Here is a 144,179-nt window from a genome sequence, read left to right as displayed (position 1 = left end):
ATCCAAACTGCACAAACTCTCCTGCAGTGGAATTTGTGCTTTCCTGGTCGGATGAATAGAACAGGTGCAGACACAGCTTTCAGGCCTTTAAACTACACCAGCCCAAATAAATTACAGCTAGGGAGCATGTTTAGTAATTTCAAGCAAACATTAGAAATGCAATGCCCATGGTGCAGATAAAGTGCTTATGAAAAAGGTGGAGGTAACATCTGTACTGGCACAGAACGCCTGTTCTAAAGTAATAGCTGCAAAATGCCTCCTATAAAGCATAAGACTGTTAGTACAGCTGCAGCTTTTAATAGCTATTGAATTTCTTGATCAGGGAGGCAGGTCCAGAGCAAGGGAAATGGACAAGTGAAACTATAAACTGCTATTTTACACCTATGAATGTAATATCAAATAAATGTGGCCAAACCCACTTTTATTTTTTTAAGAAATTCATCCCCAGAGAGCCTTGTGCTAGATCTTAGCTAGCAAGCCATCAGAAGGCACTTATGTCAGCCTATCCCTGAGGTTTCCAAGATGTGTAGCTATGCAGTCTACATATATATACACATATACCTCTTGCTTATTATATCTGTAACACAAACCTGCAGCCACACACACATGCTAATACCTCATGCATCATTTCTGCACTTACTCAGAGCTATTTGGTTCTAGATCGATGCGAACAAGCAGTAAAAAGGTAAAACAATAGGCAGATTTTGAGAAGGTTCTGCAAGAACCAATTATAGCAAAGGGACTGAGTTGCACAGACTCCAGTATGGGCAATAGGATGCAACCAGTAAACTCATTACCATGTTAACTTATTAAAATTATTCCAAAGAATACAGCTGTCTGGCATTTTCTCAGGTTTCTTATTTAAATACCTTACACATCTAAGAGGCCCCTGTAAATTGCTAGAATCACTTTTCCTCTGCCTTTATAATTACAGTTTTTTTTTCTGATGGAAATTCTAATGAATTATCAGATTTTCAGTATGCAAATAAACTGCATTTCAATATTTTTAAGCTTATTGTCTTGCAAATTCTTCACATCTTCTATTAGCCTGGAAGTGAAGACCCTCACATAATACTCAGACAGCAGTGGTTGCTGAAATTGCAGATTCACCCAAAATTACCCCAGATGGAACACTGAATATTCACAGAATATTCTGAGTCGGACCCACAAGGATCATTAAGTCCAACTCTTCAGGAACAGGTCTATATGGGGACTGAATTCACAGCCTTGGTGTTGATGTCTCTCAAACACAGATCAGACAGGATTGGTTTGGTTGTTTTATTGTGTTGAGGACCACTTTTTCCTCCCAAAACCAGCAGTTTTCAAGCTACATTCTATTAATGTCTACCCAAAGCACATCCCAGGCCTGTAAACTCTTCTGAGTCCCAAAGAACAACTCCATCTACCCAATTTCTTAAATATCCTGGCAGCTGAACTCATTATGTTTCTTTTAATATGGCTAAATTCTTTTTCTGGCTGGCACATATGCTCAGAAGTACCCAAACAATATGGAAATAGATAATTATCTCCTTCTAAAAGCAATGCAGGATAAGACATAAAACTGCCAAAGCTTGCTTGAGACCTTGGAGAATCCTGAAAAGTTAGTCATAGCCAACACCTCAATTAACTTCATGGGTGGTGGTGCCAGTTTAATGATAAGAACACCACTACAATTCACAAAGAGGTGGATCTAACTGCTGGTTACTTCCCAAGAAATTGTTTTGACTGCAATCTTTCTGGGTGAATCCAAGGTACAGTGAAGCCAGAAGCGATAAAAAGCAGTGGATCAAAAGAAGAGAGGGAAGAACAGAGTCAAGATCTTCTGGCCTAGAAAGCTTATTTGAAAGTGTAAATTAGCCCACTAAATTAGTCCTCCTAAGCAATTTAGATATACACACTCGAGGAAGCAGGACCAAGTGCCCCAGTACCTCCTTCCAGGTGAGTCAAACTCTTTTCTGCCTCTATGCTCTGCTTTTCCTAGGGGTCTGCTTGCAACAGGCAGTACTGACAATGCTGCTTCTTCCACACTTCTTCACTTAGCCCTCACTGGGGCAGAGCTTCTCTGAAACCTCCAAGAGGTTTTGTAAAAGAATTAAGAGAGAAAACTTAAAGTGTTTGTTTATAGGGAATAATCAGGGATTTTTAAAAAATATTACTATTTAACAAATTACAAAAGCCCCTTCTCATAGCACAGACAGAGCATCTCCTCCACTCTGGTAAGAGCCCAGTGTTGCATCCAGCTCTGGGGACCCCAGCCAGGAAAGACACCAACCTTGGAGCAGGTCCAGAGGAGGGACACAAACATGATTGGAGAGATTTTCCTATGAGGAAAGGATAAGAGAGTTGGGGTTGCTCAAACTGGAAAAGGAAAGGTTCTGGTGAGACCCTGCTGCAGTCAGCTCTTGAAGGGGGCTTTTAAGAACATGGGACCAAACTGTTGAGCAGGGCCTGTTGTGACAGACAAGAGGCACTAGTATCAAACTGAAGGAGGATTGATTCTGAGATATGAGGAAGAAGTTTTTTTACAAAGAGGGTGGTAAAACACTGGCACAGGTTGCCTGGAGAAGTTGTGAATGCCCTACCCCTGGAAATATTCATGGCTGGGCAGGGGTCTGAGCAGCCTGATGCAGTTGAAGACATCCCTGCTCACTGCAGAGTGGTTGGACTGGATGGTTTTTAAAGGTCTCTCCTAACCCAGACTATTCTGTGATTTACAGGGCAGAGAAGACTAAACAGAAAAAGCACAAAGTCATCACATGAACTGCTAGGAAAACAGTGCCAACATAAAATTACCACCTGAGAGGTACAAATTTTTGGTTTTCAAAATCCACCTGCCAGAGGAAAGTCACAGAGTAGATCCAGATCTAATGATGTCCACAGGAGCTCTGCCTGTCCTTTCAGATGTGCCAGCACATCAACCCAAGAGATTAAAATCTGATGAAGCTGAACAGAGACTTCAGGAAGACAAGTTCAGATAGCAATGGCCTTCAGTGGAGCACATGACTATCACTGTGAGTTTTGAGCTTCAGTTGTCTAACAAATAAATACTCCAAAGAAAAGCTCAAAATAAAAGATGTGACAGATTATGGCATTAGAGACATTAAAACTCCACAGGATTATATGAATCCTTTCGTGCATCTTTTGAACAGGTAACAGAAAGCGCTGAAGTGTTTTCTATATTATAAAAGGAAATGAAAGTGAAGACAAGTCTTTGCTGAAGTTTTGAGTGACAACTGAGTTGAACAGAGTTCTGGGAGACAGCTTTGAGTCAGCTGGGGAATGAGCAGTAGCCCAGTGGTGGCATCAGGAAGTCTGGGGCAGCAGAGACGTCCCAGGTAAGCCCAAGCAGCTCAGCAGGTCTGTTCTAACTGTGACCTGTATCCTAAAGTGTTTACAGACACCTCATTTTGAAATGTATTCTGGCTGCTGCAGTCACTGTTAACTGCAGCACAGGCACAGCAGAAGGCTCATCTTCAGTGACGTTACTCATTTAAGTAGAACCTTCCAGAGACCAGAAAATGATCACTCAAATTAATAGAGATGAATTAATAATTCATATTAACCTTTTTAGAAAGAGTAAAAAGAAGCAAATGAGATTCTGTCCTCCGACTGTTTTGAAAGCTGCCTGCTCAGAAAGAGCTTTCTTTCAATTATCTGTAATTGGATTATTAGCATGTTGTCCTCAGTAAGTTTCTTCTCAGAAATAGATAATGCTGATAAACTTTCCACAACAGCCATAGGAGACAAGCAATTTTAAACCAACTAATATTCTCTGCATTGCAAATATTTAGATTAACATAGCCAGGGTAGTGATCACCACTCCTATAAAATGACAGCACACTATAGGATAATGTTTGAAGTACATAAACTGGATTTTGCCCATGTAAAACACTTCCAGCAATTTCAATTAAACGTAAATTTCTCCTGCATCTTCTGCCTCTATTTCCTACTAATATAAAATAATTGCATTTTAACCACACAGATAGGTTAGCTATTATTACTTGCCTCATGCTTTTTACATGGTCACAAGGCTTAAGACCTTCTTTCTGTTGATTATTGGTGACCAAATATTTCAAATATTATTTTGGCTACAGCACAGTTTTACACACACAGCATGTAAGCTGCTTAGCACAAAAGAGAAAAGAGATGTGCAGGCCCAAATCCTGCCAGCAAGGGAAAAGAAAGTAAGTTTATCCCAAAAATCAATGATGTGCTGCATTAGATGTGCACGCTAGTGCATTTAACTCTTAAAATTTTGCATGCATAAAAATTATACTTATTTGTAAATTAGATAATCCTTAAGCATCAGCTATATATATACAAAATATGCATTTGTTAAAATATATTGAAGTGATGCCTCAGAAATGTAGATGGTTCAACATACTAAGTCTAAGAATACACCTGGAGGGGGTAGTCCCATCTATCAAAAATCAAATACATGTGAAAACATCTGAGAGCTGCTACTGAAACTGAAAAATTACAAGACACATTGCAGAAGATGCTAGCTGCAATGTCCCATTCTCAACATCAACTGGCCATTACATCACAGATAAGAAATGAAAGAATATGGCCCAGGGGGTTTCACATCCTAAAAAAAGATTAAGGATCAAACTAATTTTCTCAGCTTGTTTCTATCAAGGATTGACCATAAAAATTTCCAAGCAATAAAAAGGGGAATATTTTAATAACAGGAATGGAATAAAAGTCTGAGAAAAGGAATTAGAACCTGATTTTTTAAATCGTTTGCATAGAAAAATGATGTCTGAACGACTTTGAATGTCTGACTTTTATTTCCTGATCCTGCAAATTGCCCTACTTGCCAGCTTTACAAGTATAAGCCATTGGAATGAACACAGAGCATCTGCTTATGGATTTTTAAATTGCACATATATAATATTTTCAGAATCATATCTTGACAATAAAAAGATTCTTTTCATTCCTGCCTTCCTATGATACGATATGACAACCTCTCCAATGCTCAGGATACAAGAGTACCCTGAGTTATTCAGCACAAATGTGTTTACATTTTTTAGGCATATCAGTCACTTGCAGTAGTTTTTTCTTTCTCTCTCTTGATTAGTACATATCCTAATGCCTCAGCAACCCAAACATGAATGTGAATAGATAAGCTAAAACCTGAGAATTTCAAGAGCAGTGAAGTGCATGCTTTCACCTCTCCCCCTTTTAAAAGTGTCAAATGCTTCCTGACACGCTTGGGTCCATGGAAATGGAACATATTTTCTCATTACGTTAATTAATGGGTCTGCTTGGGTGGTATAATTCAGTATAAATTTCCTTTAGTATTCTGTCATACCTAAAAAGGATCTTATTTTTGTGATGTCTTTAAATTTTTATGACTTAGTAACATGACTTATGTTTAGTCTGTGTGTAATCCTTCTTTTGAAACCTAATGTCCTAGAAAATCTGCAGGTTTCTCTCAAAACTGGCACACACTGTAGTTTACAGTCATTTCTTTTTCTTGCCTTCTTAGAACTCCCTGCAAGTCCTTAAGGTGTAGTTCACAGCTCAGGGAATTTATGATTACATCTTCAATGTGAACCTAAGCACTGCAATATATTAAACCTGACAAGATGCCGTTCATTAATCTCTGAAATACTGCCAGGTGTGATGTAATGAAGAGAGGCTTCCAGCTCAGAGAAGCCTAGCACAGCTCCCAGCTCAGCTTGATGGTGGCTTCCTTTACCTCATCTGGGAGAAGGACTACCTGGGTGGGGACTCTCCTGGAAGCGTAATTCCAGAAAAATGTGGTTTGGGGAAAATGAGACAGGGTAATCTCTTGCTGTGCCAGTGCTTCTCAAACAGCTCAGCTTCTGCTTTCCTTTCATTTCCAGGTTAGAATACTAACTTGGTCATGCTGTCATGAACCACAACTTCCCAAGGAAATGGTTTGATGGGCTGGAGGTACATTTTTATGTATGAGAAAAAAAAAAAAAAAGAGGTGCATTTTAAATATTGACGTCTCAGCTAGTGGAGAAAGCAACAGCAGGCTTGTAGCACAGAGCAGCAAGTGCTACAATTTACACACACTTATATCTTAATTAAAACAAGGTTTTAATTTGGTTGTGACAATTTACTTCTTTTTTTTAATTAATAATTGCATCATTTCAACACAAAAAAGGGTAAAATCAAACCAGATGGAATATAAGGAAAAGCTCAACATTTCTACCTCATTAATTCAAATCTCAAAATAAACTGATGCTATTACCCAGTTGTACTTCACTAATAGCACATGGGAATACATATTGAGTAAAAGTAAGACTTTAAAACTCATCCCTGTCACGACAACAGAAGAGACTTTGTGAATGAAACTCATATTTCTGAGTTGAAAAACAAACAGATGTGTTTTTTACACATGGAAAGAAAATATTTTTATACAGTCCATGATTTAGCAGTTTGCATCCATGAAACATGGAACTCCACATCCTAAAACAAGCTAGGCCACTAAGTAGATTTGCTCTCTGCAAATCATAACCAAGTTGGTTATTGCAGCAGTGCAAATCTGGTTGATTTTCACAGGTTACTTGATTGGTTTAATTTTATGCAGCTACAAAGATAAATTTTGAGAACAAAGATTCCTACAATTCCTACAATTCCTACTGTATCTACTCTGGAAACATAAGACATATTCTCAGAAATATAAGAATTTGGGCAACCTTTGTACTATCTTTTGAAGCTTCTTTGGAAAGAATGCAGAGCAAGACTAGCCCTGTATTTTCTTCTGACCATGGAAGAGTGGTGTGGATAAGGCTCCTCATTTTAACTTGTCTTTCTAATTTTTTAAATTGTTGTTATTATTTCTGTATTAAATTTTCTCCTGTTTATTTCAGAAGAGATTCTTCCTAGCTCTTCCTAACCTCCTCATCCATGGACAAGGTGAAAAACACAGGATAGACAAGTAAAAAAGACTGTGGAACGAACTGGAAAGAGACAGATTGGATAGTCTGAATTTCTATCCTAACATGCACGGCCCCAGCCACTGAACACTATCTTTAGAAGAGAAATTACATCAGTAAATAGATAGGAATACTCTGGGATTAGTCTGCAGAAAAATATTACACTTAAAATTTTAAATGTCTAAAGGATTGACTGTATTTATGCTTAGGACTTCAACTATTCAACTATTTTTTGCAAATATTCTGGCAATTTACTTTTAGAACTGATTAGGTAGATACTGACGGACATTCCCAGAAAGTGAATCATGTATTTAACAAGAAACCAAATTTTTTAGAATTGTATTCATCCATTAGATTGGAAATTTCTCTTTTGGCTATCATTATATGATAGCCAAAATAATATGATATCAAATAATACTGCTGATTAGTTGGTTGATTGTCACAGAATCATAGTGATTGTGTTGGAAGAGACCTTGAAGATCATCCAACCCCTGTGCCATGGGCAGGGACACTTGCAACTACCCCAGGGTGCTCAGAGCCCCATCCAGCCTGGCCTTGAACACTCCAGGAATGGGGCATCCACAGTTTCTCTGGGCAGCCTGTTCCAGTGCCTCACCACTCTCACAGCAAACAATTTCTTCCTATTATCTAACCTAAACCTGCTCTCTCTTTCAGTGTGAAGCCATTTCACCTCTCCCTGTCATTCCATACCCTTGTGAAAAGTCCCTCTCCAGCTCTCTTGCAGCCCCCTTTAGGTGTTGGAAGCTGCTCTCAGGTCTCTCCAGAGCTTTCTCTTCTCCAGGCTGAATAGCCCCAGCTCTTACCATTAATTTAACCATATATCTCTTATTTAACTACATTAATTGAATTAAACATATAAAAATATGAAATGACTCACTCCAACCACTTGAGAATATCTTAAATCTTCAGAATTACTTTGAACTCACTCACAAAGAGAAGAAAAGGTGATGCACATCAAATTAAATATCCCACAAGAAGAATTAATTTAGCAACGGTCAAGGTATGTTGCAACTTCCTCACTTAACATTGCATTCCTGTCCTGAGTTAACATTACATCAATTCTGGATCAATTCCTGCCTTGCAAGATAATTTGACACAAGAGTTCTTGCTTTTGCTAGAGGTGTGCCACCAATGCTTTCTCCTGATCTGTCTCAGCCTTTCCAGGCTGGTCGCTATTGCAGGAAAGGCATTTGGCAAAGCAAGAAATGTTTCTTGTTAGATAAATATTTAAGAAAACAATAATTGTGAAACAAAAGTACTCCAAAACTGACACAATATTCACCATATTTGGACATGCTTTTTTTCCCAGCAATAGCCAGATTTACCACATTTCAAGACTAAGAAAATTTAAATTCACTTGATGTCTGGCTAACAATCTCCACTAAACTACTGAACCCTGTAGGCCTCTTTCTGTACTAATGCTACATTCATTAAAAAGTTCATTCGACCCAAGCATGATTATACACTGTGGTCAATCATTTCAGGTAAAGGTGGACCCAAACCCATTGGTGAATCAGTTTACTTAATTCCAGGCTGTGTGAAAACTTGGATCCATCATGAAAACAAATGGTAGAACAAATCAAGAATAAATACTCATACTTCAGGAAAACATTAAACCGAAAATTTTGTCCACAAGAATGACAATTACAGAAACTGTCTGCAGCCTTAGCCTTGCAAATCAGGAACCATTTATGGTTTCAAGCTAAAAGAGAGAGCAGGTTTAGATTAGATATTGTAAAAACATTCTTGACTGTGAGGGTGGTGAGGCACTGGATCAGATTGCCCAGATAAGTTGTGGCTGCCCCATCCCTGGAAGTGCTCAAGGCCAAGTTGGACGGGGCTTTGAACAACCTGGTCCAGTGGAAGGTGTCCCTGCCCATAGCAGGGGGTTGGAACTGGATGATCTTCAAGGCCCTTCCAATCCAAGCCATTCTATGATTGATTCTAGATTCCATTCCATTCCAAATGATACTGAAGGAATTTGAAGGCTTAGATTCCTTTTAAGGTTTTGAAAACATTAAGATTTATATGCCTTTTGAGACACTTATCAAATTACTTACATAAGAAATAATGCAAGAGCTACTCTGAGCCAGGTTTTCCTCTCAAAAGTTCACTGATACATGGAGGATGAAATCTACAGCACGTATTTTGTATTTCCACAGTCTTTATGCTTCCCCTGCAGCAACCATGACATTTAACATCAGCTCTCTTAAAATAAATAATTAGGCAATAACTCAGAATACAACAAATTATTGTAACAGATTATTGTAACAATTTAGGCTGCTAGTCAGGAAAGCAATTCACACTTGATGGTCTTGGATACTGTCAGAAATACCCTTCACCACTTAAAAATGCAGCTGTTATTCTAGATTCCAGAAGCAAAAAGACAGAACCTCTGTGAATTCCAGGTCTCTTGCAAGACCAAGAGACAAGAGTTCTCGAAATCCTTCCAATGATAAGTTTCCAGTGTCATTGACCAACAATCCTAAATCTCAGCTACAGAAGGAAATTAAGCTTTAATTAATTACCTTTCAATAGCTACTAGAGCTGTTGTACAGATGCTTTATTCAGATAAATTAATAGCAACACTGCCTTCTGCACATAAAATCAGCTGTTAATACCAGAAATAAACAATATTCCCTAAGAGCATTGACATCAAAACTATTCTGTCTCTCTTATTTTTCTTCTTGGTACTTGGCTAAAAGTTCTGGGACAAATTTTATGTTCTAAAATTAAATATTGACTCTCAAAATTTATACATTTAAGTTTCAGATAACTTTGAAAGGGCCAACTAATTCTTTAAATATATAACAAATATTAGCTACATCTTACAGAAAAAGAAGCAAAAATAAAGCTGGCATAATGAATCTGATTTTTAATGCTGACTAGTCTAAGGCCTGGAAACAAGCCATTTCTGCTACTGGATAGATTCTGAAAAACAACCACTAGGTTTAAAAATTATACACTAAAATAGTGCTCAACAGACGTGGAAAAAACTTGACTGGTACTATCCAATAGCTACTTCTTTCTCTGCATTATCTCAATCATTACTCTATCCTCAGTTCTGTATGAACATCCACCACTCACAAATATATTTTATGGAGTAACCTCACTTTACCTGAAAACAAACCCTGCTCTTTGCAGAAGCCTGTCCCACTCCACTCTGCAGATTCCCCAGAGCACAAATGCGTGACTTACAGAAAAAAAGTTTGAGATATTTATTCATTTGTGCTGGCACACCTGACCACACTTCTCAGAAAGTTTAATACAAAACCCTAGGTGAAGCAGAAGGCTTTTCTAAACATCTGTGGGAGTCTGTCATACCTATGCCCACAAACTATTTGCCCGTGGAGGTATCCAAAATCTGTCACGGTCTTTAAAAATTCAGCCCCTACTGAAACAGAATCCTTCTCTAAACAGAGTGGGAGGTTAACAGATTTCATTCTATCTGCTTCTATTCTTTGATTTTATCTTTTAATATTAATATCCTTGAGACCACCCATCAGCTAACCTGCTTAACAAAACTTACTGCCCAGTTATCTGATCAACAATTGCAATGAGGCAGAACTCCCTAAAAAGATGCATAAGGTAATTATTTAATTACATTCTTATATCATGGATCGTTCCAGTTGATTTTTTTTAAAATCTAAATATTCAAAATAATATAGTGCATACAAGTTGATATTTAAGATGGTGAGACACTTTAGTGCTTCAGAGATTTGATCCAACAAGATACTTAAATGCAAGTAGTTCTACTCAGATTAGTTTACAAATAGTAAGCCCCAAGTTTCTTACCTTTAGAACTCAGTAAAAAAAATACTCATCCTCTTTAAATTTGAAAACTTGATGTGATATAAAAATAATTCCTATGAAATATACAAGATTTACTGAATGACCTAAAGTTAAAGGAGGATGAGAGGACTATTTGTGGTGGACTTGGTAGTGTTAATGTTTGAACTTGATGATCTAAAGAGTCCTTTTCCAATCTAAATAGTTCCATGATTCTATTTTTAAAAAACTCTGAGGGGAAAACAAACCAAGAACCACTGTTGTATCTCTTTATCCTATATTGCATATGCCATTAGTTTCAAACAGATTCTAAATGAAGGAAAGCTAAAATGAAGCATTGATAAAGTTCTATGAAGCCTCAAAAGATTGCATAGCAAAGGAGGTTTGCATTACAGATATAAAATAGCTGACTTTTCCATTTGGAGAGCTTACTACAGTCCAAAGCACAGCAGCACATTCTGCATGCATGGCTGCTCTGGAATTGCACCTCCATTGCAGGGAAGGAAATATGGGATTCATAACGTTTGCTCCAAAAGCAGAATTTATGACTTGTAAAAGCACAAAACACATGCTAGATATTGATTAAAGAAATAAAAGGTCCATCCAGTCCCATTGATGTGCTGTCAACACCATGTCACCAAGTCCCCAAAAACGTGCCACCTAGTGGAGCCTGTGCCAACATCCTGCAGTCCAGGAAACGCCAGATCTGCTCTGGTGCCTTCTGCTACCTTTCCTGGGAGAGCTGCTCTGCATTTTCCATCTCAGTGCATACCATCCATCCTTCTCTGCCCTCCCTGCAAAACTTGCTCTGCTACAATTTAACCAGAAGATTTCTAGAATATCTACTACTCATGGCTAAAAACACCTAAATAAATCCTGAACCAGTACCAAAATTAGTCGAGCATCAAAAAAATGTGCAAACAGAAAAAATCAAATGCAGCACTTTCTCTGCTGTCTGCCTAAGAGTGGAATCTGCATGAGGCATTATTCGAATATAAGAACATTTTTCCAATATAAGATATTCCTGATTCTTTTACCCTAACCAGAAGCAAAGGATTGAAATGATGAGAAAAGAGCTTTTCATTGCTAAACAGGAAGACAGACACACATAACTCACATGCCTAAGGAAACAGCTGGGAAAATTAATCTGGAGACTGAAGAAGGCAGATGAGACCAAATAGCATCCAATTTCAGCTACCTAGAAGAGAGTAACTTTCTACATTAACATGCAATTTTCCACAGCATGACCTTATTTTCCAAACATCCCGGGCACTTCTGATGGCAATACTATAATTGAACCTATAAACTTATAGATCAAACCAAATCACCTCCACCTTTCAACAAAAACTAATTGATTCTTTTTTCTTGAATTTGAATACCAAAATATGTAGATTCTGTCAATCTTATAATTAGAGAGTGGATTTTTAAATTTTTTTTTGTGAGGCATAATTGTATTAGTTATAGGAATAGTCCAGGGCAGAAGGCACTATGGGAGGAAACAAAAATCACGTTACTTCAAAATTATGCAGGTTATGAGTTGTATACAATATTCACTGTACAGTTATGAGTTGCATAGGATATTCAGTTAAAAGTATGAAGTTCTCAGTGTTGAATCTCTCTTAGAAGAATAATACAAGACATGTTCATAGATCCTAAGGCTCTAAAAGTTATGTGCCCTTACTCATTTTCCAATTGCAGAAAAACTCGAGGGTACTAAAATAACAAATAACTGACAGTGAGCTGTTGTATCACTGTACACTTTTCTTTTGCATTAAATTCTCTGAGTTCATGTAGTGGAAAGTACAGTAGGCAATAAACATAACAAATTTCAATAGAAGTAGAAAAAACATCCAGAGAAATACGAAATACATTTGCATACTGAGATTCTCTGACAGCTGCACCAATGTGCATCTCTAACAAGACCAGACCCATACAGACCTTGGAAGAATCAACTATAGACCTTTTTCCCTCTCTTCTTCAAAATTAGCTGTAATATATAGCAGTGAAGAAGGAAAGGAACATAATCCATGCCCCAGACGGCATTGCATGGAACCATTGGGACTCCAATCCAACACACTACAATTCTGTATTTCTGGAAAATGTGTAAGTATAGGCACTGCTTTACTAGTCAGAGATTTATGGCAGTGCTCTGTTAAACTCTCTGTTTGTGCTTTGAGAAGGAGCAGCCTGTCCAGAGAAAACAGACTAGGTGTGGTGATAACAGGGGAATGCAGGCATTTCAGAAAACATCCACATGTTGGGATAACCACAGGGATGGATATTAAGCATCTGATGAGGAAAATGAACATCAACTAGATTTTTATCATGTTGCCCTCTATACTATGGTAAGGCCCAAATGCTCCACTTGAGTTGCAGCTGCTTTATTTTAACAAACAAAAAACCAACCAAAGATAAATTCTTGCCATGTATCCAGTCTAAAAGACTCAACTGGACAAAAGGCTACAGAATGCTTTCACATTCTGAAATAAAAAGAAACACCCTGGAAAAGAAGGTTGGTTTTCTTAGGTGAGACACAAAGACACAGCTTCCCAAGACACAGAATATTCTGGGGAACAAAAATAGGCTATATTTGTCATTTCTTGTAAAAAATAAGTTCAGGTGGTTATTTTCTTCCCTTCCTGTCCCCAAAGTCTATGTGTTTCTGCTGCCAGGACTCTAGCTGGTAGATTGGAAAAGTAAAATGCTTTCACCTTAGGCAGGTGCAAAGATTAATAAATTATTATATAATATCATGGCAGCTGCAAATTACCTAACTAGTCTGGTGAAGATTATTTTCCTTTGCTCCCACATTGTCAAATGATGATTTCCTCTTCTTGTAAGAATATTTTTGCTGTTCTGGTCAAAGTACAAGCAGAGCCACAGACTTTCGTGCAACTTAATTTTCTCTCATGAGAAATGACAGATTCCTCAAGTTTGTGTTAACTGGGGGGAAAAAAACCAAACCTAATCTAAAATGAAGAGCCAGTATTAACAAGAAAGAACAAGTAAATTAGTCATCACACCTCTAATGGTTCCCCCAACAGACATATTCCCTGTGTTGTCCAGCACTGTCCATGCCCACAGCCAGCCTGTGCTGTGAGCCAGAGTTCCGCTGCAGTGAGCCTGGACCAGAGCATCCATCAGGAATTAACGAGGGATGAGAAATGCAACTGGTAACAGTTAAAGCAAGTGTTCACAGGCTGCTTTGAATGGGTTGTTCTGCATTCTTTTGCAATGAACAGGGAAAGCTGTGATTGGCTCCATATGACTGGCAAAGGTGATGATAGCATGACTTATGAGCAACCTGCCACAAAAAGTATTTATCTTGCGATATACGAGGTGTGCACGAGGAAAGATGCTCCTCTAGAGACACATCACACAGTAGTTAAACACACAATTTAGTGAGGTGATTATAAAATCACCTCAATACTCATGTAAGCAAAGAACTTCCACAGGCACAAAGCAATCACAGGTATCAGAACTGTGAAGAAAGTAGTAGATTTTACTCAATTCCCACTTTAAATAATCTATTAAATAATCTCAGACCTTGAAACCAGCACAATATGCCAAATTAATGACACAGGTATCATACTTAGAGAAAGTGATAGAACTTTCCAAGTCAAAAGGAACAAACATGTTTGCTTCCTGCTGTGTGACACATTACCACAAACGTCTTCTCTTGGCCTCTTCTGTTCTTTTCCAATCTACTGTAGTCTGGATTCTCTCTTACTCATTGCAATTTTGGTTGTTTCCTCTTTCAAGTTAAGTTTCCAGATGTTGCTTACCCAATTTTCCCTGCCACACAGCATCCTTTGCCTGAACTTCTCCACCATTCCCATCTGTGTTCCCCCCACTATTCAACTCACAATCTAAGTCAAGATTTTGAAATCTGTTGTAAATTATATTAATTGGCAGTTCTTTCCTGCAGCTGTGTGCATTTCTTAAGACCACATACTTACAGGGCTTGGGGGGGTGGTTCTTTCTTACCTTCTTTGGACAAATTTTATACTAAACCAAATTGCACCTGGTTCCAACACCATCTGAATAGTCACGCTGGTACCTTCCAGGGGTCCTAGTAGGGACAGGTTTATAATTATTTTGTTCAGTATTCAAATGGGAGAGGTTTGTATTGGAAACTTATGAGGAAAACTGGATTATGCAGAGCATGCTTGAAAACTTCATGATATCTTAGGGTAGCTTATCAGTTTTTTCCTACATGCTAAATGAAAAAAATGCATTAATGAATAAAGAGCTTTAAAAAATGTGAGTCATGAGGTTGTCTGGTAAAAATGTGAGGCTGCATGAGCATGGGCAAAGAGTTTTATTAGCCTTACTAATAAGGAAAGTTTCTGTTTTTATTTAGAATCAATTAAACCCACATAGTTTAGAAAATAATTATTTAGAAAATAATTTAGGTTACCTGAAAATTACAGTATTAATTTCCACAGTTCATTTTATAATATGGCCTCATAAATTAAAAACAAAATCCTGAAATTATTCAAAGAAAATATGAATAACACCTACAAGTCAGACCACAGCACTGCAGTATGCCAAAATAAAACCCTGAATCTGTCCAATATCTTTGAGTCCTAACAAAAAAATTCAAGAAAAGGTACCATTTCTTTATACATGCACTACAAAATCAGTAAGGAAAAAGTAACTAGGAAGAGGAAAATTAGAGGGAAACACTTTCGAGTTTAAATATTATTGTGACTTTTCCATTTAAAACTAGGGGGGAAAAAAACCCTATCTTTGTTGGAAAATGAAAAAGTGTATTCCAAACATTTCATTTATAGATGTCTCTGAATCAGAGAGCTCAAAACCACTGTGGCAGAACATCAGTAACCAGCAAGGCTGTCTGTAGAAGACACATTTACTCTCACCTCCAATACCTCTTCCCCATTAGAGCCGACCAGTCTAAAATCTCAGTTGCATATCCAAGACACATCTGGAGTCATGCAGGGAAACCAAAATTGCTTCCACCATATCTGAGGCCCCAGCAGTGATGTATCCTCCCATTTTCAGTGATCAGTGATGCAAATGAAGCCCTGCTCATTCCCAGCTCTGCATCCCTGTCCCTGCTGCCCTTTCCCTGTGCTCTGTAGTACTCTGGCTCTCTCCTATACCTTTCCCTCTTTCCTTCATCACTTCCTTCTCATCCAAATAACACAAATGACAATCGAGCTCAAACAAATGCTGTTCCTTCAACAAGAGCACTAATGGTGGTCTCCATGCAGTTTCCAATCTCCCCCAGGATTGGAGGAACAAGGTATCCCTCATATTTCTCTCCTTCTGCCAAACAGATTTTAAATTAGTCAGTGTTTAAAAAAAAAAATCACATGTTAAATTATGAATAGAGTGAAAAATGTAGTAAGTAATGACTGTCTCCATGCATAGAAAAATAAATTTCAAATACTTTCTGGCTGCATTTCAATTTCTGTTGGCTTTACTAGACATTGGAGGGTAAAGAGATTGACAAATAGCTTTCTTTTCATGTCTAGTAGAAGAATGATGCCACCTAATCCAAATCCTTCAGCTGTTTGAGCTGTGAGACTCTATTGGCAACTTCTGAGTGGCAGTATACTGACCAATTTACAGAGGAATACTAAAACTCATGCAAAATAAAATAAGTTAATCTTATTTGTTTTCATCTGTTTTAACAACAGATTTTGTTCACATTTCCTCCGAGAATATACATTATTAAATTAGGCCTAAAAATGCACTATCAAAACAAGTACACATTTTAAATTTAAATTTTCCTACACACTTTTTCTGTATCTTGCTGCACTGCCAGGTTTCTAATACAGTTTCTGAAAACAAGGAGCTTAGACAGGGTTTAAATTGATGAATATCTGAACGCAGTGAAGCTCCACAGCATTAGACCAGCAGGTTTGGTGATGTGTGCACAAAATTATGTTCTTTAAAAGTAACCCTGTTAAAATTAAATTAACATGTAATAATAGAGAAATTACATGTATTTCTAAGGATTACATACAAAACTCTGACAAGCCAAACTTATCTGAGGTTTGTCAGTGCCCCAACATGGCTTTACAGTGATTCACCAGCCTGCTGGCCAATCTATAATGAATTAAGAGAGCTTCAGCTGCATCCAGGGCTCAAAACCACTTGGGTTCAATTATCATCCAATCAACTAATAAAAAATATAAATATTTTTATTTTAAAAAACAAACTTGTACTATCGATTGGACTGTGTGGTTTAAATCAGCTATGGAATTTGGACAAACAAATAAGAACCATTTTACATAGCCAGCTGCACATCAAAAGTAATTTTGCAACACAAAAATTTTCTGGCCAGACCTGCCTTTCAGACAGTTATAGATCCCAGTGGAGGCATGGGAAGACCAGAGTTCAAATTCAGTTTACTATGGCAGTTCTCCCAGCTCTGAATCTCAGCCATGTGACTGGCAATGCTTACTGTCACCACAGGGGAGTCTTAAAAGGGAAAAGTGGTAGCTCTGACATTCAAAGAAAAAGCAAATACTACCATACAAAACTCGTGTAAGAGTAGAATGTTTCTCAGTAGAATTTCAAGCTGTTTCTCAGCATTGTGCTGGTATCTCATTGTTGTTTGAGAGTGACTGCAGACCTAGAATAAATACTATTAACCCAGAAAAGTGCATTTGTCACCTTATTTGCTTCACTGAGCACACCCTAAATGAAGTAGATACACAAAGAAGAAAAGGTAAGAGACACAACCACATCTACATTAGCAAGCAGTGTTACTGAAGTCACTCCCCCATTAACAGAGCAGCTTAGAGAACCTTACATCCCTGCACAAAATACACTTCTGGAGACTTTCTGTTTCAGAATTGTTTCAGTTTGGGGTTATGGATAGATCAGTAGAGTCTGGAGCATGCACTCCTGGAGTAAAAGTTTCTCTTGAAAGGAATCCAGTTTTTGTCCTCTGGGAATTCACTATGATACAAACCAAAAGTGCAGCAAGTGGAGACTACCATGAGGTTTGTTTCAAAAGCACATCCATGATCTATAATAAATATGTACCTGAGGTTAAAAAGCATGAAAACATGATTCAGGGGAAACAAACCAGTACCTATTATAATCATCCTCAAGTCACAAATATTTATCATCACAGCAACATATCCAGGCAATGGATTGAATACTTCCGTGCCTATCTTAATGCCAATGCAATATTTTGAATGAATACGTGATATTTTAAATTTTTTTGTGAACTTTTCAAGTCCCTTTTACCCAAATCCAATATTATACATGTTCTACCAGTCACTATTTTTTTGTATTTTTCACATTAAAGGTAATGTAGGGAGACATCTTTCACAGAATCACAGATTAGTTAAGGTTGGAAGGAACCTCTGGAGATCATCCAGTCCAACCTCCCTGCCAAAGCAAGGCCACCTGGAGCAGGTGACAGGAACAGGTCAGGGTGGGCTCCAGAGAGGGTCTCCTCAACCTCTCTGGGAAACTGCTCCAGTGCTCTGCCACCCTCTATGTAAAGAAGTCTTTCCTCAAGTTTAAGGGGATCTTGTGTTTTAGTTTGTGGCCATTGCTTCTTGTCCTGTCAGTGGGCAGCACTGAAAAATGTCTGGTACCATCCTCTTGGCTCTTGCCTTTGAGATATTTATGTGCATTGTCCTCGTCTTCTCCAGACTAAACAGGCCCAACTCCTGCAGTCTCTCCTCCCAAGAGAGATGCTCCAGCCCCCTCATCATCTTTGTGGCCTTCACTGCACCCTCTGCCTGCCCCTGGCCTTTCTTGTGCTGAGGAGCCCAGACACAGCACTCCAGATGTGCCTCAGTAGGGCCAAGGAGAGGGGCAGGATCACCTCCCCTGGCTGCTGGCCATGCTCTTCCTGATGCACCCCAGAATACCATGGTCTCTCCTGGCTGCCAGGACACACTGCCAGCTCGTGGTCACCTTGTCTTCCATCAGGAGTTCCAGTTGCTTTCCTGCAGAAATGCTCTCTTCTTCTTTTCTTCTTCTGTTAGCTTCTTTCAGTGATTTATACTGAATTCAGAACCATGAACTTAAATATAGAGAGTACATGTTTATATCAATATAACTTGAGTATGGTTAATCAGTCTGGAGTCAAATCAGAAAAGGGAGCCCAGGCACTGTAACTTACCCCTACAAAACATTTCTTATATCCCTACACACCCAGAAGCAACTCTAACATCTGCAGCATCTGTAACTGTATAATTTTAAGAGACCAGACACAGACATAGCACCTCTTCATAAGAGACAACACAGATGAGGAGTGACAGTAAATATAAATGCAGGATATTGACATTACTCAAACTGTGCTGGTTGCTTGTGACATCAGCTATTCTATATTAAATAGAGTACCTAAATCTGGCCAGTGCACAGTAATAGCCAAGATGAGTATAAATGTTATTATCATAGAAGCTGCTTGAGAAATCAAAATACAGCATAATAATGCAAACAGATAGCATAGTTTGTGAGGAAAACCTCACAATTCTGTAGTTGATTTACGTTTCAATATTTGAGGGAGCTAAGTATCCAGCTTTCTACGCCAAAAGCACATCAAATATGAGCAGATTGACAAGATACTTATTTTGGGGAGCAGTTTTGGAGAACAGTCACCAGGACTGACCCAGTACTGACACAAACAACCTTTCTTTAGATGCCTTGGTTTTACTCATTCGTACAACTGGAAGTAATGACATCTTCTCAGCTTTGGCATAATGGTGATTAAATATTTAATCCAAACTTCTGGCAAGCTAATAAGCATTGCTAATCACAAATTGGAGGAACTGAGGAACAGGCTGACCCTGCAATGAGAAACATTGTATTTGACCTCTTCTGTCACTTCTGAAAATCTGTAAACTCAAAAATGCAAAGTCATAAACTATAATAGAAAATTACTGTTAATGAACAAGAAAGATCCTTTCCATCCAACAAATTGAGATTCTGTGCTGGTCATTTCATTGCCAATTTTATCTGGATACATTTTTAAAAAATTGAAATAATGTTGTCATATAGCTGCCAATTTTTACAGCATATACACAGATTTGAAAAACTTTCCCTGCAACCATCTTCAGCTTTGTAATTTTTCAATAATTCAGCATCATTCTCTACCAACAATACAAATGTCATTGATGCATTTCTCTGTAAAATGTGTCTCCAACTTTGTATTACAGAGTCAGTGACAGCTGTGACAATATGGCTTTGGCATTTAAAGGTGGCTTTGCTATCAAAAGTGCACAGTGGAACAAAATGTTTCAAGAGTATCAGACAGTACAGGAAGTTTTCATCTTTAAATCATGTGTGATCTCCATTCAGGAGAGCCAACCTTCCCTAGCTGGTGAGCCAGTGACTCCCATAGAACAGATAATCAACCATATCAATAGAATTACTGCTATAGTTGCCAGCATCTGTGAAAAAGCCTATCAAGAGTTCAAAAAGGGCATTAAAAAAACCCACCAGATATTGTATTTTTTTCGAGTGATTTTTATAATTTATTTTAAATCTTCCCTGCTGACGGCACTACAGCTTAAGGATAAGAACATTTAAACTTGTTTCAACAAGCTAACTCCAGGATGAGAAACAATTCTGTTGAGGTATCAGTGAGCACGGTATTTGGCTAATTATCCTGCCAAAAAGCCGAGTGATTAGCTTAGCTAAGTGCCAAATGTAGGGAACATTGTACAAACACTGCCATGTCTGTTGAGCCTGTGCTGTACAATCACCAGATTACAGGGCTGTCAGTCTGCTACGTGCAGGGCTGGGCTGGGTTTTTGTGGCAAGGCTTTGGTACAGGCGTGGCTTCTGTGAGGAGCTGCTGTGTGATGGAGCCAGTGCCAGCCTGGCTCCGGGGTGAACCAGCTGCTGGCCAAGGCAGCCACGGTGGTAACGCCTCTGGGAGAATGTGTTGAAGGAGGGGAAAGAGCAAATGTGTAGAAGCAAATTGCAGCCAGAGAAAAGAGAAGTGAGAATATGTGAGAGGAGCAGCCCTGCAGACACCCAGGCACATGAAGAAGGAGGGGCAGGAGATGCTCCAGGTGCCAGAGCTGAGGTTCCCCTGCAGCCTGTGGGGCAGCCCATGGTGAGGCAGCTGCAGCCCTTGCAGGACCACGGTGGAGAAGAGATCTACCTGCAGTCCATGGAGAAACCCACACTGGAGCAGGTGGATGCCTGAAGGAGGATGTGACTCTGGGCCAAGCCTGTGCTGGAGCAGGCTCCTGGCAGGACCTGTGGAGCAAGGAGCCCATACTGGAGTGGCTTTGCTGGCAAGACTCGTGACCTTGGTGAACTCCACTCGAACAGGTCTTGAAGAACTGCAGCTTGTGGGAAGGACTCAGGCTGGATAAGTACATGGAGAACAGTACCCTGTGGGAGGGGCCCCACACTGACAGAGAAGGCTCTGAGTCCACTCCTGAACAGGAAGGAGAGGCAGAGATGTGTGATGAAGAGCCTGCAATGCCCCATCCCTGTCCCTCTGCACCACTGGATGCAGAGGAAGGTGGGAAGCAAGAGTAAAGCTAAGCCCAAGACAGAAGGAAGGTTGGGTTGAAGATGTTTCTAAGACATTACTTTACTTATCCTACTCTGATTTACTTGGCAATAAATTGAATTAATTAACACAAGGTCTGTTTTGTCTGTGACAGTAGCGGGTGAGCGATCTCTCCCTGTCCTCATCACCATGCACCAACCTTTTGTCATATTTTCTGTCCCCTGTCCTGCTGATGGAGTGGCTTTGGTGGGCATCTGGCATCCAGCCAGGGTCAACCCACCACAAGAATCTAAATTCATACGCCAAATGGTGGAAAAGCTGGTCTACACAAGATGTGTGCACAAAACACAATAATGAAATTGTAGCAGGACATAATTGCAATTGCTAAGTCAAACCTGTAGTCATACTTTTTAAAACCATTTAGAAGACATATTTCTGATACATAGCTTATAGATAAAATCATAATTAAGCCATTGCTCTCCTTGAACTGTTTTCACTTATTTTTAAAACAGCTGCAAAATTTCTTTTCAAAGAGAAAAGCAGTGTGCCATTTTTACCCCTCAGACTGGGAAAATTCTGAAAAATATTACAAACATATCAAGTGGTTTCTTTTCATGTTTTTCATCTAAATGGAATTCTCAACAATATCTCAACAAAAATTGCAGAAGTTAGAAGGCAGGAGGTTCACTTGAAGGCTTCTTCAAGTGCTTCTAGCTCCAGCTACCTGGGTTCCATGCAGTACAAATTTTTATCTCTGACAAGATTATATTTCAATGATAAAGCCTAAAAACTGCACTAGAAAAAGCTACAAAAATAAGAATATTTGTCACAAGACTGTAGTCCTCAGAAGGAATGGGACTATTATTCTACCACAAGTAGACAACTACCAGTCAGATTTCAAAATAGTTATTTTGAACCAATCAAAAATGGCTCACTAAGAAAAATGCAACTGATTTATTTTTTATTTTCTTGTTAGGGTATTTTCTGTAAAGAAAAAAGTATGTGTAGAGAAAAAAAAATTCATTCACAAGATAGAAAAAGAGTATAGAATTCTCCACATTATTTTAAATTCTGTTTTTAGTGGGCAAAAAATAGCTTAAATAGAGTGTACTAAATATTCTTCTAGATTATGGAAGTCCCTCCTTGGAATCAGGTCTTCCGAGTTCAGTGGCAACGGTCAAACTGAGCCTCTGTGGCAGCAAACAAGCTCACCCAGTTACTCATGAAGGCAGGACAGACAAATTTGTTAAAAGGTTAACAAAGTTATAAGGAGGAGAACATATTCTGATTCTTTCCCCTGGCTGCACCACAGCCAAAGGCACTGCTGTCCTCATGGGGAGAGTCAAAGGACACCAGGCTTATAAAAGCCCAGAGGGCTAAAAGTGGATTACAACCAAAAGTAATGGCTTGAAGCCATCAGTACATTTCCTTCATTTGCTAAAAGAACTTCAATATGTGCTTGAAATGCTTTGTTTTAATTTGTTAGCTGTTCTGCAGAGATCTCTTGATAATACAGAATTTTTCCACAATAAATGTTGGCCAGAACAAGTTTACTCTAGAGTTTTACTCTATCATTGAGCATTTACAAAATAAAATAAATTTAAATAAGTCAAGTTGGCTAAATGCAAACCACAAATCAAAAAAACCACCAAGTAGGACCATCCTCCCTGCCAAAGCTTAATGTGACCTAATGGGAGAGCTGTAAGAGGTTAGAGTTGGTTTTTTATGTAGCTTCATGTAATATTTGGCAAACCAAACGGGCTGGGTCAGGACTCCTGATCCTTAAGCAAACATTTGATGTAATTTTTTTTTTTTTTTCACTTTTTCACTATAATAATACTCTGCATTCTGCCCTCCTATGACCTCAGCCCCTTTTCCCTGGGGTGGGTCAGATTTAGAACCTCCTTCTTCACTTACGAGTGCCATTTGAATCAGCCCCTTCCAGATGTGTTTCACCTCCACCCACAACAGGCCCTGCAGGTCCAGCAAAGTGCAGAGAGGGAAAGGAGCACGGGGAGAAGGAACTGTGCCCTGGCAGCACATCAGTTGGCTCCCAGCTTCTGCCTGAGTTTATTATTCATAGCACTGGTGGGAGGGCAGGGGGCAGGGTGACTCACACAACATCTTGTCTAAATTGAAAACCAATACCAACCCACACCCCTGCAGCCGAGCTGTGGTGGGTCACTGTGGTCAGCTCTGCTTCCAGGGGGTGTCTGGGCCCCAGGGATTTGCTGCTCCAGGCTGAGCAGGTCACTCAGTATCACTGAAATGGGAGAGAACAGCAAGTTTCTCTTTCCCTCCAGCCCATTCAGAGAAGTGACCTCCATTGGCTGCATTCTCTGAGAAAAGTTACTTAATGCTTATGAAAAAGTGAAATTCAGTGTAAAGTTACTAAAAATATTTTATAATTTGCATGAAATATATAGAGGACAGTATAAACCCTCACCCTAGCACTCCAACTTAGTGCTACTCTAAAAATACATACAATTAAATAACCATCTTAACCAGTGTCCATCCAAGTAGAAAAAGGAATGTTATTTAACCTGAACTCCACAATACTTCAAATTCAAGTGGGCAAGAAAATTATGGTCCTAACTACAGATTGAATGAGTAATGTAGTATGGCAGAAGTAAAGAGGTATTTTCTTTCAGGTACTGCTGCTGAGAACACAATAGTTTAGCTGTATTGGACTCAATAGCAAAGTATTTGCCTAGCAAAGTAAGAGTTAACATGTGTTCCAATAATATTTTAAACTCAAAATTCCAGTGTTTCTGCCACCACCAGAGAAGTTAACTACCTCAGGATATGTGTGTGTCTTCAACAGTGATGACATGACTTTTCTCACTTGTGCTGCTGTCCAGGCTTTTACTGTTTAACAACTCTCTATAATCTCACGTTCTGCTTGCCCCCCTGTGCTGTTTTTGATGACCAAACACCTAACCCTGTTGTCAACACGCCCTGACCCGAAGAGGGTAAGGCAAAGTAAAAAGCTACAAAACCCCAGCACCTGGAACAGGTGCTGCCAATGAAAAGGGAGCTGGAATGGGGATCCATCAGCGCTAGCCCAGGGCTGCCAGAAAACCTGCTCAATTGAGGAGTGATAGGAAGGTCCTGGGATGCTCGAGGTTTTTTCAGCCACCTGGAGCGAAGCAAAGGTAGTGAGGACAACAGGAAATGTCCTACTTCACTGCTGCTGCAACTTCTACCACCCAAGAGCTCCTTCCTGCTTGGGCTCCTACCGGGAGGAGATGCCCCATGTTTCCTGCTCAAGAGTGTCACAGTGGCCCCAAGTGGTAAGTAAGGAAAACTTCAAGCAGAAACCTGCAAGTCTTCCTGTGGCGGAGCCAAATCCAAAATTGAAGGAATGTGTGACAAAGCTGCCAAAAGTGTGACACTTGGCAGCTCTCCCAGCTGCCTTCTACTACTTCCCTTCTAGCCCCCAAAGTATCTGTGATGTGAGTAAGGGGCACTCTTAAGTAGCTGTTGGCCCTTTCCCACTGCAACTGCTTGGAAGGACTCTTGGCTTCTTCAGGCGTCACTGGGTTAAGGTGGAGAATGTGGCTCCTGGGCCCTCTGCCCATTCCTATTCAGATGGTGGAAAGCAGCACAGGAGATGGCTGGCTCCTCCTGAATTGAGGAAATCTTCTAGCAAAATTAGGCTCCTTTCTTCTCAAAGCTACACAGAAGAAAATAAAGCAAGAGCCAAAAATCTCTGCCCTCGCTTTCTCTGAACCCCTATGTCAACTGGAGTTAACTCCCACTGAACTATGTTCCCGCTAAAGATGGGAATATCTCACTCTGTTCATATCTATTCCACAAACCAGTGTTCCCCCAAGGTACAGACTGTGCCTTCACAATCTTTTTTCACTACCTTCAATCCCAACACCTTGGAAGAGAGAAATGTTGGCTTTAGCTCTTTTAGGTAGGACACTTGCACTTTAATGAAGTCACAAGAGATATAATAATAGAGAAATCTCTCCCACCTCACTCTTGCTTATAAACTCTTCTCATATGGATGAAATTAAATTAAAATTATTTCTTCTCAGTTTATATTGATATTTCTAATATTTCATCTCCAGAGGGGTTAAAAACACATCAAATTACCAAAGCATTCCATATTAGCTTACCCTCTCCATTGAACTGAATGTCTCATTGATTCCTGTCCATGTAAGGATAATTGTGTTTCATGGGTTAACATTAAAAAGTATGATTGTGTGTCATCTTTTGCTCCAAAAGTTGAGCTTTGTACAAATGTGCAGCTACAAACCAAGGGAAAAGGACTGTTTGCATACACAAGAAACAACTCATAGAGGAGCAGAATAAAAATGGAAGTATATTATACCTAAGTTATCACAAGGAAAATTTAATTATTGAAATTATAATCAGTTGGCACAGATATATACACACAATATTTTAAAAGCGTTAGAAATGTGTGAGCAATGCTTTCATATCTTACTGATAATTTGGAGGGCACAGGCACGCAATTAATTATGCAATTATTCAGAGGAAAAAGCAGCACTGCATTGTTTCAAGTGAACTCTTGCAGTTCTTTGGAACATTCCATCCTGCTCCCCTTCTGACATTACCTTGCTGAATTTCAGATATCTGACATAGAAAGTAGACACCATAGCTGGCTATTTTGTAATTTTTTTTACAGCCCAGAAGATACAGCCTGATGTAGGGATTTTGGTTCTTATCCCTCCTGAGTCATTGGCTAATTGTGTGAAATCAGCAAAGTCTATTAATCCCTGTAGTAATCCCTGCTGGTAAAAAACTAGCTTTTGTGATCCATGAATTAAATGTAAGATACTGCCATTGCTGAGGTGACATGAGGAATTTAAAAATAAGTATAAAATTGACAGGGATGTGTTAGGAAAACAACTTTTATATTTCCAAACTATAGACAGATATTTACATAGAAGATATAGATGAAACATCTTGAGGCCCAAATCCCTTCTCTGATTATCCAATCATTACAAAAACCATTTGTTTCACATGACCAATGTCTCTGACAATTGGACACTTCAAATTTAAATGTGTTTCAATATGGAATTTTTAGTTGCATCTTTTCAGTGTGCTTTTAATAGAACTTGTCTTAACAGGGAATCATGAAGAATTTAGTTTAGTAGGGAAGATAGTTATTTCTGCTGGAAAGTCAATGGACTTGAAGGATAACTATGAAAAACCATTCATCTTTCCTTTTCTAAAATTCTGTGGTTCCATTTGGGCCTGAATGCCAAAAATCAAATGTTCCTTTTCTACCTGTCATCCCTAAAGAAGCAATCATTAAAAAAAAAAACAAAAAAGGCTATAGAATTTTTATATTCCTTAAATTTCTGTAAATGCAGCCACTTTCCATCTTCCTAAATGGAAGGACTACACACAAAAGTTAAGGCTCCTCTTTTTTAAGATCCTATCTCCATGTTTATCTCCCTCTCAGCAGCACAAGTTCCTTAGGAGCATAATTCCACTCAAACACTCAAGCTCTATTTGCTCATTTGCCTCTGCATCTCTGGAGCCATTTCCTTCTGAAAGGAATTTCAAAATGGAAAATTTGTTTTCTCAGTCAAGATCTGATTGATAAAGCCCTTCATTGAGCCCTCCATACAGTGTTCAGAGCCTGGCAGGAAGTTGCCTTGCATGAACTGAAAATTGGAAACTGGAAAGAGGGAATAATTTTCTTTATGCATGTATCTCTTCCCTTGGTTCTCTTTGAGTCACTTAACTTAAAATTGCTATCTGTTTACACAGTAAGATTAATTTTTAAGTGTAGGATTGAGGTTTTTTCTTTCACAAATTTAATTTCCTCCATTTTAAAAGGAATTAAAATTTTTTTTAAGGAATGGGCTACTTGAGCACTGCCTCAATGTAAAGAGAAGACTCCACTTGCCTGTACTCAGATCTCTCATGAGTGTTTGATTTTCAATGGGCTCCAATATAAACTTTATTGTATGAGTGAAAAGAAGCATATCAGCATAGAGCAGAGATGCTTCCCAAGAATTCTGTTTATTTTAGAGCCCTAAAAAAACACCCCAGTGATTTTCAAAAAGTTGCTACTTTCACCATAAATCAAGGAGGCATGGTTACCCTAAAAGAGGATGGAAGCACTGTGTATCACAGCACGAGGAAGATGGGGACAGAGAACAGTGATCTTTTACAAGTGTACAGAATGTTCAAATCTGCTTAAACACAGGCATTTTGTAGAACAGGATTAGTGAACGAAACCTGCTGTTCTACACATCCCAAACAAAAGTAGTTCAGCAACACAGTGGTACCATAATTGCATCAGGGGGCCTGTCAGAAAATTATTGAATAGCTGAAGCATTAGGTATTTTTAAATTTATTATATTTTGTGACCAAACTGGCAACTGCAGAGGGGTTGGGACTATATTACAGTGCAATAAAAACCTCATAAAACATTTAAACAAACTCACACATCTGCAGAGAGATGGGAGGTATTATGTAATGCAAGTCATTGCTAAAGTCACCTCTCACCCTATGAGCTGCTGCAGGAGCAATGTTCAGTATAAAGTACCTCTGTGGTTTCTCACTCAGACTCACTCACTCCAACCTCCAAAACACACTCAAACACTGTCCTGGATGGATGTTATTTACAAAAAGGACACCCTGGGTTTGAGTATGGTTTGGGGCTTTTTTCAAAAATATTAAATTTTTTTAAAGAAAAAAAGTTGAAAATAAAAACTGAAAAAATCTGGAATTGTTTTAGTTTCAAACAAACAAGTGTAGAGGCAAAGGAGATCCAAATCTCATTTTGTCTTAATCCCCATACTAAGGAGGTCTTGGATACAGGTCTTTCCTTTAACTCATATCTAACAACCTCCAGAGGATTTCACTGGATTTAATAAAGAATATTCCGTGGACAAATTCTTGACCTACATCCTAGGCTGGCATTCCTATTGTGTTTGTTCTTAGAAAATTTAACAAGAGCTCTACAGCATTCCTTTTGCAGATTGCCAGAGAGCTTATGTCTCAATTATATGCAAATGCAGATGATAATGTGTGAGGTAGGATCCACAATTTCACTCAGGGGACTACCTCAAAACCAGTCCAACAATCAGCAATACTCTGTCCAAACCACAAAAGACAATGAGAGATGAGTGCTTGGAATGTTTTTAAAAATTATGGCTGCCAAATTGTTTGAAGGCAGTCAGGAATGTATACTGAGTTCTCATTAGAGTTCCTCCCTGGCTGCTCTCTTCACTGCAACATATTCAGATCAGCTCCCAGAAGACCCTTGATGAAATATTAAGTTACTGAGCTGGAAAAAACAAATATCTTCAAAGTTTCATTTCTTTCATTCTTGATTTTGTACTGACCTACTCCGAGACATGACACAACATGGGATAAGAACACTCTGCAATGCAAAACAGCATAACCACCACCTTTCCTACTATTGAAAATAGCATTATTTTTGCCAGCTGGAATGTGAGCAGAAGCTTTGTAAAATGCTGAAATCCTTTGTAGCCTGGTGGTTTATGTGAACAGATATTATCTTAGAATACCGAAAACTTCCATCCACTTTGTTGTTAACTCATTTCTTTTCAGCTTTTATTTTCTAACTTAAAAATCACATTTTCACGTATAAAGGTAAGACCAGCAGCATTTATAGCCCAAACTCTCAGCAGTTAAACCACTCTAAGTAGCATTACATGCTTCATCTTCCTCTGGTAGCCGCATGTCATTAGTAAGAATATTCCAGCACAGGATAAAGAAAAAGGGATGAATGAGTGGAAAAAAATTCTACCCATAATGATGACTTCTAGGCTGCTAAATTGTTCCCAAAGAACAACTCAAACACAACTATCTCTTCCCAGTTTTCAAAACATTTTTCACAGCTATCATGAGATTAAATGTATTTTTAAAAAGCTGCTAAAGTCATCCAAACTCTAGATAACTTACCTACATCTCCCCCATACCTTATTTGAATAATATATTAAAGGGTAAATTGGGTAAATTTACACAGTGTTTCTTGTTTACCTACCATAAGATCATGCTGTGATCACAGACTGGAGAAGTTTTGAACTTATTAATATTTTGGAAGAGACCTTGAAATGAGTTCTAGCTTTACCAGCTTATCTAATGAAACCAGCTTAGCTCTCCTATGAGGTTCTTCCTCTTAAATCCCATATAGTGCAATCCCACACAGTGTAAAGGAAAGCTGTCCAGTGAAGCACAGAACCCACTTGGCTTTGGGAAGAGCAGTCTATAGGGGATATTAGAGATATAATGTCTCCATGACACCCCAGAGTGGTGGGTGCACCAGTGTTTACCAGATCTACTTTTGGACTTTTGACTGAAGACTTTTCAATGTCTGCGATTGGTAAAGCTCAAAATCTCCTTCAGTGGTTTTGAAAGATCAACATGTGCTTCAAAATTACAGTATAAGACCTCATAAAATAAGCTCCTGGTCTTACAGTTTTGGGAGCTAGCCTAGCTGGACTCTGTAGGGAATGTGTTATCTCTACTTAATCCTTTAGGCAGATCACTGCCAGCATAGTTCCCACAAGAATTTAAAATAGTTCAGGACTAGTCATAGTTTACGAGGGCATTCAAGGAACCACTGTGCTGGTTTGGGAGTACAAAAGCTCAGCACTACTGTTGCTATCTTTCCCAACCATCTCTTGGTATGGCTGCTAAGAGAGTGCTTTGTGTCAGTATTTTATGACTGTCTCTCAGCAGTCCTGCAGTTCCAAATTAGGCTTCTGTCCAAAAGGAAGGCTATGTGTACAAAACAAAAGCTTTAAATTACCTTTGCTGACGTGAAAAGATCAGTGAAGAATTGGACACAATCTAGGGTCCATCTAATTTTTTGTACTTCAGATGCACATTCTACAGCTCAGTACCTGAAAGCAGTCATGATGAAAGTTTATGGGAAAGAAAAACAAGAAACAGGCAAGCATAAGTGATACTTCCCAGATACATTGTCCCACATGCATGACTTAAGAGAGTTTCTAGGCCGTTCATGTTATCCTTCATCCTCTGGATTCAGCAGAGATCATGATTGTCCCAAAAAGATATTCAAATTAAATAAAGTTTAAAAAAGGGACAAGTATAGTTCCAAACTTTTAACCTACAACAAATTAATTTAGAAGCTGCTGTCAGCTGAGAAGTGTCATAGCTTCAGCGTGAGACAGACCAGGCTCTAAAGGTTTGGGTAGCTGATGGTCAACACAATTATTACAGCTTAATTAATTCTACAGTAATGTATGTTCAAGTCATCCCAAAGAATTGCTAACATTCCTAATGAACAACAATCACTCTGTGTTTCTTATCAACAGATTAACTTGTATTTCATTGAAATTAAATTAATTGCTCATTGACTTCCACTTTCTGTTGGAAGGGCAACTTTTTTAAACTTTCAGTGCAAACTCAGTAAGTTCTTCATATCCCAAGTAAGTAAAATGGAATCTTTAATAAAGTTCCTCTGATGGAACTGTTCTATATTTTTTTGATGTAGAAATGAACTCTAACTTAACATTCTCCCAAAATTGCAAAAGCACAAGTCATTTGATATTTGTGTACATTCTAAAATATGATTAACAAATATTTATCAATAAAAATTGTGTTCATTTTTCTAGGACAGAATATCAAGGAGTTTCATCTTAGAGCAATACACAATCCAACGTTTCACAGCAGCACAGTATTGAAATATGTGTAAATATCATTTGTTAATCATGGTGGAGCTGCCAGAATGAAAAAACCCCAACCCTGAGATGTAAAGTGACATCACAAATAAAAACAAATAGAGAGATATTCAAGGAAAATGCACTTTTCTTTAAGAAGCTTAATCTCCATTAAGTGAGGGATTTTGCACCTTATTAAAATCACAGAACTCCTAAATACAGAGCACAGACTAGCTGTAGATTTCTGTCAAACTAAATAACACAAGCTACATATAGAAAATTGGTCAGCCATGGTTTTATTGTGCACTCAAGAACGGAGAGAATCCAAGCACAAACAACAGTGTCTTACTGCTAAAAGCAAATGCCATTTACAAGACTAAGTATTTTACTAAGTGTAGAAATCACACAATGTAGTTTAAAGGCTATTTTACAGTATTCTTGGAGGAAATAAATCACTGTTCTTAGTAACCATTCTTATTCCACTGATGTGCAATAAGCAGAACAACATTGCAAGACTGCTGTACCTGATATCCTTGGCTGCTGCAAATTATAGTAATTCTGGGTCAGTCAATGAAACCTCTTCAATTGATATAACAGTGTAAATCTAGTATCAACTATAAGAAGTTTAGTCTAGCTTAATATTCAACTATGTATGAACTGATAACTGATAAATTAGTACCTATAAAATTAATATATTTCTATAGGCATATGTAAGAAGGAAGTGAGGACTGGAGTTGATGACTTAAAAGTGTCTTCAATCCTGTACCTATATCAGTACCCCCCCAAAAAAAAATTGCATTACTGTAATTGTCAAATGAAATGTAACAATGCTGGTTTGTTTGTAAATCAGCAGTATTGATGAAAAATAGGAACAAATTTAATTTTGAATTCTAATTTTTAGTCTGTCTGCTTGTTTGAGAACCAGACAGATGGAAGGATGCTACAAATATATTTTTGAAATTATATGCAGACTAATATTCCTCCATAGAGTATGGAAGGAAAGTAAGTATCCCACAGAATAATATACTAGCCTATTAAATTTTACAGCTTGAAAAAACGCTTTAAAATATTAATTATTTCTGTTAAAGTTGTTCGTTGGACTGTTTTTCAAATCTCTTTCTTCCTTCATTTTCCACACAGCAGAAACATTAGAAATTCCAGACTTAATGACAGTATGTCAGAGGACATGCCCTCTTGAGAGAAAATGAGTTCTGGAGGCATCACCAGTTAAGTCTTACACTTTCAACAACTGCTCATTACCCCAGTTAATCCAGATCCTGAATTCTGACCTGCCAGAGGACAGCACGTCACACACACAACTGGGGGGGGGACAAAAATTCGGTACTAAATACAAAGTATTCACTCTCAGCCCAGGTCCCAGAAGTAACTGGAGCTGTTTCGGCAGCTGCTGGCTGCTGTGCCCGTGTGCCCACACCCTCTCAGTTTTCACAAATCTTACTGGAATTCGAGCAGAGGTGAGGCAGGGGCCACTCTGGTGGAACATGGGAGGAAAGAACTTCTATCTGGCTTTTATGCCTGCATAAATGTGCAGTAGTCCCCAGTAGCTTATCAGCAGGCCTAGTGCCTGCTGAGTGTGTAAGGAAAGCAACACCTGGAAATTCTCCTGCTATTCATAATATTACTCCTCTATCAGAGGAAGCCTAACTGAAGATTTGGAACAATTGTCTTGAAAGAGGACATGAGAAAAATCTACAACTACAGAAGTTTATCCAAATAACAATTATGCTTCAAACTTCGGTGATACTAGATACACTCGTAAATGAAGAAAATATAAGTCCATTCTGACTTCTTAATTCCTGTCAATTAGACTAAGTAGTATCAACACACCAAATTCTGTGTGAGTGATGTGGCTAAATCCCCACTGGCTCCAGTCTTATAATCTCAATCAGCATGGTCTCCTGCAGCAAGAAAGTGGGATTTTTTAATTATTGAGAGACTTGTTCTATTTGTACATAAAAGATACAGGACAGATGATAAGTTGGTAAGTACAGGCTTATTTAGCCCATTTGGTCCAAGAAAAACCCATCTGCACAAAAAGCTCTTCTAGCAAGGGACTTAAAAACTCTTAGTTGGGGATTAAATGGCTAACTGTATTCCCATTGCCCTTTAGAAGCATGAGAAATCCAGGAAAAGAGGGTGGAGTAAGCTGAAAAGAAGTTAGTTACTCAAGAACAGTTTATGCCAATTCAAAAGAAAAAATTAGAATTCTTTCCAAAGACAGGGAGTTTAAGTGAAAGTCACAATCTGTGTTTAGACCATTTGTGTGGGATTTCATGTTGAGGAACGTATTTGTTTACTTTTTAGGAGCAGCAGCCATACTTACTGTAATCCTAGAAATACATGAACTCTATTAAAACACATTTCAGTAGCTCATCCCAAGAACTACCACTCCACAGTGCAATTTTGTACAGAGCCACATTGCAATGGGGTTTTCCTTCTTCCTTTTGAACATTTCTTTCTCCTACAAGTAGGGCTGTGGGGACCATCCCCAAGATCCATCCTTGAGAAGGGTTTTCTCTGCTTAGACTTCTGCTCATTTATAGATGACATCTCACTTGTCACTTTAGTAACATCAGGGCTCTAAATGAAGAAAGGGTCCAAAAATTCAAATTTGTTCTCCCTTTCCCAGAGCTTGCAAGACAACAACACTGAGCCTGAGTCTCAGTGAACATAAGGATGTTGTCACAGAGAATCAAAGCTATATCACAGAAGGTATTTTCTGAAACAGCTCCCAAAGGTTCATTGTTTTGCCAGCCAGTGGAAGCCAGAGTTCCAGCTGGCTATCTCAGCTCCCCTGGCAGTGTTTGGTGAGAGACTTCAGGAAAGAGTCTTTAAAGGGAACAAGCTGAGCGTGGAGCCGTGTAAGACTTGTCTACAGCAAATGCCTTGGAGGTGGATTTGCTTTACTCCTGAAACTAGAATATGTTAACACAAGACAAATAGAATTCCAGCCAGTAAACCTACACCAGCAGAGTATGTGCTGTGGTTTCCAGCAGGGATACGTCAGGACTGGGGTGCAGACACAGCCAGCCCAGAGTCCAAGACAGTGATGCAGATGTGCTCCTAAACACCTCCCTCTGGACTGTGGAGGAAAGTGGAATTCCTTCTCCTTCACCCACCCATGTGCAGGGGCCAGAGCCCACCAACCTTTCTGACCAAGCGATTCCAACCCACATCTATTGGGTCAGAAAGGATGCAAGAATGAGGAAAGTAAAGGGAGGAAAAGAGTTTATTGATTTTTCATGTTAAGCTGAACCACTTCAAGGAAACGTTCATCAGGCCAGCAGAAGGAAGGGAACACAATTTTTCCTAATTCCTAGAGACCTGCCCAAACGACCAGACTAGAGTATTTCCTCTGCTTGTTCATAAACACACACCAGTGACTCACAACTGCTAATTAAAATCAGATGTGGGTGATTCCATAGATAGCCAGACGAAGTGAACCAGTGAAAATACAGGTCCTTTGGTTTTCTGGCATAGGTAACAGAGTGGGCATTTGGAGATTAAAAAACTGTATTAAGAAATGAAGGATGGCTCTTATTTAGGCCTTTAAAAATTGACTTTGTGAGCTAGGCCAGAGCTCACATAGACACAGGAATACATTAAATTTGTGGGGCTTCTCAGGGCTCAGAGGAGCCCAGGGAAAGACCATTGCAGGTTTTCTGGTACAGGTATCTCTTGGAAGCTAAACTCCATTCCAAAAGATGGAGAAATTTATCCCTGTTGTTACACCTACTTTATACAACATTTCTGCCAAGTTCTAAATTATCACAGGGAAGAGAAAGCTTTAACTAAAGTGACTGAAGGGCCATCAAAAATCTAGCAGAACAGAGCATTTTTCTGGCATTCTTAGGTTCACCTCTCATGCACAAGTGCACCTAAAAAAGAATTTCTGATCAATTGAATAAAATCAATGTGACATTAATAGAAAATCAGCTTTTTCCTGTCTTCTGGAGGCAAAAGAGCATTGCCCCCTCCTTCAAGACAAACTGTCATAAACTAGACTGGCAATAACCTGGCCTTCAGAGTATCTTACAATAAATATGTCAATATTGCGTTTATCATTATTTATATTTTTGTATTGCAGAAATTTTGTTTTTCTCTTTGAGTCTTATTTCCCATAAATAACTTTCTTTAAGTTATATATGGCTTCATATGTACTGTGCACATCCAACTAACAGAACAATGGGTGACTCACTCCTTTTCTGTCACTAGATTAAAACAGAGTCTGAGTTTCATGTCAGGAGATGAGTTGATTTGATGCAATTTGCCAGCACCAATCTCTTCTCTAACTTGGAGTTTCCATCATAGTCCCTGCCTCACCTTGTACTGGGATCTGGGAGACAGCAGGTGTAAGAGAAAGCACCATTTATTAACTTTCTGCCACACAGGGAATATTTTTCCCCAAGAAAACTCCTACTTCTAAGTGCTCTTGGTATTGAAAGCCTCCTCAGCAGGATGGAAAATACAGTCTTTGATTTTGGTATGGATTTGTTCTACAAGTTTTGACTGTACATCAGTTTTGATTGTCCATAAATGTCAAAACTAAGCACGTATAATGTTCCGCACATTTTGTACTCTAACATTTTGACTGGAGAAAATCTGACACCATTTTATGACATGTAATAGTTATTTCCAGAGCAATAAAAAGAATTTTCTACTCAATAGCCACCTCTGACGCATGGAATAAGCCCTGAGCAAAATTAGGTCTCTGATATGTCAATACAATATATTAAGTAGAGATTAATGAGCTTGATCTTAGTCTTTAAGTTAAATAATTGGTGCACTTGCAACAGCTCTGACAAACATTGTGTGTATTATTTAATGTTAATTTTAGTTGCACTACTGATTTTTAGGAGACTGATTCTGCTAAACATGTATGAGTAACAAAAAAATTCAAACTTCCATTGTTTAGATTAGTGTGCCTGGTCTAAGCTGTTTTAAGCATAAGCTGAAGCATTCAGTATCACAATGCTTTCTGCATGGTCCTGCAAAGTTCTTTGGAAGAATTAGACACAAAATAACCACACAAATCCCAAAGTTGTAATTTGTGAAAAACAGGAGTCAGATTTTGCATCCCTATAATAAGTGGAAATGGTAAGTGTGTGTTTAGGGAAGATTTAAAACTAAAAGTCTGCTGAGTTTCTTTACCAGTCACAAAGGTATTTCAACAACTATTTCAACTCTCTATTATTTTATATTACATTATAAATAACCTAAAAAACCCTGTGTTTGGAGGTTTAATGAATAAACCACTGTAGAAAGCACTGTTCATGATCAAACATTATGTTCACTGCAGACATCCCTTGTAACTTCCTGTGTATCAGCCAGCACATCCCTTCACTATTATTCACACAGAATTATTTCAGAATGATAGAGCACAATGGTATCATGCTGCCTCATCCACTCATGGAGTTAATAAAATGTTCATGTTGTAGCAGTTTTTTAAAAACCAAGTTTTGGTCCTAACCCTTTGAGTGGAAGTGTCCTCAAACACTGTCATTGACAAAAACCCCTGATTTTGAAAGGTTTTTTTTTTTCTCGTTAGCAAAGTATAGCCGAACAGTGCCTTTACTGTAGTCTTGCATGAAAATAATAATTTTTCTGTACTTTTCCTATGACAAATTTATTTTTCCTATATGCTTTTACTGGCTGGTGCAGTTGGCATGGCTTGACTGACAATGAGCCAGAAAGATGTTGAGTGTAGGGAAAACTCACAGCTCTCTCAGCTGCTGGCACAGGGGAGAGGAAGAGCACAGCAGAAGTGATGCATTCAAGCACAGCCCTGTGAGTTAGCATTCCCTGCCTGCCAGCTTGGGAACACTGCTGCCAGTGCATGCAAATGCAGATTATTCACACCCCTGTAAACTAAGAGAAGGTGTTGGAAACTAACTGCACAGAAAAACATAGTGAAATGTCGTAAGTATTCATCAATTGTATGAGCAAGTGAGTGCTGCTATTTGAGCCCAGGATTTTAAGAGGAAGTCGATTTGCAAACTAAAATGCACTCTCATGCTTAAAACAAAACCTGCTAAGGATCTTTAGAGTACCTGTGATGTTTTACTGTGCTTGGTTATAGAACAGAATTGTAGCCCTATTAGGACACCAATCTGATGTATTCTTATCATTTATGATAACACCACTGGATCACAACACTGTAGCTGAGTCTTAGGGAGAGCACCTTAATAATTCTATGTGGTGATAGAGTCTATCAGGTGATACAATGCCAAAGGAAATAGTAAAGTTGGTGGCACTGAATAATGAGTTTTTATGACAACTCATCTAAGATCTCCAGTTCACTACCAGCTGGGAATAGTGATTTGAAGGTATCACTACCTATGATTTGAGTTTTAAGATGACTTTCAAAGAAATTTTGTGAATTTGCATCTGAACATATGAAGAGGAAACACGAAAATATCTCTAAACAGGTTCCTCTGATTTTTAAACAAATCCTAGTTATGCATGTGCCTTCAGAAAAGTAAATTAGAAAAAGTTCAGGAAGTGAAAACATGCATTAAAGAATTATCAAAAAACAGGAAAATCCCATTGTCAGATGAGACAAAAAATAGTTCTGAATCAGTGATGTGAATAAGAATGAGCACATGGTACTTCTGATCTAAGAAAGCCCAGCAGACCCAATAATGACACAGGACAACATTATAGCTGACAGCAAAACATGCAAGCAAGATGAGCTAACTATCCAGTCCCACACAGTCTCATAAATTCGTTTTCTTCCTACTTCAGTGGAACTCATTAAGCTATGAAATCCAGGAGAAAAACAAAAGCATACTCTAACGAGAAGCAGATACCAATTCAAAAAGCATTTATCTCAATAAAAGCTGAAGTAGAACAGAAAAGCACATACATTGAGAACTGAAGCACTTTCTTTCTTTTTGGAATTGGTGGTGACAGAAACCAAGATGAATATGACACTATCTGACTGGCCTACGTTTAGTTGTAAGCAGTGTTGGCCAAAAAGTGCATTTAATAGAATATATCTATAAGATCCAGTTCTGCATGTGTTTGAAAAGGAATGGCAGGGAGGAATACAAAGAGATCTTCTGCAAACACTATCAAGCAGATACCAGAGCTAGAAGTGGAAAAGCTTTAGAAACTTCATTACTTGTGATATTTTTGAGAAGCGGGAAATGACAAGTAAGTTCTGTGGCAAGGAGTTTATTTTAATGGAACAGCAGTAAAAGGAATGACACAGTGGAAGCATTTTGTGTGGTCCTGTTCATATTTTCACTGGATGGACAGAGCACTGATTCCACCATAAGCTTTTATTAACAGCCAAATCCGACAAGACGTGATTTTAAGCTAAAATATATACATATATAAATTGTTTATTATTTAAATTTCAAAACAAGCATAGCATTCAGACTAAGAAGTAAGCTCCTGCCAGTTTTATAGAACATAACACCACAAAGGTTATGTATCAGTCTAAACACTTTCTCAGTGTACTGTGATGAGAAAACAGTTAGGGTCTTTTCCCCTCCTCCTTTCTTAAACATACTCCTCCTCAAAATTTTGCTTTTTGGTGTTACTGAAATGCAATATTTAATTATCAAATCAAATGTTTCTACTCTCAGTTGGCTTCACATTCTACACAAGTTTTGCCAACAGCAAAATGTTGAAGAACTTAATCACTGAAAAATGTACAAATGGCAGCAACAAATAAATCCACAAGGTCCATTTAGTTCAACAATCTGTCCCTGACAGGAGCCCAGGGAAGTATCCAATTTGTTCCTTGATATTTTCAAGCACTTTCTAGTGCTTTGGAGGATGCTCTGAACAGCAGAGAAAAATCTTCTCCTTTGAATCTAACACACACACATTCCTTTTTCCACATTTGTTGTCCCCTGTAGTCACTTTGTTTCTCCAAATTCTTGTTTCCCTTATCCTTTTCCAAGCAAAAGTTGTTTGGTCTTGTTAGGGCTTGACAGCATCCTGCTCCTAGAAAGGCACTGGTGTAGATCAGTGCCAGCAAGCAATTCTCTAAGGGAACAGTGTAAGAGGACAAGCACGTAATGGTATTTCATGCAGTACTCCAGAAATCTCCAACAATTTATGGCCTTTCTTTTGGATTTCCTAATCTTCAAAGGATTTTTCTTCCATGAATTTGTTCAGTCTTGTCTAGAAACTATGCAAAAGCTTAAAATGTCTCCAAACTGCTTCAGCCAGGTTTAAGCTACACATCTCAAACACAGCTTTAAGAACAATATACTTTTATTTATTTTGAACTTCTGCTGACATAACCTGATATCCTCTCATTTTTGCACTGAAAAGGCATAGGGAGGGGGAATCAAATCAATCCCTATTCACTCCACAGTAGTCATGATTTTAATCAGTTCATTTGACAGTGCTCAGTCTTTAGCAGGCTGCTTTTGAACAGGTGTGTGAAACAAGGAATTACATTTAGAGAAGGGATTTGTCTTGAGGTAGCACACCTTTCTACCCCAATTCACCCACCCCGATGGTAATAGGAGCTACCATGAATTAAGTGGGGAAAGACTTTCCATGCCTTAATTATCTACCAGGATGAACAGACTGGCTTGGGTTGTTTTTTTTCTTTGGCTGCTCTTATTTTGGGTTGAGTGCTTCAGGACCACCAGAGCACAAAAAGGCTCCATATGATCCAAATTGTCTTTGTCAAGTATTTTCTTGCCTTCAGCAGAGCTTTTGCATTTAGGAGGTTGAGTACAGAAGCTTCTGATAGCCCAGCTGTGCCCTGGTACTTGAAGGCCAGACAGATATTTGTACTTTGAAACAGTAAAGATGGTTGAAAGATCTATCTAGCAAAGAGAACCAGGCATGACAGAAAAAAAAAAAGCTTTTTAACACTTTTTAATAGATTTGGCATGTTACAGCCTTACACCAGAAATCAAGCACCATCAAATAGCTCAAAAAAAGCCTTTAGTAGTGACGGTATGTCCAGGTTGAAACCGAGTGCACAGCTAAGGGAAAGGGGGCAAGAAAGAAGAAAGAAAAGTGTAATAATGACAGAGCTTGAAAAACAAGAGCATGAATAAGCCTGGCTCACACGAGCAGTTCAGGAGAACGGGGCAGGAGGAGTTACTCTGCTCCTTTTATTACCATACAGACTGCACACTGGGGAAGCAGCGTCACAGCAGGGCACTGCAGACAGTGCTAGGTTAAAACCCTCTCAGAGCTCACCCTGGGACACTGCTACTCCAGCACAAATGCCCCCTGGAAGCTATAAAAAAAGCATAAAAGAAGAGATATTTTCAGTACAAATACCCTTGGCAGGCTGTATCTATATAGAAAGATGCTTCAACTAGACTGGGGAAGCAAATAAATTATTTTTAAAACTTTGAGTCTATAAACTCCAAATAAAAATAGCTATTCTAACATACTGAAGCTTAGCTAGTTTCTGTAAAGAATGAATTTTATACCAAATGGGAAGGTCCACACAAAGTGACAAAGCACATTGCCCAGGAGATGCTATTTGGTGAAATGTGAAACATTACCCAGGGTTCATTCCCTTGCAAATCTCTTCCGAGTTTCTCAAAACTTAGCCAAATTGCAACTCTGTTAGCTGAAATTTCCCATACCAGCTGTCTGCCTCAGGCTGAATTTATTTTTGAAAACTCCAGCCAAAACTATTCAGCCATTTCAGAGAAATACTCTCACAGTCTTTTATTTGGAAACTTTTAGCACTCGAATGCTTTAGAGTTTCTGAAAGTAGATGGGAATAGAGAGAGAGTAGGAGATATACATAGAATCATTTATGAAAGTCTGCCCAGTTTTGGCCAAGCCTAAAAATGCACACCCCACAGAACAATCCTGAACATGATCTGGTGTGAAGCTACAGGGCAAAATCAACCTTTTTCTGTAATAGCTGCTTTCAGGTATTGTATCCTTGGGCTGGGTATTACAAGCAAAAGCAGAAAAATCTCTCCCCAGTGCTCTCAATCTCATCATCCGCAACTTCAGCGGGATGGGAAGAGAGCTGACAGGCAGAATATGTATTATGCAATGTGGGGAGGAAGCATGTGGTGTTAGTTGGGACTAGCTGGGAAAGAAAGCAAAATCTTCAGGATTAGTGGAGGGAAAATGGAAAATTAGGGGGATATTAGGAAAATGAGTAGCAAGTGAGAAAATGTATGACTAAATAGGATACAAAATGCTCGGTGATTGGGAAAGGGACAGAGAGCTCTGGGGAAGGGAAATGGGGGTGAGAGAAAAACTAAAGCCTAGGATGGAAAAGTGCTCAGACTTGGAGATAAGTCTGAGGCCAGTTTGAAGACTGGGGAGAAAGCAAGCACTGCAAATGAGCAAAGCAGGGTCCAGACATGACAACTTCTAGAGAAAAAAAAATAGGGCTGCCATCAGAAGCCAGAGAAATCGACTAATTAAATGCAAACTTTTGCCCCCAATAAGTGAACTGCATTGTTTTTAATGAAAAGATTTTTTTTTTTTTTCAGGTAATCTCTTGAGCTGAAGACAATGCAAGCAAGCCTCTGCCTTCAGCAACATCTGAGAACGCCGGGTACTCTCATTAATACTTTAGAAAATCTGAACCAGAGCTTCCAGAGTAAATCCTCCAAGAAACAGACAATGAGTGATCACCTATGAAAATATTCAAGTGACTTTGCTAGAGTCATTGTGTGGGAAAATAAAGATAGGGTCCAGCTTTCCAAACAGCAATCTATCTTAATCAAAAAACCATGTCCTCCTTTTCTACAAGACTTCACCTCACTCCATACTTTTCAAATTTCCAGAAAAGCCAGAAGTAATAGACTCCTTTTGCTATGTTACTTTGATTCACTCCTAAAATAAGGTGAGGAAAAAAGAACACATAATCATATACAAAAAGCAGCACAAATTATGGGAACAGGAAGATTGCACAAACTATTTGGATAATGCTGACTTTTGACATCATAGATAAGTCTGTCATTGCAAACTTCCCAAAACATGTATTTCAATCTTTTTGCATTTAATATGCAAGAACTGACTCTCTCCCAGCTTGCACTGTTCCATGAGTTTAATGAGGTTGCCTTTGGTTAACATGAGAACACAGTTAATTCTTCTATCTAGAAGAAATGAAAAATGCAGTATCTGGAGGAAAACAGTCTAAATAGCCATTTATATAGCCAAAAATATTTCTGAGAGATCCAGGGATGAGACAAACATTTGTTGGTAAATATCACAGACAATTTCCTGCTTTTTTTCAGGTGTACCCAGATGAACTTACTTCCTTTTAGAAGTACAACTATTTGATAAAAAGCCTTCATAAAATATGAAAATGAAGGAAACTAACAAAAAAAAAACCCCATCACTAAAAAGGAAAAATTAAAAGCAAATTGTTACTGCAGGTAGAAAAATGAGGTTAGGAAGAAGTAAAAAAAAAAAAACCTAAAAGAATTTTTTTTTTTTTATTACCTACCTCATTGCTTTACTGTAAGGCCTTAAAAAACTACACTGAATAATCAGAGCATGGAAATACAGAAGGATTGGGAATGTGGGATACAGTAACATCTTAGGATATGTGCTCCCACTGAGATTCACATCTTTAACTATTAGGAAGGTTTAGAATAACTTGAGACAGTTGAGAAGTGACAGAATATAAAGATTCCTGGTTTTTCAATAAATTAATGATAGAAAATCAAACAGAATGAAGATATACATAACCTGTAGTGAGAGCTGAGCTATCTCTGCTAGAAGATTAACAACAGCCTGGAAGCTTTCAGTAAGATTTCAGTTTAAGCTTTTGTCTCACTAGTATTCTCACTGACTTTCCAATGGAAAAATGCACCTTTACAAAGTGCTGTAATTCTCCCCTGTCAACTGCCAAATAATGGGAAATAGTACCAGACAGAACAAATAAAGAAGCATAACATCGGAAATATTTAAGACTAGTCTCAACTAAAAGTAGAATAAGCTTTAATACTGAATGCAAGAGGTCACAAGATCCTGGCCTAGCAGGTCTCACATTAAAAAAATCACACTGCATTTAAAGATAAAAACATCCTAATTTTTTTTTTTTTTTAAATCACACCAAACAAAATACAACTGAAATATTAGATTGTATGGATTTATTTGTTCCTAATAGAAATTCTATTCAGAGACGAGTGCCCCAGATTATAGATTCTACTCTGAAGCACCAGAATGAACACCTCTTTATTTTATATCGATTTTCAATGGCAACAGGACAGTAACCTGAAGCAGTTGTGTAGAAAAATAGGTAAAACTTTTGCAAAAGGGCAGTAAGCTCATCTTTTACTTGAAATTTCTAATCAGTTTAAGCAAAGAGAGAAACACATTTTTATAGGAAATGTACAAGTGCAGAGAACACGGCAATCCCTTTCCTGAGGTGTTTTCTAATTAAAATGCCCAGACATTACTTTGTCCTACATTATTTGCTTGTCATAGTAGTTTTTTTCTAGGGTGAATGAGAGTGTTTATAGAAGTTTTCCTCTCTGCTGCTTCACATTATAGATTATATGCCAGTACAGAAACACAGTAAATATTGAAATGAAACAGACATTAGGAATTTTGTTTAGATCATTCTTAAAGGTAGACGCTGTCACCTACACAATATCAGTCATATATTCAACAATATTAAATATGAAAAAAGTGAAGTGTTGCAGAGCTCTGACGCTTTCACCTCTATACACAGAATTTCTACTTTATAATTGTAAAAGATTTCAACAATTGTATGTGTATGGGATTTACTCCTAATTTTATATACTGAAAGAAGCATTTGAGAAAGAAGCTTCTGAAACTGCTCCAAGTTTGTCTCTTTTTATCTATATAACTGGGAAGTCACTGATCTCATTTAATTTCCTTAAAGTAGAGTATTAAATATTGGGTAAACTGTTCTCCTACAGTTATTTATAATTATCATTGTAATCATATAGTTATTTATAATTAACAGCAGTAATTTGCTTCAGTGGGATCAGAGTTCAGGTATTTAATGTTTCCAGTGATCCTGAACTTACTTTCCCACTTCATATATAATTATGTCTGGATTATATCTTCTAGCAGCATCAAGTATTAGCATAATTTTTATTACCTGGGCTTTAGGGTTGGGGCTTTTTTTTTCCATTCTTCCATTAAACTAAACCATGCTAATACTGTTGACTGCTGCAAGAGAGGTTTATTCTTTGGTGCAAATGGAGAAACTGTCACAGGCAATTGTTAGGCTGACGTAAAACAGCTCATTGAAATGTCAACCTGGAGTTACAGCAAATATGTCACGTGAAGGATGACTTTCAATTTGCTTCCATGAACAATGTTTAATGATGCTTTATGCAGCTTTATAAAAGCACCTTAACACCTTTCTGATCTAAACCAGAACACTTAAGTATTCCAAACCAACAGCAGACCACCCAATACCTTTGCCTGTAAGCCTCAGCAATCCCATCTTTAGAGGGACATATTCTTAATACTATGAACATTTTAATTGCATTTAGATTATTATCTCTTGCTCCAACAAAAGACTATTGCATTTAATTAAAGAAGTAGTATAGTAGTTAAATATTAAATAAATAGCTATTTTTTTGTGTATACACGTAAAGGAATGCAAAGCATTCTTAAAATCAATGCATCAGTGTTAAATAACCATTAACACAGAATGACAAAATTTAGGAATTAGAGCACAAAGTTTATACCAGGAATTAAACAAGTCAGGGTCTGAAAGCACAGCACTACACTGCTTGTTAAAACCATGGGTTCTTCAGAGCCCCAAACCTCTACTTCATCCATGCAGGCAAGCACATGCTGAGGTCAGTCTGGGTCATCCAGTGATCCCAAAGAATTCAGATACATTCTCCTAAAGCTGCCAGTAAATTCAAGAAAAACATCCGCTAAAAATTATCACCATAACTCATTTACACAGCAAAACACAGTTACACTATCATGACCTTTTATTCTTTCATTTAGGCCTGGCAGAGCAATGAACTCTTCTTTTGTGTATCACTAAGCAGGCCCATCCTGAAAATACAGGTTACAGAAAAACCCACTCACCATTTAGAAGCAAAGACACATATTAATGGTTGACGAATGGCTGAAGTCTTTGGGATTACCTAAGAAGTTCACTAGAGTAGTTCTGACTCTCCTTCTTTCTTTACAGGGTGTAGTGCAATGCAGCTGTAATTACTAGGTCCAGCCTTATCACCCTGAATCACTTCAGGTGCTATGAATTGCCTGAGCACCTGTTTCACTTGCAGTTCTTAAGACCAGACAAATACAATAATTGCTAGCTACTGCTGTGTGAAAGGTGGGGATTTTTCAAGCAATGACCTACTGCCTAAAGCTGTGGCTTGCCCTATTAGGTGAGGCAACAATTGGCCTTCCCAAAATCTGGTAGCTCTCCATGGTCCTTCAGCCTCTTCCACCACTTCATTCATTATGCCCAAGTTCATGTGTTTTTGCTAATCAGTACTGGCAATCTCAGCATCTGGCTGTCTCTAACCTATAAACAGATTTCAAGACTAAATAATGTTTCAATTACTTCCCTTAAAGTGTTTTAACACAGATGAAGAAAAACAAGTACCAACAGTAAAACTCACTTCAGGGAGGTAAGAATAAGCACCAAGGCTCAGCTGAAGAGTTTCAGTGGTGCATCTATAGTCAGAGTGCTGGCAAAAGCATCTCCCCTACAGACTAAACCAGAAAAGCAAAACCCAAAGTACAGTTTAAACTTTTAAATGGAATTACATACAGAAATTGCATTACTGAAAAATTTGTCTTTGAAACAGGATCATTATCTGAAAATCAACTTCACAGTGAGAGAGAAGATAGACAGTCATGATATGGCTTCAACTTCCAGCTCTGCCAGAGATTCCACATGTGAATTTAAACAAAATATAAATGTTTTGCTGTTCTCCATTTTAGAAACCAGGAGCAGCAAATATCTCTTTTCTCCCTCTCCTGCCATCTGCCTTCTTTGTTTACGCTCTGATGCTAAGAAGACACACAGACATGACTTAGTCAAAACACTGGTACTGTCCTACATGTCAACAATTCCACAAGATCCTGGCCACTCAGTCACCTCCCTCTTCTCAGTGGCAGCAAAGGAAATAAGCTAAAGTTTCATCAAAATGATGGTTTTTACATTTGCATTGGGAATCAAATTTCTGTTATGTGAGGCAGAAAGGCCAAGTGACCTTCCAAGAAAAGGTTTAAAATCCCCTAAATTACTACTATTCAAAGTGATGAGTCAGATCACTGCCAAGTCATGATTTTTCAGGAAAAATACATCTTCCATTTTGTCTGTCTTTTATTCCAATATTACTTGTACTAGTCAATACACAAAGGCAGCAACTTGCTTTATTTTCAAACATACACATCTAGGATCTCATCACTTAAAAATCAGCAACCTTATGTGACCAAGTCCCAAAAATGTTAAAAACCAAATGCACTTCCACAGATGTTAAATACCAGTGCAACGCAAAGTATCTACAATTGTTACAAAACAACAGAGAAAATATTCCATATGGATTTAGAATGGCCACTGCACTTGTTTTCAAGTAAGTACAGATTCCTTCCCCAATAGTAAAACTTTCTTAAAAACAATCCAAAGCTTACCAAAAGTAATCAGATAAATCCAGAAGAGGTTCACTGGTTTGTTTTTTTGAAACAGAAGAATAATGAAGTGGACATCAAAAGTCCGTAATTGGCTTCAGCTAAGTGAATAGGAATGTACAACTCCCTGACATCATATAAGAAAATTCACAGAAGTGACAGACTTGGTAAAAGGCACAAGCTCAGCCAGCTTCTGCTGAAGAGGAATTCTGCATTTGATCCATCCTCTACAGGGAAAGTTAAAGTGTCATTAAGGTCCTCCTGAAATGACTGAATCCACATCTAAATAGAAACCCCAAACTAGCCATGCACTTCTCTACAAAGTTCTTTATCAGGAAATGCCCTGCTTAATGGCCCTCCTAAGTACTGTGGAATTAAGCCACAGATAAAACTTTTCAGTCAACAACTTCATCAAGTATATAAAACAAAATTCAACAGTTAAATCTTTTCCCTTCTTTGAACATACCCATTTTCCTCCATTTCATCTCCTTTCTCCTCTGCAGGATGATGTATCATTGTTTGATGAGCCTTGACTATTATTAGCTTTTCCTTGCTCACAATTAAGAAGAGTGACAAAAGTTTTCCTTGGCTGAGATTACTCTGGATTGACCATCATCTTTCATGGTGCTATGAGGAAGAATGGGTTTGATCAGTATCAAACATTTTAAAATAAGCCTTCAACAACCTCTCTTCCTAAAATCTACTCCATTTTTTAAAAGATTAAATAACAAGTGATTAGATTATGAGACATTAGTAGAGGTGTTAAATATTTCTACTCACAGCAAGTAGACAGAGCACATATTTTCCTTGCAATGCCCTTTACTTTAAAACACACATTAAAAGGATTTTGTGCTCTGAACATGAGATTGCTTGTGTTATACTCGATTTCTCAGTCCTTTACAAGGTGCATTGGACCACCACATTCATTCCTGCATTGCTGTAGGGCGCCAGAACATTCCTAAATCATTATTTTAAACAGCTATCATGTTCTAGATGACCTACACTGAAGTGTATCTATACTAATGTGTAAACTAAGTTGAATAATTTGCAAATGTTTTTCTTCATGTCATTGTCATCTTCACTGCATTATCAGTCACTAGAACAGGCTCCCCAGGAAAATGGTTATGGCACCAAGCCTGTTACAGTTCAAGGAGCATCTGGACAACATTTAGTCATATAGATCAGTTTTAGGTACTCCTGCAAGAAGCAGCAAATTGGACTTGATGATCTTTCCATGTCCCTTCCCCCTGGAGATATTCTGTGATTCTGATTTACTTTGCAGTTACAGAGAAGGCCAAATCCATGCACACAGAAACAACCCTCTAGAGAAAAGGGCACAATACATTAGCATAAGCAATACTGGGGAAATACTACTGGTAATGTCTTTATATCATGTCCGTTCAAGAAGAGGAGCAAATTTTCAAAGAGCAATTTTTAGGTAGAGGAATAAACTATTTCCATGCATGATCATTAGGAGAAGTCGTCATCCCCCAAAATACCTGTATTATATCAAATTAATTATTGATTCCCACCCAGTCAAACACATTCTTTTAAGAGTGTCTGGATTATTTTTTTTCTCTTCTCAGAGAGTACAAGAACACTTAGATCCCTAGAAAAAGAAACAAAATTACAGACTAAAACACAGTGTAACATAAAATTATCTTTATTTCAAAATTGTACAAAGTATAAACATAAAGATATAATTACACTGAAGTAAACCCTGCTCTTTAAGTATCTGAATACTTAGCAATGATATGGTCATGAAAAAATACCTTCATTATTCCTCATGAGGAAATTTTATCTGATGGAGCGATACATCATGAAATCAATTGTTGTACATCTGGGAAATTTACCAATGGAGCTCTCCTCCACAGGGGTGTACACTTTGATTTGCCTCATATGAGTGTCTCTTCCATTTTGGTGATTTGCTAGAACAGCAATCTGGATCATAAAGGTGCGAATGGGTTTCTTGTGAGTGTCTGTTAGAGGAACATGGATCCAGCCACTGGGTTCCACTAACTCCAGCTGCTGTCAAAAACAAGACAAAAGAGCAAAACTTTCAGAAACAGTTCACATACTTCATGTAAATGATCACATATTAAACCTATTTAATAAAATTTCAGTTAATTTTTCAAATTAGTTTGAAAGAAGAGTTGAATACTCATAGCTAATTTACTGCTCACGTAAATGTATACAAATTAATTTGGCTGTCTGCAGTTGTGTTTGCCTTTGCCTTTCAGAATCTATTCATTTTGTGTCCTAATCAATAAAGATCAACATAAAAGAATACAGACCAGTATAAATTTGAGAAAGTAAAAATGTAGCATTTGGACCTTCTTACTGAAGAACAATGCTCAAAAATGACAAAATATGCATTTTAAATCGGTTTAGTTATTTTTAGGTACTCTGAAGTACAATATACTACAGTGACTTACATGGGAAACCAAATGCTCACAAAGTTCTGGCTTTTCAGAAACTCCTTGGATTATTAGGGGGAGTGCGGAAGAGGAAAAGGAAGGTGACAAAGGAAAAAAAGAGAGGATACTTGAAACTTCATCTCATGCATCAAGACAGATGCCTGGCCAATAAATAATTGCTGCACAGCCCTTAAGTCACATTCTAATCACATTTGACGCCTTTTATACAACATACCCAGTGTGATGATTTTTTTCTTTTTCAATTTTAATCCTACACAAACCAATGTCAAGGCAAGCAAAGAACAGCATTTTGTTAACTCTAAACCACATCACTGACCCAACAGATTGCTGAAATCAAGCTGCATCCCATGCAGAGCATGGTTACAACTTTTATTTAAAGCTAGCAGCCCAACTTCAAAGCACAGCTCAAAACATACATGGAAGAGTACACAAGTAAACAGAAGTCTTGGGGGGGAAAGAAAACAAAACACAAAACAATTGTCCACTAGCAAGTAGATTCACACAGCTAAGCAAATAAGAGCGCTGCTAAGTTCCCCTAAGGAGACATATTTGCTTTGAGCCAGTCAAAATTCCCATCTTTCTCCCAAAACTACTGCATGGTACATCTTGTCAAATGCCTTGTTTATGCTGAAACTTTCAAAGGATCCATCTGAAAGCTACTGGATCAGAGGCAGCAGACACCCTGAGAAAACGATCCCAAAATAAGGAAAAAAGTTTGACAACTACTTCAGCTTAAAGTAGCAAACAAAAAAAATCTTTTACACCTCCACCTTAAAAGAAAAAACAAGAATAAAAAGAGAAACAACAAAAAACCACAACCCAAAACTCTCCACTGCTGCAGACTCTCCAACAAATTATTTCCAAAGCATTAAATTGACTAAACCTTAGCAGCAAATCATTTCACTCTGAGAGCTAGACATTTCCACAAACACACAGTCACTTATTTGATGTAGCACTGTCCCTTTCAAAACCTTTAAAAATCTTTTTTTTTTTTTCCCCCTAGGAAACTTCAGGTAATGGTTGTCTTTACAAGGGGATTAAAAAAAAGATGTCTTGTTGAAGCAGCTTTACAAAGGGGAAATTTATCATGGCAAGGAGGCAGTAAACAGCTTAATAAAGGATGCTTTCCATCTTCACAGTAAACAGAGGAGGAGGAGGATCATCCTAACACTTTATTCAACTACTGTTAAGGTCAAATGACTGATTTTGAAGAGAATTAAAAGGCTATTGTGAATTAAACTTGCATTTTAATATAATTCTCAGTGTTTACAAATTTGCTAATTCAAAGTGGAAAATTTGAATTCAAGAGCTAAGATACTGAGATTTTTTTTGATCAGTATGAAATAGAATCGTTTACACAGTAAAAAAAAAAAGGTATGAAAGATAAAAGTATGGCATATTTTTCAATGCTTTGTTTCATTCCTTATCAAGAGAGGTGGTTATATGCTCTATTTATAGCACATTATTTTTCAGTCCTACTACAAAGGAAACAAGTTCCCCAAGTCTTTCTACAGGGATAGGACAAATCAGTCCTTCACCTGTAAAACTGGTAACTGAGGCATTAGGTTAATTAAACTAAAAGGCTCCCTGGCTCCAGATGTCAAACTTCACATACTCTGAGCTGGGTTTTACTGTCTTAAGTGAAATACAGGATTTTACAGCAGGTTTAGCTCCCACTGAGTTCACTTGCAGTTCTGCATATCTGCAAATGGATACAACTACTCAAGCTAGCCACAACACAGAGTCTGAGAAGCCACCTAGGAACAGTCAAGTCACTTGAGTGCCTCTTGCAGAAACACCACAACTGAGCACACAGAGCACTCAAGTCATGAAGCACCACTGGACTGTCTTAGCCACAAAGACTTTTTTTTATTTCCCCAAATCTCTGCTTTCCTCACTCCACATTTTTCAACTTCCCTAACAGATGAATACATAACCTTTACTCCTACAAATCCTGGATTCATCTTCAGAATAGGCCCCTTTCCCCATTCCAGTCAAACAGTTGCCTCTTGGACAAAACACACAACACTTGTGAAGTTGGAGGCTACAGTGCAAACGTCAGAGTCAGACATCAACATCTGAAAAAAGTGAGCTCTGGATTTCTGCCTTCTAAATAACATTCCTGTACTGACATTTGAGTCTCACCCTTTTTTTTTTAATTGATATTCACATAGTTCATTCCAACCTTGATACCCACTCAGCTACTGAGGTTTAACTGCAACAAAATCAAACTGAACATTCAGTAGAAAAGGAAGTATGGTTTTGCCAGTACGATACACACATTTTCTGTGACCAAAGGAATGGTATAAACCAGACACACACACTCTCCCAAATTCTTCTCCTCCACATCTGTCATGCTCTTTCAGATGAATGAAACAGTTTCTTTTTCCAGAGGGCCCAGGTCTGTCACCAGGGAGAAGGAACAGGACATGGGAATAGGCAGGGGTGATAGAAGACACAATGCTGCCCACTCCTAGCTCAATGTCAGCGCCCAGACCCAGCTGTCACAACTCCTAGCAGAAGTGGGATGAAATATGCAGTTCTACTCTGCCTGGAGCATTCCCAGTGTGAACAGAATCTAAAGGAAGCTTACTGTGAAGTTTTAAGAAATTCCTATTAAGCCCATGCAAATGGCAATCTTTCAAAGCCTTGTAAACTGGTCTGGAAATTTGGGTGGATTTTTACAGGGAGGCAAAAGGCACATCCTCAACACAAAGGCTGAAGTATTGCCAAATTTCAAATCCTTGCTTTAGAGCTTGGGGGCACTGGAGCATCAAAGAAGGACACCAGAATATTCTCACACAAGCAAAACAGCATACTTTTCACTAGCCTTATTCTTGGAACAGAACTGCTTTGGCTGAAACTTTTTAAAATTTCAACCCAAAGCAGATATCTGGCATGAAAAAATGTGTCTGAATTGAACTTTGGCAAAAGTCAAAGCAACCAAGAGTTAAGTTTTAAAATGGAAAGGGTCACACAACCTTTAGTAGAGGTGGTGCTGGCAGATCCACCCCTCATAAATACTATACCTGAAATCCATTCCAGTTGACTTTGCTCAAAGTAAAGATTGTTCTTTAAAAGCACAGACCTGTGTATATACATATAGACACACACACATACAGATATATTTATATTTCACCTCAACTCTATAGCATCAGTCCACTACTAGCAAATACCAGATTGTTTGCTCCTGTATTTTTGATCTTATGTAGATCATTACGACTCAATCATAATTGTCTTTCAACAATTTTTAAAAATCAGTTTTATTACTTATCACCTGAGTGAAATTAAAATCAAAATTTTCTTTCTTCTATGTGCTTTTCTAGAAAAGTTTTTTTTTTAAAAAAAAAGAAAACATAGGAATGAATCAGTGCAAGTTCAGTATTGGTAACTCAGGACAGTTCCTGCAGCTCTAGACTAATCTTACTGCACAACACACTAAAAGCCTAGGGTTTGTGGCTTTTTTATATTTGCTTCTAATACTATAAATTTTGTGACAATTGGAATACAAGAAGACCACGAAAGTCAAAATAAAAGAACAAAGGGATAAAAATTGAAATGGAAAAATCACTCACTTGTCCTTACTGCTATTATACTTTAGCTCTTCTCCTGTTTTCTTTCCATTGCTTTCTTATTTTTCCTGTCCTCTGTGTGTTACAGCTTTACCTATGGACATATACTCCCAACTCCAGGAATCCACATTATTTGGAAAGCCAAAGGAAAATTAATGTTCTCAATGGAATTCTCCCCAGCCTATTTAACAGCCCTTTTTCTTCACTTCATTGTACAGTCCAGAGATTCTACAGAATTCCATACATATTTGGCAAGGCTACTACTGCAACTAATGGGTGTCCTACCATAGAAGATTCAAACCACACAACAACAACAACAAAAAAAATTAAAAAAGAAAAAAAGACCAAGGCAACTTGAGGCCACGCTTCAGAGAGATGACTGAGCACAAGACCAGCACTTAGAGGAGGAAGCTTCTACAATCACTAGCCTCCTTATAAGCTAGTAAGATACTTACCCAAAGAACACTTTTCTATTGTATTAATCCTACCTAAATTGAATATTGACTTGAACATTGACCTCTTTTCCATACTCAGTGATATTTTGTTTACATTCTGTGATGTCTCCAAATGGTATTTAACTCTAACTGCTACTTCTACCAGGGTGACAAATGCAACCCAAGTTTTCAGCTACATTTGCAGTAGGCTAACATCCTTGAAATAAGACATGATTTTTCCTGCCCTTTAAAGGTGTCTTTTGTGAAGATATAGAGGAGAAACTCACTGTAAGTAGTTTCACATTCAGTGTAATTACAAACACATCCCAGATGTAGGCTTGACAGGGCTCCCAGCTCAGGGCAGTAAACACATATAGGAAGAAAAAGCAGCTCAGTTTTTTTCCCCTGGAAAGCATGTGCAGAAGAGGACATATGTACTGACAGAAAGCTGAGAATTCTTGCTGCCATCACAGCTTCAGCATGAAACATGATTCTGAGATGTTTGTATACCTCATCAAATTTCCATTTCATCAACTTTACTACTAGATTCAAATGGCTGTGAAATCAAACAGCATTTGGTTTTACTCCTCCTACTTTTCTCATAAAGCTGTTTTTAATTTTACTGACTCAGCCAACTATGAAATTAAAAGTAGTGGCTAGACTCTTCTTCACACATAATTTTGTCTATGTGCTTAGCTAGTTCTTACAACACAGTTATTACAAAAACTAAGCTTTTCAAAGCAGGTGTTCTCAATAAATTATGTATTATTCCAAGTAGCAGATTATAAAACTAAGTTTCAGGGAAAAGAAATGCTATGTTCAGAAATTAAATATTTATCAATACATGAACTTTCCTGCGTAGGAAAAGGCTTTTTCTTGTTTAGCCATTGTCTTTTACAGCTATCCAAATATGTTTTCACAACAACTGGCAAGGAGAAAGAAGGCTGGCTTAACTTCCAAAATTCTGTTTCCATAACTGCCATGTCCTACCATTTAGTTACCAGGACTGAGAATCTGTGTGCCTCTACATAATTCCAAGTATTGGAACTGTCAACACATGAAGTAGCAGAGCTTGGGCTTCAGCCATCACTTCACTTAGGAAGGAAGAGAACCAGTTAATAGCAGTGATGCACCAGTTCCAGCAGAAAAAATGAAGCATGTCCAAAAGAAACTTGGCGAGTTCCAAGTGAGCCAGAGGAGGGACACCACATTAGCAGCTTAACAGAGAACACAGCAGCAGGCTCAAAGGACCCACTGTGAACAGCACACTTGTGTGCTCGGGTGAAGCAACGACCACCTAAGGAGGTGCCTCTGTGGTCTTAATCAGCCACCTCCTTAAACGGTCAAGAAATCTCATTTCAGTCCATTAGGCCAGAGAAGTTTTCCATTCTTTTAAACAGCAGTTCCTGAAGAGTCTAAAAGGAGCACAGTCCATCCCTCAGGAAGAGTCAGTTGTGGATTTGGGGAGATGTGAGATAAGTTGCAGAATAAGCTCTATTAGAGAATGAAACCTGCAAACACTAAAAGTTCCTATCTTTTAGTATCCTATAAGCTCTTTGTTCAAATAAAGTGAAAGAAACAAGCTTTGGGAAGACTGGGAAGTTTGAAAAAAGGTCCAAAAGATCCTTGCCAGAAGTTTTATAGAACCTCCTTCAGACTATTCTGCTCCAGATTAAAACATTAAAAATTAATCAATGCCCAGGTGTTAGAACATTGTATGCAATTAAAATAAAGACAACTAAACACTCAAACCAAACTATAAAGAATATGTAGGAAAGTAAATCTAGAAAAGCAAATCCTTAGTGGGTCAAGGATTAGTATTCACAATGCTCAAATACAGATTCTTATACTGCCATTGCAAATTTCCTGTTTGGATTACATGAGCAGCACAACACACACTGGGCAATGTCAGTGAGCTGTGTCCCATTGCCACTTTCCGAAGGGAGCACATGATGACAACTGAGTCACGTAAGATGCAACCTAAACTTCATTTGGCAGAATGATTCACCAACCAACTCATGAAGTGGTCTTAGTGACTGGTCCATTTTGGTATTCTCTAGAATTGGGTATCCTGATTATCATTTCCCCATACAGTTAAAAAGGAACCCTTCTATTTGATTCTGCTGAGAAACCAACGCAATATCTTCTAAGACGTACACAGTTAATTCAGGTAGAATTTCAAAATTACAACAAGAATAAAGTTAGGTAGAGCTGAAATTTAATCCATGGAATGGTAAACAGGGAAAGTCAGCTTTATGAATGCCCTCATAGTCTGTCTTTGAAATCTGTTGAAGTCAGATGAAGAACACAAAAGAGGACAATTAAGTGGTAAGTGTGCATATAAGCCTACTGCCAAATGGAGGAAAAGGGGTACAATGGCACACACTGTGAAATACCAAGAGCTTTAGGACATGGATTCACAGGAAAAAAGCACCAAGAGATGAAGAAACCCACATAATGATCCCTGCAAGAGGGTCAAGGCTGTGCAGAACTGCCCACATACAACACTCCCAACAGATGAAGTCATGGATGGTCTGGACACGTATGGAGGGGCCCCTGTCCGTGGTACTTAAGCAACCACCAACCTGCCCATCACACTCCCACCTCTGCATCTGCTCACAGCACTTGCATAGTCAGGTACATCCAGCCTGACAGACAAATAAATAACCTGCCAAATGCTCAATCTCTGTGAAATTGTCAGCCACAACTGTCTGACTCAATTACAAATTCAGAAAATATTGTCTGCTTAACTCCGGGTGGCAGGAAAAATAAGCAAAAGGAAAGGAAAAAAACTGACAACAGTCTTTGAATACTTCATTCTGTAGAATGTGGCTGAAAACAGCTCTTCATTCTAGAAAATTTACCTGCAGAAACCATCAGGAATTTGTCACAGACTGTTTACTAGGAAAGTCTCTCTGGAAGAAAGAAACACTGTTTTCCCATTTGCTGTGCCATATGCGCTTTTTTTTAGTATGTTCTGTGAAGAACACTAGATAGGTAGGTCATACTCAAGAGGTATATATTGCTTCAGAGAAGGACAGAAATGCTGAACAGTCTTGGACAGTTTTCTTTTCAGTCACACATTTTTAAGTCCTACTGTTAAATGAGGTCATTTGACCTTACCCACAACACTTTACACACACATCCAAAAATTAAAACTCATTAGAGAAGGATTGCTATGCTGTGGATGTTTTAAGTAGTAACCATCCTATCCACTGGAACTTCAGAAAAAAATTAAAAACCGTCTTTTTGTAAAGCAGAATGATCAACCAGCAAATACAGAATGACAGTGCAGTCTAGCATGGAGTTTCATATGTGCAAGTATGGAATAAAGGTCTAAAACTCATAGTAAACCTACCCACAGCAGGAAGTTATCTAAATTTAGTTTGGTACAAGGGATTCCATCTCAACAGGAATCTCCAGAAGGAATACTGCTCCAGAAGGAATACTGTCTCCAACTGAAATCAGCCATAACAGGTGTAAAATTTTGGATCTTTGATTTAAAGAAAAATTGGGTTCATAACTCATTTAAGAAGCAGTCAAGAGTGGAGGAAGGGAAGGCAAATACACCCTAAGTGCAGTAGTATTCTCCTGCAGAGACCTAATCTCACTCCATGGCTGTCATAATCCACAGGAATGCCATACAAAGGCACTGCAACTCTGAGAAGATTCCTGGTATCAGGGGAAATCCTTCACACCTACAGGGACTTGGCTCCAGTCTGAACCTGTTACTTCCCCTGAGCTTGGCAGACAGCACATTGAAGATCAAAAAGCTACAAATAAATTACTGAGTTTATGCTCTGGAGTGGGGACCAGGCTGACAGTATCAAAAAACAATAATGTAGCCCAAAACAAGCTTTCTGCCTCTGTTTGTCTATTTCTGGTACCTAAGCTAGGTAAAGTTTTAGTTGCAGACATACTGAAACAGACTGCATCTAGATAGTCTGGCCTTAAAAGTGAATTGCAGAAAATCCATGGTTTGCTGCAAGTATTATCAAAATTCCAGCATTCTGAAAGAAGAATGAGGGACTTTTTAATTTTTTTTTTTTAACCAGGATACTTTACAACTCAAATTATCAGTAGCTTAGAATATTATAGTGCAGATGTGAAAAAAGAAACAGTGCATTTAAAGAACCAAAAACCAGCAAAAAATACTATAAAGTATAAACACGGCACATTGCACATTTAGAAAGAAGTGCAAATCTCATTTAGTGAAAACAAATGTTTTATAACTTTAGGGAAGCACTTCAAATTTTCTCACTGCAATGTTTCTTCACTTTATGGACAAGTAAGTAACTAAAGAGGAGGTCCCATGGGCACAAGGGAACTGTGTAGGGATACTTCTAAGTAGGAATCTGGCAGATGATAACCAACCAATACAAGTAACTTTTGGAGTGCTTTTGAAAACACTCAGTAACTTCTTTTGGGGGAAAAAAACAACTTTCAGACATAACAAAAGCCACTACAACTTCCCATGTTCACTCAAACAAATAGTATGTTCTGCATTCAAAGTTTTTAGTCATAACACAAAATACAAAATAGTGACAAAAGTAACAAAAAAACCCCCATCTGATTAAGGGTGTGGACTAAGGTTTTCATAAGAACAGAAACAGGGCACACGGCTCTTAAAAATTACTTAAGACAACAAATTACTAGCACTTTCATTTGTTTGTCCCTTAGTCATAAATTTGAATTCTCACCCCTGAAGCACTGAAAAACCCTAAGATTTCCCTGTACTGAGATACCAAAATCTTAGCTCCTCCCTTCAGAGCAGCACCGACCCAAAATACACGATCTACTACAACTTCCAGAGGAGTTAGGCTGCTCTCAGGGGAAGAGAGCAGCACTTCAACCCTCTACTGAAGAGAGGCAGGAGAAATCAGTAATGCAAGAGCAGGCAGCTACACAAAGAGAACAGTAACAGATTGAACTAGGGTAATGGAACATTTTACTGCAAAGAAGTCTGAACATATATTTAAAAAACCATTCTGAAGCTCAGGTGAATTTGCATTACAAATGGAACTGCTGACTGAAGAATGGGACAAAGCAGCTGCCTTTTACGAAAGGTAAACAGAACAGGTCAAACTTGATCTCAGAGGCCTTTTTCAACTTAAATGATTCTAAGGTTAACACCACAGAATCTTCCAAGAAAGGGAGTATAGGCAGAATTTTCTGTGAGAAGAAATAAGTGCTTTGAACAACAGCCTTATACAAGAGGACCTTAAGGCAAATAGAATGAACACATTAAAACCTAGAAGATAGCAAAGCATAAAGGGAGAAGTCCTATGATTTTTTTTTCAAACTAGAACTATTGGGTACAAGCAGGAACAATATAAATGTATTCTATGGGTGCACTGCACAAATTGATTGCAAATGGAAGTTAAGGCCGGAAAACATTTCTGGGAAGTAACTAATTTTACAAAGGGGCAGCAGTTTGCAAATTCGATGAAAACTGTATTGCAGATGTCTGCAGTTCCCATTTCTCCTAACATACATAATGGAATGATACTATGTTTGTGTGAAAGTGCAAAAAAACCCAGGTCATAATTTACCTTCAAAATTGTTTAGCCATATCCAGGAAATATGTCTAGACATAGCTACAGTTAAATTATACAAAGAAAGTATTTGAAAAAAAAATTATGCAAGGAATATTAACAATTTAAGCGTCTGAAAACTGGCCACACTGAGTTAATTCTCTATCAAACCATCTCAAATAACTTAGCGGCAATAACCTAGTGACCACATTTCATGCCATGCACTTTGCATCCCAGAGAATGCAGAAAATTAATACTGAGAAATGAACAAACATTTTAAAAATGGGAATATCACAATATTTAAAAAGTAGTCCATAGTAGCAGCCAGTTGCTAGTTCTCGAGCACTCTTTATAGGTGAGGGGATGAAAGTACCTCAAAACAAAAAAACCTCATTCTCCTCACTGAGGAGAGCTATTACTACACAAAGTGAACTAGATTTCTGATCTTCTACCAGAAGACAGGCACAAAACTGCATGGCTCCAACTTGTTACCTGTTACACAAGACTCCTGTAGCTCCTGAGTGACTTTATCTGTCAGGAAAAGACTAGAACAAATTATACCTGAGTGCTACCAAATTAAAAAAGTCCCGCTCATTCTTTACTAGCAAGAGGACAAGTTGTTGCTTTAAGACACAAAAAGCACTATGGTTAAGGGAAAGTGTTTCTCCTGGTTTCACAGGAGTGGCTTGTTTCTGAGAATTACAGAGGGCTGCCTCTCCCAAAAATCAAGGAATTTAAAGACCCTAAACCTCTGTGAATAATCCTCAAATCCTGTAGAAGTACAGTATGCAAACACTTCTGTATCTGGATAAGAAGTCCGTGGATGCTCAGTAAAGGCGAGTGAGGCAAAACCTGATAAACTTCAAGATTACTCAAGTGCGTTGTAGCACACAATAAACAAATGCACAGTAGCATTTCATAGGATCCAGAGCATAATACTCAGCTCAAGGAATATTTACTCCTTGGAAATAAATGCAGAAAACTGTTGTGAAAGCTATTTGTGCAAATTTAAACTGTAATGCAGAGTCTCATCTCAGAAAGATCCCAAATTCATAAACATGTCTCACTGGAGATATATTTTCATAGGAATGAACTTTAAAAGAAAAGAAATATATCTGTCAGAGGTTCAGCTGGATAGTTTTATGTGAGCCAGAATACACTTCCATAAATCTGCAAAGCTGGAATCAGTACTGTCACCCAATGGAAGCATTTAATTTTACATCTAAACAAAATTTCTTTAATGTAGTGGAACAAATGCAGTAGAGTTTTTACCTTTTGTTTGTGTTTTCTTACAAATCAGTAAGAAAGCATGTCCAAAAAAAAAAAAAAAACACAAGGTTTTTTTTCCTGTTGTTTTATGTGGAGGTTAGACTCTAGACTCTGCTTCTTTCAATTTAGATGAATTTTATTTCTTGACTTCTTTCTGGGAGTCAAAGGTCCCTCAAGTCACCATTCACTCAAAAAATGTACAGTTTAAAAAGGTATTCAATAGTGCTATACACTGTTGGGCTAGTAACTCCCTCAGCGCAACAGCATTTCTGCTAAAAACAGCATCTGGAATAGCCTTAGTGCTACATCCTACAGAACAAGAACATGAGCTCTTCACCATGAACTGTACAAGAATCAAAATAAAATTACATCCTAAGTATGCTCCTGAAAAATGAGGGGGCAGTGGAAAACAAAGCATGAGAATGAGATAATTAAAAACTTGTTTACCAGCAGGCCTGCTATGTCCTAAGTCTAGAGCTACTGTGGGGTGTCATCTTACTGCTTAGCACAGTGCAGTCAACAACAAGCAGATGGAATTGGATTGCAAATCTATGTGACTTACTGTATATCTACAAGTCCTGTGGCTACATATGCTCCTCTGCTTAATTTATTTCGGCTATGCAAGTAAATCTTTAACTCCTCATGACAGGATAAAGAAATAGAAGAAAGTCCAGAAATTCCACAATAGAAGTTCCCACCCCAGCAGTGCCAGATTTACCAAAAGCTGATTTACGAAAACCTTTGTTACACATAGTGACTATCATAATCACAACAGAGACCTGGTCAAGGAGAGGGAAGTCCACATCAAAATTTTATGACATTTTTTCACCTGATACTGTATTGCAACTTTTTTTGAAACAATGAAAAAAAACCATTATTTGATTTTTACCTTACTAATTATGGTCAGCAACACCATCTTACTGAGAAGTAACAAATTAATCTCAACTAAGAGAAACAAATTACGGTTTTCTGCATTTGCTAGTAGAAATGATCCAAAAAAATCCTTCATACCCACAGTTGAATTTGATCTCTGTCAGATACAGGGGGGGGGGGGGGGAAATAATAATTAAACAGAAGTATTAGAGGCTAGGCCACATGATTCACTCAAAAACTGTGACTGAGAAGAGCATTCATAAAAAGCTTCAATAAAATTGTATTTGTTAACATTCCTTTAACATGAGACATAAAACACTCCAGAATTCATTCTGAAATAAAATAGGACTGTTAGATAAACCTACTTTAGGAATTGGATGAAGGCAGCTAGAGAGCACAGGCCCTCAAGCCAGAGACACATATGCTACATTATTATTCTCACTCCACCCTCTCCTGTGTGTTCACAAAGAAAATGGAAAAAGCCTGGGAAAGGTTTTTCCGATTCAAACACATGATCTCTGTTATCTTATGACAGATTATGACAGAGAACAGCCCTCAGAAAGAAATAAATTTATACTTCATATCTACAGAAACATTTCCATGCACTACTTGAGATAAGGAACAGGATAACCACCACATTCAATCCCTTCCCACCCAATAAAACTCAGCAAAGAATTGAATTTAGATCCCGTGTAGCAGCGTTCTCATCAAAGCTACATGCAGACACATGATCCCTGACCAAAATAACATTTCAGTAATCACGGGAGGAAGACCTCCCTCTGGAAAGAACTGCCATGCTGGTAGCTCTGAAGCAACTGAGTCTCATGCTCCAGAACCCTGGATTTGTTCTAGATCTCTACCACCTGCCAGGTAGCATTTTCTTCTGAACACTGAGGAGTGCTTTAATTTACCACATCAAGAGAATTCCTTCCCAGAACTACTTTCCTAGTGGCACCATGAATAATCTAATCTTTCCACGAGAATTTTAGTCTTCAAAATGAAAAAAAAATACCAAAAAAGGCTGATTGTAATTATAAAATGCCCCCATATACCTATACAAAGTACACTTGTTCCTTTATTTCTACCTGAATTTATGTAAGATTTTGTTGATTTTTTTGGTGCTGACTTGACAAAGTGTGGCACATCCAGTGCATTTAATGGATTTGTTTTGGGTTTTTTTTAATCCTAATTAACAGCAACACCTGATAACTTCGCCACAAGGCAGTATGTACTACAAATAGCCAAGTGTGACTGCATTTGTACAGATGCAAATAAAGGTATGGAAGCCACACATATGGAGAATAATAAGAGGTGGGCAAATTGGCTCCTAATTCTTTCTAAACTGGGGCCACTTCCTCCCTCCACCCCGCTGCCAAACTGTTGGTTTGGCAAAGGGTGGTGAATGGAGTCACAGGAGGTTTCCAGCTGCTGGTGCCTACAAATTGTACAAGTGAAACAGAAAATGAAGTGTGCTGTGCCAGCTGACCAGCACCAGTTGAGATGACAGCATAAAACTTCCTTTGGTATCCAAGAAAATTCCCATTCTTTTCATATCTTTTCTTACACTTAAACCAAATTAAATGTTGACTGCTGGCTTTATTCTTTGGTGGATTTTAATACTACGCTAGTAGCAGCAGCCAGAGGGATCAGAATCAATCTTGGATTTGACCTTGCTGCATGTATTTAGCACTTCTTAATGTTTTAAAATATCCAGTGCTCCCACCAAGGATTACTCTCTACAGTTAAGTCAATGAAGGCAATCAGGTAAAGATGATTGTTTGTAATTCACTGACTTTATCCTCCCAATCCTATTTCACAGTGTAGAAAAAAGTAGCTTAAATGCAAGAAGTTTTCCAATGGTGAGCAACCTCTCCAGAAAAAGGAAAGCAGGAGTGAGTGAGCAGCATCTTACTGTCAGCTTTGACACAACTGTTTTGCATCCTTCAAGCAAAAGATGGTGGTGTGACTCCCACAATGTTGCCACATTTGGAATTCAAAACCAGAGGAGATAATTTTGCATTACACAGGCCTAGGGAACTTACAGAATGGGAAAGAGCATGACTATAGAATGCAGTAGGGTAGAAGAAGAAAAATGAGAGAAAGAGTTCTTTATTTAACAATTTCCATGCTGTATGCAGACCCCTTTACTACAGAAAAATATAATTTCCCTTCCAAATGCAGGTCTGCTGCACTTTTCCAAGATTTCCTTCCTAACATGCTGCCTTCTGGAGATCAAAGAAGTGTCCTTGTTCCAGACAGTTTCTTCAATGGTGCCTACCTCCTTGCTCTGCTAAATAACTGCAAGGTCAGGTGTCTAGAGTCCACTTCCCCAAAAGCCAATAAATGATACAGCCAGCCAAAGACAAAGATTTTCATTTTCCCTAGTTCAAACCCTGAAACTTTATGTGGCCAGGAACTCCTTCAAACACCCAAGTAAAAAGCTGGATTAGTAGTTTGCCTACTGTTTAATGGTAGGTACTGCCTACCTGCCTACTGAAGGAAGGTCTCCATCCTTCTGTCCAAGTGCAGAGAAATCAAACACAAGAATAAAGCAGATGTTGCTACATGCTCCAGTTTGCAAGTGCACAGTATCACATGTTTTGCAAACCACAGTTCAAACGAATTCTGGTCAACTGAGAGGGTTCACCTGACTGAGCACCATGAAAATGTTCTAGATGAGCATCACACTGACACCCACCTTCAGCTGTAATGCTGGAGGCACTTGGATGTTTTGAAATGTCCACTAGACACCACACTTGCATTATAACCAGAAGGGGAAGGAAGAGAAAGGGTTAAATATTGAAGTAGAATATAAACTAAGAATGTGAGTGTCTTCTGTCATGCTGTCACCTCCCCCTCCATCCACCCACCTTATTCCTCCCTCCCCTGTTCAGTCTTGGGGAGAATGCTTAAAAGGAAGAGAAGAGCACAGATCTTTCTTGTTACAGTTTTTATGTTGCCAAATCCCAGCTTGCTTCTCTTATTTCTGAAACGTTAATGATTATCTGCAAGAAGTATCTAGTGAGTATACACTGGTAAACTGTAACTAGAAATCCCTCCAAACTTTGAAAAACCATTGACCAACAAGTATCCCAGTGCACTCTCCAAACACAGAACCTTTATTCCAACAGGAACTTCCAGTAAAAAAAATGATGTGTGAACAGCAGACACTGATGTTCACACAAGCCTACTGCATACAACCCAGCAGGCGATTTTTCTGGTTTTTTTGGATTATGCCCTGGAGGTGCTGGCACAATGGAATTTCAATACCATAACTGCTTATTTCTCTGTGTGCCAGCCTCTGAAATAACAGGTAAAAAGAAAAAAAATACACACAAAACAAACATTCTCTTTTTTAAAATTACAGGAATCCCAAAATGAAATGTTTTTAATTCTCTAGTTCAAACGATGTAATTTATAACCATGACACAAATAGAGAAGAAGCACAAAAGAAGGGAAAATACAGAAATAACATAACGTTCCCAAGGTTCAGTTTACAAGGACCTCACACAAAGTTTTTTTTTTTTGCAACTCTTACTAGAAACAGTATTATTTGCTAAAAATGCAGTAGCTGCCAAAAGCTATGATCCATCTAAAGCAAACATGTTTAAGATGGAAATAGAGTGTTAATGCTGAAGAAAGACAGAATTGAGTATACAAGTTTTCTTTTTAAAGTGTGGAAGCAACTGTAGTACAGAGTTAAGTTTGTTTTTCATCTTTCTGAGCAAAAATTGATTGCATTTGCAGATAAGCACCTAAATTAGAGAGAAGTGCATTAAGACAATAACAGAAGTAATCAAATTTCAAACTTTCTAATTAAACCTCTTTTTCCTGCAGAAGGTTATTGGGAATTCAACACTAGCCTTGGTTCACATGATAGAACAATGGGAAAATTTTCCGAATGGTTGAACGCTAACCCTGACAAGTGTGGAGAGCCAACTACAATACATTATATGGTAGCATAACCTGCCACCCACGTTGCTGAGAGAACAGCTTTCAAACACATGCACCGAGCTGTAAAACCACAAAATCCCTTATTACACATTGTCCCTTACTTAAGGTGAAATACACTATTCCCTCCCGCCTCCTTTTACAAATCTTGGTGGGTTTTTTTTTTAAACTTTCATCTCTGAAGTTTATTTAGCAGCTAACTAGACCATTTTTCAGACTTTATTTTCCAAATGCCATTTTTCCTGTTTTGTTTTCTAACCAAAATAAAATCATGTTTTTATAGTACACAGTGAAGCCTGTTGTGTCTTTCACTATTGCTTTTTTTTAATACTACTTCCACCTTTGTGACATTATCCAAACTTTTAAAAGGAAATGTCTGATATATGACTAATTCGCTTGTGAAGACTTATTTCTGGAGTGAAATATTTTCCTTTTTTTATGGGAAGATACATGACTCATCACTGGGTAAAGTAAAAAAAATTGTTCCATCGTGCTTTTGATTGGAAGACCAGATATTCTGATATTTACTGCGATTCTTTTCCCCTGTTATGCAATCCAAACATAATCAAAAAGATAAACTGCCACAGCCTGTGTGGTTATAGACACTGGCATTCATGGAAGTCAACCATTGCTGCAGAATGACAAACACACTCCACCCTCATTACAACATGCTGTGGTTACCAGCCAAACACCTTTGCCTTTTCTGAAAAGGCTACACTATAATAAAAGCAGACCAGCAAAACAAATCATACAGGGGGACACAAGGGATGGTAAAAGTAGTAACAACTGGTAGAAAACATAACTCTGAATATGGAAAGTGAACTACTTAGTGACTTGAGGAATGAATACAGCCTCACACTGCAAAAGGAGCCCACTGAAAACTGCTGGTACACACAACTTTCTTGGTTAATGATTCCCCCCTCCTGCCCCCTCCCACTGCACATGTCTGCTGCCTGAATCACTGCATTCCAAGATAGTTAGAGGATATACACAGTTTCTTCAGGGGTTTTCATTTGCAACTTTGCTGGCAATGGGAATTTTATTTGCAAGTGTTTCTATTCTACTGACAAGGTCAATTAGTCCAAGGAATTATTGGTTGTTCTGTCTGATAGCTCTGTGTATTTATTCAAGCAAGCACTTTTATAACCCACAATTGAATGCAGACAGTTACCCTTGTAAACACGACTGTCCACTGGGATTTTCACTACATTTTGAGCATGTAAAAGAAAAACATGCTTTCCTTCCCTCAGCCTGATAGCACATAAGTTTGATTACAACTTGGAAATTTCAGGCAGTGAAGGGCACGAGGGCTACTGTTTTTTAAATAGATATGATCTACTGTACATCAATATACATATTTGGACCAATTCCTAGGAGTTAAAGAACACACAAATTTGACTGATCACTCTAAGAGCTCTAAAAATTTGGTAATGCTCTCAAAGGGAGACAGATCAGCATCTCTGCTCTATCCAGGCATTAAAAAGAAAAAAAAAAGCCATGGTTTAAAAGAAACAAAGCTATATGTAGCACTAAGGGCCAAAGGCTACATAAAATGCTTTCACAAAAGTCAGAAGGACAATGTGTGTGTGTGTGTGTGTGTGTGTGCGTTAATCAGCTTCAGAAGTTGGTTGAGTTAAAAAAAAATAGGAAAAAAGAAGACTCTTCCACAGGTCTAGCTAGAATTTTTGTACATGAGCAGCATAGCCACATCACTGGCAAAATGTGCCAGTTAACCTACTCACACAGAACTTTTATTAGCACATACAGGTGCTCCCTTCACTATACAGGTACTCCCTTCATAGCAACATCCTCTTGTGAAGATGAGATCCTTCACTTATACTAGTTAGGAATGGCAAAAGGGCTGGTCTATTGATACACTTATCTCCATTACTGAAGTCTCCCCTGAATAAATCTTTTAGGGATATAAAAAGGCAAGACACTAACAGGGAAAACCAGCAGTTCTTCCCCTAACTAATACGATTACTACTCTACAACAGTAATATAATCCTACATACTTCAAAAGAGTGCTAGAGAATATGCTCACTGAAATTTGCAGTTGGTCTTCAACATAAGTTCAAGCATCTGGCTCCTTCCCCTCACACACTATGTGCAACATGCTCATGTCCACCAGAGAGTTTGTTTGAAGTATTGCAATTAGAATACAATAGTGAAAGCTTGCATTAAAGCCAATGGAAAACTCCCTCATCGTGCTGGAGGACAGTTTACCTGCATCGATAACAAACAAAGTTTTAAAAATCTGAATTTTAAGGCCACTGTTATCAGAAAGATTTTTACAGAAGTAAAATATTTAACAAACAAAGATTTGGGGAAAAGCTTTTCAAATCCTCCTACTAGAACTTCAAGCACAGAGAAGAGATGAAACAAGGTAACCAAACACTTGCTACAGGAAGAGAAGGTGGTAGTGTGACCTAATTGCGGCCTTCCAGTACCTAAGGGAGCCTACAAAAAGAGGAGCAGAGACATTTTACAACTTTTAATTTTATCATTTTGCAATAAGATAAGGGGGAATGGCCTTAAACTAAGGTTTAGATTAGATACTAGCAAGAAACTCTTCACTGTGAGTGCAGTGATTTTCCAATTTCCTTTCCTTAGTGGGACTTAAATGAATAATCATGAAAAAGGTTCTGAGTGCAGGAGAGGCTTTCACACATACATAATACTCAGTGCTTCGATCAGTTCCTAGCCTCTCTGTACTTGAGTTCCCCCGAGGAAAGCTCTGTACTTCATCAACTTCCTGCCTTCCATAGAGTTGTTACCACATCGTTTCACATGGCTTTTCCTCTGCTTCAGAAAGTAAAGTCAGACTGACAGAATTAAAAATACAGGGCCTCTTCAAGGTACCCTTCCCTAATTAAGCCCTTCTGGGGCAAGAAAAGGTTCCTTCACAGATCTGTTTCTGAATGCTCAGATAAAAAAGAAAAAATATCTTTTACATGCAACATGTACCACAGTATAAAAACCATGTTTAGTTTTCCTCTACAGAAGATATGCTTATTTCTCTTAAAATACTATTTCATAGCAAGGTAAGATTGCTTAACAATTTTATAGAGTGTGGGTCAAAATAATCCTCCACTGCTCTACAAGCTCCAATGTGGACCTCCCTATTTGTATACCTACACCTCATATTCATAAAAGGCTATTTCAATAATTGCATTTTTCATGACTGTACAGTAAGCTCTACTCTGATGTCTTACTATTCTACAGTATCAAAGGGCAAGAAAATTGTAATCCTGTTCATAATTTCCACAGTTTGAAGCATAAATTAGTTATTTCCATAAGCACATGAATGATGAAAAGGTCATATCACCTACTGTGATGATGATATTGGCAGGGAACTGTGATGTTACATCATTTAATTTGCCTTCTTTTTGTAAAGATGAGTTCATGTGAACATCTCGGTTGGGGATTCACAAAATATCCTCTGCTGGAGAGTGGAAATTTGTACGGAGTACAAATGGAAATAACCCTGCTTCTGAAATTTGATTCCTACCCTTGACACCAATCACAAGGCTTAATAACTAACCAATACCAGTGGAGAATTCTACTCCCCTGCTTTGCAGATTTCCAGCACCAGTAAACTTTAAATGTAAGGAACAGGTCCTGTGTGCATCCTGATGAAAAAAATCCATACTCAGTCAGCATTAACAGCAAGACAACAATCAAAATGAACAACTGCTGTGATGATTATGTCTATGGACCTTCCAAGAGACAGACAGGAAACACAGATTGAAATTTTATAAAGTTTACTCAGTCTCTTCTTAGCATGAAGAGTAGCTTGCAGAAAGCAGACTATTTTTAATTGACATTCTGAACCCAAAGAATAATTAGTGGTCAGAAATGCCTCTTTTTTGAATGGAAGAAAGAATACAGAAGAATGGTTTCTAACCAAAGTACCTGAAGCCTAGTCAAGAATCCATCTTCAGTGGAAAGCAGTTTAAAATGTACCTTAGAGATGTTTGATTAGAGACACACAGGAATGCATCTTCTTAACTGATTACCTTGCAACAACTCTATAACAAGCTACCATGTCCTTACTCCTCAGTATCTAAGTTTGCTCCACATACAGAAAACAGGTGAAGATTGCTCACTGCTGGATTTCAGAAAATGTCTGGCTATTTTCACTACAGTCACTGAGCACCACAGGAGTAAAGGCATTACAGTAGGTAACTACCTCTTGGAAAACCTTCCCAGCTTGGGCATTCCTCCAGTTGGTAATTCCCCTCTCTAGTGCAGAATCTCTTCCAACAGTGAAGGAGCCCTGTCCGTGGTGCTCAGCCACAACCCCAGGCCACCAGGGAGGCATTGTGCTTACACAACACCAGGGAAGGCAAAAAGAGGTAGAAAACAAACTGAAAACAAACCAGACAACAGACCAAAAGAGAAGCAAAAAAACCAAAAAACTCCAACAAAAAGCTAAAACAAAGACTTCACCCTGTTGCCATAAAAGCTGTATTAAGATTAGAGGGCTTTCACCTGAGTCTGTGTGAAGACCCCACATTACAGGCTGACAGCAGAAACCACTGTAACTACAAGGTGTGCATATATACATTGTATATGGATAGAGAATATACCCTGAAATACTACTGCAGTTAGCATCAAAACAGTCTTCTTTCAACATGATGAACTGCTCAACATCTAAATGTCTCAGAGAGGTACAAATGCAGTAAACAGGTGAGCACCACTTGAAGAGATCAGAGATATCTCACAGACAGCATTTCACTCATATCCTTTGCAGTGACTTATTTTCACATCATGAAAAAGTGTAATAACTTAAATCATATCCTGAGGAGTCAGGATGCTGTTTCAAAAATGCCTCTACAGAGTATATTGTCTATCCAGACAAGATACTTTCCCATCACGTGGGGAAACTTCACGACTGGAAATGAGAAAATATTTGCTCTCCAAGCTTGACAGCTGTGATACAAAGGCTCTCAAGTCGTAGGAGAAGGCTGAGTGCACACACCTTAATTGCAGTGGGCAAGGGAATAATCCTGTCAGATTGCAAGGGCTGTTCTCACCATTACAATGGGGTACAAACTAGGAGGAAGAAACTTTTTATTCAGAAAATAAATTCATCTTAGGTTCCAAAAAAGATATGCTCACATACTAGAATACAAACAAAAGCTGATCTTATATTTGTGACAAAGTTTAGCCTAACAGCATATTGCATTGTGTTGAAAATTAGACCATTTGGAAAGAAAACACATTCATTAGACACTATGAGTTGGGCAAGCATCCATGGAAAAATATAAAATGCTTTAGCCTGATTTTCCACCCAGTTAATCAGTACTGAAGCCAATGGAATCATTGTATAATTAAGCAGATTTCTGTAAAGAGCTCATAACAGTTCACACTGCTTTAACAACCTCCCCATGTGCCAAATAAGTTGAAGAAAGTTTCAGGACTGAAGGAAAATTTAAGAAACAGTATCAAGCAGTTTAGGAAATATGAAAATTGATAGCAACAGGTAACATCATGGTGATGACAGTCACAAGCACTTTACAGCATCACAGTACTGTATCTCATTAATAAGAAGCGTGACCATATTTTTCTCCTCAGTTTGGGAGTAAAGAAAGCACATGAGCATGTGGTATGCATAAGAATTACTCTGTCATGCATCATATTATAGTCACATTCATAAACCATAAAAAAAGCTAGTAACTTGTTTCATAGAGAAGTATAATTTTTAACTATATGCATTATGCATAGAATCCCGTGTTTGGCAAGAAAAAAGCTAAAGAAATACTGCCTGAGACACTGGAGAAAACCAATACACTTGTTATACATTTTATTGCTTTATAGATCTTTCATATGTTAATAACATACATATCCTCAAGAGCAGGAGTTTACCATTGCAAGAGAAACTGAAGTGAGGCAACGAGATGTATAGTGCTGTGCTAAGCATGACTACAAAAAGGGTAATAATCATTTAGCTGTTGAAAGAGCAGATGAAAGCGCAAAAATCGAAGTGATAATTAAGGACAACAATGACATCTAGTGGATACTCGGGAAACTGACCCGCAGCCTAACGGGAAAGGATCCAGCTGCTGTTCTTCAGGTACTGTACAGCTCTCAAATTGCTACGCTACAATTAGGAAGAGGGGAAAGCAGAATTTGCAGCTGATGAAAGTCAAAATAATGTGGCGATTCATTTCTTCCAAAAGAATATTTAATTTATTAAAGAAAAATAAAACATGTCAAGAGCCTTCCATTTAAGATTTAGGATAAAAGTATAGGTCAAAACTTGAGAGAACATCACAAATCAATGAGAGGATGCTAACAGACATTTCTACTACACTTTTTTTTATGCCCACAGAATTTACAACCTTCTACTTACAACTTGCTCTTGGGACTTTGAATTGTTGGGACTGAAAACCAAAGTGAAAACAACAAAGATCCCAGAAGTAAAAATTCAAGCCACCATTAAGCACCACCCTTTTCTCATCATCCCAATCCTTCTGTTATTGCAATACCTGCCATATAAGGCTAGTAAGTTAAACCTTCCCAAGACATCACCCAGTAACTGCTGAGCTCCAGAGAAGAGGAATTTGAAACATGAGGTTACCCTGACTCAGAATAAGCAGATACCTGCTTATGAGTAACCCAATTAGTTTCCAAGATGGATGCCTACCAAGATCATGGATTATTTCAAATCTGTTTTTACTGCTAAACAAAAGGTAAGTAAAACTAACTAGAAGCATCACCATAAAAAATACTGGAATTGATCATTTAATAAAAACACTAATAAAACACTATAACTTTGTCTCATTCAAATCTTGAGCTGATCTGAAGAACTGAAAATTGAATTTTGCTTGATACTGTTAAAAATTGCATCCCATCCAAAATTTTTACATCTCAGTGACTGTCCAGTATTAGAAAGAAAAAGATTAGAAACAATACTCAAAAGTAAATCTTAATTTATGACCATATTCAATTATAATGATGTTTGGTAAAAGAGTCTGGTTAAAAAAACCACAAACCAGTCTACTAAATTTACAAGAGAAAAACTAAAAGCAAACATCAAAATAAACCCAGCCATTTTCCCCCTTCAAGCACAATGCTGTATTTTACCTCCAAAAACCACTTTACTACATCAGATGTCCTAACAAGAGAAAACTGCTTTAAGACAGAATGCAAAGCATCATTGACCTACCCGGATTTCCTGGAGATTATGAAAATTATTTCCTACTCGGACAGAGATTTTGCTTGGAGTGTAACTTTCATCAGATTTGTAGTCTGCATAAATACATAAGGTCTTCACTGTTGTTTTTCTTCTGCAAGAAGCAACACAAGCTATGTAAGCATCATAAAGAAAAATATTCAGGATGAGTTTGTTGCTAGCTTGCAATAACTAAGGATTTAAATGTTCTGAAAATAAGTGTGCCTAGTGATTCATAAGAAACTTGCTGTTGAAGAACTAGGTGATTTTCCACATGACATTATGCACACAGTTGATTTTCACCATTCTCTTTTGCCTGCCTTCAGAAATGTCAGTATACCAAGAAACAGATGCCAAATAAGCACTTGCACATAATGAAGCTTAAGTTAGGCTTTTCAAATATGAGCTCTCCTATTAGACCAACACCTTCTCAAGAAAGCAATAAAAAAGGGGGACCAACATCTCACATCAAGTTTGGTTAAAGAAAAAGTACTGAAAGCATCCTACACAGAACGGAATAAAAAGAGGTTTCTCAAACTCATCTGTTAGGTTACATAGGATCCATCTCCTGTGACACTCCAAGACACAAAATCAGGACATAAGTCACCTCACATGAGTAAATGTGATGCAGTCACAACTGACATACCATTAAACATTCCTTTTCGTTGCTTATTTAGTATTTCATGATCATAACATTTGAAAATTTCGTTTTTAGAAATGCTATTTGACTTCTTACCAGTTGAGTAACAGAACTAACCCAGGAGTTCTTGCACTTCCAGAATTTCTATCTTGTTGAATGGTAATCAATATGAAGTTGTACACAGTACCCTAACCCACAGGGAGTACATTTTAATACCTAAATTGGATGTTCACCAAATGAGGTTGTGATCCATCTGACTGCCAGTAAGTTTCTAGATTATCATCTCGTAACTGATCCACTCCAAACCCTAAGAAAAAGAAAATGCGATAAACATCCCTTTTCTGTGATGCAAATGTAGCTCTTCAACTGTTACAAATTAATGTTTTCCAAGCAATAACATATTAGGAAATATTTCTAGATATCCAAAGTGCAACTATGTTTTTCTGAAACAAAACTGAAATAGAGGAATCTGCAGAAGTTCAATACTGCTGAGGTCTGTGGGGTACAAATCCATGTCAACATGTCCTGGCATTTCAATTTAAGTAGTAACTCAAACTGGTTGCCAGAGCAATAATTAACAGTTAGACTTTTCCACCTCTTCTGTAACTTAACTGCTGAACTAAAGAAAGATCATTAGCAGAGACCATTCATTATAAAATTTTAGCCAAATGTAATATTTTCTTTTCAAGTCATGTCCTGAAATATTTTTGCTTTTTCAAGTACTAGCTAGAACAGGCAATAGACGGCAAAAAACAGTATTCCTAAAAGATAACGTCATCATATTTGAAGCAGCAACTCCAGCTTTGTATTTTCTATTCCCTCATTATCTTTTACTAATCACATGCTTTTATTGATTGTCCACACTAGTTGCAGTTCTAATATAGCAGCTGAAGTTTAATCTGCAATAAAAAATTTCCCTCAGCCTGTTTAAGCAACAAAAACATGAGACATTTTTCTCCAATATTTCAGGATTTCAGACCAAAGTCATTCAGCCTAAACACAATATTGTGACATAAAGGGATCACTGACCTTAGGCTGCAGCAAGACAGCTAACCAATTCCCAACAGATATTTCTGAAATAGCAACTTAACCACCCCAAAAGGAAAGAATACAGATTTTCAGGTACTTTGAGCATGCAATCACCTCACGACCACAAGTTCATTTTACTTGCAGGGTTTTAGGGCCACCCTGCAATGGCTGAGCCCACACAAAGTTACAAAGTTCAGGCAGAACATTTAGGTCACCCAGCTGCACGGCCATCCTCAGTTAAAAATGGAAGATACCTAGACAAAATGCCAAAGCATAGACACAATTTCACTGTGTTGGGTGTGATTCTGCTCACATGGTTTGTTCATACGTAAATTTTAAAAAAAATTAAAAAGTAAAATACGTAAGTTTCATTTAGATCATATGAGATGGTTCCTCATACCAGGATTTCTGACACAGTTATCACTTCCATATTGTATCACATATAGAGAAGGCCAACATTATTTGTAGTGACTGCTGCCTACATTACAGCAGTTTTAGTGCTGTGGATGTCTTCCTTCCAAAACATAAATGTACATTCACTTTTCACATCATTGTTGTGATTTACCTGGCTTACAGGATGAAAGAGACCAAACTGCTTGTGAGCCTATTTCTCTAACAGTACCAGTCCTCTCTAACTGCTTTGGATCAGCACCAGGTGGGGTCTTGTTTGGGGTAGTCATTTCTAGTGAGAGAAAACAAGTGAGTTAGTTGACATATTTCTTGCTTGACGGGAAAATTAAAAGATTTTGTTTGTTCACATAGTTTAATTCACACTTTCATAATAGCCTACAGAATATGTGATTTATATATATATACACATATGTTTGCATGTCTGTTTTATTTATATATAAAGTCATATGTATAAACATATAGAATATATATGTGCAATATATCTAAGAGGTTCCACATATATGTAAATTCTGTGTCCTTAGGAATTCAATACATACTTGGAATATTCATAAGACATACTTCACTTGTATCATTCTAATTTATGCATACAGAGTTAGGGTTTCAGAATTTGGTTTTTACAGTTCTGGTCTTCAAGAAATTAAAATTTAGAATGTTGACTTAAAGGCTAGCAGTACAACTTCATTGTCTTGCACAGATACAATTAAAAGCTCTCTTAATCTACAAATTCAGAAACTAGAGCAAGAGATACTTCTCCCCTAAAATAGGAAATAGAAGTTTAAACAAATTGTATAATTTGTAGCAATTAGTTACAGACACATTTATTCATGGACCATTTCCTTAACATTACAACTTCATCATCTGGAATAATTAACTTATGACTTGCATTGTCCAAGTAATCAACACCCAGACTATCACCACATATACAACAACTTAATTAAATTGGATTTTGTATAGTACAGTATTAAATACAGTATTTTATTGTTTCCTAGGAAGTAGCTTAACATATTAAAAAAAGAAAATCCAGAGAAACATAAGTTCCACGAAAAGAACTACATTTAAGTTTAAAATTAAACATAGAGCACTAAAGATTCAGAGAATTAGAGCTGACCTCTCATCCTTTGCTTACATGCATGACATCACATCATGCTCTGCTAATCTCAGAAAAAGTCTTCCAATGCCTCTCCCAGACAGCAAATAAGGGACTGAATTTAGGCTGGGACCCACGGGATCCAGGTCTTACCCACTACACAACTGGCACCAGGCAGAGACAACATTTTCTATGTACAATGACTGCAGCTAAAAATTCTTTGTGGGACACAAGAAATCTGAATTCTGTAGTGCACTAAACACTTTCTATTGGCCCTTGAGTACTTTCTTTTGCAAACATAAGACTTGAGACAGATATTTTACCTGCTTTCTCGTACACAAGACTGCAGTCCTAACTACCATAAACAAAATCTGAAGAAATAACTGCACGCATAGAAAAATCTAAATACTGACAACAGCAAATGGTACAAAAGGCTTCAGACAAAATCCTAGTTCAAACACCATCCTCTCAGAAGAGAAGTTGCACACTGCACAGCTAATGCTACAGACATCATATATATATTCACAGACATATTATTCCTAATGCCATCTAAATAAAAAAAGTGGAAAAAAATCACAAAATATTTAGTTCACAGTACTTGAAAAACAAACATTTTTGACAGAATCACAGAATGGTTTGGAGTGGTGGAAGGGACCTTCAAAAATCATCTAGTCCAACCTCCATGCTACACCAAAATTCAAACTATGTTTATTAAGCATTGGGGAGACTATTATCCTGGACTTGGGAATTTTAAAGCTGAAATGGCCTTCCAATTTCAAACCACGATTTTTTGTGACTTTTGTGACAGTGAACTAAGAGAGGTTGAGCTGCATTGATTTTCTGATTTACACAGACACCAAAAATACTGTTCTTCCAGCCTCAAAAAACATACATAGAAAATTCAACCTCGTGAAGTAAAGCTGAATTGTTCACTTGTAATTCAAGTGATCACCTCAAAAACATCATAGAAAACATCATCTGAATATTATCACCAGTCAGTCTTGACACTCTCTTGACTTCAAGAGAAAATGAATGAAAAACTTCAAATCCCATCCCTAAGACACAAGGACAATGCAAATATCTCATCAAAACCCACCAAAATAAGGTCAATCACAGAAATTACATTGTTCACTTAGATTACAGCACAAAGTTGATTACACATGCTTTTAGAAAAAAACTACTGGAATTTTCAAAGTATGCAGAATTCCTTAAGATAATGATGTTGAGTTTTCCTATGAGCTTCAGCACACACAGCAAAGTTCTAAATAACTTAATAATGTAGGACTGATATTGCACTGGTTCTCGAAAGTTGGAGGCATTACATTTCGGGGGTCTGAAATATACAGCAAGAAACACCACTCAAGTTTCCTACTGTTTTAAACTGAGCTTACGTCTCTCTATCTAACAGGAAAAGCTTCTCAAACCCCAAAATTCCAACTCCAAACCACTGCTGGCAAACAAAACAGCCACATATTGTGTACTAGTGATGAGAAAGACTGAAAATTTTCAATGTCTGAATGAAATGAGCCAGATTTTAACAACAGAACTCCTGCTCAAGAATAATACACTCTGGATAGCTTTGCTGAAGCTCCCCAATACTCTTAGAACTTTAAAACCTGAAAGCTGATAGAACCACTAAGGAAAAATAATTGCAGTAACAGGCCAGCTCACTCAAGTAACACTTCTGGACATTTTACTAGCAGAAGTAAAAGTACCTCATTTTAAATGAGACATCAATACTTAGCTCTAAAAGGAATTTAAATCACCTAATAAAATTTTTCTTTACTTTTTCAGGTTGTGTAAAAACAAGTAATTTTTAAAGAAGGCCTTCTCCTTGTCATGTGCTGAAAAATAGAAAGACATGCTGCATCTTAAGAAGCATTGGTTGGAAACATCTCTGATTTTCCAGTTATTCCAAAAGATCATTAACAGGCTGCTGTTTCCTTATTAACAGCATGGATATATGAATGTCTTAATGACATGATCAAGGCTACACTTTCATTTTGCTATTTTCCACTCTGTGGTTTGCACATCCTTGGATCAAGACAAAGCAGCAGGTTTCCTCACTCCTTTAACTTTTTATTCCTCATCTTCCTCAGAGAAGTTCTCTCTTTTCCAAAAAACACCCCAGCCCTGTGAAGTAGCAGCCAATTGAAGATGTTTTAGCAAGCACAGTTTTTGAAGAGACTGAAATGGATTTAAACGGTTGGACAGTCTGCCTTCCCCAACCACAGTAACCAGGTTGTTCTCAGGGTACCAGCAGAAGACACCTTTAAAAGGTGCACACCTGGAAGCAAACCCTTGTGTAAGCACACAACACACTCAAGAGGAGATACTGAAGGATACATCACGGGCCTTTCCTACTAAAGCTCCATAAAAATCCAGGCTCAAGGAAACCTGTAGATTCCAAAGCAGTTTCCCCCTATAAAATCTTGTAATTCCACCACATTCCATATGCACTGTTTAAATACACACCTGTAAGGGCCCTTGAGAGACCTGACTGTGCCTGAGAGATGTCTGCCCACACATTTACTTCTCCAGCGAGAGATCTGTGGACACCCAGCTTCAGGTTTCATCAACCTAAAATCCAGAAGTTTTCCTTTAGCATCCAAATCAAGTATCACCTTCTAAGAACAAGTATCTCTTGATCTACAGAGAACTCAGACTTGATAGTCACTGGTCTTTTTATAGCAACCCTTCTGTTGATGTGAGGGAACTCAAACTTGCTCTTAGTTTCGTCTTTTCGAGAGTGTCTATGCCTTTCAAACTCCCCTCACAAAGTTTAATAAACCTAATATTCTTGTAGAGTCTATATATTCAGCACTATTGTTCAATAAAATAACCAGGCAATTTTAGCTATGGCCCTTTTTTATCAGAGTGATGAAAACTTCCCTTCTCTTTATATCTATTCCTACTTGTTAATGTGACAAAGTAACACCTGGCTAGTTGAAAGAACATAATTTTCAATTAATATTGGTTTTGCTATGCATTACAAGACTTAAATGCAGTATAAATGCCCAGTGTTTTTTGGGATACTGTTTGCTGTTCACTGACACCCTTTCCACTAATCCACTGATTTTTATTCCTGTGTTCTCTTCTTCCCTAACAGTTCCTGTTAGCTGAGCTTAGTTACACTCATTTCCAACCTGCTACCGAGCTTCTCAAGACGGTTTTTAATTCCAACCCTTAGCTGTACAGTGCTTGCAGTCCTTACAATTTTGTGTTCCACATTACAGGAAACAGTGAAAATATACTCAAAACCAAACTCTCCAGGAGCACATTTCATGACACCCCGTTTAAAAGTGAGTTATTTATAAATCAGATTCAAAAGCTCTTTAAAAAAAGCTCTTTAAAAAAAGTTCTTTGAAAAGTATTATTTTTAGGGCACACTTTGGTAGTTTGAACAAAGAAATCCTGTAAAACTAAAGACAGACTCCTCGTATTCCCTCCTTATTAAGTGCATTGGCTACTGTAAAAAGAAGCTTGATCCAGATTACTCTCAACAAATCACACTAAAATATTTCATGTGTGCACACTGATTTTAATTGTGCTCTACTTACTGACAAATTGCCCTCCCAAACCAGCTCCTCAGAAGAGATCATCTGGCTTTTCTCTCCATTTTTTATCTTTTTAAGAAATATTACTCTGATTGCATTCCAATCATATATTCAGTTTTAGCAAACATCTGACTACAGCTTTTCCAGGAAAACTGAACAAAGGCTGCACTGACTACTCCAGCATTTTTGCAACATTCATAAGACTGTTTTTCCTGTTCTTAACAGAAGGGAATTTCATACCTAAGATTCCCTGACTTTCTTAACTACACTACTCATTTAACTACTCATTTACAAGTTCTTGTCCCTGCTCCCATTTTCTTTGGCTGGACCCTTGCTTGTCTAAGGCCTTTAAAAATCTCAAGATATATCCGAAAACCAGTCTCTCACTATGCTTCCTATTTTTTAATCAGATGGAAGATTAAACATTAAATATCCAAATTACTACTGTTTAATGCACCCTATCAACTAGCTCACCTGTACATCTATTTGATCCCACAGATTATTCTCTCAATACAACTTTAATTTAAAAAAAACTTTAATCCAAGGCATTGATTTAAGTTTATCAGTGAAAATTACTAGTCTTTCATAGTCAAAAATATATTTAATTAAAAATAAAAATAATTAAAAGAACTATATTAGCAATTTTATACGTATATTCCTAATAAATCTAAAAAAATATTTTAGTGAAAGCCCAGACTTTCCAAAGTTACCTGGTAAGGCTGCAAGCTATTCCTCAAAGGAGGCGAGCACATCTTTACAAGGAGCGCTAAGTGCAAATAATAGGTGGAAGCTGTCTGAAAACCAAGAGCAACCAGAGGATGAAGCCGCTTTGAAAAAACCAACGGGCAGCCGTCCCCACACGACTTGTTCGTAGAGCTTTCACTCAATATTAATTATATAAACTATAATCGCAACAATTATAAATAAATATAACGAAAATTAACCAGGTTTATGACACTGTATTGCGGCCCTGTCCCTCAGGCCTACAAACCGCTTTAGTATCGGAAATAAAGCAGCAGCAGCACCTACTCACGGCACGGGCCCCGCAGGATCAATCCCCAGCCCGGGCTCCGCTCCCCGGCCGTGGGGACGATGCGAGACCCCCGCACGCACGGCGGGAGGCACCGGGCTGGGCAGCCCCCACACCGGGGCGAACACGGCGCCTCACAGCCAAGCTTCTGCCCAGGCTGGATCTTCCTCCTCCTCCCCTCAGGGCCCCGGTAGCGCCGCAGCTCCCACCTTTCCCACCTGATCCCGCCGGGAACAGCCGCCGCTGCCGCCGCCGCGGAGGAGCCGCAGTGCGCGCGCGCCGCCCCGCCCGCTCCCCCTCAGGCGCCGGGGCCGCCCCGCGCACGACGCCACGGGCGGGGCCAGCGGGAGCGCCGCGTCCCGGCTCCTGCGGGGTGGGAGCGAGCCCGGGACGTGCTGGGAGCTGGGAAAGGAACCCGAGCTCCCCAGGGGGGCTCCTGGAAATGTTTCCCTACGGGAAGGAAAACGCGTACTCCTAGTGTTTCAGATGCAGATGGCACGCTGCCTGGGCGGGTAAAGGCCAGCAGGACTTTGGTGTCGTGGCACCCTTGTGTGGGAGCAATCCATGGGCATAATCATTATTGGGGATGGTATCCTCAGTGAGGTGATGGGCTCCCGATGGAGAATGACAGTTTTCTTCCCGATGGGAATGAAAGCACGTAGCCCCAGTGTTCCAGGTGCAGAAGACACGCTGCCCAGGGCAGGTAAAGGCTAGCAAGACCATTCTATCTTGGTACCTTTCGCGTTGCATCAATCCCCGGGCGTATCCGATATTGGAGCTCGGTTCCTAACGCCGAAACTGCGGTAGTGAAAAGGAATGGCAACACGTTTCCTTGAGAAGAGAAGCACCAGGTCCAGCTGTTGCTGCTGCCCGTCACCAGCTACCCAGGGGCGGCAGAGGCCAGCGAGACCTGTCTGTCCTGGGAGCTCGCCGTGCCGGCCCGGGGGCTCCCCTCAGAGCGGGGTCGCCGCTCGCGGGGCGGGTTCGGGGACCTCGGGCGCCCCAACCCGCCCCGGGAGGCTGCGCTCCGTCCGCACAGCCGCGCTCTGGGTCTCCATGGAGAGGAGGGCCGCCCTTCCCACTCCCGGTGTCGCTGGCGAGGGCCGCCCTTCCTTTCCTCCTCTCCCCTCCTCTCCGTGGCGCGCGCCCAGGCCCCGCCCCCGGGGCCCGACGGCCATCTTGGCCGGGTGGCGGCGGCGGCGCGAGCACGTTGCGCGCGCGGGCCCGCGCGCGGGATCACCGGACGCCGTTCCCCCGCCGCGGCGCGAGGGCGCCGCGCGTGCTCCCACCCCTGCTCCGCCCGGCCCCGCCGCATCCCCCTCAGAGCTCCCGGTAAGTAACGCCGGGGAGGCAATTCCCACCTTCCCGCACGGGAACGGGGACGGTAGGGCACGGGCCCCTCTCCTTGTACCGTGCTGCCGGCCCGGCCGCCGCGGCTAGGCTCGGCCTTGGCGGCGGCCTCGCCCCATGCACGGTGGGAGAAGGGTCGGCTCGACCGCGCCCCGCCCGGGCCTCAGGGCCGGAGGCTCTCGGGATCGGGGCTCGCTGCCGGCGTGGGCACGGCCCGGGCCGGCGCTGCCTGCACACGCGGTACGTCATCCCCGGCGCCTCGGGCTGGTGCCAGCCGGGGTCGGAGAGCGCCGTCCCTGCTGCTCTCCCGGCCGCGGGAATGGCTTCCCTGTGGATGCCGCGCGGCATCCTCGCCTGCTGGCGGTGGCGGCCATGGCCTGCCTCTGGGAAGGGAAAGCCGGCATTTTGCTCCTGTGAAAACGGGTCACTTCCTCCTCGGGGCTGGGGGGAAAGCCGTATTTTGTCTTCTTTTGGGGGAAGCTGATATCCATTTGGGTGCTTGTGGGGCGGTGAGGAGGTCGAGCCTTCTTGCAGGTGCGATAAGATAGCGGGGTAAGGCCCCGTGTTCTACGAGGCATATGTAAAAACAAAAGAAGTCGGCAGGGCTTTTATCAAGGACCATGGTGGTGTTTCCTGCCTGGAATGCACTTGGATACTTCACCTGCAAGTTCCTGTGACAGTTTTCACGCCCTAATTTAAGTTTCTCTGCTGTAGTTCCTTCCATAAACTGCAGTCCTAAACCGGTGGTCGTGAAATACTTTCATTAGTTGCATTAGATTGCTAATTTCTGGGTTCGTTCTCACGCATTTCACTGCAAGTTAAGAGGAAATGTTAAAGATGGAGTGGTAATTAATAGTGCTCAGAACAAGCTAAACACACCCACTCGTTGTGCAGCGTCAGTATATTTGACCATACTCTTTCATGTTAACATATTTTCTTATTCATGTCGTGTCTTATGAGTAACATAATGATATAATACAGTAGGGAAATCTGGGGCATGTCTAAACTTCTTTTTTTATATTGCCTCAGTTTCTAAAACAAATGTCAAAACCTTAAGCATAGACTAATTCTTGTATCATTTGCTATTGTTTCTGCTTTGATACTTATAGGTGTAGTGATCTCCCATATGCAGTCTGAAAATCTGTTTTATCATTCATTTCAATTTTCTTTGTGTATTCTAGTTCTTGGCTTTCTTGTTCTTCTAATAGTGTGACTGTATGTAGTCCATCAGCAGTGGAATTGAGAGGCAATTCTTGAGCTTGTTTTCAATGGCAGCTGGAAATGCTGCTCATCCTCACTTCTTTCCACAGCATTTCTTTCAGAGTTCTGATGCAGTGTAATTTTACAAAATGTTCACTAGTTTTGTGCAAAGTAACTAAAGCATGGCACAATTCTGAACCCAGACCTTGCTTTCACATCTTTAATTGAATAGGTTCTGGTTCAGTCTTCGTTTACTTTCAATGTTTTAATTTTTCTTGGTTTAAGTCTGAATGATTAAGTGAAATTACAAATCTTTTTCGGTCATAATTGCCTTGACTTAGTAAATTGTAATTTAACCCTAATGCCTGTGAAAGAAATAAATATTGTTAATGCAAGCACGTTGCACTTGTTCTACAGATTGTACATTGCTGTTGCCTTCTGTGACAGATAGCAAGGTCGGCATGTGGTCTGCATTTTTTTTTTTTTGTAACATGGTGTGTAGGGTGTGCAGCAGCTGTGTCAGACTGCCTAAGAATGCTGACTTAGAATGCTTGTGATAATGTGTTTTGTGTCTTACTTTGTCTTACTTTTAGACATGTTTGATTTCTTGCATTAAGTGACATAATTGAACATAATGGGCAGGTTTTGGCTTCAATAAATGATACTGACCGGGTTTTTAGAACTTTTTTTTTTAATCTAGCCAGCAGTTTTTAGTCATTCTCTCCATCCCTCACGTGTGTTGGCAGTCCATTCTGGGAAGATTTTCTGCTGCCACACTGTCACGATTCGTTAATTCAAAACAGCCCTTTACCCTAGTAGTTAGGATCAAACTAATATTTTCATACTCTGCTTTGTGTTCTGTTCTTCTTGATATGGAAAGGAGAAGCAGTCATGAAGTCAGATGCTTCTGAGTACCAGTTTCTCCTGCCCCTAAAGTGCTGACTGCCCTGCTCAGTTACTGGTGTGTTGTACTGTAACGTTGCCAGTCTGTGTTCAGTGTCCTGAGAGTTCTGCATCTGTTCTGGGACTCAGACCATCCTATTCCATATGTTAATTTAAATGCCACTCAGCTAACTGGATTAAATATGTAACTTGTGTTCAGTCTGGTTTTGAACAGTTTGTTTATTTGTTTGTGAGTTCTAAGTAGATATTATTATTTTCTTTTGTGTACAGTTGTCTTTTGTAGAGATCAACACAGTACTGGAAATACTGCAGGAGTTACAGGAGTCACAATTTTATTTTTTTTTCTGAGAATGGTTAAGACCACTGGAGAGTTTTGGATAAACTGACACTTCTGTCACATAGGTGGGAGCAGAGTGGGAGGAGTGTGTGAATTCATGCTGCTTCATTGCTTCTATTCCCCCCACCATGTACTTTTAATAAATGCTTAGTGTACATACTTAATTCTCTATCCCCTTCAAAACTATTCACCAGAGCTGGGCATTCTCCCATTTAAGTTAGAATTGGGAAAAAACCCAAACTTGGGCCGTTCCATTGCTTACCAACCACAGTCTGATTCAGCATTGAGTGTAAATTTTAGTCTCATTATCCCACCAAGACTGTGGAAAGCTTGCTGAGGAGGTTGGCAAGAATTGCTTGTTTCAAGCCATCTTGCCCTTGGTGTTTGAGAGCAGCCCCATCCCACTCTCCTGCTTTGGAGCTTCAGGCTAATCCCCAGCTGGAAGGGTGAGTGTCTGAGGAGAGGTGGCTGGGCTGCTCTCAGCGCTGCTCAGCAGGAACTCGGAGCAGGGTTTGAGGGGCTGGCAAGGGCAGCCTGCTGAGCCACAGGAGGTTTGGCTTCTGGGGCTTACCTGTGCAACCCACAGAACTGGTTCACTGCTGCCTACAGCTCAGCTGGAAGATCCACAGTGGTCTGTCTGCTCAGGCCTTGCAGAAAGGGCTGGCCCTCGTTAGGCACTTCCCTTGGAAATAGAGAGGGAATGATTCACCCCCAAATACTCTTTGCATTGTAAACTGTAGGATTTTAGTGAAAAGCACTGGAATGTCTTCCCAAAGAATGTATCTTTATTTGAAGTAATGACATCCAGTATCTGTTCCTCAAGAAAATTACCCTGACTCAAGCACCTTTATAGTCTTCAAAAATAAGGCTTTCAGTTTGTTTTCTGATGTATTAAAGTGAGAACTGGAAACTCATTATTCCATGCCTGTTGGCCTGGTCTGCATATGCAACTTCAATGTTCAGCCCTACTTTCTCAGTCTGGTCTGACAGTACAGAACTGTTGAATCACTTTTAATTCTTTTTTTTTTTTAAATATTCAATCATTTATTTGAAAACATCAACTGTGTTAGGACTTTCTGGCTTAGGAAATTTAAATAGCAAAGAAAAACAATGAAATGTAAGTAGAAACTGCCACAATAAGGTTGTCAGTGTGACTAATAGTTATATTCATTTATAGGCAATGAAGAATATCTTTTTACGATAGTTTAAAAATACTTTGGAAACTGAATAAAGGAATACGACTACCACTTTTAAAAGGAACTGCTTAAAATATTTGTACCTGTGGTAAAAGATTTCAGGATATAATAACATCTGCTTCTCTGACTTTTGCTGCTAGATGTCCATCTTCCAGATATTGCAGTAGTCTGGAGAATTCCTTCCAACTGAAGTTGAAAGTGTAGAGTTTAACGTGATAAATGTGCCGTACACCCATTTTATGTTTGTTCCTTCAGGAGTTTGCAAATCGCAACCTTTCTTCATCCAATAACCATATGTAGTAAATATAGTCTGTAAACCTCTGCAGGATGCTTTGGTTTGGTGAAGCAAAGATGAGCTGGACTTCTAACAGAAAAAAACTTCCCTTAGTTAGAAATGTTGGAATCCTTTGGATGCAACCACACCTTTGCTCTGTATGGAAAACCTGAAGTATTTCCAGACTACTTCCCAGTTGTATAATTGAACTACTGATTCTGCATTAAAATGATTTTGAACAGGCATCATCTGTAAGGCTGCCATCCCTTTGTTTCGTGAGATGGAAATGCTTTGTACTTTATGGCATTTATTTTTACCCCAAAAAAAGTGTTTATCATCTCTAATATCTTAAAATCTTCCAAGAGCCACATAATTCAGTCATTTTTGTTCTGGAGCTGGAGAGAGTTGTCTTCAGGTGTGCCTTGTTCATAGGAAGATAAAAGTCATTATTATAGTTATTTTCAGTATTATGAGTGAATATAGTAAAGGAAATGCAATTCCACCTTTTCTTATCTATCAGACTTAAATTTAAAATTCTCTGTCCTTCCCTGCATTTGCTGCAGCTGTGCTAAGTCCCACTACAATCCAGGACTTGCCAATGTACTTTACAAAGGGCTAAGCAGGGAAGGAGGGGCTTGTAGCGAAGAATGGATACAAGTTGTAATTTCACTTCTTTGCATGCATTTATTTGTGATTTCAGGGGTATTTATATCATCTTGTACTTCATAGAATTACAGAATTTTTTAGGTTGGAAAAGACCTCCAAGATTATTGAGTCCAACCATTAACCCAGCAGTGGCCCCTAACCTGTGTCTCTGAGGGCCACATCTCCATGTCTTTTAAATAGTCCAAGGATGGTTACTCCACCACCTCCCTGAGCTGCCTGTTGCAATGCTTGTCCACCTTTCAGTGAAGATGGTTTTCCTAACATCCAATCTAAACTTCCCCTGGCAAAATCTGAGGCTGTCTCTTCTTGTCCTGTCTCTGTCTTCTTGTCTCTGCTCCTGTTTTGGAGTAGAGCCCAATCCCCCACCTTGCTATACCCTCCTGTCAGACAGCTGTAGAGAGTGATAAGGGCTCTCTTGAGCCTCCCTTTCTGAACTAAACACTCCCAGCTCCCTCAGCTGTTCCTCAGACCTGTGTTCCAGACCCTTCCCCAGCTCCATTGCCCGTTTTTTTTCTGGGCTCGCTCCAGCTCCTCAGTGACTTTCTTTAGTGCCCAGAACAGGACCCAGCACTCGAGGTGCAGCCTCACCAGTGCCCAGTGTAGGGGGACAATCCCTGCCCTGCTCCTGCTGGCCACACTGCTGCTGATCCAGGCCAGGATGCCACTGGCCTTCTTGGCCACCTGGGCACTGCTGGCTCATGTTCAGTCACTGTCACTAGCACCCCCAGGTCTTTCTCCACCAGGCAGTTTTCCTTACAGTCTGTCCCAGCCTGTGGCACTGCCTGGGGTGGTTGTGACCCAAGGGCAAGACCCAGCACTCGGCCTTACTGATCCTCACCCCATGGATCCAGCTTGGCCAGATCCCTTTGCAGAGCCTTTCTATGTTCTTTATAAAGAATTTTACTAATTTTTATTGAAATCTATTCTAAGCATTGATACCGTGTTAGGAAATGCAGAATGTAACTGTAGTTAGTCAAATACTAATGAAACTCAAGAATAAAGAACCAAGCATCATCATCAATGTCTGCTCACATTGCCTGGTTTACTTTTTATATGCAATTACAAATTTTCACTTTGAAAACTGGTTTACATTTTACACTGTTTTAATCCTTTAACATAGAATATTGGCATGTAGTTTCTAAATGTATATTCTAATAATATCCTTGGAGTTGTAGTCACAATTTGACAGTGTGGGCAAGAGTGCTTTTTACAAGGCCACTTGTAAAACTAAAATTTGGAGCTGTATAGATTCTTATGTTCTTACTACAGCGTGCTTTTTTTTGAAACAAATCGTTTTTCAGATATAATCACAATTTTAGTTTTACACTGGAAAAGTAGTAATGAGATGGAAAGTTGATGTTAAAAACTTGTGCAGTTATCTACACATCAGCACCCTTGTTATTTGTATCTCCGACTTTGCTCTGTTTGCCATGTTGCTTAAAGGAGGAAAAAAATAAAATAATTTTCCATTTTTCATCTCTGCACCCCACTAGCAATAATTTATGGTGTCTGTTCTCTGTACTTTCAGTAACATGGTCTCTTATGGTTTCTTTTTTTCTTTTTTTTTCTTTAAGGTCTGGAAGACTCCCACTACTCCTTATAATTGGTGTATGTGTTTAACCCTAAATTGTGCATTATGGCAGACAAATTAACAAGAATTGCTATAGTCAACCATGACAAGTGTAAGCCAAAGAAATGTCGTCAGGAATGCAAGAAGAGTTGTCCTGTGGTTCGAATGGGTAAGAGATACAATGTAAAAATGTATTGAAGCAATTTGAGCCTTTTAAATCAGTTCTACTAGAAGAAGCAAGCTTTTTATAACTGATAGATTTTTGTGTATCATTCAAGCTTTTTTTTCATAAAGCCTTTAGAAATATCACTAAAAGCATTAACAATTCTTAGTAATAATGACATTTTTCAATCCTTTGGATAATGTGAAGCTTCTGTGAACATTCATCAGTTGCATGTTCCTCTGTGGAATTTAGTAGGCAGAAATTCTGTTTCACCAGAAACTTTACTGACCTTATTTTAATTTTTTTCACCAGGAAAACTCTGCATAGAAGTCACATCACAGAGCAAAATAGCATGGATTTCAGAAACACTTTGTATTGGTTGTGGTATTTGCATCAAGGTAAAAATTAAACTGCTTTATTTAAAGTACTAAATTTTTCTTACTTTGCTATTATATTTAGTAATGCATACTGTAACTTCAAAAGCAGTTTTCTTTCCTGGACTAATCAGACCAAGTTAACTTACTGTTTATAGAAAGTGAAGAACTGTGTCACTTGACTGAACTGGAGAGGTTGCAATGTGTGGGTTTTGTTTGTGGCTTTGGTTTTGCTTGGCTTTGTTTGGGTTTTTTGTTTGTTTGTGTCTATGGACACCTAGAAGGGGAAAGATGTTTTTTGTGAAAGGAGGAAAATATATACAGTGTGCCTTATTTGTATTGTAAAATGACAGTCTAAATTACAGACTCTTAATTTGAAAAATGTGGCGTAGAGCTTCCTTGGCAGGTTGACCATGTAAAGGAAATTTGGTAGAAGTTAATTTAAAAATGTAAATGCACAGCTTTTGGTAATAAATTGTGCACTAATAATCTATAATTTATTTCAATTCCAGAAATGTCCTTTTGGAGCCTTGTCAATTGTTAACTTACCTAGCAACCTGGAGAAAGAAACAACGCATAGATATTGTGCCAATGCCTTCAAACTTCACAGGTACTTTTCAGATATCAATGAAAAAGAGACAAAAAAATTTGAAGTTTTTGGTAGCATAAACATAGTGCGCGTCTAGATAGAAGGTGGTTTTCCTAACATCCAATCTAAACCTCCCCTGGTAAAAGCTGAGGCTATTTCCTCTTGTCTCTTGTTATTTTGGAATTAAGCGTTCTTGGTTCTTACACCAGTAGCTTAATTTTAGAATGTTAATTGCATTTTTCTTATTAAAAAGTATTATAATGAAATAGAGATTATTTTATGAGCTGCTATTTTAAAACAGATTGCCCTAAAGTATTTCTTATGATCTTCTATTTTTAAAGGATTTTATATAATTTGGGTTAGGTATTTGCAAGTTAACAAAGGCTGTAATAGCCAGAAATCCCAAAATGGGTTTTAACATTTACTTGGCCACTAAATGTTGGTGTGCATAATATAACAATAATAACATAAACATAAATAAACATAATAATGGCATATATATAACACAGACTTACCAATGTTTTGTACAGGTTGCCTATCCCTCGTCCAGGTGAAGTACTGGGATTGGTTGGAACCAATGGTATTGGAAAATCAACTGCCTTGAAAATTTTAGCAGGAAAACAGAAGCCAAATCTTGGAAAATATGATGTATGTATCAGCAATAAAATAGAGTTAGCATTTTAGATAACTGTACTTGCATTTTTGGACTGAATGTTTGTATCTGTGAATGTGATAGGTTTGTGGGGATGTTGGCACTTTGTCTGTTGGCAGCCAGTGATCTGCTCCACACAGGGCCAATAGTAGAAGGTTATTGTTAACAAAGGCTTTGTTGCAAATTGTCTATGTCTCTCAAGAAAGATAAGTGTACTAATTGTAATTGTAACTCACAAAAGGTAAAAATCAGAGGTAGGTTTCTGTCTTGAAGTCACACTTAAGGGCTTGGGGTTTTTTTTAAAAAAATCAAGTTTTTCTTCCTGCATAATTTATCTGTTTCCATCAGGGATTTCCATAGCCCAAGTATTGGAGTTTCTTGTAAGCTACCTTTGTTTTTATCTGAACAACTCAAGTGTCTATGAGCACTTACCATGTATCCTTGGGATCTCTTAGGCATTTTTATCTTTGATTCTTTTGAGGAAGACTTCTCATAAAGTATATTGTTACTGTAAGTTGTGGTTGGAAGCATTTCCCACTGTACACTTGAATACTGAACTCTGAAAAATCCTTAGTTTCTTCATGTTGCTAGTTACTTAGAAATAAGACTTTTTGAGAGCCAGACTTAACTTGTAATCTGCTTGTATTCATGGAAATTCATAATCATTTTCCTATGTGTTTACTCCAAGTCAAACTGCAGCCAGTGAGCAAAATATTTTACAAGGACTTCTTTATGTGGGACTACTCCAAAGAGTGAAAACATTCAAGAAAGGGCATAAATAATAACTATTAGGACTCCACTTAGCAGTATTTCAGATGTTACTGTCTTACCTTCAAATTGTATGGGGACAGTTGAATTCAGGTGTAAACTTTTGTCCTTCAAGAAGCATTTTTAAGAGCAAGTGTGTTCAAACTTTCTTCAGCAGTTTCTTTATCTGGAAGAGTAATGTTTTAATAAACTGTTAATTTCATGGCTGCTACCTGTAGCTGCAAAGAAATAATCATTTCCCAGCTACATTTTACATTCTCTTTCAAGTTTGGTTTATATTATTTTGTGGACTTCTTGTTTCAGGTGGTAGTATTGCAGAAATAGCAAAACTTTTGACTTTCTGAATGTGTACTTAATTGAATTACCATGCTTCCAAAATCAGACTTTGCTGTGAAGGAGCCATATCAGTATGACCACAGAAACACGTGGTATGAATTGAATCTTCCATGTTGCTTCTGTTCTAAAACTGATGAAGCATTTCCTCTGTGTATTTGCTTGGTTTGGAAATATGACTGTGTCAGTCTGATTCCATACTGTTTATCATCAAAGTAATTAACTCAGCACCCTCAAACTAGTACAGTGTGCAAGGGGGGACTTTTTCTGGGTGATTGCTCTGAACAGTTCCTTTTATTTTCAATTGTCGTTTCTCCTTTGTTTTCTCCTTCTGTTTCCTTGGAAATGTTTGCTAGAAGCAGAGAAGATTACCAGAGTTGTTGCATCTTCTGTGCAAGTTTGTGCTTTTATCATTCCAGTCCTTTTCCTTTGGATCAGATAGCTAATAAGTGTGGTTACACTAATCTATGCTGTCACTTTCTCCATGAAGTTGTTTCAGTAGCTTCTTAACTGTGCAAATTAATTTTTTTTGAAGGTTAGTGAAACCTGGAAAAAAAAGGTCTATAAACATTGGTTTTAGAATGTTTTTGGGGATTTTTGGTGTGTTACCTTATAAACACATTCTTTTGCCTTATTGATTAGAATTTAAAATTAGGGTTTCTTGCAATGTTTTTAAATGTTATAAGTAAACCCAGGCTTTAATTTTGTGACAGGATCCACCTGACTGGCAAGAAATTTTGACTTACTTCCGAGGATCTGAATTACAAAATTATTTTACCAAGATCCTGGAGGATGACCTTAAAGCTATCATTAAACCTCAGTACGTGGACCAGATTCCTAAAGCTGCAAAGGTGAGACATCTCAAGAGTTAATAGAAAGCTGGGAGCTTCTTCTGTAGTACTTCATGTGTTTAAAGGTTGTATTTAGCAGCATAATTCAAAACTATCTGAAATTTTTAATGATGGTTGGGTTTTTTTATTATTTATCGTGCAGGGAACAGTGGGATCAATTCTGGATAGGAAGGATGAAACTAAGACACAAACTGTTGTATGTCAGCAGCTTGGTAAGTTATTTTGTACCATCAAATTTTAAAGCATTTGACAAGTTCATATTTACTGAAACAATCAAGTTACCATAATGTGATAGAATATGTAAATTATACCAACTCTAAAAAAAAGATAAAAAGGTTCTTCAGTGTAAAGCCCAGGTGCATGCTGTAATATAAATAACACAAATAATACTTTCTGGTGGCAGACTAGTTGATACATGCTAGTTAACAGAATCTAATGCAGTTTCTGTTTCATAGTAGAAAGTGCTTATTTTTAAATCTGGAAAAATTCCGTTTAACATCTGCAGCTCTTGCTTGCTCACAAATGTGACAAAATCTCAGCATTCTCCTCAGGAGAACCACTGCATGTAAAAAATGTTATCCTAATATACCACACTCCCCCCAAAGCTCATATAATCTAATTTTAGTGAGAGTAGCACTGATTTCTGAGATTAATACAATTAATAAAAATATCTGCATAGTCCAGCCCTAGTAATGTTTTATAGGTGTTTTGCATTTAGTTGTTACTAAATTTAGTCGTTGCTAAATTCACAATGGTATTCTCTTTGGTGGAACTGAGTAGTGAAGGTGGGGCTGCCATTGTGCCACAAAGAACAGAGGCTTTGACTCCCACAATTTATTAGTGACAGAATCAAGAAGAAATGTGATGTTCATTAAACTGCTTAGAAAATACCTGCTTCACCCATCTGCTCTAAGGTTTGAGTGGCTTGATTTTCCCAAAAATCAGAACTCTAACAGGTAACACTTCCAGAACTGGTACAGTTTCTTTTAAGGGCCAGAAATCTTTACCAAATATATGGTGGAAGAAGAAACAGAGACGTAATCCTTCCTGCTGCATGAGAAGCAGCAACCATGAAACTAATGCTGCAGAGAAACCATAGCTTGCTGTGACTTAGTATTAGCAGTATGATACTGATGCTTTATAAAGTGAATGCTTACTCTCTGTTTTCTTTTCTTCTCTGTAGAATGTTTGCTATGTTTATACATGTTTCTGTAGGTAATAAGAATAAGGATTCTTGTGTTGGTTATAAAATGCCTAAAATTAACCGCTTATTTGCAGACTTAACACACCTGAAAGAAAGAAATGTTGAGGACCTTTCAGGAGGAGAACTTCAGAGATTTGCTTGTGCAGTTGTTTGCATTCAGAAGGCTGATATGTATGTTTAATTTACTTCTGTTACACATTGCTTCTAATAATCTGTCTGAATATGGTCCTCAAATTTACACTTATTCTTAACAATTATACTTTTATTTGAAATATTGAAAAATAATTAATAACTATTAAATAATGTTTAAAAATTATTTGAAAAAAACAACTTTTGCCAACTCACCAGCTGAAAGCCATATTTACTTCCTATGTAATCTCTGGATTCTGTATACTTTTATTTATCAGAAGCCAGTGTTAGATTTCAGCATCACAACCTCATAACTGCTCCCTAGTCCCACTTAAATGTATCTTGTTGGACAGCATACCTCCTTTAGCCTCTCTGAAAGGTACAGCTGCTTCCCCACCTCGTGGAACTTGAGTCCCTCCTTTCCTGTCTTGCAAGCAGGAATTACTGCCTAATCTTTGTTGTTTCCTGACTCCTTGGGACCAAGAAAGCAAGATCAGAAGAGTTACAGGGTTTTGGTTTTCATGAATTTTTGGTTGGTTGGTTTTGTTCTGCTTGGGCTGCTGTTCTTGGTTGGTTGGTGTGAATTTCAAGTGGGTTTCCTTGTTCAGTTTTTTCTCTTTTCGGAAGATGGCTTCCTTCCAGTCTTCTAAAGCATTTTTGCACTTTTTAGTTCAAGTTAAATTTAAGATAACTCAAAGTGAATCCTAACTGCTGATTCTTGTAAACTTTTGATAACTGTCAGAGCTTTTGGCAGAGTGATACTTAACTCACTTCCACGTGACAGTTTACAGAGAATGAAGGCAGGTGTGCACAATTCTCATTCCTTGCCTCCCTTTCTCAGTATAAATAATGATAATTTTTTATTTCCGTGCATTTAATGGTTGAAATGTTAATATTATGTTTGAATAAGTAGAAAGCTTGCATTCACTAAGACTTCACTCTTCTTTTTGGGATTAGCTTCATGTTTGATGAACCTTCCAGCTACTTGGATGTCAAGCAGCGCTTGAAGGCTGCCATTACTATTCGGTCCCTAATAAACCCTGACAGGTAAATACAAGCCTCAGATGTTTTGCCAGACTCTAATAATGCATGACTGCTTACAGAGGGAAGAAACATTCAGTCCATCCCCTCAGAAGTGCTCATTTCTCAGTATGCTACAAACAGATGTTTCAAATATTCCAAGTCAGTAATATTCTATTCTTTTGCATTTTGGAAACTTATATCCTGTAGTTTCTTGTCCTGTTTGAAAATTTTGTGATAAGGATGGGAAAATGTTGGTGGTTACTTTTCACCTGAATATTGCTGTTTCATCCCTTTCTCAGAAAGATTTCCATTTACTGTATGTAAAGAAGCTGCCAGTTTACACTGAAGATGGACTTTCAGTTTATCATTCATGTGTTTATTGGACAGTTTTAAAAATGCTTGTGAGAGATTTGAACTATCTCCTCTTTAGTATAAAGTGAAGAAACTTTATATTAACTAAATTATATAGTTAATATAATTACATTAACTAAAATCATGTTGATAGCCCTTGTTTGTGTAAAACTAGAGTAAGAAAATAGGAAAGAAAAATGTTTTGCATTGAAGTAAGAAAGCATCTCTCTGGCTCTGTTTTTCAGGTACATTATTGTTGTAGAGCATGATCTAAGTGTGTTAGATTATCTCTCTGACTTTATCTGCTGCCTGTATGGTGTGCCAAGTGCTTATGGTGTTGTTACCATGCCTTTCAGCGTAAGAGAAGGTAATTCTTGCCATAATTTCTCTTTTTAAACATACCCAAAAAAGACAGCAAAATGTCAGTTGTATGCTATATAAACATGTCCTCTTCCTGTTACAGGTCAGGAATGAAAAACCTGTTTGATTTTTTTTTGCAGAATTTCTGTGTTACATGATACTAAATTTGTAATTCAACCCAAAAGCCTTCATTATGAAATGCCCTTTTTCTCTTGCTATGGACACAATTTTGATACTTGCAGGTGTTTTGTAAACAGTGGAATGAGTTAACAAAAGAACCTATAAGTAGTAGAGAAGGGGTAGGAGAGAGGTTGCACAGTAGAGAGGTTTGTAGTGTTCAACTGAATTGACCCCATTTGTAGTATGGAGACTCAGTAAAAACTGGCTTTGAGAGACTGGGCCCAAGATCAGGAGTTCCTTTAAACCCCCCACACATCACTAACAGTGGGTTTTCAGGAAGAGCTGCTCCAGCCATTCTGTAGTTTAGTAAGGCTTTTCTTCATTCAATTTGCATAATGTGCTTACCTTAAAAGAGGAGGTCTTGTTGCTTCTTTTAACATAGCAGTTAAAATCCAGCATTCTCATTACCTGAATGGAATTTACAGCCAGGAATTGAAATTCATCTTGTTTTACTTTGTTACAGACCTCTTTTAATGATCTTTTTTTCCTCCCGTCATAGGCATAAATATTTTCCTAGATGGCTATGTTCCAACAGAAAATCTAAGGTTTCGAGATGCATCTCTGGTATTTAAAGTAGCTGAGACAGCTAACGAAGAAGAGGTTAAAAAGATGTGTATGTACAAATACCCAGGAATGAAAAAAAAGATGGGAGAATTTGAACTATCCATAGTAGCTGGAGAATTCACCGACTCTGAAATTATGGTGATGTTAGGGGAAAATGGTAAGTGCAATTTATGTTGGAAACTGCTTCTCCAGCCTGGAATATGCTCCTAAAGCCCTTCTTCACCTTTGAAGCCAGGCTTCAAAATTACTGGGTTTGAGTCAGGTTGAGTTGCTTGTTACCTGGTGAAGATACCACAGCATGATTCCCCTGACTAGAAAGAATGTGAAGTTACTGAGTGTTAACGGTGCCACCATGTTTGTTACCCCATTTTGAAAACTTAGGTAGTAGTTTTAAGATGTCTCTTCCATTTGAAAAAGCAGTAATAGCAAGTGCTGGAAGTTAATATTGAAAATCTCAAAGCAGCCTAATTTTAAAATGTAATCTGTGTTATAAATAGTCTTTGTTGTTGTTGTATCAGTGACTTATTTGTTAGAGGTCTAAATTACTGAAAAGTGATTAATGTGTAGCTTATATTTTATTTTAGGAACTGGGAAAACGACATTTATCCGAATGCTTGCAGGAAGACTTACACCTGATGAAGGAGGTAATGAGTTATACCCAAGCTGAAACCTATTTGAAGGATACTGGAAACTCTCTTGTTTACTTCATTAATTTTGTCTTTTTATAGGTGAGGTTCCAGTCCTAAATGTCAGCTACAAACCACAGAAAATCAGCCCTAAATCTACGGTACATTTCAGCCTTATTTATTAAGTATTGTGTTTGCTACAAAATGCACCAATAGAAATTATTTTATGCCTATTTTATATCTATATCTATTTTAGACATTTTTTTTAAATTCTGTTTCTGCTTGTTTACTTGTGGTGCCTAAAACTGAATAGCAGCATTTTCCTTTTGCCAGGGAAGTGTCCGTCAGCTGCTGCATGAGAAGATCAGAGATGCCTATACACACCCCCAGTTTGTAACGGATGTGATGAAACCTCTTCAGATAGAAAACATCATTGACCAGGAGGTACTAATTGCTTGAATCAGCATCCTCATTGTCTTAACTCTCAACCTTACCTGAACTAAGCATGGCCTTGTTTCCCCCCACACCACCAGGTTCAGACGCTGTCTGGTGGTGAGTTGCAGCGTGTGGCCTTAGCTCTTTGTCTGGGTAAACCTGCAGATGTTTATCTGATTGATGAGCCCTCAGCATATCTGGACTCTGAACAGCGTCTGATGGCTGCCAGAGTCATTAAACGGTGAGTACACATGGTGGGCAAGGAACTGAAATCTGCAGTAGTATGACAATGAGTTCACATTACTCTCTCTTCTTTTTTCCCCCTCGTTTCAGTTTCATTCTCCATGCTAAAAAAACAGCTTTTGTGGTAGAACATGATTTTATCATGGCTACATATCTTGCTGATCGTGTGATTGTTTTTGATGGCATTCCTTCCAAGAACACACTGGCAAACAGGTAAGAGATCCACTGGGATTATTAAGCAAGATTGTCATACTTGCCTGTGGAAACTTAAGCTGCATCCAAGGCTATCCCGAGGGTTCTGACTTCTGTTTTGAATCATGGAACAGAAATTGGATTGATCCTTGCTTACAGGCTGCCTAAATCAGACCTGGGGCAGGGTTAGAGAACATAACCAAACCCTCAAGAACTAGACCAGCCTTAAGCAACTGCATGATGGCTAAATAACAATCACAAGAAATCAAGGAATGAAAAAATTACCAACTTTAAACTACCCTTCTGAAAATAACTTTCAGATGTATTAAAGCAGTGATACCTGAATGCAGATGTAGTGAAGGGCCAGTCTTGATGCCAACATGCAGTGTGCATTGTTTTACTCTTTCAGAGCTGTCCCTTTTGACGTCTACTTTTGTTCCTGTAAATAGTTTCATGTAGATTGCAAAGGGCAGCCTTATCAGAAACCAGGCTTTTAGAACAATGCGTACTTGGCACAAGCCAGATGAAGTAAAACACATTAGTCTGCCATGTGTCTGCTACCCTGGCTTTGGTGATATTCCTTCCAAGAATACACATGTTGTAATTAAAAAATCACAATCATTCACTTATATTGAGAAAGTTGTGTTATGGTCTTTCTTAGATTTTGTTTATGGTGCAAGTGTTCGGCTTTTTTCATTCCCTTGAATGTAAATCAGTCTACCAGCACACATATGTAGATACAAAATAAAAAGAAAGTAATGGGCACAATGAGAACTACTTTCATCTTTCAGCAGCATCTGAGACAGGGTTTGACTAAAAATGTAGCACATCAGGGTATGTCAAATATGGCTCACATTTGCTTTCCCAGACCTGAGTGAGCTCAGGATGGAAATCAGAGTTGCCTGTAATCACATAATATAAAACTTCTGGAAATGTAGCTAAAATATCCTTCTCTCTCAACAGTCCACAGACTCTTTTGGCTGGAATGAATAAGTTTTTATCTCAGCTTGAAATCACTTTTAGAAGAGACCCCAACAATTACAGACCAAGAATAAACAAACTCAATTCCATCAAGGTAAGAGAGGAGCACCTTTACAGTACAGGAGCCGTGATTGTTTAATACGAAGCCAGATTTTAAAATATGGAACAAAATACAGATTGACCGTGTAGTTCTGCTGTGCTGGAAAAACAGCATGTGAAACTAGTAAGAGTAATTTTAGTTATGTTCAAGTCTGCCAAAGACTAGTTTAAGTAATGGTGACCTTTTTTCTCTTCCCAAGGATGTGGAACAAAAGAAGAGTGGAAACTACTTCTTCCTGGATGACTAAATATTGAATCCCAGCATCTTTTTAACTGGCATCTAGACATGCATATTGGAACCTAAACAGCTGTGATGAGATGGCTCAGATCAGGTTTTAGAACAATTAATCTTTTGGAGCTTAAAATCTCATGCTGCATTTAACATCTGAGATAGTAACCGTAAACATCCTAGTCCAAGTAAAACTGCCACTTTCTATATTTTGGTGACACAGCCCTATTTTCAGTGTAATAATTTCAAAATAGACCACCTTGAAATTGTGCAAATGGGTCTCCTGATTTTTCAAAATTTAAGGAAGATTTTCAATTCAATATATCCTACTCATGTACCAAGTACTGACTGAACTTCCTCATTTTAAAATAAATCTTTGAAGCTCTTTTCTGTATAAGAGGGAAGTTTACTAAGAATGTCATGCTACAGGAGCAACTCTTTTAAAAAGGTTGAATCTCTCTGGCTGAGGGTTTCAAAAATAAAATACCCACCTAACTTAAACTCTTCTGTGACATTGCAGAATTTCTTCAATCACACACCCTTTTCTCAGACTGTAGCGCACACGGAAGACGCAGTACAAGGAATGCAAAGGAAGGTAGCTACACCTTCTTTAACCTGTGCATGTTCTCAAACCTAGTAAGACAAAAATAATCAGTGAAATAATATTAAGAAATAGAAACATGCTTTGCATCTATCCAACTCACTCTTCCATGAAGTTTTTATAAGGCTGAGATGCAGGAATTTTTCCTAAAGTAAAAGCTACAACAAAAAAGAAAATAAGTTTTTAACAGTTTTTTTATTTACTTCCATATACATTAAGATCCTTCAGGGAACCAGAGGGAAAATGTAAAGGTTCCTGCTTTACTTAAGCAAACACATAAAAACAACTTACAGCTATGTACCTTAAAAGTAAAAAAGGGTATTTTCCATTCCAACAGTTCTCTGCCTTCATTGGCATGTGAAAAACAGTATGAGAAAGCATGGCTGTGTTCCTTGTTTACATTTTTGCCTCAGAAGCTACAGAAAGGAGTGGAACTTTCTGGGGGCTTTCTGCCATTTTGTGTGTTATTAACATGGTTATCTCATAACTTTGGCAGTACTGAGCATTATCTACCTCCGTCTTGTAACAGCAATGCATCTTTACAGCAATGTACTACAGCAGCAGTGGGACTCCCTAAAGAAGTGCATGTATTTAATCCATCCTTACACAACCACCCTGGTCACACAAAATCTTCCAAAGGCTGACTAAACTTGTTCTCCTCTGCACAGCTTAACTCCCTTTGGACTGGAGTTGTGCAATCTTCTCTTAATCAGTTGTAATAAGGATAAGGTAAAGATGTGGCTCAGCTGTGTCACAGCTCATTATATGCTGAAGACTATGTATATTAAAAGGAGGATCCTGCAATCTAAAACATCTTGCCCCAGGCCAGAAGTTGGGCTAATCAGTCTACTGCTCCTTCAGCAAGAGAGGAAACCAGACTTACCTGATCAGCATTGGAGAAAATACATCTTCACCTTCCAGTCCTTCACTGTCCTACAGCAGTGAGGCAATGTAGGCCCAGCTGAAAGATGGTGGGTTTTAGAAGCCAATTCTGAAAGCACATCCCTCCCAGTTACTGCCATGCCTCTCTTCCCCAGTATTTCCCAACAGATTTCTGTAGGAACTGTTGCTGCCTTCATTCTTGCAACAAAGCTCGTGAACTACCTGCTCTAGGACGGAATGATTAGTTCAGTGACTGCTGCACAAATTTGGGGTACAGCTGGAGTTCAGAGTTTAAAATTCACCAGTAAACTCAACAAGCAGCCCTCTTTACAACAAGTAGCCTTCTTTATGTTTTTGAAAGGAGTTGAAATAAACAGAGAATCACAATGGTCACAACAGTTAAATCCCCCAGTGCTTGCTTCCTTCTGAACCTGAAAAGGTGAAGGTTGCTGCTTTTGAAATCCTGAATATATTTCTGAATGAAAAAGTATTTAGATGAAAAAAAAAAAAAACCAAAAAGCCTCCAGCATGACCTTTACCCCTATGAACAAAACTCCAAATTCAGTTTATGGCTTCTTTTTGTTTGCTGCTTGCCACATCCTGTTCATCATTCTGCTGCTTACTACGACTGGCTCTGTAAGAACAACACTTCACTTAATGCCATTACAATAGGTTTAAATACATAAATATAATTTAGAAAGCAAGTGAAAAGACAAAACATTTATTTTAATTAGAGTTTTATACATAGCATGCATCTGAAAACAAACTCTTTATCATGTAACTATCACTCTGGTTTCTGCACCAAGGGTGTACAATCTCAGACACAATGAATGGGTACCATCACCTACACTACTGTATACAGAGATATAAAAATATACACAACAGTTCAATTTTACAGAGCAACAGAGCTGAGTGAATACTGTGCACACTGCACTCTCCGAGCCTGGACAGCTGAACATCCAGACTGCAAAGGCAACAGGAACACTGCGGAGATCGTAACTGGGCTCAGAAGAAACAGCATCAGAACTCTGACACAGTGTAAAAATATAAGGCAGAAGCCACTTTCTTCTGAATTGTAGGGAAGAGCAGAGCACACTGAGACTCTCCATTCTTGCTTTTAAAAGTAGTTCCAGCAAGGAGTTGTACATGCAAAACATCAACAGTGCAACAACAAAAGAATACTGAACAGTAGCTCAATCGTACAAACTTAAAAAAACGTAACACGTACTTTATGCATCTCCTCACAAAATATCTAAGATTTGTCAGTGCATTAGTGTTAAAGTGGCATTAAAAAAACTTCTGCTATTATAACAGATGCAGAATTATTTTGGAAATGCATAGCATCTACATTTTTATTGTCTTTGTAATAATTCAGTTGGCATAGGCACCATTCTAGTCACACCAGCATTAAGAAGATCTCATGGTGGAAACAGCCATTCTTATCAGTTCATACACAGGTATTCTTGACTGCTTGTCTTGATTTTGATTTCAACAAATAAATGCTTTTTAAAATTCAAAAATATACCCTATGATTATGAAAAGAACTATATACAACATACCTAAGACACAGGGTTAGCTGGCTGCCATACGTGTAACACACAAGAGAAACATTCAAGTTTGACAGATATTTTTTCTTTTTGAGATGAAAGGCCTTTGGGTTGGAAGCATATCAGAGACAACAGTGCAGTAGGCTGAGAATTCCTTTAGCTCAGTTCAGAACTAAGGCATTGTATGATAAAATATACATTTATATTTGGTGCAATGTTACCGTCAATTTTAGAATCTAGATCACATCAAATGCTGTCATTTGTCACTCTAGTAAACGCACATACCCATCTTCTATCACAAACACAAATCTTTGTGGGGAAAAAAATTTTCAAACACTAAACCTATTTTTTTTTCTAATTTGACATTGAAGAAAAACTGCTAAGCCAGACAAACTCTAGAGTCCCCCCCAAAAACCCTATGGTAGGACTTTACATCCTCCTAGTCTTTACTTGCCAAAAATTAGCCAAAAATTAAACATATCATTGAACTTCACTAAAAAGAAATTAAGATTTTAAACTGCTACTTCAAATCACTTTTTGCTTCTTAAATTTTCCAATTATCCACTCATTTTATGCTTGCTGCCCCCTCTGATTATCTCCCAGTGTTGCCCGTCTTCTGTCATTCCTATATGGCTGCCCTCTAAAGTTTCTCTGATACTGGTAGCCATCATCTCTGCTTCTGCTGGGTGGTCCTTTCCAGGCCTCCTCGTTTCTTTGGAACTGGTATCCTCCTCTGCTGGAATAACCCCGGTCAGGTCTGGGCCTTCTGCCTCCTCCATAAGTCTGGTTATAGAACTGCTTGGATCTGCCACTCCTCAGCATGTCAGAAACCTCAGTGTCATCTTCAGAGCTCTCTTCCCTCGTTCTCTGAGCCCTGCTTTCTGTCTGCACGTTCCCAGCACCCTTGGACTCTCTCCCTTTAGCAGGCTTCTCCTTCCGGCCGGGAGTGCTGGGTTTCAGTTCGTTTTTGGGAGGTTCTGCCAGCAGTGGCTGCGTGCTGGGCCCTGCCGTCGGCCTCTCTGGGCCCTGTGTCTGTGGAGGGCGATGCTGCTGCCCAGCTGCCTTCTGCTTCGGAGCGGCCAAAGGACAGGTTTGCTCCAGCTGAGGTGCCCTGGCTGAAGTGTCTTTTGGGGTCCCTGCAGCAGCCACTGGGAATGGGACGGTGTTGGAGCTGCTGCCACTGTTGGTCTTCTGGAGCTGCTCTACACAGTTCACTCCAGGAACTGGAGGGCTGCATTCCTTGCCCACGTACATGCTGGCAGAGGCGCCAGCTGCTGCCTCTTTGTCCTCAGGTGACAAGACAACGTTAGGTCTTGCTACTGAATTCTCAATGAAACCCTGAACTGGGTACCCATACCAGAAGTGAGGAAAGAAAGGAGGTGCTATTGGAACAGCTCCTAGAAAGTGATTGTGTCCAAAGGGTGGCTGCGGGAACATATTTTTCCCTCTCAGGGACTCCTCGTAGTTCGCATGAAGAGCTTGCACTGGATTCTCCGGTTCGACACAGACCTGTCCTTGACTTTCTGTCACCTGAGCTGAAGGTATGATCAGAGGCAGTGATGGAGATCTGTCAACCTGTGGAATCTGACCATTGGACCTGGCCTCAGTCTGGACAGCAAAGTGCCTGTTTGGTCGTGCAGCTTCATTTTCGCTCTGAGTGGGAGCAGCCTCCTGGAACCAGGGGTTGTGCGGATACACAGGAAGGGACACGTTTGGGTACATTCTACAAGCAGCTAAATAGGCCTGGTGCAGGGGGTACAGGTAAGAATGGGGTGCCCACATGGGACAACTGTATGCCTGCAAGACAGCAGGGGAGAAAAAAATTAAATATCAGTTGTTTGGTCTTTTGAATGTTCAGAGACATAAAAGCACAGCAGTCATTTACCATTTTGAAACAGTTATTATAGGAGATAAAAGTTAATTTTCTTTACAGTGACTGCCCTCAATTTTAAATCCTATGACCCCAGGATGGTGTTCTTATTGTTTTCCTTCCAAATGCAGTTGAAATGGGCAACAGTTATGACCAGTAGAAAATTTAGTAACAATTTCTATATAGTTAAAGACATAAAGCTTGACTTAGTAAGTCAAGTTCTAGCTATGTGTTTGGAGACAAACATTTCAAATTCATTTTCCAGAATCACACTTAAAAATTACCAATTTCTTCTACTAGACCTCACTTCACAAAGGCCACAACACTGAAATTGTCTACCTCAAGTGGCGTGGTGACCCCTTCCCTTTTCTCTATCTCCACATTGATGAACTGGACTCTAGCAACAACAGTCCCTGGATCAAACCATCCTGAAAAGCCTAGGCAGACCTCCTCTGCAGGAGCCCCTTCCCTCTCAATGTGCAGTGGAAGGGTGTGGGCAGGGCAGGGTTTGGAGGAGAGCAGCAGACAGACAATGCAGAGGGTATTTCCCGGGCCTGCTGTACCCTGGGACATCAGCGGAGCAGCACAGCCACTAGAACGTGGGCTGGGACCAGCAGATGGTGCTGAAGTGCCAAAACGACAGGCTAGATCCTAAATAATCCACAGTAGCAGTAAGGAGAGTCCCAAGCGTGTCAGCTTAGGAAACTCACGCTGTTTAAATGCATTGTGGATTTCCTAGTAAGACTTATATCAGGCAGAGGTATCAAATTTACATTGGAAACTGCTGAATATTCATTCTTTCCATGCCCAGACATGAAAAAATATCATTGCTATGGCTGAAGTCCTAGGAAATAAACTCAAGAACTCTCAGCACCTTCCCCAAGTCATTTGCCTGACAAAAGGAGTAAGGAGGTAAAAGAAGAAATTTTATGTCCAGAAGGAAGAAATAAAGCAAACAACTCGTCCTTGTCAAGCAATGGGCAATGTTGGGATTTGGTTGAGCCTCTTCTCTAACCACACACACAGATTTGCACCACATTTACACATACACGCTACTGTAATTACTAAAAATGTGAAATACTGTTACCATTAACCTGAGCAGAAAGGACAGACATGCAGGTTACTTAGGGGAGTGTCCCCAGGGCAAGATTTTGCGATCTGTAGTGCAGTGGCTTTGCCAGTACACAGCCAGGGCTGCAGTCTGAGGGCATTTCCTCATTCCCTATGCACATCATCCGAAATAAGCAACTTCACACTCATAATTTATCTGTGACTTTGTAAAGCACAATTTGCTGGCTGTGCAGCCACAGTTGGAAGCCAATAGTTCTCACTATGCTGTTGACATGAATTTGATTTCTGCTGACTTGAACTGCACTGTGGACAACTGCTGGAATCCCAGTTAACAGAACACAAAGTACGAAAGTACTTCAAACTGAAAGATGGACTTGAAATGTACAGCTACAGCAACAAAACTTCTGCACTCCAAGTTCCAACAATTATTTACAAGTGATTTTTATAACAAACATGAAAACATAAGTTTGAAGACTTACCTTCACACCAAGATTGAAGAAAAATCTAAGAATATTCTTATCTAAAAAAAAAGTAAAAAAATTTATGAAAACCTAAAATATTTCATCTGATACAAAAACTGCATGAAGTTCCATTTCAGTAGACAACACTGGTATTAAGTTATTGCTTGCATGTCTTCAATTGGTTACTTGGGAGTTTTTTGCCAGTTTTTATCTAGCAAGATATCTAGAACACAACAGCAGTTTAAATTTCAGTTTTAACAGTCTATGAACTTCTAGTTTTTAAAGCAAAAATTCACTAAACAAACACCACTTTGCAGTCAGACATGAGATATTCTTTATGGGCATACCTTGCATTCACAGTATGCCAAAACCTGTATTTTCCCAATCAGTAAGGAAATGCTCAACAGCTTCCAAGCTTTTGAATGACATGAGCAAACCTATTACTCTGACAGGAGCAGTTCTCCAAAGATAATTCTTTACATGCATGAAACCTCAAGTTATGGGGGGGCAAGCTAAGAACCACAGAATGATCCTATCAGATTTCCAGGTGTGACCACTTGAAACAGTCACAATGCAAACTACAGACCTACAGCTCTATTCAATATTCCCTCCCACATCTTAAATCATGGAATGGCAACTATTGGATCTTTTGACAAAGAATGACAAGAGGACCACAAAAAGTTGTGTTTATCTACATTTTAAGGAACGAAGACCTATTAGGAAAAATGGTGTAAAATTCAGACTTCTCACCTTTAGGTAAGTCTTCCCCAGTACTGCACAGGGAGTAAGGAGGTGCAACAGCTCTTTCTCCCTTTTCATTAAAAGGGAATCCGGGGTATAGTGGATCCTGGTAGGGATTCAGAGTCTGAGGCAAAGGCATTAAAGGCTGGTTAACTGCTTGTAGCCACATAGGAACTCCAGCAACTGAAGCAGATGTTACCTGAGCCTGTGATACAATAGAGTCAGGTCCCGTTGGTGGTCCTGGCATCAGTGAAGAAGCAGGTATTTGGGTTGGAATACCTAGAGGGGAAAAAAACCCAACATACATACATACGTATATATAAAAAACCAGAACAGGTATCAATGCATATCTATACATATGTATATACAGATAAATCATCACAAACAAAAAGACATCAGAGAAGCAGGATTCAAAATGCAGATAGTAGTTTTCAGGAAGAATGTAACAAGTAAGCTAAGCTTTCCAGAAATAGCTAAACTGATCCCATGTTTATTTTTAAAATTATAAATGCCAGAAGGAAATAGGAAGGAGAAAAAATGGGGAAACCAAAACTTTTATGTGAATTCCTGAAGTTCTCATTCTAACTAGTCATTTAGAGTCAACTCTGAATCTGAGCTCAGATCAATTTGGCTGCACATCTTCTGTCATAGACACAGTCAAGTGAGACAGGATTGTGACTATCTCATGTGAACAAAGCAGGCTGATCTAAAAGCTGGTTCCTGTACAAAACCAGTAGTGTGAGAGAAAATGCAGCACCTGATCTAATGAGCACTATTGATTCTAACTCCACAGACCACAAGGTATGCACATTACACTGGCTTTGCAGCTCAGGTCCAAATGGATCACGTTGGTTCTAGGCATACAAGCCCCAAGCTGAGACCTCAGTCAACCAAGGAGGCTATTACAATATGGGACACAGAGCACAAACACTTACCAAGTTTCAACATGCTGACAATATGTTCTACCTTAAGCAGATCCTCAAAACTCAGTGCTATCCCACTCAAGAGGAAAAACAGCCAATTAAATACACAACCCTCTTAAACCTTCAGGTTGGGAGTCAAGCAAACTGTACATTCAGGCAATCAAAGATCTGTTAGAACTCTCACCAGCTTTCTGCAGTGAGAAACTATGTTCCTATGAATGCCTGCCTTTGGAATGTGAAATTATATGAGCCAGTGTCTCCTGGGGGTATCTTCAACTTAGTAAGAGAGTTAAAGTATTTTCCAGGGTTAGTAATTTCTGACTAACGTTAGTATTTCTGCAAACCTGCTGGTCCATATGTTGCTGGCTCACTTGGCCAAGCTGGCACAATGGCTGGTACAGAAGGCACTGCTGGAGGTAAATGCACCTCAGAGAAGACCGGAGAGGGTGTCGGAGTTACACTCGGCAAGCACTCCGTCAGGTTCTGTAAAAACAAACAAATCTAAATCCCATCATGACTGGTGACCCCGAAGACTCAGTCTTATCCAGACTACCACCATCCCCACAGGGAAGTACTAATGAGGAACATACCCAAAGAGACCTGAGCTGCATCACTGTGGAGAGCTCTGCTCTGAGCTCTGTCCAGCCATGCCTGTACCACAGAGCCATCAGTGCTGGAATCATCTCCTCAAGCTTTACATTTAGTATCTCCCACCCAAAAGAAAAGCCACAAACAAGCAACTACCAATAACCTCAGAGAAACATGAAAAGGAAAAGCTAAAGAATTTAAATGGAAAAAGGACAGTTTCCTTGGTAGAAAGATATGAAATAAACCCTCTCTCAGAAAAGGATATACTTTTACTTCTCTATCAAGGATTATCCTTTTACAATCTTTATGCTGGACATAACAAATTCCTAACTCAAAGTATGAAATTTTAGCATTATCACCATAGAAATGACTATGTAATTGAAAGCCAGTATTGTAATACATACGTGGCTGTGATGAAGCTCCCCTTTGTCTGAAGTCTCCTGACTGGAAAACTTTGAAATCAAACAAACATTTCTTACTTGCTCAGCAAGAATCGGAGAATCTGTTTTTACTTGTTCCAAAGGAGATGAAGCTTTTGGGTAACTCTCATCTTGACTATTCTTCTAAAGCAAAGTTAGAAACAACATATACAGCTAGTCTAATAGTAAGATTAACTTTACAAAGAGTTATTCACAAACAGTAAACCACACTCCATATAAAGTGGGCTAAGCACCCATCACATATTATACTAGTGTGACATTTTGCTCATTGAAAGGACAGCAAAGGTTAAAAGCCAACAAGAGGCCATGAATCTTCACTGAACTTCAGAGCTCATGGTCTGTTAGCACAATAGCTATTAGCAAACATCAAATCTTCCGTGGTCCCATTATACTGAAAGTACAGACTGTACTAAGCAATTACAAATCCAGCTTCGTAAGTGCTCTCGATAGCCCAGGTTCGAGGACTCCGATTGCAGAGGAAGACTAAGTATAGGTTACAGGGCTGAGGAAAGCTGACAGAAATACAAGCCTCCAGCCTCAGGAATATTTCACTAAAAGCTGTAAAGCAGCAGCAGCAATCACAGCTTTAAAGGCAGCTATTGCTCTGCTAATCATGTATCAGAGAAGCAGTAATAATAAAAAAAAAATTTGGTCTTTTCTTTAAGATTACCTCAGATGAATTTGGCTCAAGCTTCTGACTTAAGTGGATCTGCCTGGAATTTGACTCTGCAACACCAAGACATAACCTAGTAAATGAACCATTACACCACTTATGGCTATCACAACTTAAGCCAGTTAATTTGTCTTTCCAAAATTATTCAAAACCAAACCTATACATCAGCATTTTCATATTCAAGTGTTAAGAACAGAATCTCTAAGTCTTGTCTACTTTTGACTGAGTAAAAACGGTATAGAATGTTCCAGTGGATTAAAAGATCTAAAAAAGTTTTCAGACTGCTGTACAAAGTTTCATTTCTCAAGCACCAGTAAACGCTTAGGTGGGGAAGACAGTGTTAAAAACCAGTCAAGACATAGTAAGATCCGAGCAAGTTCTTCACATTCTGGCTGATGTTCACACCTGGCTACCACTGCTTGTCAAACTCATGCCAGATTATCAACTGTAGATATAGACTTTTTAAAAGCTTGTTATATACTCTGTCACAACTAGATAGCAGTATAAATGGAAACAGTATTGATTTTGAGAATTACTGCCAAATCCCTGAGCAGCAATAGGAATCCCTAAACACTCAGAAGGAAGGGTACTTGAGTCCCATAGGATCGTTAACCTAGTTTCACAAGAGGCAACGCAATCCAGAGCATCACAAAAAGCAGAGAAAGCTGGACATCAGCCAAATCCATCATGACACTCAAGTCTTTACTTTCTCTCCAGTTTTCTCCATTTGAGCATTCCTTAAAAAATGTGAATGTTCCTTAAAAAATTCCTTTGCAGTTAGTAGAGATTTACTAGCTACCTCCTCCTGGCACTTACAGCTTTCATCTATTACTGCCATGTTCCACTTCCTCACAGAAGAAGAAAAGCTTTAAGTCCACGAAGAGAAGCTAAAGTGTTGTAACTGACTGGGGGGAAGGAGAAAACCCAAACAAAATTTTGACCATGTGACAGAGCTTTCTACTGTAAACAGGTTTGTTTTTCCAACCCTTCTGTACACCGACTTCTCCCTGTACCATGGTACGCTAATTCTTCACCATGCCACAGTGAATACTTTCACCTGCTTTTCTCATAAAAAACTCTTAAGGCTCCTCCCACTGGCACTTTCTGCCACACACTCCAGAATTTCAGAAGTGTCTAATTTAGAGTAGCTCTGGTAAGTCTTTTAGTTTCTTTCATTTCTCTTCCCATTTGCTACAAAAATCTCAGCCAAGAGTCTACTCTCAGCCACATTCACAAAGCAGAGAAATTTCACAAACCACGCCCTTGCCACCTCCAGCCCAGTTTAGATTGGTACTGCTACTTTCCCCTTATTGTCTAAACACATGCCCCATCTTGAATAAATTCTGAGGCTGGTAACAAAACCAAGCAAACAAACAAACAAGAAAAAAACCTAGCCATTATCTAAACCCATTTAGTTTTACCTTTCTCCTTCTGCTCTTCTACCTCTGCTGTACACTTGCTGTTTCTTCTTTCGCTATTGGAGAACTTTTTCTGGTTTACATTATCCACAGTCTGTGTAGCAGCCTGACAGACTGACTGGTTCTGAACAAGTTGACAAAAACAGAAATCACTTTATGTAATCAGTCCAATGATATTTTACCATCATCTGCTATGACACTATTATGCCTTCAAGACAAATAATATTTATGTCTGTGATAGGCAGAAGGGAAAGGGGAGAAGCCTGTCTCAGTATTCTGCAGATTCATCCACTCTTTATCATTCACTGTTACATTTTGCCAAGTGCCCTTTAAGAGCATTCATGTCACTAGCTAATGTGACAAAATCTGTTTCACTAAGACAATAAATCACATCCTCCTCCTGCAAGTGAGCAAATACAGCAAACTGTTACTGCTTAGGGGAAGAGAGCAACCTCTGTCCCTTAGCCTTCAGTCTTCTCCAAGTCATTCTTCCCAGCCTTGTTCTTGTTTCTGTTTGCCCTAGGATTTAAACCCAAAAAGCCCCACACATCTCCAGAACAAACCTATGTGGAGAGTAGCTCTTTACCCATAGGATCTGCTCGCTTCCCTGGATGTACTGAGACTCCCACCCACTTCCATTAAAATTGCATCAATAGAATGATCTCACCAAAATCCTACAGCTACAGATGCTCATGTGTCTCCCATATTTAAACACCTAAAGTACTGTGTGGTGGATGCGCAATTATTCTCAGGATAAACTACTATGTGTATTTTCTTACTTTAACATATTAAGCACTGTAGATACTCATATTTCTAATTAAAAAGTGAGTGCAAAATTAATATCCCCAATTTTTGAATTGCAGTGTGATTCAAGGACAGCAAACCAACACCTAATGAAAGGTTCACAGACAAATATGGAAAGTGCACAGTTAATTACAAGGAATACAGCATACATTGCAAAGAGCTGGAAAAGCTTGTTCATCCCGCTGCTGGATCTCATAAAGGGAACGAGACTCCTCGATGGCCTGCTTCTCCCTGCGCTCCTCTGGAGACAGCCCAAAGTAGTTACAGTCCCTGCTGCCATGGCTCAGCTCCTCACTTCGCTCACGCTCCACTTTCCTGCGCGGGAAAAAGGAAGCAGGATCGCTCAGACTAAGAAATTCCAGGTCAAACCCAATGCAAACTCGTAGGTTAGCAGGAAGAAAGAAGATGCAATGATGGAAAGAGAAATTCTGCTGCAGCAGCCCAAGGAATCACAAAGTCCCTACCAACAAATGCAGGCAAAATGCTCTTCTCACACTCCGGCTCAAGTCGTAAATCAGAACACAAAGCAGTCTCCTATGACAGGTTCAGGAGAAGCTGAGGGAAGATCTTAGCCCTGCTCAAGAAGCACTTACAACATTATTTTAGCCCCAGCCAAAATGAAAAAAAAGTACAACAAAATCCATACTAACATCCACTTCCCAAAAAAAAAAAAAAAAGTGGCTTTGTAGGCAGTTTCTGCCATGCAAGAAAAAAATAAATCTTTTTTCATGCCATGCCGTGCTTGTATGCATTCTTAAGGACGTGGAACACTTCCTAAGAATTCAACGACAACGAATTGCAAAGAGTATGCTGGAAGCATCTGAAGCAGGCACCTGGGCTTCCAGAAGCTCAGTTAGGAGTTCAAGCCAGGGAAGATGCTGTTTGCAGTTTTACCTTGCAGATTGGGAAGGATTCCTGCCTGGAGCTTTTTGCTCAGTTGAGGTCTGATGAGGTTGGGGCCCAGAACACAAGAACTGGTGCTGCCTGGTTCCCACAGTATGCTGAAGTCGAGGAGGTAGTGCTGACTGGGGTTTGATTGACTTGCTCTGATTCTTTGGCCCTCTGCACTCTGCATCTGTGGTAACAATGTGAAAACAGGTAAGACTTCCATTTTAATCATTTTTTTAAGCTCTTTTGGGACAAAACATCTGACAAAGATTCTGCCACACAAGGACAGGTACAGTCCTACCAGGCTGAGCATTCTGCCCCCATGTTGGGTAAAACTTTTTTATCTTCTTCCCTGGCACAGTGTTCCAGCCCTCCATAGGAGAGGTCTGTGGAAGAGGTTTAAGGCTCTTCAGTGAGACAGCATGCCTACAAAAGAAGGAATTATGGAGGGAATAATATTTTAAAAGACCAGACTTGTGCTTGCATGTTGACTAATACTGACAGATCTTTCAATTTTTTGAGAATATTGCATTCAAAGTCCTTTCAATGTGTAGAACAGCAAACATATTTTTTCCTTTTTACATAAAACTGGTTGACAGAAACTTATCCAGTAAAGAATGATCAGCCATTTGTGAAGTGCCTATTATAATGTCTTCAGGGCAGACAAAAAAAGAAAATAATCCCAAAAGGTAATATACTTAGATAAGAGCAATACTTAGATAAATTTATTACCAATGCTGCAGTAAGCACCAAGATTGACAAATGTTACATTGATGGTGTATATCCCAGAACAACTGCTGCCTTTTTAATAGAGGATGCTGGAGGATGGTCCAAGCAACTGTTTACATTATTTGAAAGGCAGATATTCAAACAAGTTAAATTCCAATTTTAAAAGGGTTCAAACTGCAAGATAATCTCCAGACCTTGTAATTTTTTTTTAATGGTGATCGAATGAGATAAATGGGTGTTTTTCTAATTTACCTTGACTGAAAGTGTTTCCTCTTCCCAAACTACAATCAGTGTGGGTTTTTTTGACCCAGAAGTCTTAGGACTTAGAGCAGAGCTCAGAATGTCTCAAACTGCTCTCTCTCCACCAAAAGAACCCAACAAAAGAAAAACCCCACCCCACAAAACCAAAACCATCAAATCCACAACCCACAACAACAACTTTAAACACTTTTTTTGTGCCAGTTAGGGCAAAGATAATGCTGATCTAAACAGCAACTTGTCACTCTCTGTATGAAATCAGGCAGAGCTACTCAACCATCAGAGGAGCTCAATGCATTAATGAACCTTTCAATACGAAAAGTTTGTCACAAATCTAGCATTTAATTACTAAGTACAAGCAACACCTTATTAGTCAATCTATTTAGGATTTAATCTTGTGCACAAACAATAAAATTAAAATAGTATTAATGTAGTTACTGTTCTACTTTGCAAGTAATACCCAGACTATTTGGCACTAGAGAAAGAAGCATGAAGTGATAATCAATTTTTCTTTTTCTTAATAGCATGCTGTTTTCTTAACAAATTTGTGGTAGTACTGCTCCAAATAAAGAAGCAGGTACATTTTAGGGGCTGAAGTTAACTCTGAACCAAAGTAATGCTTTGTTCAGTTTGGTGCTCCCTTCCAAAAGAGATTAAGCACTCACTTTGCTCCAAGCTCTTCTACAAATACAACAACTGGCCCATTCTCTGAAAAAACTTCTTGAATATGGGCATTATAAAATTTCCCATTATGTTCTAAGCGCACCTGTAAAGAACAAGAGTAAGGAAAAAAAAGTGGATTAGTTCCAAAGATTACTGTGAGAGGAAGTAACTCTTTAAAATATCAACAATGTTAGAAATAGAACTTTTCCTCTGGGCAACAGAAGACCTGAGAAACACATCACAGTTCAGTAAATGAATCAAAAGCCAATCTTCAATCTCTATTGCTTCTTCACAAAGAAATAAAAACACTATTAAAACAAGCACACACACAACACTAAACAAACAGCCCACAAACAAACAGCTTGCTGGGGAACAAAACTTAATGAAATATGCTTTTCAAAGCCACATGAGAAAGTTAAAAGCAATCAGTGCAGCCAGGCTTTTCAGCTTCACTGAAAACACTCTCTCTCTCACAACAAACTCAAAACTTTTCCCTATTAAAATCCACTTCAACTCAGTGAAATGTAGTCTAATTAGGAACATAATGAACATCAATTACTTCAGGAGTTATTCTTCAGAAGGTTTTATTAAGAACAACCAAAAAAATCTCTTTACATATGATCATAGTGTTACTTCTCTGACTTTGTGTTCTTAAAATTCTTCTGTTGAATAAAAATTAAATTTCTTCATGTTTCATTACAGTGTTTGGCTTTACAGTTGTATTCATTCAGTCAACTCTAATTTTCACTATTCACTTCATACTTTCTTCCCATGTTTTTATACTATGTATTTACTGTCTTGCTACATACATACAAAATTTGACAGAGAGAATATGTGAATTACCAGTGGGTTTTCTCCTAATAATATCTGTACCCATCAATAAATACTACAAAAGACAGCCTTAGGGTCTTAAATTTTAAGCCTGTCCTATTAAGCAATAAATAATCAACTTGGCATTAGGTTGGGTTGGTTTGGGGGCTGGGGGGTTGAGGGCTTGTGGCTTTGTGGGGTACTTTGTGCGGCATTTTTAGGTTTGGAGATTTGTCTTCCCTGCAGTTTAGTCACTATGTTTGATTACAATACACAAATAAAAAAGTACAAACTGAAAGAGCCCCTGTGCTGCACAATTACCCCAACTGAATATTTTGTCATTAATTTCAGTAACTTTAATAGATGTCCTATAAAGAACAACATTTAGCCAAGCACCACCAGTTTCATTAACACACTTAAGGAGACTAATCTACAAATTGAGAATTTCATGGTAAACCTTGCTTCTTCTTAAGCAGAAACATTTAACACAAATGTTAATAGAATTTGAAGACCAAGTGTGTAACACAGTTGCAACACCCTAAGAGGAAGAACCACCCAAGACTTCAGGATCTGCAGTAACTAAAGCAAGCTGTACTTTATTACTTGCAAGTACTGAGATTTTATCAAAGCCAATATACAAAGAGTAATCACTATCTCCAGTGTCAAACAAACACATGGATCGACAGTTCCATGCTTAATACTGAAGCTCCAGTCACCTTATTACATATATTCTTGGGTTTTTATTGTGGGTTTTTAATGGAGCAAAATTGCACTGATCAGTTGCATGTATGCTGTAAGTCATGAACACTGCCAACAACTAAAGAACAAGTATATCCCCAGCTGAAGATACAAGCCAAGAGTATTTAAAAAGTAATAATATCAAAACAGTCAAGAGGGAAATTAGATATATTGAGCAAAATGCTAATGTGTCTATAAACTGTGATTCAATATTACTTACTTTACATTTATCTCCAATGGAGTATTGCATGCCAGCAGCAATAGAGAAATCTTGTTTTTGCTGATCTGTAAATACAGAAGCAGTAACATACTGTTAGTTTAAATATACCAAAGGATTACTTTCTCAATGCAGTAAAAATGCAAACCAGGTGTTTCGGCCCTAAATCTGCCCACTGACCCATGTGAGGAAAATCAAATTAAAAACTCAAACTGCCACTTGCATCAGTTCTTCGGGAGGGCTTCACTTCACACATCTTGCAAAAGCTGCAACTTTGAAGTGTTGTGTTACTCACCCCATTTGGATCGGAGCCAAACATCGTATTCAACGTTTCTGTAAACCGAGGGATCAAGTGATCTCAGAACCTTTTTAGGCAACACCAACAAGGTGGGATTCCCATTGCTCTCAAGGTGCTGCATGGAACAAAACAAAGTGCTAAATGGTCAAGAGACATACCCAGCTTTGCATTTTTCAATCACAGTGCTCAAGCCTTGTACTGAAAGTTAAAAATGCTGAAAAAACCTATGAGCATAAAGAGCTTTGAAAAAAAAAAAAAAAGCTAAATGGCGTTTTTTTAACCAGGTGGTTTTTTGATGCCAGAATAATTCTAAGAACTCAGCAGCGCTAAACAAGGACACCATCAACCTCTGAGTGCATCAAAAATATACATTACTTTCCAAAGAAACAGGTAGTTTTTAGGATATTACCTGTTAGGAAAGCTATTAACTCAAGAGTCTCTCATGAACATTAAATACTAAAAAATATAGCCAAGTACAAATTATTAGAAACAAAATAAATCTTAATGGATAAATACCTTGTTGCCAGAAAGAGACTTCATTCCATTCATATCACTAACTGTTGTAGCTTTACTTCTGTAATAGGAGAGGCAAGTTATGTTTTCATAATGAATTACAGCATTACTAAGGCCTGAAAAATCAGATAAGACATCTGAAAGGGGATAAAAATAGCGACACTACGATTCTGCATGTTTTCCTCACAATAAGCATACCACAGAATATCTTCATCTCTTGAAGTGAAAAAGCTGTCTAAAAAAAACAACTGTATTCTTAACTTTCTTTGATAAAGAAATAAGATTTTAAGCACAAGTTTTGGGAAGTCTATCTTATGTGTGCTTTGTTGTCACTGAGGAAAAAAAAAAAACAAAAAGCAAGGGGTAGAAGACCAGGGAAACAAAGATCCTCTTAAAATTTTTGCAACTACATGAGGAAAACATTGCAAAAGTAGACATAAAAAACTCAAAATCAAAACCTACTCCACTAGTTAACTTGCATCAGGCACTCCAATTTACTCCTATTTTCTACACCTGACATCACTGGAAAAATACTTTCCACAGAGAAAGTCCCAAGTATTTTTCCTACAACAGCTGTAGGCAACTCTCAGCATTAACTTCTCCCAAAACTATTGCACTTAATAACAACATAACTGAAAAGTTTACATTCATAAAATGAAAAGAATCTGCTGGAAAACTAGCTAACATGAAACATGCTAAAGTCAACTTTAAGACAAGCAAAAGATTTAGGACTTCATAAACTCAGCAAAGTGTCCGTAATTTGTGCTAACTGGGTCAGGAGTCACGTACACACACGCCAGCCCCTGCATTATAGGACATATGGTTTAAATCAAAAACATTGAGTTCCACAGTCTCCAGTGAGCATATGACCTTATTTCCAAAGGCGCTAAAGAGGTTAGCAGGATATTTTCTTAGGAATCCCAAAGATACAGGAGGGTAAGGCTACTGCATTTGAATCCCAGGAAAGCTCCAAGACCAGAAAGGAATAAAGAAGATTTCCATTAGCTGACATTTAGCTATAGTAATTGTTTCCTGAAGTAGAAATACTTTGTATTTTAATTGGCAACATTCCCTAGTATTTTTTTCCAAACACGAAAATAAGCTAATCCCTTTCCCAGAACTTTTTTTTCCTGTGATGATTTCCATCATCTTCCTTTCTGTTGTCTTGAACCTGTGGGAGAAACCAGCTCCTAACAGCTCTAAGAACATCTTCTGCCACATGCCACACAGCAGAGCCCTGGGGAAGGACTGCAACAATCAGTGGGAAGAGGGAACATGATCCACTAATACAGCATAATCTTCACAGTTTCAGGGGAATTTCACACAAGAACCCTATTAAAATTAAGAACCCTATTAAAAAGAAGAAAACCTGCCAATATATAAGTGCAAAAACAGCACAGTGAATGACTGATTGTGCAAAAGGTCAAACTCTCAAAGCTTGCTAGAGCATCCATCAAAAAGAACACAAACCCACTTCTTTATGATGAAGATCAAAACAGAGCAAGCTATATCTGTACGTCTGCATTAGCTTCACCTCAAGCAGGTATTCCAGCCCCAGATGTGGAAGCCACACAAGCTGGATCAGATTCCTGTAACTCTACTCAGCTGCAGAGTAAGCCAAGTCATTCTCACAGAGTTTACCATGCCAGCCTGGCACACTGACAGTTCTCCCAGGGAATTCTGCTACTCTAAACAGGAAGAGGCACATGTTGCAATGGCAATAATCCATTATGTAAAGAGATTCAGAGCCAGATTGCAGGAAGAACAGAGGGAGGCCAGAAGCCTGTCCCTTAGGTAAGCGAAGATTACACCTTGCATTCTTTCACACTTCTAACCCTGCCACTTTGTGCTTCTTTTCTTAATAATTTTTAAATGTTTGCAACCCTGACTGTTGGATTCTACTGCCCACTAGAAATTCAGAAAACTTATTCAACCTGTGTTTACAGGCAACTTTTCAATTTCATTTACCTGTGGTTGTCATCTTCCGAATCCGAAGCAGACACTTCACTGCTCCCATTACTTTCCTCTGTCACACCAACAGCACTAAGTTCTGCCATGATTTTCTTTACATCCATATCAAACACCTTCTCATAGAGCAACTCGTACAGCAGAGCTGGGGAAGAGAAAGACAAAGTGGAAGAGCAAAATCAGTTACCAGCTAAATCAGTTTTTATCCCACCATTTCAGATGATAATCATAAAGTCATTGACAATTCAAACTGAAAACCAAGCTACTAAAAATGACTACAATAAACTTGCACACAGAGCCTTCTCCTGAAACCTAACACTGATAGCTTTAAGATTTTTGGTAAAGATACATTTTTTTAACCAACAGTTAATACTTACACTGGCACAGAGCAGCCTTCTCTGCATACTCTATGGGATACACAATATCATAGTGGTTTCCATTTGAGAAGCACAGCAATACCTATTTAAAAAAATCACATGGATATTTCAGGCTTTGTATCTCACTTGATTTCTCATACGCACTACCTTTAAATTCAAGTTAAGGTACCCATATGCTTTGTTATTTCTCAGGATCTCAATGTATCAATAAAGCAATCAAAATGTTTGTTGGATGTCCTTTAAAGCAAACAGAATTTGAACAAAAGCCCCAAAAACATTAAGACAAAGATTAGTGCCTGAAAATGGATTTCTATATTTTATATTTATATTTTATTCACAATTTTATATTAGCAAGAAGATATGCCACACCCTAAATATACCCCATTTATTTAAGAAGTGTTACATGTATTAACAGCACAGCTGCATTAAACATGTACAAAATAAACCACTACAAATGAATTCTTAAAACATTTCATTGTGTTGAGTAATAAGTCACATGCAACTACTATTTTTTTATAAAGAAGTCTTACTTCAGCCTGTCACAATAGCCATAGTTTCGGGGTTTTTTTACCTTATCAGAAAAGCCATTTTCAGTTACACGCGAAGGAGAAGCATTTGGCTCCTGATATATTATGAAATCTTTCCTGAAAAGAAAAAAAAGTAGCAGTTAAGAATTTATTTAAAAAATAGTATCAATAAAAATTTGAGCATTGAAGTCAAATTCAAGGAAGATACATAACCACAGAAAACACCTGGTGGTTTCTCTGCTATAATCAATCTTTATCATGATTTTAAACTTTAGTATTTTCTCTTTCTCCCTCTCATCTTTGCCCTTACCCCCACCACTATTCCCACTTTCCCTGAGACCCTAAATTACCGTTTCAGTAGAAGCCTGTCTTCCCAAAAGAAGCATGGCAGCAATTAGCCTTGTGTGTTCACCTCTGCAGTGAAATACCACACAAAAGTTTCATCTGTGCCACAAAACCCTCCTGACGCTTTCCATGGAAATTTAAAAAAAAAAAAAAAACCACTATTATCAACCAGGCTTTGTCTCAATTCATTTATCAGCTGTGGCCTTGGATACCAGTGTGGCACGACTGCAAAATAAACTACTCCTATTTATGAGAATACATCTCTCATGGCCAGAAATACAACAGATCGTGACCATCCAGTTTCTGATGTGATTAAGCATGCAATTCTGCTGACTTAAATTGAGTTACATCCCTCTACAACCTGGCTCAGTGTAACCATCACCAGACCTCCTCACTAAGCCTCCTGAGCCAATCTTTGCTCTGACTTTCAGCTCAGTCCTCCCCCATCCATGCAGGACAAACATCTCTGAGCTGGCCCATTCACCTCACAAAATGCAGACACAGAATTCTATGCAATTTCCCACACATAGCACTCAAAGTGCCCAAAGGTAACACTTAACTAGTTTGATTCTCTCCTCTCTTATCAACTGTCTCATCAATAGACAAAGCCATTAATTTATAGTAAACATTTTGAAATTCTGAATTTTTAATGGGTTTATAAACAGCAGACAGTGAAGATGCTGCGGATTACTCACTCCCTTGCACAATAATTAGACAGCAGCTTTAAATACTCAGCACATTGTTTCTCACTACTTTGTGAAGAAAGATTTAGTATATAAGAAATGGGTACAGCCCACATAGGAGCAATAAGGTTAGTACTAAAGCCTTGGTGAGAAACAGGAAGAAAAGCAATTTTAACAGAAAATCCAGGATATTAAAATTAACAAAATACAAACTGTATGAGATTACCCACAACTGGCTGTGCAGGTGAGATACCTGGCATTATTGTAAATCTGTATTCACATCCCAGATTAAATATCATTTTCTAAACTCACTTTTCTATTTTTACTTAATCCCTTGACAGCTGCAGTTTTCAAACACATTTATAATTTTACAGAGGACTATAGTACGGTATGGTATAACACAATTCTATTTGTGCTGTTCCAACTACTAACAAAACAACAGAAATTATCTCAGTAAAGCATATTGAAAGATTTTCTTACTTGTACATAAGAGAAAGGGCACTTATTTCTACTTGTCCAACCCATTCCTGTATTGAAAACAAAAGAAAACTAAGTTCAAACAAATATACAATTATACATCTTCATAAGCAGATCAAGAGATCATTGTTGAAAATAAATATATCAACACTGAATCTGGAGTTCAGCAAGACATAACAACACAATTTCCCAAATCATTTTACAGTAGAGAGTACATACATAAAACTCTATATTCATGTAATTCAAAGCTCAATCAAAAACACTTCAGAGGAAAAAAAATCCCATTAGCAATCAACTTCAACAAAAGTACTCGCTTTCTATTATAAATCAGGTTTAACATACCTGTGGATTTTCCAAACTTTTTAAATAATCTTCAAATGGCCCCTCTATGAACTGCATTAAAAATAAAAAAAAAACAGCAGTAATTAGTCATTTTTAATAGTGCAGCATATGGAATCCCCAACCTGAGATCCACTGTACCAATGGGAATGTGCCACTGGAAATGGAAGTCTCCCCTGCCCTCAAAAAGCTTACAACCTAAATATAAAGGAATGTCAAGATGAAGGAATGAGCAGTCAAACACATGGGTTTGTCTTGCAGAAAACAATCACATAAACAGCTTTCAAAATCATCACACAAGTCAAAATAAACCAAACAAAACCCCCCAAAAAGAAACTCAGCAGCCAAATGGGGATTCTGAAAGAAAGCAAAGATGATGTCATGCAGATGTTTATGGACAATTCATCTCAGGCATGCAGAGCACCACTGAAGAGAGAATTGTGGACTTGAATTCAAACATCTTCTTAAATAAATAGCAATGGAAATCAGAAACAGGAGTCACTCTTCCACAGTATGGAAGCAGTGGTAAGATCTAGTACAGCCAACTCATACAGCCCTTTTTGCTCTGTTCTGTATCACCTCAAACTGCTTTTACTTTCAGCAAAGGATGCAAACAATCAGGCTACACTTCAAGAGACAGCCCAAGAAAGTGATCCTTCAACTGCACTCCCTCACACAAGGAGGCCTAATTCTCATTTGTCAAGAGCAGAGAAAGATGCTGAAGTGGTTGAGGCATCTTAACTTCAAAGTGTTTCAGCCACACTGGCCACAGAGAGGCTGCTTTTTAAAATTACTCTTTAGTCACAATCTGCTTGATTTACTTGAAATAAAGATCCACAGAGGTGCAAACCAAGAAGGAAATCCCTTTATGAACTTGAGCTACAAGCTGGATGGCCTCTTTATCTAAGAAACATGAAAATAAGGAGAACTGAGTAGAGTAGTGAGATTCAAAGTTCTGCTTTAGCCATTTGAAAGTGAGCAGAACTAACAAACCCTGCCCAAATTTTTAATTTACATAGAAGCAACTGGGTGTGAAGTTAAAAAAGGTGGATCAGCCACACATGATCACAGACAGCAGTTACTTTTTGTGCCAAAATTAAATGACCTGAAGATAAAGCACAGAGGAAGAAAGGAAGGACACCAGAAGTTCTTACAGGAAACTGAAGAGCTAGAGAATGAATGCAACACAGCAGCAATTCAAGATAATACTTCAAGAAAGGCTGAGGATGGAAATTAAGATGGTGGCTACACTCCTGAAATCTTTGTTACAGCAGTATCAGTGGAGAGAAAGACACAAATTCAAGCTGAAATTATTACAATAGACAGAGAGAAGAGGAACTTCAGGAAGCACCACCAAGTCAACAGAGCATACACTACTGAGGAGACAGCAAATGAACAGCAGAACAGGAGATTAAGGAAAGAGGCATTTGCTGTTTACGCTGTTTGGGCTTTTAAAGAGAGATAACAGTGATGTATTCCAGACAGAAAACACAAAGAGTGAGAGAGGCAGCAAAGCAACTCAGCCGAGCTGAAGCAAGGTACCCATAGGATGAACATTGGGAAATGAGAACAAACATGAAACATCTACTCTCACAAGAAACTTAAAAATGAAACTTTTCAGAAGGACAGCAAAGATGGACAGAGGAGAGGCCATCCTTGGGATAATGTCTGAAGGGAAGAAAAGAACACTGGGACCAGGAGTTTGGATGAAAGAGATCAAAACCATACTAAAACCAGCTAGGGTTAACAAAGCAGGAATGGGAAACAACACACACTTAAGAGCCAAAAAGGTCATGGAATTTCAAAACACTATACAACAGAACAAGAGAACAGAAGTAGAGAGGCAGATACTGGAGTGAGCAGGGTAATTCTGGAAAGAAAGGGGTTAAAAAGTCAGCAGTGAAAAAATAAAGTAAGAAGAGAGAGACATCCAGAAGTTAGAAACAACCAGAAAGAGTCAAGTCAGAGCAGCATTGTCCCAGAGATCTGCTGTATTTTATATCATTAATTCCTGATAACTTCCACATTTATGTGATCACTCAATATTTGAGCTGAGGGTACTATGTCAGAAATTACAGCACAAAGACACACCCTTATTCCCGCTTTCCTTCTCTTCCCTATGCCAGTGCACACCTAAAACCGTCTTTGTATTTTGGATCTGGGTAAATTTAGAACAGAAAAAGAGAGTAACAATTTTCTAGTAGAAAATCCTTATACATACTCCCTTTTTGTCTGTCCTGGAAATCAGGTAACTGTATATACACTAGAACCCATACAAACACAAACAGAAGCACCATTTCTGATTAATGCTCTTTTAAAAGGAAGGAACAAAAGGAATTTGTAACATTAACACTGACAGCATTGACCAAGTATAATGAATATCAAAATATTTTACATCCATAGTTGATGAAAAGCTTAGTTACAGATTTAAGGAAAAAACCCTACAGTGCCAATGCATAATAAACTGCAGACCTTGAAAAAAATTTCAGTAATCCCCTCAGTCAAATCCCTTATATACTAGAAAAGCAATTAGTTAGCACAACAAGAACATTTTATAAATTTCATTAAAGTAGGTATTATACTAAACTAAAATCCAGATTATAGTAGCTTCACTACAGACTACTGAAGATTAAGTTTGCTTTTCTTTCTTCATGAACATTAAAAACTTCTCCCACACATCACTCCAGTCCAAGGACTACACAAGTCTCTCCAGGCTTATGAAAATGAGTTACTAGCACACATGTGCTAATTAATTTAAATAGCACCAACTGTTATTTAGCTATGATGACTATTGCCATAAACATAGGGAGGTGCAGAATATACCAAAGTGGAAAGAATAAAGTAACTTTTCTTAAATGCTGACAAGGAAAACAAAAATACTTACTGCTTCAAATTTTTCCCTATTTTTCCGAAGATAGTCTACACAAGCCATTCTAACATCAATGTGCCGAGACTGAGAGTGCAACACCTACAAAAGGGAGAGAGAACAAGGTGACATTGGATCTCAGGAGTTTTGATGACAGGCCACAAATAATTAATGACTGCTGTCTAAATACAGGCTTGGAAATACTCTAGTTTTATTTTTAAGAATATTTAATATGCATACTCATTCACCAGCAACATCTTCAGGCAAGACAATCCTCACTTAACAAATAATTAAGTAACTGCAGAATTCACAGGTTTGCTAAATTCAAACCTTCAATTTTAGGAGGATTTATGAAGCAAATGAATAGAATTTATTGTTAATCTTTAAATGTCTCCTTTGTAAAGGACTTCATTTAATTGAAGGAAGTTACAGCAGGAATGGATGAGGAAGTCACCTACCAACATGCATTCATTCAAACCAAGTCCAACCAAGTCTAACAGTGCATGTTTACCTTCTCTTCAAGAGGCCTGTTGCCCAAACACTTTTTTGGAAGCCAGGAATTCATTTCTCAATATGACACCTACATCCTACCTCCTGTTCAAATCTTTACTGGAAAACTATTACTTTCATCACAGGGTCCAAGTTATCTCAGTACAATGTAGGGAAGTTCCAGGCAATTTAAAAGTTGCAGCATCCCTTGCAGTCCTTATACACCACCCTCAAAATAAATCCCTTCCAAATTCAGTTTTTCTGAATGCCAAGTACACAAATTAGACCAAATTTGCAGATAAACACTTAAGAAATCTGAATTAAAGACCTTACTTTCATAGAGATCATTTCCAACCTAAATGATTCCATAATAAGAATGGGATGTTAAAAATGTAATAGCTGAAAAAAAGTTCTGTCAACACTGGAGTGTAAGAGAAACTTTTTATGTATTAATTTAAAAGTCAGAATAGCAATATACATTATATATATATGTCTCTATACCCTTGAGATAAAAAAAAAATCACCCACTTCCAATCAATAGTGTTCGTTTGCCTGAACTTATGAATTCAGCAGGGAAAGGAATTTTTTTTTAAGTGATCTGTGTATAATTAGCATAGGAATCTGGGTTCCCACAATCAGAAGCACCAGAGCTCCCACTGCTGTTTGCTTGTACTTAAGACAAGATGACGCTGTCTTAACACTAACACTGAAATGGGGGAGGGGAATTCAACAGGAAGAACAGAAAATAAATTACTTATTTTGTCTAATTTTATAGTGAACTAATTAACAAAACTAAGAAGGTGGCTTTTCAGCTCTTCCCACTAAATTCCTTTCCCTAGACAACCTCATACCCAGCAGCTGTATTCCTATGTTGAGATCTTATACAGAAAAAAGCTGAGGAGGCGGTGGAAGGTCAAAACAGATAAGGATTTCTTGGTGGAAGGAGTCAGCTGTACACACAACTTCTCTCACCTCGCAAGGCGGAAATTATTTTGATAAAGTCATGTTTTTCACCGGCACATGACTGCATAACCTTAATCTATACCTGTCTGCGCTGTAACACTAATAACCACCCACTAACGAGATCCACTTCTCATGCTTTCGTGAGAAGGAGCTTTGTTTATGTAACCAGTTACCTGCTCGGCCACAGCCCTGAAAAGGCAGGACCCATCCTTGGCCACTTTCTTCCTGTACAAGCCCTGAGATCGCAGGTAGCGGTCCATGGACGTGTCCCCGGGGGAGTCCCCGCCGCTGCCGGGATGGCTCTGCTCCCCTCCGCCGGCCCTGCCCGCCGCATCCATGTTCACCGAGCAGAACGCCGCACCCCTCTAGTCCCACATGGCGAGGAGAAGCCGCGGCGCAGCTCCGGGGCCGGGCACAGGTGCAGCAGCCGGAGCGGGGGGCAGCGCTGGCCCGCCGGCAGCCGCAGCAGCAGCAACGGGAGTGGCAGGAAGAGCAGCAGCCGGCTTCACGTTGTCCACTCGCATGTGGGGAGCGCGGAGAGCAGCGGCAAAGTTTCCTGCGCAGCCCGGACTCGCAGCTCCGTCACCGCCGCAGCTTCCCGGCGGCTGCGGAGGGCCGGGGGCAGCTCCGGCGGGTCCCGGCGCCGGGGGCAGCGGGCGCGTCCCGGGCGCGCAGCCGGCCTGCGGGCGGAAAACAAAAGGGAAAGGAAGGACACGTGCGGCCCGCCGGGAGGGAGGGAGAGAGGGAGGGGAGGGCGCAAACAGGAGCGTAACCTGGCGCTTATTTTCACTTTCAGCCCGGGCGCTGCTGGGAGCCGTAGTCCCGGAGGAGGAGGAAGCGGGAGGAGGCGGACACAGCGCCCAGGCCGGGCTGTCAGCCCTGCTCCCGGCCGGCATCATCGCTTTGCTTCTGAGCTTAGAATCAACGCGGCGGGGGTGGTTGGAGAAAACTCAACATAAGCCGGCAGTGTGCGCTCGCAGCCCGCAAAGCCAGATGTGCCCTGGGCTGCATCCAAAGCAGCGTGGGCAGCAGGGCGAGGGGGATTCTCTCCCCCTCTACTCCCCTCCGCTGAGACTCCACCTGGAATACTGTGCCCAGCTCCGGTGCTCCCAGCACAAGGAGGACATGGAACTGATAGAACAAGTCCAGAGGAGGCCGCGAAGTTGATAATGGGACTAGGGCACCTCCCCTACAAAGACAGGGTGAGAAATTTTGGGGCTGTTCAGCCCAAAGAGAAGAGAAGGCTGCATGGAAATCTTACAACAAACTTCCAGTGCCTGAAAGAGATCTAAAAGAAGCAGAAGAGGGACTTGCAACTGTAGTGATGGGACAATAAATAACAGGTTCAAACTCACAGGGTAAAAATTTAAGTTAGATATTAGGAAGAAATTCTGCACTGTGAGAGTGGTGAGACACAGGAGCAGGTTGCTCAGGGGGTTGTGGATGCCCCATCCCTGGAAGTGTTCAAGGCCAGGCTGGATAAGGCTTTGGGCAACCTGGGCTAGTGGGAGGTGTCCCTGCACAGAGGGGTAAGTGGAGTTAGGATTAGATAATCTTTCAAATCCATTCCAACCCCTTCACATTCTATGATTTTGTCTGAAACCTAATCCACAGTATGTGGGGTTTGTGCATTTAGTTTGGATTTGTCTGGTCTGGGGTTTCCCTCCCAACAGATGAGACTGTAAAATTATTTTTCAACTCCATCCACTTGCAAGAAAGAAGATGAAAATAAAACAGTAAATAGTAAAAGAGGGCTTAATTAAAAATACATTTAATTCAATACATTCCATTCAGTACTTTTTATGTATTACTTTTCTTGTATGCCACTCTTAGTTGTAAGAAGCCCGAACATTTGTATCACAACTGTATGATTAAATTTTGCTTGGCATTGTAAACACGGTTTAGAGGTTTTGATGCACAAAATGTGACAAGAAAGGATGCTCTTTAAACTTGTAAGGCAACTTGAATGGAAATCCTGATTTTTACTTTCAGCTGGCAGTGATAAACCTAGGGAGGGTGGTGACTTGAGATCCCCAGATAATAATATTAACTTATTTAATAAACATAAGTTACAGCTCAAGTCTCATGCTCCTTACAAGCAGCATCACAACATCTTTCTTAACAGAAGCTCAGGTTTGCCAGAAAGGAACAAGAAACAAATGCCACTTCCTGGGATCTCTGTAGACAAGGAGAATAGAAAGTGAAAGAAGTGAAAGCAAAGCTCTACCCACAGGCAAACCTCCAAGACACAGTGTGCTAGTGAGGCAGAATGGGGATGGATGTTTTAGACAAGGAAGCGGATAAAAATACCAGCAAGAGGCTGGAGGGAAAGCTCCAGCTTCTCCCCAGAAGATGGGAAAGGTCATCTAACATGACTGAACTGTAAACAGTTGCTGCCACTGACTCAGCTACCACATTCACTCAAGGATCTCAGGGTAGCAGAGTCCTGTGTGTGAGAGCTGCTTCTTCTGTAAATAAAAGTGATTTGGAAAGATGCTTTTGAGACTTATCAAATTGGTGTCCAGTTACAGAGTTTCTTAGGACTATCCTTTTTTTTCCTCACTCTATTTGTCATGTTTAGAGGCAGAACTATGCTCTAATATTTAACAAATCTGTCTTCTCATATATTTCAGCCTTTTGTCATTGTGATTCTAAAGGCTTGTGAGGGGAAGGGCAAATGCCTTTCATCACATCTGTTAGACTCAAGAATGCCTATACACACCAGGCCATTCAGTATGTGACAGGATGTAAATGTGGTTCAGATAAGTGAATACACAGCAGATTAGAGCATTAAAGTCATCTAGTTGTCAGTGTTCTAAAATCCTGCTCTTCCTGCAATCAGCCCTTGAAGCTGATCAAGTGATGATGACCCACACAGTTTTTTCCAAGTACTGCTATACAAGAATCAATCCATTTCTTAAGAGGTCTAGTTCCAATGAAGAAATCTACTCCATACACATATTTGCTAAGGCTCAAGGAGAAATGCACCCACCCAAAGGCACATGAAACACCTCAGCATTTAAATACATGCTCCAGCAAGATAAGAACGGCCAAATTATAACTCACAGGTTATTACAGATGTTCTAATTAGAGTTCCTAGAGATGCTCTAACTAGAGTAAATACAGATGTTCTAATTAGCCACTAGCTTTATTAACACTTTCCACCACCACTTGTACCACGTGTGGCAGCTCCAGACACGAGTTTCTCCTCTCACTGCCCATACCCTGAATCAGCCCAGGAAGCTGACTCAAGCTGAAAAAATTTTTTTCAGAAAAAAAAAATAAAATTAACTTTATCTTTAAAGCAAGATCGGTTTTGCGATCCAGGTGACGGCCTGCCTGTCCCAACACCTGGGCCAGCAACCTTGGGGAGAGCAGCCCGGCGCTCCCCGGCCTCGCGCGCCCTTTCCCGGTTCGCCACGCGCCTTCTCCCACCCGCAGGTCGGGCACGGGCGGCTCGGCGGGGCAGGCCGGGGACAGGCACCCGGGCAGGGGCGGCCCCCCGGCCTCCCGGAGCCGCGGCCGCTGCCCCGCCGAGCCCTGCCCGCCCCCCCGGCACCGCCACCGGGGCCGCACTCCCGCTGCCGCCGGCCCGTGGCACTTACCGGCCCCCTCCTCCTGTTCTCCTCCCCACGGGTGACGCTGGCAGCGGCGGCAGCGCCTCACGCTCCTCGCCCCGCCGCGGCCCCGGCACTTCAATCTCCCGCGGCGGCCGCTCCGCCCGCGTCGCTCCCGGTGATGCGCCCGCTGCCAGCCCCGTCCCGTCCCGCCCTCCCGCCGCGCCGATCCCCCCCCGCCCGCTGTTGGTTTGTCCCGCCGGCCACACCTGTGGCTCGCACCATTCGCCGCGCAGGGGGGCGCCCGGCGGGGGAAGAGGCGGGTGGGGAGCGCGCCCGGGGCCCGGAGCAGCGAGCGGGATGTAGCGCTGGGTTGCTGCGCTGGGATCCAGCCCTGGTCGGCTTGGAGGAGCCAGATGGTGTCGAGGCGAACAGCAGTCGCCTCATGTGGTGCTCACCCGCAAGGCCCGCAGTGGTACAGCCGAGGAACCTCTCCTTCCCCTCACCCAGCAGGTCCCAGCGAGGGGCGGGAATTGCCATGTGCCGGTGCCTCCCTCAGCTGTGCGGCCCGGCAGAGCACCCGTGTGCACCTGTGGGCTGCAAATCGAAACGTGTCCAAGCGTTTTCCTGACGTGCCATTTTTTTCTTAGTGAGGTAACAGACCGCGTAACAGGTGTGGGATAGAACAGGGGACACCCCGCGTCAGGCTGGCTGCAGGGATCATCCCGCAGCCAAACAGGTCAGGGAATCATCCCACAGCCACACAGATCAGGGGATCATCCCACAGCCACACAGGCTATGGGGATCATCCCTCAGCCACACAGGTCAGGGGGATCATCCCACAGCCACACAGGTCAGGGGGATCATCCCTCAGCCACACAGGCTATGGGAATCATCCCACAGCCACACAGGTCAGAGGGAACATCCCACAGCCACACAGGTTATGGGGATCATCCCACAGCCACACAGATTATGGGGATCATCCCACAGCCACACAGGTCACAGGGGATCATCCCACAGCCACACAGGTTATGGGGATCATCCCACAGCCACACAGGCTATGGGAATCATCCCACAGCCACACAGGTCAGGGGGATCATCCCACAGCCACACAGGTCAGGGGGATCATCCCACAGCCACACAGGTTATGGGGATCATCCCACAGCCACACAGGTCAGGGGGATCATCCCACAGCCACACAGGTCAGGGGGATCATCCCACAGCCACACAGGTTGTATCCCACAGCCCCACTGGTTGGATCCCACAGCCAGTTGCACTGCCAGAAGGAGAACTTGCTGAACTGTGCCCTCGGCACGTGTGTGGTGCCACTCTAATTGTGTGTATTTCTGAAATGTAACCATGTACAAAGAGTGTATTCTCACATTCCATTGCTCTTCCTCGGAAATGCTCTAGCAGACATGAAGAAATATGAGAAAAGCAGAAGTGAGAAGGTTGTGAGAAGCGTAAACAAATGTGTAACAAATTAAAATTTGATTTTTTTTCCCCTGATGAAAAAGCTTATTCAGGCTGGGAACTCAAAAGCTGCGTGGCCAGCAGGGCACGGGAGGGAATTCCTGCCCCTCTGGTCTGCTGAGAACCCACCTGGAGTGCTGCATCAGCTCTGGGGCACCCAACATTAGAAGGGTGTGGAACTGTTGGAGCAAGTCCAGAGGAGGGCCAGGATATGCTCGGAGGGTTGGAGTGCATCTCCTGTGAAGACAGGCTGAGAGGACTGGGTTCTTCAACCTTGTTGTGGGTTGGCGAGGTTTAGAAATTTTTTCCCATTATTATGTTAAGCTAGCCGGGATGGCTCTCCTATTAGCCGTTAAGAGCTGGAGACCAAGGACTACTTGAAGCAATGATGGCCCATTAGGGAAAGGTGGAGTCCTGCTTTTGTCTTCGGCAAGTAAGAGGACACTGGGGGTAGGAGAACTACACAGCTCGCCGGCCGAACTGGAGGAGAGAGGTTCCGTTTCTCCTGTTGGGATCAGGCTTCTTGGATTTGGACTGCTAAAGTTTTCTGCTTCCTCTGAACAACTGGGAACTGGGACGCCCACGGTGAGCAGAGTTTCCTTCCTCTCACCCTTTTCTTCCACCTGGGGTGGTGAGGCCACCTGGCCCCCTCCCCTGCCCCTGCAGCAGCCGCGACTAAGAAGCCGCCCGCCCTGGTCCATCGGAGAGTCATCGGTGACTGACAAAGGGACTGGGACTGAATTCCATTCTGTTCTGTCACTGTTTTTTTTCTTTCGTATAGCTGATGCTGTTTTTGTTTGTCTTATAAATATTTCAGTAAAGAACTGTTATTCCCAACCTATACCTTTTTAGTGCCTGCGAGTTCCTGAATTCCCTTTTCCTGGCAATACTGTCCCTTTAAACCGGGACAGATTTTGGCGCCCAACGTGGGGCAGGAGGTTAAGGAATAACAGTTCTTCGGTTGCCTGAGACTGGTTTTTTTTTTTGTGTGTGCTAGCAACATGTGGTCCAGTTTAATCTGGTTTGGGCTGCACGTGTTCATACATGTATATCTCCCATTTGCAAACCCTTACATAAGCATGGGCCCTGTAACTAAGGCTACTGTAACTGTTATCGAACTTGCTTTATGGGTTGATAAGGTGAGGAATTCATGGATTTTTAACTTCCTTTGGACGGCGGGTACATGGATTCAGGGATACCACACACTAAATGCATGTTTTTGGGATTACTTTAATAATGGCACCTACTGTGAGGGAATAACACCAGGGGAAATTTTCTCCCAACCCCTCACCCAAATTTTTGGGTCTACCCCACCAGTTTTTGAAGGGTTCAGATTTCCTCTGAATGCTAATGATATCGTACAGTGGCTGGTGTTACTGATAGGCTTGTCCTATTTAACATTAAGAGATAACGGGGGATTGAGCTGGATAACAACTCTGATACCTACTCCAGGAAATAGGGGTGCTGCCCCAGAGCCTGACTCTGCCCCAAAGACTAGGGATGCTGCCCCAGAGCCTGACCCTGCCCCAAAGACTAGGGATGCTGCCCCAGAGCCTGACCCTGCCCCACAGCCCATCTCAGAAAGAAACCACCCGGAGTGGGTGGGGCTTCTAGTGAAGCAGATGAGTGAGATGGGCCAGATGATGAAGGAGTACCTCTCCCCAGCTGGTGACAAGCCCTGCCATAAAGGGGGAGAATCCAGTGATGCTGTAGTGGAACCCCTAGGTGTTACATCTGCCCAGGGTCCAGCTGAATTGCAAGGGCACTCACAGCCAGCAGCAGTCGCCCCTGTAGAAACTAGGAAGTCTAAAATGAAAGCAAGGCACCTAGACAAAGAGGACCAGAGAGGAGGGCCCTCACAACCAGCAGGGGAGCCAGAGGTTGAAATCATCACTGAGTCCCTGTCTTATGAAAATCTCCGCAATCTGCGGAAAGATATTGCACGACGGGGCCGGGAGGCTTTGACAACTTGGTTACTTCGGGTCTGGGACCTTATGGGTACAGGTGTGCACTTGGATGGTACAGAGGCAAGGAATTTGGGATCCTTGTCCCAGGACTCAGGTGTGGACCAAATATTCGTAAGGGAGCCAGGCCCACTTCCCCTCTGGGAGCGGCTTTTAATGAGTGTAAGAGAGAGGTTTGTCAACAAAGAAAGAATGCAGGAGTACCATAATAGAGTGCATTGGAAAACCGTTGAGGAAGGGATTCAACAGCTGAGAGAGGTGGCGGTACTGGAGGTACTCTTTGGGAGGGATGGACAGCATGACAATGACCCTGACAAGGTCAGGTGCACAGGTCACATGCTGTGGAACCTGGCAAACCGAGGGCCATCTCAATACACCACCTTCATTGCAATGATTAATGCTGATGAGCACCGAGAAACAGTGAGCTCTGTTGCTAACAAGCTTAGGGATTTTCACAGTATGATGAATGGCGTAGTGCAGGCCCAGGTTTCTTCCGTGGTCCAGGAGATGAGGGGGATGAGGGAGGAGATCAGGGAGGTGAGGGGCATGAGAGGTGACATAAGTGAGATGAGGGAGGAGATCAGGAAGATCAAGGCAGCACCAGTGCGAGCCTCGTACCCCAAGGTTACAGCCCCACGCCCCTCAGCTAGTGGCAAAGGGTACACCCCACGAGCTGACCTATGGTTTTTCCTGCGTGACCATGGGGAAGACATGGGAAAATGGGACGGGAAACCCACTTCTGTCTTGGCAGCACGGGTGCGTCAACTCAGGGAGGGAAATGCTAACCGAGGGAGCTACACTAAAGTGAAGGTAGCCTCAACCTCCCATGACCAAGGTGCTGGGCATTACAGAAGGGAAGATGATCTGTCAGACCCACTTGAAGGAACCTCCACTATGTATGTTCAGGAAAGGAATAATAGCCAGGGCTAGAGGGGCCCTGCCTCTAGCCAGGGAGAGGCACGGGATAACAGAGTCTATTGGATGGTGTGGGTCCGATGGCCTGGCACATCAGAACCACAAGAATACAGGGTATTAGTTGATACTGGTTCACAATGCACCCTAATACCATCAGAACATGTGGGGGAAGAGCGTGTTTCCATTGTTGGGGTGACGGGGGGATCACAGGAATTGTCTTTGCTGGAAGCTGAGGTGAGCCTGACAGGAGAGGGGTGGCAGAAACATCCGATTGTAACTGGCCCAGAGGCACCGCCCATTCTAGGCATAGATTTTCTCAGGAGTGGCTACTACAAAGACCCAAAGGGATACAGATGGGCTTTTGGAATAGCTGCTGTAGTGGCAGAGGGCATTAAGCAGTTGAACACCTTGCCTGGACTGTCAGAAAACCCATCTGCAGTGGGACTCCTGAAGGTGGAAGAGCAACAAGTGCCAATTGCCACCTCAACAGTGCACCGCCGGCAGTACCGGACGAATCGAGATGCTGTGATCCCCATCCACAAGATGATCCGTGAGCTGGAGAGCCAAGGGGTGGTCAGCAAAACCCACTCACCCTTCAACAGCCCCATCTGGCCCGTGCGCAAGTCTGATGGAGAATGGAGATTGACTGTGGACTATCGTGCGTTGAACGAAGTGACTCCACCACTGAGCGCTGCCGTGCCGGACATGCTGGAGCTCCAGTACGAGCTGGAGTCCAAGGCAGCAAGGTGGTATGCCACCATTGACATTGCCAACGCATTTTTCTCCATTCCCCTGGCAGCAGAGTGCAGGCCTCAGTTTGCCTTTACATGGAGGGGCGTGCAGTACACCTGGAATCGTCTGCCCCAGGGGTGGAAACACAGCCCCACCATCTGTCATGGACTGATCCAGGCTGCACTGGAAAAGGGTGAGGCTCCAGAACACCTGCAATACATAGATGACATCATTGTGTGGGGGAACACGGCAGTGGAGGTATTTGAGAAAGGAGAAAAGATCATACAGATTCTGCTGAGAGCCGGCTTTGCCATTAAAAAGAGCAAAGTCAAAGGACCTGCCCGAGAGATCCAGTTCCTGGGAGTAAAGTGGCAAGATGGACGGCGCCAGATCCCCACTGAGGTCATCAATAAGATCACCGCAATGTCCCCACCAACCAGCAAGAAGGAAACACAAGCTTTCCTAGGTGCCATAGGCTTTTGGAGAATGCACATTCCTGAGTACAGCCAGATTGTGAGCCCTCTCTACCTGGTCACCCGTAAGAAGAACGATTTCCACTGGGGTGCTGAGCAACAGCAAGCCTTTGCCCAGATCAAGCAGGAGATCGCTCATGCAGTGGCCCTTGGCCCAGTCAGGACGGGACCAGAGGTAAAGAATGTGCTTTATTCTGCAGCCGGGAACCATGGCTTGTCCTGGAGCCTTTGGCAGAAGGTGCCTGGGGAGACTCGAGGCCGACCTCTGGGATTCTGGAGCCGGAGCTACAGAGGGTCTGAAGCCAACTACACTCCCACAGAGAAGGAGATCTTGGCTGCCTATGAGGGAGTCCAAGCTGCCTCAGAGGTGATTGGGACGGAAGCACAACTCCTCCTGGCACCCCGACTACCAGTGCTGGGGTGGATGTTCAAAGGAAAGGTTCCCTCTACCCACCACGCCACCGACGCCACATGGAGCAAGTGGATTGCCCTCATCACGCAACGCGCCCGCATCGGAAACCCAAATCGCCCTGGGATTTTGGAGATAATTACGAACTGGCCAGAAGGTGAAAATTTTGGTCTCGCCGATGATGAGGAGCAAGAACAAGTGAGCCGCGCTGAGGAAGCCCCACCGTATAACCAACTGCCAGCAGATGAAACATGCTACGCTCTTTTCACCGACGGCTCCTGCCGCGTCGTGGGGATGAACCGGAAGTGGAAAGCCGCCGTATGGAGCCCCACACGACAGGTTGCACAAGCTACTGAAGGAGAAGGTGGATCAAGTCAATTTGCTGAACTCAAAGCTGTTCAGCTGGCCCTGGACATTGCTGAAAGAGAGAAGTGGCCAAAGCTCTACCTTTATACTGACTCGTGGATGGTAGCCAATGCTCTGTGGGGTTGGCTGGAAAGGTGGAAAAAGGCAAACTGGCAACGTAGGGGAAAACCAATCTGGGCTGCCGACGAGTGGAAAGACATTGCCACCCGGGTAGAGAAGCTACCTGTGAAAGTTCGTCACGTGGATGCCCATGTCCCCAAGAGTCGGGCTAATGAGGAACACCAACACAACGAGCAGGTTGATCAGGCCTCAAAGATAGAGGTGTCACAAATAGACCTGGATTGGCAACACAAGGGAGAATTGTTCCTGGCTCGATGGGCCCATGACGCCTCAGGTCATCAGGGCAGAGATGCCACATATAAGTGGGCACGAGACCGAGGGGTGGATCTAACCATGGACAGTATCTCTCAAGTCATCCATGACTGTGATACGTGCGCTGCCATCAAACAGGCCAAGCGAGTGAAGCCCCTCTGGTATGGTGGGCGTTGGTCCAAATATAAGTACGGGGAGGCCTGGCAGATTGACTATATCACACTGCCTCAGACCCGCCAAGGCAAGCGCTACGTGCTGACCATGGTGGAAGCCACCACCGGCTGGTTGGAGACCTACCCTGTGCCTCATGCCACTGCTCGGAACACCATCCTGGGCCTTGAGAAACAGGTCCTTTGGAGGCATGGTACCCCTGAGAGAATTGAGTCAGACAACGGGACTCATTTCAAGAACAGCCTCATAAACAGCTGGGCTAGGGAACACGGCATTGAGTGGGTGTACCATATCCCCTACCATGCACCTGCAGCTGGGAAGGTCGAACGGTGCAATGGCCTGCTTAAAACCACCTTGAAGGCACTTGGTGGGGGGACTTTCAAGAACTGGGAAAGTAATCTACCAAAGGCCACGTGGTTAGTGAATACCCGAGGTTCCACTAACCGAGCAGGCCCTGCCCAATCTGAGCTCTTGGGAACACCAGATGGGGATAAGGTTCCAGTGGTACACATGAGAGGTATGCTAGGGAAAACTGTTTGGGTAAACTCTGCCTCCAGCAAAGACAATCCTGTCCGTGGGGTGGTTTTTGCTCAAGGACCAGGTTGTACCTGGTGGGTGATGCAAAAGGATGGAGAAACCCGATGCATACCCCAAGGAGACCTTGTTCTGGGGTGAACTACCTATGATACTGTGTCTGTAACTGCATGTATGTATGTAATTTAAAGGTTCTAATTTAATGTAGTATGTTAGCATGGAAAAAATTTGGGGTGGATAATGTTGTGGGTTGGCGAGGTTTAGAAATTTTTTCCCATTATTATGTTAAGCTAGCCGGGATGGCTCTCCTATTAGCCGTTAAGAGCTGGAGACCAAGGACTACTTGAAGCAATGATGGCCCATTAGGGAAAGGTGGAGTCCTGCTTTTGTCTTCGGCAAGTAAGAGGACACTGGGGGTAGGAGAACTACACAGCTCGCCGGCCGAACTGGAGGAGAGAGGTTCCGTTTCTCCTGTTGGGATCAGGCTTCTTGGATTTGGACTGCTAAAGTTTTCTGCTTCCTCTGAACAACTGGGAACTGGGACGCCCACGGTGAGCAGAGTTTCCTTCCTCTCACCCTTTTCTTCCACCTGGGGTGGTGAGGCCACCTGGCCCCCTCCCCTGCCCCTGCAGCAGCCGCGACTAAGAAGCCGCCCGCCCTGGTCCATCGGAGAGTCATCGGTGACTGACAAAGGGACTGGGACTGAATTCCATTCTGTTCTGTCACTGTTTTTTTTCTTTCGTATAGCTGATGCTGTTTTTGTTTGTCTTATAAATATTTCAGTAAAGAACTGTTATTCCCAACCTATACCTTTTTAGTGCCTGCGAGTTCCTGAATTCCCTTTTCCTGGCAATACTGTCCCTTTAAACCGGGACAAACCTGGAGAAGGTTCTGCCATTCAGTACCTAGAAGGAGCTACAAGACAGCTGCGGAGGGGTTTTTACAAGGGCCTGTAGCAATAGAACAAGAGGACATGGCTTTAAACTGAAAAGGGATAGCTTTGTGTTAGACACTAGGAAGAAATTATTTACTCTGGGGGTGGTGAGGCACTGGCACAAGCTCCCCAGAGAAGTTGTGGATGGTCCATGCCTGGAATTGTTTGAGGCCGTGTTTGGTGGGACCCTGAGCAGCCTGATCTAGTGGAAGGTGTCCCTGTCCATGGCAGAGGTGTTTGTTTGAGTTAGAACCCCTTCCAACCCAAACCATTCCATGATTGTGTGAGTCAGCTGTCCTGGCCATGCTCCCTCCCAACTTTTTGTGCATTTCCTCACTGGCAGAGCATGAGACACTGAAAAGTCCTTGACTAAGGGTAAGCACTACTTAGCAACAACCAAAACATCAGAGTATTTTTCTCATACTGTATCCAAAACAGAGCGCTGTACCAACTACTTGAACAAACAAAAAAAAAGAACTCTTATCCAAGCCAAAACCAGGACATCATGGCAGAGGTGTTGGAACTAGGTGATCTTCAAGGTCACTTTCAACCCAAACCCTTCCATGATTTTGTGATTCTCTGATCAGCACTCAAACACATGATCAAGCCAAAGAGTTTAGGGGACATTAATAAAAAAATACTTCATGCTAGCTAGCATGAATATTAGAAGTGGTAATAAAGCCTGGTGCTTAAGGGAGCACAGAGTGATCTCGCTAGAAAAAAATATCTGAAGTTGCCTATTTGCTTAGTAGTCCATGATTAGATTTGTGTCCTGAAACTGCAGCCTGAAAGACAAAGAATGTTAGTTTGAGTTGTCCCAACCCCTTCTGAAGTGAATCTGTGGAAAGTTTTAGTTTAATTCCTCCATTATACCATTTTATTTATGGATGTCTCTGCGTGGACAAACTTAGATTTAATTCTGCTGTTGAAGACTAGACCTGGATTTCATGTCCCTCATGCAGAATAGAGGTGGAGTTATAGGAGAATATAGTAATGGTTGCATTATTCCTACATGCTATTTATAGCTGACTGCATCTTTGTGCTTTATGCATGAGCCAAAAATTGTACACTCCCAGGTTCTGCATTCCTTCAGCACATCTCAGGGAATTACAAAAATGCAATCTGCTTGAAATTTTTGAAATAACTATTCCTCAAAGATTTTGTAATCATGTAGCATTTTGCCTTCTGGAGAGCTTTGGTCAAGGCTGGAACTTTTTAAGATTTAATGCCACATCGGATTCAAGGTGCTCAACATTCAGGTGGGCAGCACCCAAAAAATGATGGGCTGATGGCACAGGTAGCAGCTTAATATCTCAGCACACAACAGAACAAGCAAAGGAAGGGCTGGTTTGAGTTTGTGGAATGAATTCCTGTGGGAGCAACTAATTAACACTTGTCCCACATAGAATGAAAAAGACAGGATAAAAGGGCTGCATGGTCACATTTCTTAGTTATACCAGAAGTATTTTTTATACTGCTGTAGAAGATGTATCTTCAGATTCTGGGCAGAATATCCCATTGAAGTCTCTAATTTGGGGAAGAATATTTTCCTTGGTTGGATTTTTTTTTTTTTTTAGACGAATGGCTACCATTCAGTATAACACAAATGACAAAAAGGATGTTGTGGTAAAAGCTGTTCCTTCCACCCTTGAGGAACCTTCATAAACTGTCTTGAAGATGTTGGTCTGAAGACTTGTAAAGTCAAGAACTGCTGAGAGTTGAGGCAACAAGATATTTGAGGTAAATGGAGGCTTTTAAAAGCTTTCACAACACGTGCATGGTTGTACTTTAAGTATAGAAGGAAGAGGCAGAACCATATCCATTTAAAACAGCCTTTTTAGTGGTGTAAAGATAGAACATGAGTAACTGGCTGTGAATTGGGCGCTATCACTTTAGGTAGTGTGAACGGGTAGGTACATTGTAGTAATAAAGTTCTCTTTTCAGAGTTTCTTTATGCTACCAGAGCTTTGTATAGGGCTTGTGTGGCAAGGTTTTGGCAGAGGAGGCCCACAGGGGTGGCTTCTGCGAGAGGCTGCCAGAAGCTTCCCACACGTCCGAAGGAGCCAGTGCCACACTCCTGTTTACAGAAGTAACTGTGTGACTGCAGCTAGAAAAAACCAGGAGTCTGGCAGCAGTGTTTGCAGAAAAAATATTTCCTGTAGCTTGGAATGAGTAAACAGTAACACTTTGGAGGAGTGCTTTAAATCAGTCATGAAAATTAGTCTTAAGCCAGTGAACAGAAAAGTTTGATTTAAACGATTGTTTATATTAAGTTACATCTGTATTGTGTCTTAAAGACTGATTTTTCACTGTTTGGTAACCATTAAAATGGGCTGATTATGGCCTTCATGCATAATTTACCATTTCTTTTTGCTAGCAAAGAGGATGTGGTATAGTTACATACATCTGAGACATTTCAGACTTTAACATAGCATTTTAATTTGTACATAGATTTCACTACTTGGGAAGATGAGGACTGTTTAATTTCTTTCTTTTTGGGTTTTGTTGTTTTTTTTTTTTCTTCTAGGTAGTTATTACACTTTTATTTGTGGTTCATACCAAACTCCTGGTGGATAAATATGGGAATTGAAAGAAAACAATGAGGGAAAAAAGCCCTCTTTATAGTTGCTTTTAGTTGAATAAGATTACTATAAATGTATTTGATCCTTCTTCTTAAGGAGATTATCTAAATATGTTTTGCATTGGAAAAGGTTTTATTTTAAAAATTGAAGTATTCTTGAAGGAAGAGAATGTGATTGGTTTGATCACTCAGTCATTTTAATGTATAGAACTAGTAGAGATCATCCTGTAATCTCCACCTCTTTTTTATTTATGCATGGAAGTAATAAGAAAAAATAAGCAGAAGTAATGCATTTAAGTGAGCTGGTTGAATGAACAAAAAGGAAGGAAATACTGCCACCTTGCTTGCAGAACAAGATGCTTGTCAGAAACTGGTTCAACACTCCAGCAAATCTAATTCTTCAGCAGCTTGAACAGAAAGTTCATACTGATTAATAATGCTACTTCTGTCGTATTAGTAATATTATTTTGTTTTGCAAAGCAAGCATGTTTAAAATTAAATTTTGTTTCAACCAACCTGATTTTTTTTATTATTTTTTTTTATTATTTTTTTTTATTTTAGAGAGCCAGAGAAGTTACAAGGGAAGAGCCATGCTTTTGCCTTACATTTAAATCAGGCACAAAATCAGAATCTTCCAAAAACCAGGTACTTTTCTTCATGTGTGAAGTGATTGTGTATGTGATTGGAGGAGCCTGTCTTTTAACAAGGCAGGAAAAAATATCATTCAGATATATAAATCTCTAATATTGCTGCAGAATATTTATTCTTTGAAGTGTTTTGGAAGGAGCAGCAATTTCTAGCTCTATCGACTTTGTTTAAAGTGCAAGTGCATAAAATTATATCATTAATAAAATCAGGATAAGTCATGTTACTAATAGAGAGAGCTCTAGTGGTTAATAGAAAAAAAATCAAAGAAATGGACTTTGTAGGAGCCAATCTTGCTAAGTAACAAGATTTTTTTTTTAATTTTATTTCCAGCTCTAGCCTTCTGTTGCGCCTGCTGTTTTGAGCCCCAGAACAAGTGAAAGTCCGTGGCGTGTCGGGGCGGTGGTTTTCCTCTGGCCGGTAAGGCAGGGACCGTGGGCTGTAGTTCAGCTTTTGGTCGTTAGATGCCGCTAGCTCCCCGGGCATTTTGGGCTCTGGGTTTTCTGACGTGTTCAAGTGCGAGGTGAGAGCTCATCAGGGACTTCAGCTGGGATTTTGATAGAGGAACACAGGCAGTGCACTCCATGCATGCTGTCCGACTCCAAAAAATACCCAAACACAATCTCCCTCCCCATCCCCCAAAAAATCCCATCATAACAACCCAAAACCAGACCACAACAGAAAAAGAGATTTTTGAATGAAAATTAAGGGAGCCCAGCCCCAGAACACAAGGCTAAATTTCTCTGAACTCAGTCTGTCCCCAGCCATTGTACTACAACAACTGTGAGGTGTAAATAAAGCAGCAGGGCATTGTCAGGTTGTTCTCCCATTTATTCTGCCTCTGCCAGCTGAGTACAGGCACAGGAGTGCACTGTTTTGTTGGCTTGGTGCCACGAGAGGCTCTTTGTATGCATTAGTGGCTCCCTGTGCTGTGGCAAGGTCAAGTCCTACTGTTGATGTGTGCAGGGACAGAATTGCAGTATCTGCTTGTGATTGAGATTATGCAAAGGAGTGCCACTGACAGCACACTGCTTTGCTGAAAAATACCTTTGTGTTCATCAGTTTTGTCAGTGACTGCAGGTAATGCTTTTTGAAACTATAGATTTCCCACGTGCTGTGTTGCATTTCAGTGGGATGCAGGCCCGTTCTGCACGTTTGCAAGTGCATTTTGTGTAAGATTTAGTACAATTCATATGATGATGACACTTTGAGGCATTTAAACTCTGTATGCCTCTACTGCAGAATGTTTTCAGTGATAAGCCAAATTAACTGAATAATGCATTAACTGAAAAGGAAAACAATTAAGTAAGGCTGCCATAGTTAACAATGTGCAGTTCCTCCTTAGCTGCAGACCTTTTAAGCCTTTTTCATCTCAGTCTCCATGCACAGAACCATCTTGAACAAAAGCTTTCCTATCCATGTTGTAGATGAGGAATCTGGAACAACAAAATTTGATGATATGTACATGATCATGCAGGAAGTGTCTGATACATCTGGAAATTAGGCCTGGGTGGGTTCCTGTTCTCTATTCTTGTGCCTTTGCTGCCACATTATTTTTCCCATTTGCTGTACAGCTTTCTATGGGAATAGTGAGTGGTGTTGCTGTTTTTCACAAGACAGTCTGAGCTGGTGTCCAGATTAGAACAATGGCCATGACAACTGTTTTCTCTTTGATAAAGTACCATAAAAATGCACAGTGCTTTTAAGCAAGCACATGTGTCAACAAAGAATGCAATGCCTGTTCCTTGACTTAAAAGTTTTTATGAGCATGGAGTACAGACTTCACAGGATGCTACTCCATGGACTTCCACTGTTTTTTCTGAAGTCAGCAGCTATACAAGTGAAGTCTGAATTTTGCCTTCTAGTTTCAAAGTAAGCATTTAATAATCAAATAGACATCAGAGTGTATTTTGTACTGGCTTTTAACTCAATGATATGCAGCACTGCAGTTGAGAAGGCTTTCATTGCAGCTATGTCTCAGCTTGACTTGTAAGATTGCTAAAGGAATGTCTTGTTCTCGTGCCATATTTGTCTTGCTCCTTTTTTTTGTAATTTATTTGCTTAAAAGAACAAAACCACACATAAGCATCTGTTTCTCAGTGAGGCTGGGTATTTTTGGGGGGTGTGGGGGTGCTTTCACCCAGTGTTACAGATGGTTTCACTAAAGAACATGACAGTTAACTGAGTAGCCCAAGGTGATTCAGTGAACTGATCAACCTCCCTGAAAAAGGTAAACTCTTCTGGCTCCTTGTCTTTTGAACTTGTCTAGCCACTAACTCCTATTGGCTCCCAAATGAAATGAAACTTTGGGAACTGGAAGTCACTTTTCATACTGTCTAATTGCCATTCTTATGTGGGAAAATTAGTATTAAAAAACCTGCCTGGGAATGCTACTAGAATTGTTTTAATAATGTTAAACAAACTCTTTGCATCAAATAATTTTTTATCTGTTGACAGTAATTCACACAGAGTATACACAGGAAAAGTCAAGCATGTTTTACTGGACCAAAACATGAGTGTTGTGAGGTGATGTTGTATTGATCTGCCCAGCAGAAAACAGATGCTGTTTAAGAAAAAGACAAAAGTTTCTGCCAGTGTGAAAACAAAGGGGAAGAATTCTCTCAGAAAAGCACCTTTTCTTGTATAATGATTTTAAAAGACAGATATTTCCAGTTACTCAAAATTTTTCTTTCCAACTATTATTCAAAGGCTTTCTTCTCTCTATGCTTTTCCTTTGCCATTCTTTCTGTTCCAGTTTGGAAAGTGTTATGATGACCATGACATTTTGAGGCAGTGAGGAGAATCTGTTATTAGACTGATAGAATGGTAAAAAGTGCTCATACTTTAAGGCACAGGTGTGATCTGAGGAAAGATTTGTTTGTTCAGTACCTTATCTATGTTTGTTACTGTGTCACCTGATGTAATAATAGAAAAAAATCCAAAACCCTGACTTTTATTTTCCATTTGTCAGTCCAATTTCTCTGTCCATCCTCTGTTTTCAACTCTGAAAACAAATGGCGAAAACAAATGGAGACAAAATATGGAGGAAGTTGAATAGAAAGGGAATGCTAAAACTTTTTTCTTACTTATTAATGGAAGGGGGGTTTGTTTTCAGGAGAGAGAGATGACTTCTAATAGCAAAACATTACTTAAAAACGAAAGAGAAAATGCTACTGTATAAATAAATTTTGTATGTAAATGTACGTAAGACAAAGCCCCATTAAGTGAAAATATATACTTCGGTTTAAAGTTGAGCTCACATCTTTGTGTCTTTCAAAAAATATAATTTTATTTTGCATACCAACTTTTGAAGCAAATTATGAGTCTTTCAGTTATGTGGCTTACAATGTAGTATTAGCTACTGATGTAAAGGTATTTAGCCCACATTTCTTCATATTTTTTTCACTTTCTTAAAATGCAAACTGTTTTATGTAAATGATTCTCCAAATAAAAAATCTTTCCTGATTTGCTAACAAAGGGAATATAAAGATATACACTACAAGATTGACTGACATAGCTGTTGCATAATCAACTATTCCAGGATAATGATTCTTGCTTGGATAGGCTTTTCCAGAACAAAAAATTGGTTTACTCCAAAATAATACATCTGTTTTCAAAGCAGAATTATGCTTCACTGATTAGGTTCTTGTGTACTGAAATAAAATATTTATCTTAGAATAGGTGGTTCTACCAAATAACCCAATTGTAACAAATATTTTAGTTTTTCTGGGGCAGCTCAGGTAAAATGTTGGTATCCCAAGGTTTTCAAACAAGGGGAAATTATGTAAGTTTTGACTGAAACAAGTACCTGCCTAGCTCATTGTATTATTCCTAACTCACTGAGACATGCAGTATGGAATTTCAGAAGTACAATAATTGGGTCATATTTCTCTACAGCAAAATGTTATGGTTCAGGTGGAGATTGCTTGACTTCTTGTTCAGTAACATTCACATTCCATTCTCTTCAACTTTATCTTATTTACTCTAGCAACAAACTGAGCTGATGTGTTTGGCTGGCACTGTTCACTTCTGCTCTGGCTCTTGGCCACTGAATTTTTAACATTTCCAGAGGGGTTTCCAGGGGTTACAGACTCAAAGCCCTTCCTGCTGACCAGCAGACCATCATCTCATCCAGCTATTATTCCAATTCTCAGGCAGCAGAGTGGTGACTGAGGGAGACAGATAGTGTCCTCTCCTGCTGGATTAATCACTTAATTGTCTGTCAAATTACTCAATTTTCCTCCACTGGCACTGGAACTGAGACTGTCTCTATTCCTGCCAAAGAGTATTCCCCTATCTTTGGCTGTATTTTAAGCTTTTTCAACTTGTGCAGGCTATCTCTGCCTATTATTTTTCTGACATCATACATTTTGCTGTCAGTAATCCTGCAACACACAAATAATTTGTTTTTTATGTCTGTAATTTATGCTCCAGAGTTGAGTAAATTGCTGCACTTCAGACCCAATCCAAAGTCTAATTAAGTCATTGGAAACATTCCAGTTGACTTCACTAGGCTTTACATCAGGCCCATAAGTAGTACTTGCCTGCCACTGAGTCAGAACTTATAAAAGACAAACAAAGCAGAACACTTTTTTACCTTTCTTAGTCAGAAAATGCTAAGGTAAGAAAAAAGAGTAAAAAAGAATCAGACTGTAATTTAAATTGCAATTCTTTCAGCTGCTAGTCCTAAATACTGCTTTATTCAATAAAAAATCCAATTAAAAAAGCTACTTAAGCATCACTACATTAAAGAATTTATTAAGAGGTTTCTTTTATTTATTTCTGTTTTTTTTCTTGTGTTTTAATTGCCTATTTAGTGGATTCTACATCATGCTAACACGAATAAAGCTCTTGTGATTGCTAAATGTCACTTTTATTTTCAAAGTCTCATTTTATATGTTATAGGCAACAAAGTGCTGCAACTAACACCAAATGTGTGACTCACTTGATGAACAAGAAAAATTAAAAAGGTAAGAAAAAAAACAAAAAGTTATTATTTCTTCTATAGAATCCAGGTAGCAGTGTGAGAAACAGGGACTCTGCTCCTACTAGTAATGCTAACAATTGTGCAAACTGTTAAACCTCTCTTGAAAAAACTGAACTTGAAATGTTGAAAAGGAAAAACCCACCACACTGATTTTTTTCCCCGGGGTGCAGCAGATTCTGTAAGGTAAACAAGCTGTAGCACTGTGCTGTGGGTGCAGGTGGCTAATTAGTGCTCATCCCTATCTTTAATCCCAGGGGAAAGCAGAAAACCTTTTAAATCTCTCTATCAAAAATGGATGTAGTCAAGCTTGAAAGGAGGCCATGACAAGCTGACTGTAGAAGCTGTGTGAACAGTTAATTCAATTAGACCTTTAATGCAAATATCTTTGGAATACAGTTGCATTTGCATATCCCTCAGCTAGGACTTAAGTCAACATTTTTAGTACATTTTTCAGCATCCACTGAAATTGAGTTAGTGAAATATTCGTGAAATGTAACTTCAGCATCTAGAAAATAACAGATTAAAATACTATGTAGGAACTAAATGAAAAAGATTAACTGAATTTTAGGGTGCCAGGGAAGAATCTGAAGAACCTGCCAGAATCCAAAGAGCTGGATTCTCACAATTCTAAACAGGTCATATA

At 39.7% G+C, this 144,179-nt stretch overlaps 3 protein-coding genes across 15 annotated transcripts; 1 reads left to right on the top strand and 2 right to left on the bottom strand.

The window, feature by feature from the left end:
- Window positions 1-48,056: 48,056 nt before the first annotated feature.
- On the bottom strand, window positions 48,057-80,440 carry ANAPC10 (anaphase promoting complex subunit 10). 9 transcript variants are annotated; one of them, XM_033059793.2, is made up of 7 exons: window positions 80,151-80,439; window positions 79,095-79,178; window positions 77,303-77,407; window positions 73,895-74,011; window positions 72,517-72,607; window positions 71,655-71,775; window positions 48,057-48,437 (listed from the first exon to the last, which is right to left on the bottom strand). In XM_033059793.2, exons 4-7 carry the CDS (start codon window positions 74,007-74,009, stop codon window positions 48,207-48,209), a joined length of 558 nt encoding a protein of 185 aa, XP_032915684.1. In that variant the 5' UTR covers window positions 74,010-74,011; window positions 77,303-77,407; window positions 79,095-79,178; window positions 80,151-80,439; the 3' UTR covers window positions 48,057-48,206. The 9 variants fall into 9 exon arrangements, with proteins under 9 accessions (XP_032915684.1, XP_032915683.1, XP_032915681.1 ...); XM_033059792.2 differs by lacking the exon at window positions 79,095-79,178; XM_033059790.2 differs by lacking the exons at window positions 79,095-79,178; window positions 80,151-80,439 and adding an exon at window positions 79,624-79,693.
- A 232-nt stretch (window positions 80,441-80,672) lies between these two features.
- ABCE1 (ATP binding cassette subfamily E member 1) lies at window positions 80,673-97,757 on the top strand. Its single transcript, XM_033059789.1, has 18 exons — window positions 80,673-80,746; window positions 86,915-87,079; window positions 87,386-87,471; window positions 87,960-88,057; window positions 88,567-88,684; window positions 90,503-90,640; window positions 90,783-90,852; window positions 91,919-92,015; window positions 92,931-93,020; window positions 93,593-93,714; window positions 94,387-94,608; window positions 95,036-95,095; window positions 95,180-95,238; window positions 95,411-95,521; window positions 95,611-95,753; window positions 95,846-95,968; window positions 96,911-97,022; window positions 97,228-97,757. Exons 2-18 carry the CDS (start codon window positions 86,977-86,979, stop codon window positions 97,273-97,275), a joined length of 1,800 nt encoding a protein of 599 aa, XP_032915680.1. The 5' UTR covers window positions 80,673-80,746; window positions 86,915-86,976; the 3' UTR covers window positions 97,276-97,757.
- A 1,687-nt stretch (window positions 97,758-99,444) lies between these two features.
- OTUD4 (OTU deubiquitinase 4) lies at window positions 99,445-124,054 on the bottom strand. 5 transcript variants are annotated; one of them, XM_033059783.2, is made up of 22 exons: window positions 123,597-124,054; window positions 121,990-122,073; window positions 119,109-119,159; window positions 118,770-118,816; window positions 117,306-117,378; window positions 116,735-116,816; window positions 116,358-116,502; window positions 114,393-114,450; window positions 113,874-113,991; window positions 113,582-113,646; window positions 111,816-111,916; window positions 110,465-110,589; window positions 110,170-110,350; window positions 109,425-109,590; window positions 108,475-108,595; window positions 107,051-107,106; window positions 106,345-106,503; window positions 105,697-105,835; window positions 104,629-104,708; window positions 104,439-104,553; window positions 103,707-103,747; window positions 99,445-102,083 (listed from the first exon to the last, which is right to left on the bottom strand). In XM_033059783.2, the coding sequence occupies exons 1-22, from the start codon at window positions 123,759-123,761 to the stop codon at window positions 100,857-100,859; spliced, it is 3,399 nt and encodes a 1,132-aa protein (XP_032915674.1). In that variant the 5' UTR covers window positions 123,762-124,054; the 3' UTR covers window positions 99,445-100,856. The 5 variants fall into 5 exon arrangements, with proteins under 5 accessions (XP_032915674.1, XP_032915672.1, XP_032915675.1 ...); XM_033059781.2 differs by having other exon boundaries at window positions 104,439-104,708; XM_033059784.2 differs by having other exon boundaries at window positions 104,439-104,708; window positions 106,420-106,503.
- Window positions 124,055-144,179: the final 20,125 nt, after the last annotated feature.

This window comes from Catharus ustulatus, chromosome 5 (assembly GCF_009819885.2).
Source record: "Catharus ustulatus isolate bCatUst1 chromosome 5, bCatUst1.pri.v2, whole genome shotgun sequence".
Taxonomy (NCBI): Eukaryota; Metazoa; Chordata; class Aves; order Passeriformes; family Turdidae; genus Catharus; species Catharus ustulatus.
Note: the sequence above shows the minus strand (reverse complement) of the source record. Positions and strands in the feature narration are given on the sequence as shown.

Coding starts and splice junctions, on each gene's coding strand:
- ABCE1 (XM_033059789.1), top strand. CDS start 86,977: ATGGCAGACAAATTAACAAGAATTGCTATAGTCAACCATGACAAGTGT. Junction 88,685..90,502: donor CAAATCTTGGAAAATATGAT/GTATGTATCAGC, acceptor ATTTTGTGACAG/GATCCACCTGACTGGCAAGA. Junction 94,609..95,035: donor GGTGATGTTAGGGGAAAATG/GTAAGTGCAATT, acceptor ATTTTATTTTAG/GAACTGGGAAAACGACATTT.
- OTUD4 (XM_033059781.2), bottom strand. CDS start 123,761: ATGGATGCGGCGGGCAGGGCCGGCGGAGGGGAGCAGAGCCATCCCGGC. Junction 117,379..118,769: donor GCCCTTTCTCTTATGTACAA/GTAAGAAAATCT, acceptor TTTTCTTTTCAG/GAAAGATTTCATAATATATC. Junction 116,503..116,734: donor GAAGGCTGCTCTGTGCCAGT/GTAAGTATTAAC, acceptor TCTCTTCCCCAG/CTCTGCTGTACGAGTTGCTC.
- ANAPC10 (XM_033059796.2), bottom strand. CDS start 74,009: ATGACTACCCCAAACAAGACCCCACCTGGTGCTGATCCAAAGCAGTTA. Junction 71,776..72,516: donor TTGGTGAACATCCAATTTAG/GTATTAAAATGT, acceptor TGCTTCTTGCAG/AAGAAAAACAACAGTGAAGA. Junction 48,438..71,654: donor ATAATCTCCAGGAAATCCGG/GTAGGTCAATGA, acceptor TGTTTTTGACAG/CAGCTGGAGTTAGTGGAACC.